This window comes from Stegodyphus dumicola, chromosome 9, assembly GCF_044657685.1.
Source record: "Stegodyphus dumicola isolate Sdum_Otavi_A_Nest chromosome 9, ASM4465768v1".
NCBI lineage: Eukaryota > Metazoa > Arthropoda > Arachnida > Araneae > Eresidae > Stegodyphus > Stegodyphus dumicola.
The window spans coordinates 97,107,170-97,251,348 of record NC_140776.1 but is presented as its reverse complement, the minus strand read 5'-3'; positions in this window follow the sequence as shown (position 1 = coordinate 97,251,348).

Genomic DNA, 144,179 nt, shown 5'->3' with positions numbered 1-144,179 from the left:
CGGCAGCTTTCTGGGCAAGGTCTTCTAGACAGGGCGTCGGCGTTCCCGTGTGATGATCCCTTTCGATGACGGATAGTGATGTCATATTCTTGGAGTCTCTGTATCCACCTGGCTATTTGACCCTCAAGATTCTTGAAATTTAAAAGCCAGGCTAATGAGGCATGGTCCGTGCGAAGGAGGAATTTTCTGCCGTATAGATAATGATGGAAATGTTCTACAGCTTTGACTATGGCGAGCAACTCTTTCCTTGTGACACAGTAATTCCTCTCCGGTTTAGACAGGCACTTGCTCCAGTACGCTACTTGTCGTTCTTGGCCGTCTATTTCTTGGGACAAAACCGCACCGACACTTTCATTGCTCGCGTCCGTGTCGAGAATAAATGGTCTGTCGAGCTGAGGATACGTCAGGATTGGAGCAGATGTTAAAGCTTCCTTTAAGTTGTTAAATGCATCCTCGCATTCTTTTTCCACAAGAACGTTTGCTTGCTCTCTGTCAGCTTGTGAAGGGGTCTTGCGATGGAAGAAAAGTCCTTCACGAATCTCCTATAGTAGGTGCAAAGCCCTAGGAAGCTTCTCAGCTGATGGACATTTTTGGGACGTGTCCAGGATTTAACCGCTGATACCTTTTCAGGATCCGTGCGTACACATTCTGCAGAGATGACATGTCCCAGATAAGTCACTTCCTTTCGGAACAATTTGCATTTAGCGGGACTCAGCTTCAGAATGGCTTCTTTCAGTTTCTGAAGCACCTTCCTAAAATTTTCTAAATGTTCTTCAAATCTCTTTCCGACGCTGATGATTTCGTCCAGGTATATCAGGCAGGCTTCGTAGGAAAGGCCTTTCAGTCTCCATAAGACGTTCGAATGTTGCCGGCGCATTACACAGTCCAAACGGCATCACCTTGAATTGCCAAAGCCCTTGTCCCGTAGTAAATGCCGTCTTTTCTCGGTCATCAGGGTGAATTTCTACCTGCCAATACCCACTCTTTAAATCAAGTGTTGAGAACCACTTGCTTCCAGAAAGAGTGTCCAAAATGTCGTCAATTCTAGGAAGAGGGTAACTGTCTTTCTTCGTAACCTCATTCAACCGGCGATAGTCAACGCAAAATCTTGTTGAGCCGTCTTTCTTTCTGACGAGAACGATGGGAGATGCCCATGGACTTGCTGAAGGCTCGATAACATCGCTTTCTTCCATATCCTTTAAAAGTGTTCGTACCTCTTCCGGTTTAGCAAACGGTAGGTGTCTTGGATGTTGCTTGATCGGGTGATGATCGCCGGTATCGATTCTATGTTGTGTCAAACTAGTTCGACCCGCGTCAGAAGACGAGCGGGAGAAAACAACTTGAAGATCTTTAATGACGCGATCGGCAGCATTCTTCTCTTCATCGTTTAATTGCGCATTCTGCAATAACTCCGATGTAATGCTCTCTGAGGACACGGGTTCTGGAATGTTGCTCTTTCTTTCAACGCTGGTTACTGGAGTACATGCTGCAACCACATCGCCTTTCTTAATAACTCTCGCCTTCTCAGTTACATTGGCAACTCTCACAGGAATAACCATTCTCGATAGGTCGACGAGTGTTGAGGCTACTAGTACTCCTTTCGGGCTATTACAGGTATTGGGATATTCTATGATGCCGTAACGAAAATCTCTGTTTTCGGCTATAGATCCAGGGAGTAAAATTTCTGTTCTTGCCGGTATTGTGATATTGTCTTGTGCTATGATTCTGTGGACAGATTTAACTTCTTCATTATTAATTCCAAATAACGTTATGTTCTCAGACGCAGAATGCAATTCATTATTTTTAAAGTCCAAGGAAAAATTATATTTCCTTAAAAAGTCTAATCCGAATATGCAAGGATCTGTAACGTCTGCTACATATGCCATGTGATGGTAAGCGGCACTTCCAAACGTGATATTAACGTTCACTTTCCCCGCGATATCGATCTTCTCCCCGGACACAGTCTGGAGGGTAACGCAGGGCGGCATCCAGATAAGTTTGCTTCCCAATTGTTGAGCCAAATCTTTTCGGATGATGGTAACGTTGGCTCCTGTATCTATTGTCATATTGCAGGGAACTCCATTAATATGTCCTATTATAAAAAGTCCATTACTGCCACCTCTCACTTCAGAAATCTGAAGCGCTTTAAACTGGGGCTTTTCATTATCTGGCAATCTCCGCCCCACGAGATGGCCACTAATTAGTTTCCCTGCTGCTTGCTAGGAGCGGTCTTAACATCCGTGCCCTGGGGTGTTTTGCAGTTTCGTCGTATGTGTCCTTCAGCACCGCAGTTCCAGCACTTAACGGTCGGTTTCTTATCACCAACATTCCGTCTCAAGGCGTTGAGTTGTCTAGTTAAATCGTCTAGACGAGCAGTGACTTGATTCTCCGGCTGCTGGACTTGAGCAGCTCTCACGGGGTGGCGGTCTCGACGAGTGGCTTGCTAGGCTGCCTCGAATTTCATGGCGTACACTAAAGCGCTTTTCAAATCTTTAAAATCCGCCATTCGTAGAGCCTTCTGTATTTCGGGATCCCGGATGCCATCGATAAAGTACTGCAGGGACAGGATTTCCCTCGTTTCTCTCGGGCACTCCGTAAAGGCGAGGTGGGACAGCCTTTCAACATCTGTGGCGAGTTCCTGGAGTGATTCGGTGGGCTTCTGTTGACGGGATTTTAATTGAAGCCTGCTGTAGTCTTTTAAACATTTCTCGCCAAAGCGCAGGTCCAATGCGCCGGATAAAGCTTCGAAGTCAAGTCTTTGGTTTTCTGGAAGCGTCTGCAGGATATCCGCTGCGTCTGCTCTCAGAGAAGCGGCGAGATGGCAGGCCTTAGTTTGGGAATCCCATCCATTCGCATCCGAAACGATAGAAAATTGTGTTTTATACACTTGCCAGGATGTCTTTCCATCATATGTGGATAGCTTCAGAGATGGACGAGCAGGCATCGGTAAGAATTTAAAACCCTCAGAATTGCTTCTTTCGTTCGCTATGCTCTTCTTTAAAGTGTCAACTTCTTTCGCAACGGCTGAAACCCTATCATCAATTTGTTGCTCGACGGCAGAAACTCGCTCTTCTATATGTTCTTTTACAGAAGAAACTCTTTCTTCTATTTCTTCTTTCACCGAAGAAACTCTTTCTTCAATTTGAACTTTTACGGAAGAAACTTTTTCTTCAGTTTGCCCAACTTTATTTTCAACCACATCTATTCTGCCTTCCATAGCATCGAATTTGGTTTCTATTATGCAGGCAATTTCTCTTTTCATTTCGTATTGACTTTCTTCAATCTTTACTTGTACGGCTTTTATTTCGTCTTTAAAAGTTAATTGACCAGCTTGAATGGCCTTCATCTCTTCCTTAACGGATTCTTGTCCCGCTTCAATCCTTTCCTGATTAGATTTCATATCTTCTTTCAACGAGGCAAAAGCTGAGATCAACTGCCTTAATTGCTCTTCCATCGCTCTTGTTATTGGCATTCAAATCCCACTCCTGACACCAAAAATTGTTGCGTGCGTACGGGTTCGTTATGAAATGAATGCACAAGTCCGATGAAAAATGAACAAAAATTTATTATTATCACAACAAAAATGCTTAACTTTTCTCAAATTATCATGCAGTATTACAATATCTCACAGTAGTTATCTTTTAACTACTCAAATGTCCAATAGAACGTAATTCAAAACAGCTAAAGAACGCTAATCCGCGAATTCGCTACAATCAACAAGAGCAGTTTTCTAAACAACAACAAACTAAGCAGCAACTACTGCAAACTGAAATCGAAATCGAGTCAATGGCTAGGCGACAATTAGCAGCCAACCGCTACTTTAACCGTCTCTGTTGGTAAATTGCCCTAAGGCGTTGGTACTTAAGTTTTTAATTAAGACGATTTACGCCGCGCCAACTAGGCGAAACTTGTCAAATTTTTGTGAAATGTAGGTGGAGTGGAGGGAGATGATTGGCAGGAGCCTGTCACGTGGGTGGTCACCCACCCAAGTTCAGACTCCGAGCAAAGTAGCTTACGCGTGCAATGAGAAATATTGGATGTATTAATAATTATCAAGTTTTGGAACAGATTATCCAGATTGGAATAATTAAACTATTATCGCGATCTAAATGAAGACAAATGGCACAACTAAGTGCAACAGATTAGCTAAACAAAATATTCAAATTCATCCTTGCTGTAAAACACAGATTGAACAGTGGTAGTCACATGGGGGTCACCCTCCCGTGAACTGTCCACAGCCAATGCATCTTGAAACAGTAGATATCACAATTCAGTGAAGTCTTGGTCTGAGAAATTAAACACTAAAGTTCTTGTACAACACTGAGGCACATGAGTTATTGAAACTATACACTATGTAAATATAGTGACGGCGGTATTTGAGCGAAGTAGCAAATGGTGAAAAAACATTTTACGCTAGCAATAAATAATCAGAGCTTTGAAGATCCAGGTACTACTGCAAACTGAGATGTTTTCCTCCTTTTATAAGATTTTAAAATCACGCGCTAGAATTTTCCAGTACTTTCTCGAAATCAAAAAGAGATATTTATTTATTTAATGCACGCGCTCTTGTATTTTCAATTTTCCTGCTTAGCTTTCTTTTAATATTCGTCACGCGCTGCACTGCGCGAGAAATAAAACCATTTAATTTATAATTGAAATAACATTAGCTTTTTAAATACCAAATTCGTAACAATATTCTTAATAGCCAGATCTGGAATTGCGTCGTACCCAGAGGCTTTCCGATTTTTGGGGAAGTCGCTTTACTATATTCTTAATTTCATTAAGAGATATGCAATCAGTCTTGTTCCTGACAGTGGCCGCTTCGAGCTATTCGTTAATAAAATGATGCTCATTATAAACAAAACTGAGGTCGAAGGGTTTCTCGTTTGGCACAAATTGACTAGATATTCAGCCAATACAGTTGCTTTATCCTTGTTTTAAGTCTCCATAACCTATTACGTGCTTTAAATTTATTCATGATACAGAGGGGAAGTCTGTTAACATAACGTTCAGCAGGAATTGTTCCAGTAGAATTTGAAAGAGCAGAATTGATTTTGTTCGTAAGAAGATCGATGGCAATATCTATCTCACCCAGAAATCCATAATAGCTTATTCCACATTTAGAACATGTGCGAACAAGTGAATGGAACAATTCTTCCGCTCTTTGTCCTTTGCTCGCTACGCGCGTACGTATTCTGCAATGGCATCCCCCGAACTTTATTATCATGCCTTGGTCTCCTTAAACGGCTTGTATGGGAACGGAATTCTGGTCGAATAAAGAATCGATCAGAAAAGCAGAATATATAAAATATCATTTGTAGATTGCAAGTCATTATTAATCATCTATGCATAAGATGTTTCACAATAAATGCAATAAATATTTCTGTAACAGAAAACATCAAAATAAACACACTTTTCCTAGTAATACGCAAGGTCGTTCGTTAAGTGGTTGGCCGCTAGTGGTCTCGTATCGTTTCCTCATGCACTGCGTCTTTCGCAGTGGGCAAATGTGTGAGGAACTTTTAGAAACGCATTTCAAAGCGATGATTTTCGCATGCAATGCTGCTTTTCTTTTCGTTTTAATTTTATTTTTCATCTTTTTTTGCCGTTTTTATGTATTTGATTTGAATATTCTACCCAGTAGTGGCATGTAGTGATGCAGGAGTGCCATTTATCATACATCATTTCAGTGCTGTTTAACATGTGATATTTACTTGAAAACAAGAGAATTTGATTTTTTTATTTCTATATATATATTTTTTTTTTAATTTCGTATGGTGTTATTAGCATTTTACGTAAAAATACAAGAATTCCGAATCTAATTTTTCAAACTTTCGTATAAATATTGTTCTTTTAATGTCAGCTAAAACATAGGTTTTATATTTCTGATGATGTTCATTCTTCCATTATTACTTCTGGTCAACCTATACAGGCAAAACAGCTAATTATTTCGATCCAAAAATTCAAGTTTTCAGTGAATAAGCTCAAATTAGGTTCCTATAACACGTTTTTGCTATTTTTGCATAGATGGATGTCTGTGTGCCTATCTATGTATATGAGTGTGATGATTGTTTCGTTCTCAATAACCGTTATATTTGTAGAGACATTAGGTATTTTTTGAAAGCAGGAGAAGTGAAAAATCAGCAACGCCTTCGCCAGGAATCGAACCACGGACCTCTGGAATACGCGTCCAGCTTACAGACCACTACACCACGAAGGCACGCTGAAAAGACAGGAGAAATACCTTAAATACCTTCGCCTTTTAAAGGGCGACTTGGGTTTTAGGCCATCCAATCGACAAATCTTCGGTGTGGAAAGTCATCATCCACCACCCTTTTAGTTAGGGCGCCACTGTAGAGGCATTAGGTATGTTTTGAAAGTAGGAGAAGTGAAAAATGGGCAACGCCTTTGCCGGGAATGGAACCAAGGACCTCTGGAATACGCGCTGAGCATGCAGTGCAGACCACTACACCGCGAAGGCACGTTAAGGAGGCGGGAGAAATACCAATATATTACAAACTTCCAAAAAGGTTTGTATTTAAGCTTTCTGCATTCATACAAAAAGTCGATTAGATTCTGGGTAAAAAAATCAGACAGCAGGAAGTGGTACTTTACATGAATGAATTAATATCTTTTAATGAAAACCTATATTAAAATATAGTTCAAAATATTCCACTTTAAAAACTTTCATATCAATATGAACAACATATTAGACGTGGGGTAAAATTGATATAACGGAAGTGATACTTTGCTGAAGCTCTTAAGAGAGTTCGCAAGATAATATAGTGTGATGCAAACCAAAACTTCTCCGATTTGCTACTTAAATCTCGTATATTCATATACGATACAAATAATAATTATGATGGAGAACAACATGCCAGATTTTGATCATAGAGGATAAATCGGAAGAGGGATTTTGCTACTTTTAATACATTTTCTTTGAAAATCGTAGAATTGCTATAATGAGTGTTTATTTTACTATAATACAACACATATAATCATAGTTACCCAATAAAATATAATTTTTAATACAAAGGAATTAAGCTGCAAACATTTGATTACGTTGGTACAGATTCAGAAAATCCAGTTTTTGCACATGGACAAATATGATCCCAAATTACACATTCTATGCATAGGCACAACTAATTATATTTTATTTACAAATGACACTTTGAAGCTCATTGCTAGAAGAAATATGGAATAGGCGGGTGGTCATGGGCTATCTACATCAGAAGTTTCTTTTTAACTTCCACGGATTAACCTTTAGGTCCATGTCAGGTATTTTCTTCTGCCTTACTGCGTGCCTTCGTGTTGTAAGTTAGCATTTGGAGGCTCAAGTTCAAGTCCCACCAAGCGTATGCTGATTTGTCATATCTTTTGGTCAAAGTAACCCTAACGGTGTTACCAGGTTACCCAGTGTTTATATTTAATGCAATCAACCTTATAAGTCTTGTGTAACCTTATAAGTCTTCTAAGCGTGTTCCTTTTCCAGTTACAGAGAGATGGATTTTTAATATTTTTAGTCGATACATACAATATACTTCGGCATCATATCCTAACCGTACGCATTACGAGCAAATCACATTGACCACAGTATCGAGTAGGAGTTGTACGAAATATTTTCCAGAGTGCACTTCATGCATAAATGAAATTATACTTTTATTTCAATACTAGATTTACTAGGAAAGTTAGATCTATCATACGAAAGCATTTTTAGCAAAAGAGAAAGCATACATCAAAAAGAGAAAAAATGATTAAGAAATATCTTGTGTCCATAAAGAACAGAATGTCTTGCATTCACCGAAGAACATTCTTACAAAGTTCCTTATCTGAATGACAGAAATGGAGTCTTCGGGGGGTTATTCTTTTCATGGAATCATGCTCATTCATCCGCGTCCCATCGTTACGAAGCAATAAGGCGGATACTCAGACGTACGCGCGTGGCCGCAATTTAACGCTTCAAATCCTATCGACAAAAATTCCGAAAACTAAAAGACACGAATTCTTCCCATTTTGGAGAATAAAATAAATAAATAAATAAATACCGAAGAAAACCATGATTCGGAAGGATGAGATTCTGTGGGAGGGGAAGGGGGCGACGGAGGATGAGCAGGGAATTTCACCAATTTACCAAAAGTTGAAACTGACATCCAATCGGGAACCTTAACATCGATAAAATATTATCTTCTTCCTTTTCCGAAACCGATTGTTTCATCAGTATCGATTGGGAGACAGATATAATGATACATTGTGAGAAGATAATACTGGAGAAAAGGAAAACTCTTTTTATATTATTATTTTTGCTTTGAAGGTTCGCATTTATTTGATTTGATTCTTGCCATTGTATGATCTAAAGAGGAAAATCGGAGGATTGAATTGGATTGTCGGAGGAAAGCTAGTTATAGATAATAACGAGGCTTTGCGGATAAGAGTCGAGGGAATATTTCAATTTTCTTCCATAAAAGGATATTTATTGCTAGGATTTTTGAATGTGGAACGGACTGTATAAGACCCAACGGTCTGTCAATAGCGGAAAGGATAATATCTCATTTAAAAAGAACGATTGTCCTTTTCGTTGATATAAAAATTTTCCATCAACTTCAATCAAATTGCAACTGTCTGCTCTTTAGGTGCAGGCCACTTTTGCTCGAAATTCAGCATCAAAACTCACGTTGAAGGACCAAATACTAGTTTTGATCTCTTCCTTCAATGATTTTTAAAATTATTCTATCGTTTCCAAATTAGCAAATTTCAAAATTTTTTGCCTCCCCGGCAGTCCAGTAGTTAAGACGCTAAATATTGGTAGTTGCGCACCTTATTTTTATGGTTTTTTCCCTTGTGTAACGTGAATGTGAGCCAATTTTCCTCAGAAAGTCCTCCAAAAAGGCATTCCTTTCTCATAGGCAGGTAGTTGGTTTCTTTATTTCTCTTATTCAACTAATCAATCAACAAACAAAATTTCTCTTTCGGATCACACAGTGAACTTTCGATTTTTGGCTTTCTCTGCTGTGACTTACCTCACATGTTTGACACTAATATCGAACAAGTGCGCCGCTTTGATAGTGGCGAGGTGTGAAGAATTGTATCTGTTGTTACATAGCTTGCGGCACCATTCAAATGGCTCGAATTTTGAAGGAGAATACCTTCCGGTGGACGCATCCAACGGTCTCTTTCCTACCATCAAAGAACGACTTTCGGCTCGGCATACATTTTATGCGATGTCATGTCGAGAAGACATTTACAAACAACCAAACCTTCTCAGGGACTCGAGCCCAAGCCCAATGATATGTGAGCTAGCAACGTTAATCACTATACTGGTCAGGGCTAATCGATTTACTGTGTAATAACGGAGACGAACTCTGTGATTAACACAAAATCCGAAGGTAGGTTATACGGTTTATGTTAATTAGCCTATTTTATTATGATCTGGATCTGTCCTTTAACTTCTTTCGTTAGCTCTCATAAGGATGAAAATGAGCTAAGTCTATTTAAGTCGGATCTCTTGAGAGTTTTAGAATACTGAGCTTTCACTACGAAGCTTTCAGTTATATTTTCCCCTCGCTCAGCTCTGCTACGTTTGTTGGTTAATATTAGTCGTTTTACTATCCGATGTTAAAGCGCGCTCTTAAATTCTTAGTCAGTTTAGACTTTAGTCAGTCATAGTCTAATCAGTTTATATTTAATTTCTTACTATGAATTACTTAAATTTGTGATTCCAACTTTCTGTTAACTAAATCGTGAAAGTGACGAAGTTTTAATTTTATCCACATGTTGTGCGATCGTCAAGTTCAAACTTTAAGAAAAAAGCTTTTTAAAACCTTCTTAGGACTCTGTAGCACTTACAAAGATGATACAGCTCACTTGTCATTCGAAGTAGGGTTAAAGAAGCTTACGTTAAAATACAAGAGAGGGAACCAAGTTAAAAAATGCTCCAAAAAGGAATAACGTACATGATAATTAATAGAAAAATTTGTACGCAAATTAAACAAGTAACCAGATTTCTATGTCTTTCTAAGGCTACCGAGCATCTTCTTTCCCTGTCTGTTTCTTTCTATTCAGTCTGGTTTTTTTTCTCATTTCATAGTGCACTTTTTGTTTGTCTTAATTTGCATGAGTTTGAATTTCTATAGGTATCAGTGAGTGAAAGAAAGGTAATGGCTGTATACTTGATTTAATTTTGAACAATTTAAAACATCTGTTAAAAATAACTTTATTGTTATTTTTAACAGATGTTTTAAAATGCTTATATATTTCAGATAATATGTAGTTAAAATGCGCATTATTATGGATAAAAACAAGTTAAAAATATTATTATGACTAAGACACAATGACACGCCGAATAAATGCTAATTCAGAAGACAAACAACAAAAATCAGCGTTATATTTACAAAATTTTCACAGGACTAGTTTCGATGGTTTTACCGAACCACCATCTTCAGCTGCAAAACCTCAAATGAACAAGATAGGAAAAAATGATTAGATAAGATAAGAAAGCCTGGACAAGAATAAGCAAGTGGCGCCATCTGTTGGTGAAACCAGAACTAAAACATAATTTCTTTAAAGGCCGAAGGCAAATTTGGATTGGAATTAGGATCTTTAACTAGAACAGAAAGATTTTTATGAATGTGAAATGCCTCTAGAAAATACAGTTGCCTCTAGTATCCAGCGTTATATTTTGTAAATATAACGCTGATTTTTGTTGTTTGTCTTCTGAATTAGTATTATTATGACATCAATTGCTGCCATTCTTATATCAGGCCATTTTCTGGTAACGATATAGCATACGATCTACCCCTTTTAGTTAGCTATTTATTTCTTAGATAGTGCAACTAAAATGTTATAATTAAGAATACGTTAATTAATTTAATAATCCATTCATTTTTTTAAATTCTATTAAATTTATATTTCATTAAGTTCATAATACAATAATAATAGCTTCATAAAATAAAATTAATTCGGTGGCTTTTATTTCGTAATTTGAAATTAAAATCTTCATGAAAGAAATGATTAAAATAACAACCAATTTTAATGGCACTACCTAAAAATAATTGAAAAAACTAACCAAACTATACATCATTATCCATTTTCTTTTCCTTTTTGCCTTTTCCGTTGACAGTCAGTTTTGTTTTACGATATGGTTTGTGATACTAATTTTCGATCGTTCTTCAATAAACGAACTGAACAATTTTGGACATTTTTAGTGCCATACCTGTCTGCTTTTGCCACTAAAAAATTGCTCCCGAATAAAAGTGCTCTTTGTCTTATCGCCCACGAAATCGATTTAAAATCTGATCTAAACTAATGTTGCTGAATTGTTTTGCTAACTTTATGTAATTTTATATGGTATAATCCCGCCGACCGCGAAAATGGCTGCCGTCGAACGATAATATTTAGCGGAAATCCGCTTGTGTCAATCTTTCCTGCACAGTTCTTGGAAGTGACGCCTCTTTATTAAAAAAAAAACACTAAGTATTTTTCCCATTTCGTAAAAAGGCTTTCGTTTATTTATTGTACTATTCAGAGAGGTTCTGTGCGCATTCAATCCATTACGAAACCGTACACCTGTAACAAAATGCTAATACAGTTGTTATTTCTCCCATTTTACTTTTGTGTTTCTCGTAGAGCGTTTTGCTTTATTCAAATAGTTTATGATTGTAATTTTTATATGATTTCTCAATACAAAAATCAGCATTTTTTTAGATAGAACCTGGTTACTAGGTTAATTACCTGGTTAATCGATAAACCTGTTTAACAGGAAAATTGCGATTTGACAATATATTATCAGGTTCAATGTTCCGTCTTACTTTCTTTGGGAACATGCAAGGACCTGACTCGGAACAGAGAGCTTACTAAAGCTATGTTCAATAACTGTGGGAAGTAGACAGGATAAACAAGAAGGGTATACAAAACCCTTTATTTTTCTCTCTTTACAATAATCTCCGTACTTCGGAATACAAAGACCCTACTTGTGGTCTAAACGTAAGAATATAAAAATATAACTAAACGCAACTTAACTTTGAAATAATAAACGTGGAAGATTGACCTTATATTAACAGGAAGCCGTATGTAGTACAGAGAACTGTTAACACTACAATACGTTTAAAATTATCAAGAGGATTAAAACCTCTGGCCTGGAAGGCAACCAGCAACTGAGTAAAACTTCTAGGTAAGCGGCCTGCTTCGACTAACTCCTTCCTCTCTCTCGCTTTGCAAAAAGCCACAACTTAAGTACTTGGCGTTCGCCAGACAAATTTTGCATAAATAAGTTAACGCTTATAATTATGGCCGGAAGTAGAAAATAAGAAGTGATAGTAAAGATTTAAAATAAAATAAACGTTAGTAAAACTTAAGATCCTTACAATATGAGTTGATGAATCAGGGAAAAAATTGTAATTTGATATGTACAGCTTTATTTTCAATAATACTAACCAAGTTACATTTATATTGGTTAATTATTAATTTTTTTTTGGTTTTCGTGATCATATTACATTCTGGAAGTATGCAAATTAAAGCACTATAGAGGAAGATACATGCCGCTAGATATATAGAGACCTTAAACCACTGAATGAGTTTCTGCAAATTTTAGTAAGTATGCAGGTAATTTTTATTTTATATGTAGAAAGGAAAAAACTTACTCTTACGATTTAGAAGCTAGTTACTTTTACTGTAAAGAGTTATTGGCTAATTTAATTTCTTTTCAAATTTTCTGCTTTTAAGAAACTATTGATTATTAACAACTTGTTTAGTATAAGTATACACGGTGCCCACAAAAGTCTTTACCTAGAATTTATTTTCGCAACCGTTGCTCACAGAGATACACCTCCAGTTATAAAAATGTTTTAAGCGACACAAAGATTCATATTTTGGTATTTTTAAATTTCAAAATATCAATTTTTTAAAAGTAACGAAATCTAATTTTCTACACGTTCTTCCAGCAATTCTGTTTTAGAATCTTTGCACTTTAATTACAAAAAAAAAAAAAAAAAAAAAAAAAAAAAACAGAAATTTGACTACGGCACGACAAACATTGGCCGAAATATTTTATATTAGAATTGGTGTCAGAAAAATATTAAATAGACTATATTCGCACACAAACAGAAAAGCAAAATGTTTGAACTTGTACTTAACTAAAATTGAATAACAGTTTAGTAAATAGTTTCTGATGTTTAAGATATTAAGTGACGATCATTTCTATGCATTTTATTGTAAAAAGCATTGAACAATATAGTTTATTTCAAAATTTAGATGTTACTCACAGAATGTTGTAGAATTTGTGTTCTGGTTGTAGAGTTCCTCACTTTGTAAATGCTAATTTACAGTTGAACGTGAAGAATCTTAAGAACTGATAAGCGAATAATTGCTTGAGTTTGTGCAACAAGAAACAACAATATAGAGGGATAAATAGCTATTTATTATTCAGATAAGATTTAACAGAACTCCGTTTTGGAGTGTACAATAAAAGCCGACACTTGGGCTTGAACTTAAGAGGCTAAGAAATAAACTAAAACTAATCTAAACTAAGGAGATATAGCCGAAGCTATCAAGATTCTAATCGAGTTGGCCCTTTACGCTAATTGACTGCAAAGCTATCAAGGGCCTCAGTACGGCCGAGCGTAATAACAGCTTACGAGAGAGAAGCCTAAAAAAGGCGGACGCGTGCAGACAGAATAATAGGTAACTCTCTCGTTAAGACCGAAGAACTTCACGGTTTAAATACCGCTACTCCTTTTTATGTATTCAGAGTGATTCTAAAACTACGTTCTGGCCGGAAGTAGTAAGTTGAAGTTAAGAATTTGACAGGAAAAAAGTTTAACTCAAAATTTAGCTGTTAATAAAATTAACATAATCCTTACATGGTAAATATTGACAGGCTTTAGTATTGGTACGCAAAGAACTCGTCATATTATATGCATTATTTAAAATTGAAAAATGTTTAAAGATTAATAAATTTTTGTACATTACCGTATTATGACTCTAAATATTGCATCTTTATGTTGTTTGTAATAAAACATCATGTTCAAACAAATGTCTTCGAAGTTATCCTAATGTGATGATTTGTAGGTGTTATATTTTTACCACGACATTTTCTATTACGATATTTTTAAACTGCGAAGTTTTTGAATCATTTAATTTTATACAGCGATGTATTTTACAAGGATGTTTTAGAACTACGATGTTTTCTCCTTTCTTTCTTTTTTCCTCCAATGTTTTGTATGACAATGCTTTTTCTGACAATGCTGTATGTCAATGCTTTGTATGACGACGTTTTCCCCAAAGATACTTTCGCCTGTAACATAAACTTTTTTTTAATTTTTAAAATGATTAACAGTAGGGATCACGGGTGTATAAAAATTAAGATTTTTTAATTTTTGCTACAGCGACTAGACTATTTGAATTTTAAAGAAAATGTTTTGACATGGAAATTGCCCTGATTTAATTTTTTTTTCTAAAACAGAAGTACATATGTTTATGACCAACGGCTAGGAAATTAAATTTACTTAATTTCATTTATGGGTATAATGTAAAATGTATTTGATGCAATGGTTTTCAATATCTGTTGACCTAAAAACTCGTGCAATTGTAATTTATCTTGTGTGTGTGTAGTTTCTCTTATCATTAGAAAAGTAAAAGTTGGAACAGCTTTGAAAATATATCTATATTGGGAATCCTGCAATGCGGAAAATCATAGAAAAGCCAATATTTCATCAAACGTTTACTCATGAAAACAGAGCTACTTCATACTATTTGCAATAAAAGAGGGAGTACTATATTATTTAATTAATTATTTTAAATGTTGCCAACTTCATGACATTAATAACGCAATTTGACTCTGACTTTAGGGTCCCCTGGAAGAGCTGCGTAGAACGTCAAACTCCAGGTAATGCAATTTAAAGACCATTGTTTTGGTTATATTCTAATTTGAGGAAATCCCCATCACATGCGTTTTCTCTAATGAATAAATTTGGGATGTATGACCAGGTTACTGCTACACAAAAATATTAACTTGAATAGATTTTGATAAGTATTTTCAACTGGGAAAATAACAAGTAAATTGCCATAAGAAGTAACTAATCACAAAGTATAAATTATTTATTTCTAAAAACAGCTTACGAGTAGGAATACCAATTTTCGTTAATAATATGAAATGTTACATATAAATAACGTTCTCGAAATAGAGCCATTAACAAATCAATTAAAGATGTAATCCTATTAACATAAAATGTACTTCAATCCCCGAAGGATCTCAGGCTTTGTTAACTTTTGAACAATTTGTACTGCGAGAAAAGCATCTAGTAATTGATATTACCTATTACCTCAATTTAACTAGACATAAAACCATTTGTCAAGCATATTTAGCCTCTAAGGACTCTGATTAACTGGCATTTAAATAATCAATCAAACGTAAATGCATTTGTGAGATATTGCTTATGCATTTATGCATCCTTTTAATACCGGCACATAATTACAATTGTTATGTTGAACTATAATATCTATTAATAAAATAAAGAAAAATATTCATAAAAGAGGTAAATATTATTCTTTTTTATCATATTTGCTATAACGCCCTATGGTCAATAAAAAATTAAATTTATTAGCAAGAATGGAGTCATATGCAGTAAAGGGCTTCGGGGATTTGAGAATTCTTTCTATTAGCAACGAGGACAAAGGCAGTATGCTTTCGTTTCCCTCACATAATGATGGATCATTGCGGTTGGGAGTAAGGGGTGTTTGAATTGAGATCGGAACCAAATTAGAATATCGGAGAATAACGATGCAACAGCTAATTGATCTTGAAGATTTTCCTTTTAATGAGGTCTTTCATTCTGATTTTTTCCCGCTTTTTGTTAAGAGAGGAAGTCAATTAGAAAAGTATCCTATAAGGACTTTCGATATCAGTTGTTTAACTTAGCTCCGCTGATCTTAAGATAAGGACCATAAGGAATGGGTTCAAAAAGCGGAAAAAAGCGTAATAAGCTCGTAATTATTTCCGCTTTGTGCTCCGAGGGTAAACAGAATATTTTCATGCATTTTCGCCACTGTTGGGATGATTAGTCTATAAATTGTATTTAATGCAATTAAGCTGGTAAAGATAGTTTGCGCAATGTTATCATGTTTCTTGAAGATTTCAGCGATAGGACTTAATATTAAATGATTAGTGGCCTTAAGCAGCCTGCTCAAGAACGTTAATATCTTAATAAAGATTAATTGCTATTAATATATTGGCTGCTAAAATATAAGACGAAAATGATTATCTGTGTGCCACGATTATGGTTGTAGGAATATCAATTTCCATGAAGTGGAGAAAGGGTTTAAAAAAGTTTTAAAATTGACTTGCACTCTGAAAACTTGTGTTTACACTCTAGGAACTGATTTTATTGATGCAAATTGTTTTTAAATTTAAATAATATAAAAATTTTAAAATAAGACAAATCTTTAAAACCTTTCTCTTTTCCTCTTGAATAAATACATTGCTTACAGTTGCCGAGTCATAAAATTAACTCCCTCCTGTTAAAAAAAACTAAAATTATTAGATTTAAAATTATTACTTGTTTCTACATTTAATTTTAAATATAAAATATTGTAGCGGAATAATACCAAAAAAATAAAAATATATATTATTGTTTGATTTATATAATAGTTGAAATTGTAAAGAAAACTGAAATCTGTAAGATAATATATAGAGACTTTTTAAAATTTTTGGAGCCATAAAACCGAGAAATCAACAGTGCCTTCATGAGGTTTCAATCGTATTCCAGTGGGACAATGGTACCTTTTAACTACTTACATCACCTGAGGACGCATAGGGGAATGAAATACGTCCCTTTTGAAAACTTAAGTCAAGCTAAATGTTGAGGATCATTTAATTTTTTTTAGGTAAAATAGTAGTGTAAAGTAGAGGCAGCTTCAGTAATTTTAAAATCAATTTATTATTTAAAAGTTATTTTATTAGAATCACTTATAGTTTAAAATAACGTTTACTTTGGAATGGTAGGGAGAATCAGGAATAAGTTTTGCAATTAGATGATAAGTAGATTTGATAGTAAACTTAGAAAAGTAAGTTTTGCAAAAGTTTCACTTCTATGGCTGATGAACAAAGTACGTTTATAATATCAAAGATTAAATAATTTACTCATCATTGATAAACAGTAACTTGTTGTTATGCTTCTGATATTTAATTCTAACTATCTGCTTGAGCGGTCAGTCGCTTAAAACAGTTATCATAGAAAGAAAAATATTGATATGTGTGCACGGTTCGAAATGGACTAAAAGCACACAGAACTGGTGAAAGCTTGATGACATTTATTTTTTCCCAAACTCTTCTAAAATATTTCATACAAAAGTACTTTCTTTCCACCGATGGTGGGGCAACCGATCCGCTGGGGTAGTTAGCACATCGACCAAGTTACCATCAATTCGTTGGCATAAACTGGTGTTTTAAATCAACTCAACCGGTTGTAATGAACGAAGTGTTTTCGCTAACCTTCCAGTTATGAATTTTTTAAGTACACCTGTGGCGGCTAATGTGATATCAGAACACCCCTGATCCCTACTTGCCCATTACGTAGGAGGGCTATAGGAGGAGTTCACGGCTGAAAGCCTGTAAGTAGTGATGAAATCAAGAAAGAGGCATGCATGCCTATTTTCTTCAGGGATATCCATAGAGGGTTAGCAGCGTTCAAGTCGCCATCATCTTATTCCTAGTCGGAATTCAGCATGGCTTGCTTCAAGTCCTGGTGTGCAGCGGCTATGCTTTGTGAGGGAGGAAAATACACACTGGTGGTGGCAGTCTGGCCATAATGTCTTTCTAGGTGCACAGTAACTATGTTATCTCCTTTATGCGCAATCAGGGGCATAAATGGGCCATTGTAGGAGATGGCTACTTGATTGTCTGTGAATTAGTAAGTCTTAATGCTGCTGAATACTGTGAACTTATTATTTGTGTAGTGATACTCTTACAGTAGGGCTATGTCTAAGTTATTTTCTAGAACGACTTAAGCTGCATGATCAGTTGCAGCTTGGAAGCGTTGCAAGTTGTCTTCAAAAGCAGCAAAACTATGTATTGTTCTTGGGAATGTAAAGGTCTGGTATTAGATTACACTGCGCAGCTGTTTTCAATCTGAGCATTTCCACCTTATAGACTTGACATTGCCTTGCTCTTGATGGATACGTGGTGTCGAAGTTAGTTCCTTTTGGATTTATATGAGTTGCGCAATTGACGTAGCCTGAACTCTTTGCTTTTCAGTTATCCTGGTTATGAGCTTGTCCACAGTTGGAATAGGTCAGAGCCGCTTTACAGGAGTGGCTCAAATGTTCCAGCCGGAGACAATTAAAGCACATCTCAACTTGAAAATAGTTTGTGAATATTCAGAAAAATCCTATGAGAAGTCTTCTGTTGTACTTAATATCCTCGTACAGATTCTGCTGTACAGGTCGAGGATACAACTGTGGCCAGTAGTTGTGAAAAAAGCATTTCTGGGATGTATTTGTTCCTCACTCGCTGGCGACACTAGGCCAGTTCCAGTTTTTTAATATAACAAGTCTGTTATAATTTTTTTGTTATGCAATAGTATCGATTATCAGATTTTAAATTTATAGAAAATCTTAAACATTCATCAATATTTCTAAATATTTCCTCAGTGAGTTAGGGATTCTGTTTTATACTGTAAGGATCTTAAGTTTTACTAACGTTTATTTTATTTTAAATCTTTACTATCACTTCTTATTTTCTACTTCCGGCCAGAATTATAAGCGTGAAGGAGTTTATGCAAAGTTGTCTGGCGAACGCCAAGTATTTAAGTGTGGCCTTTTTGCCAAGCAGAAGAGAGGAAGCCGTGAGTTCGAAGCAGGCCGCTTACCTTAGAAGTTACGCAGTTGCTACTTTGCCTTCCAGGCCAGAGGTTTTAATCCTCTTGATAAATTAAACGTATTGTAGTGTTCACAGTCTCTGTGCTACATACGCTTCCTGTTATTATAAGGCCAATCTTATTCTAAAGTTAAATTAGAGTTTAGTTTTATTTTGATATCTTTTAAGTTAGACCCCGAGTGGAGGGTCATTGTATTCCGAAGTACGGAAGTCATTGTATATAAAGAAAAAAATAAAGGGTTTTGTATACCCTTCGTCTGTATCCTGTCTACTTACTACAATTAGTGAACATAGCTTTAGTAAGCTCTCTGTTCTAGTCAGGTCATTGTATGTTTCCGAAGAAGGTAAGAAGAAACATTGAACCTGATAGTGGCGCCCGACGAAGAATAACCATGGCCGAGTTTCAAGAAGAACCTGTGCTGCCTGCAGAAACAGCTCAGAATCCAGAAATGCCAGCTGCCGCCCTGGAAGGATTTGGGTATATTGTCCAGACCATGCGCGCTTCGATAAAACCAGAAGCAACGTTTAATGGAAACTCACAGGTAACCAGTTTTTTGGAAAAATTGGATGACCACTTCATGCTCTACCCCGTGCACGAGTTTCAAAAAGTTACCTTAGCTACCAGCGCTTTGAGGGGCCAAGCGCTTAACTGGTTCAAATGTATCGGCAGAAGTCTCTTGGGTCAAGCAGGAAGTCCCACCTATACCTACGAAAATTTCAAGACTGCCCTACTAAAAGCCTTCCCTGTTGTAAGGGATCGTGCGAAATTAGAAACAGAACTTTTCAGTATATATCAACAAAGAATGGAAAACCTCTCCAGGTTTATTTTAAGAAAAATTCACGTTTTCAAGCTCTTGTATGGAAACCGTCCGGATCCTGAAATAATTCAAGTGATTTTGCCGAGGTTACTACCCCAAGTGCAAGACTTTATTGAATTGAGAAATCCGACTACACTGGAAAAATTATTTGAGCTAGCAATCCAGTTTGAAAGTAGAAGAACGGCGGACGTCGAAAGAAGACGCCAATATCAACAGCGAAACCAATTTGGTACGCCAAGACTACAGCAAACTCAAGCACATGGCTACGGAGAAAAAGCAAATCAGTGGGCAAGGAAACCCGAGCATTCAAAAACAGCCGGCGAACGTCGACAGTTCAATAGCAACCCAGGAAAAAAGTCTCAAGGCCAGTGGAGAAAGAAGGAAAGCACCGAAAGAAAAAATAATTTAAACTAAAACGGATTTCTGCTGACGAGAGGGTGCGGAAATCCGAAGGCCACGAAAACCCCTCTTCCTACAAGTTAAATACAGTAATGGTGAAAAATTTAACTCTTCCGAAGATTGAAGTCTTGGTAAATAATATCCCGGCCACCGCACTCCTGGATACCGGCGCGCAGTGTTCCTGTGTGGCAGAAGTCTTTTTTAGAAAGTATTTTCGCAAATACCGCATATATAATGCGGATAATACAACAGTATTAGCGGCGCAAGGAGAACAATGTAAGTGCGTAGGTAAAGTACCTTTGTACATCCGTATCAAGGACGAACAAGTAAAGGTGATGTTTTTTATAGTAAAGAATTTGCAAGCACACTTAATACTAGGAATAGACTTTCTTTCAGACGCACAAGCTACACTGGATTTTAATGAAGCGTCTCTTAAGCTGACGATGAAGCCAGTGCGTGTAGAAAAGGTTGAACCGCCAAGGGTAAATCTCGACCACCTGCCTAATGACGAGCAAGATAGAATCCGACAAGTGGTAAGTGAATTTGCTTCCTTATTTAGTGATATTCCAGGATTTACCCAGGTTACTAACCATAGTATTGACACCGGAGATGCATTGCCGGTTCGTCAAAAACCATACCGGTATGATAAGAATAAGGAAAAAATTATAGAATGGCATATTACCGATATGCTACGTAAAAAGATCGTAACGCCTATCTCAAGTAGTTATGCTAGTCCGGTGGTTTTATGTAAGAAAAATAATGATTATCCTTTGGAGCATCCAAAAAGGTGGAGATTCGCTATTGATTACCGTAAATTAAATTCCATAACGAAATATCCGGTATATCCGTTACCGATTATAGAAGAAATTTTAAGGAACATAAAATCAACCAAATTTATGACAACTTTAGACTTAACGAATGGTTATTTTCAAATAGGGATCAGGCCTGAGGACGTGCCTAAGACTGCTTTTATAACCAAGTCTGGCACTTATGCATTTTTGCGAATGCCGTTTGGCCTTTCAGGCGCCCCAGCAACATTTCAGCGATGCATGGACATTGTGTTAAGACCTGTTCTCGGAAAGTCCACATTTATCTATTTAGACGATATCATTATTACTAGTGATAATCTAGACCAACATGTACAGGATTTAAGACAGGTGTTTTCTTTATTAAATGAGGCCGGTCTAAAAGTTAATGTCGAAAAATGCAAATTTGCAGCCCCTGAATTAAAATATTTAGGTTACAAAATATCGCAAAAAGGGATCGAGACAGATGAATCAAAAATAATCGCTGTACAAAAGTATCCGACTCCAAACACGGCAAAGAAGCTCTCTTCTTTTCTAGGACTTTGTTCATATTATAGGTCCTTTATAAAAGATTTTGCGGCTATCGCTGAGCCATTGTTAAAATTAAAAAGGAAAAAGGCAAGATTCTCGTGGACGGCCGAAGCCAATAGTGCTTTCGAAAAATTAAAACAAGCATTAACGCAAGCCCCTGTGTTGAAATTTCCTGAAAAGGATGAAAATTTAGAAATTTCAGCGGATGCTTCGGATTATGCGGTAGAAGCGGTACTTTCGCAAAATCAGCAGCCAGTAGCATTTTTTAGCCGAACTTTAAATCAAACACAAAGAAACTATTCCGCGACCGAGAGAGAGGCACTTGCAGTTCTGTTAGCAGTGCAAAAGTTCCGAGTCTATTTTGGAAAGGCGCCGATAACAGTATATTCTGATCATGCGGCGGTAACTAGATTGTACTCTGGAAAAAATTTATCCCCAAGGTTAATAAGATGGGCACTCAAGCTGCAAGAATATAATCTGGTAATCAAGCATACCCCCGGAAAGGAAAATATCGTAGCAGATGCCCTGTCACGAATTAAATTAGACGAACAGGGTAATACCGTAAAAGTTGCAATGCTGACAGCGTGTACAATAAATTCCCGAGAAACTGTAATAACCGAACTGGGTAAGGATCCTGAGTTTGGAAGTATTTATGAGTATTTGAAGGATCCTGAAAATTTTAGCCACCAAGATATTGTGGCGATAAGAAATAGGGCGGCCCATTACGAACTAATAGATGGTCTATTATTTTATACAAAAACTACGAATTCCAACAACGAATTTCGACCTGTTATCCCAGCTAGTCTTAGATTAAATATCCTGCAAGAGCTCCATGACAGCCCTTTAGCTTCTCATGCTGGTATTCGAAAAACTACTCAACGCGTACGCGAGGCAGTCTACTTTCCTGAACTGCAAAAGTTAACAAGGGCGTATGTCCAGTCCTGCCCAACATGTCAAGCCGTTAATTATATTAATTTCCGCCCGGCCGGGTTTCTAAATAGTATTAAATCCGAATTTCTAAATGAAATAATCGGTATCGATTTATTGGGCCCTTTCCCAAAAAGTCAGTTAAACAAAAGTCGCTATCTCCTTGTTATAGTTGATCATTTTAGTAAATGGACCGAAATTGTTCCCTTAAAACGAGCCTCCGCGAAATTAGTTACCGATTCTATTTTAAATAAATATATTTTAAAATACGGGGCGCCCCTAAAAGTTATATCGGATAATGGTCCTCAATTTGTAAGTAATATATTTGAAGACATGTGCCAAAAACTGGGCATACGTCATTTAAAAATGGTCCCGTATCGGCCGCAATCAAATATAGCGGAACGGGTCAACAGAAATATAGTGAAAATTATCCGTAGTTATGTTAAAAATTTTCATAAAAGCTGGGATAACTATGTCAATGAATTTGCTTTCGCCCTTAGGACCGCAAAACATGATACAACGGGAAAAACTCCTGCTGAGTTATTTCTAGGCAGAAAGATTATAACACCGTTAGATAAACTATTTTATGTGCAACAAAGAGCCCCAGAATTTAAAATGGGTGATATAGAAAAACTAATAAAAGAAGCAAAAAAGAATACAGAAGTAGCACAGAGAAAACAGAAACTCTATTATGACTTGAAACGACGGGGAGTAACTTATAAAGTAGGGGATGAAGTTTTAAAAATTAAGCATTCACTTTCTTCAGCACCAGAAGATAAAACTGCCAAATTTTTCCCACGCTTTGAAGGACCATATGTTATAGAAAAAATAACTCACGCTGTTGTAGTATTAAAGGCAAGAAATGGTGAAACCTGTTCCGCAAACATTGACCAGATAAAACCATTCTATGACCGTAATAAAATGCAAATCTTTTCAGATCTTTTGCAGGATCCGGTACGGCAGACACCGCAGGTACAAGTTCCAGAGGTGGGAAAACGACAAGTACAAGGGCAAGCCAATGAGAGACAGAAGCAAGTGAAAAGAAAATTGCCCCGCGGAAAAATTGAAGGTACAAAGAAAAAGAAGTCGTTCCACCGTCCAAAAAACAGAGTTCACGAACACCCCCAGAATGAAGAAGGGAGAAGGACGACGTATGTGGAAAAGACCGGGAGAAAGGACGGCAACTATAACCCGGCTGTGAAACGGAAGATTGACTCATCCGACAGAACTCTCCGCAGCAAAAGTCGCCGAACTTCGGAAGGGCCATCAGCGGCGGAGGAAAAAGTACAAGAAAAATTTGAACGGCCAACAACGAGGTCCAAGCAGGATCACGACAGAAGTTTCCCGGTTCCACCAAGACCAGCTGCCTTCAAACGGCCAAGACCACAAGCAGAGGACAGAAGGAAGATGTTCAAGGGTGGCCGTAGTGGTGAAAAACGGAAGCTTCCAGAGGAAAGCACTGAAGGGCGAGCCCGTACAAGAAGGAGGATCAACCAAGCAACGGTCTGCAGCACCTTTAAGGACTGGGCCCAGAAAAGGATGTCTGAATATTACAAAGATAAGTAAAATTTTGTGTTACTTTACAAACTTAAGTTAATCTTTCATTCTTACTGCAAGTGGCAGATTTGAAGAAGTTTTACCTCATGCGAGGTCTACCTTTATCGCCAAAAGGGCGAGAAATGAGTTGTGACCGATTTTCTTATTATGTTTTTCAATTACTCGCGCGTAAAACTAAAGTTGATGTATAGCGTTGTATAAAGACTTAAATATTGTAAAAAGTTATTGTATAAATTTTATTTAAAACATTCTAACAAGAAAGAAGTTTTAGTCTGAAAGACTTTTTGAAATGTAGTATTATTTCAATGTAGAAAGAATTGGCACTTGCTTTGAAAAGAATAGAAGTTAACAATGTACTACTAATGTATGTTTTCAAATGTGTAAAATTAACGGCATCTTGATATGTTCTTGTATACATGTGAACTGTTATTTTGAATGTTTAGAAATAACGTGATATGGTAAAAGTGAAAGTAATGTTAAAAAATTTGTTATTCGTGTGACTGTAAAGATTAAATCATGGTGAATATGTGTTAAAGGTTGAATGATGTAGTTAGGCTCTCTGACGCTACACTTTAGAGTTAGCCACTTTCAGAATAGTACCTCAGGGTCTAGAGTTGAAATTAGGGTGTGTTAAGAGGTCTCGTATGTTGAATTTTAACACGTTAGTGTTTTGATTGTAGGAGGAAGTGTTGAACACATAGACAGAAACACATTCGTGTTTGGTGTTTTTACAACACATGTCAGAGAGCACGGGGAGAGATAATTAAAATAGTCATGAATGAAATAAGAATGTTAAGAAAAGTATATTCTATATGTTATTTGCAATGTCATTCTGTAACATTTCATTAAACTAGTTTTCCTTCCAGATCTCTGGAAGGAACCAGAATTGAATAAAGCTCCTGTTTTGATGCAGTACAGATGAAAAAGAAAAAAGATTGTTGTATATTCCGGGAGCTGCTATTGTAACAAATTTCTTTCTTTTAAAATTTTCTAGTTTCTAGCTAAGTTATGTTTGTAAAAGTTTGGCCTCGCGTTAGTTTCTAGAGCTAAAAGTTTTCAACAAGGTCGTTTTAGACCTCAGTTTCAAACTAATTAACTCTGGCGGGAAGTATGTAAGGATCTTAAGTTTTACTAACGTTTATTTTATTTTAAATCTTTACTATCACTTCTTATTTTCTACTTCCGGCCAGAATTATAAGCGTGAAGGAGTTTATGCAAAGTTGTCTGGCGAACGCCAAGTATTTAAGTGTGGCCTTTTTGCCAAGCAGAAGAGAGGAAGCCGTGAGTTCGAAGCAGGCCGCTTACCTTAGAAGTTACGCAGTTGCTACTTTGCCTTCCAGGCCAGAGGTTTTAATCCTCTTGATAAATTAAACGTATTGTAGTGTTCACAGTCTCTGTGCTACATACGCTTCCTGTTATTATAAGGCCAATCTTATTCTAAAGTTAAATTAGAGTTTAGTTTTATTTTGATATCTTTTAAGTTAGACCCCGAGTGGAGGGTCATTGTATTCCGAAGTACGGAAGTCATTGTATATAAAGAAAAAAATAAAGGGTTTTGTATACCCTTCGTCTGTATCCTGTCTACTTACTACAATTAGTGAACATAGCTTTAGTAAGCTCTCTGTTCTAGTCAGGTCATTGTATGTTTCCGAAGAAGGTAAGAAGAAACATTGAACCTGATAATACTAGTGTGCAAATTCTAAGCAAAGTTTCTAATTTTTGCCATATTTGCACAAAACAATCAACTGGGAGACAGGAATGTCCTACTACAGAGGAATAATATAGTACCTAAACGATGAGTAAAGTACAGTAGCAAAAACGTGAATAGGAGTACCAAAGCGAACAGAAAAAAGCTTTATTTACAGAATGACGTCGGTACAAAAAACTGTCCAGTAAAGGATATGTAACGGATATGACCTCCCCTAATTGCAACGGTAGCGTTGAAATGTCTGTTGATAATCAACACCAGGTTATCTGACAGTTCTTTGGGTAAGAGTTTCCATTCTTCAAGGAATATCTTTCTCAGTTGTCTGGTGTTTTTAAGAGTATAAGATCGTGACGCCAAGCGTCTTCCTAAAGTATCCTACACATGTTCAAATGGATTCAAATCAGGGAAAAGGCTAGCAAATACATTCTGTATACATATTCACTTTCTAGAAGCTTCTCAACAGCAGGCGTTCCGTGTAGCCATGCATTGTGGTGCATAATAACAAAATTAGGATCAATGGCACCCCGGAAGATATGCACATGGGGGATGATAACTTTTTCACAGTAACTTTCTCCAGTAAGTGAATTTCTGTCGAAAATGTCGAGCTTCTTCGGTCGGTTCATCATAATGCTGCTTCTCATACAAACACGCAATGACCACGACAACGGTCTCTTTCCCTGATATTAGTGAAATGAAAGCGTGCTCCGACTTCTCTCCGTATCAATTGGGCCGAGAGTCTTTTGTTGAACTGAAATAACTCTAATTGGTATAGAGGGCGTGATTGCATTGATGAGGAATTCAGACTTTGTGGTTCTTTACACCATTGTAAGCGCTGCCGCCGGTGAGCTGCTGTCAATCGTATGCAACGTTCAGCGTGACGGGCAAAAAAGCCATCTTTATGAAGTCATTTGGCCACAGTAAACAGTGATACCTGTAGACCGGTTGCAGTGCGCAAATTCCCTAGACGATTTTTTTTTCCAAAACGGAAGAAGTGGTAAAAAAGAATATTATTCGAATATGTTTAATATACGAAATTCAACGATTCGAAGGAAATGTGTTGTTGCTGCTTGAAATAAAGTATTTTAATGTTCCACATGAAACGTGCTGCCATTCGGGAAAGTAAAAGATGTTGAATTTTGTTTTCAAATTTATTCTGCCTGTTAATGAATAAAAAACTAAGCGATTTGAAAGCAACAGACGTTACTATAATCATTAATTACTAGCTGGACGCGTCAAGTTATACTATCTGGTTTATTAAAATCATTTTGCATATACTCTTTTTATTTCCTTGTACGAAGTAAAGGAAGAAATGAGGGGAGGGTTCCTGTGAATTTTGAAACTTCTATAAAATAACGTGTAGTACGTCTAGTTAGCAACTAGCAATATTCGTGGTTAGAATCGCAGCTAGGGTATAGTTGAGGTTTCATGTTCCCTGATTCGAAAATCTTAATTGCCTTTTCTAGAGGAGCCTGATTTAAATATTTTGTACGGAATTTGAAAGCAAGTAAACACTGAAACATTAGTCGTGTGATTAACCAGAGTCACGTGGAGACTCGGGGTGCTGATCGTTAAAAAAATGAACATATGAAAGGAATGTGCTTTAATTCCTTACAAAGGTAAAATGAAAACTACAAATTAACTAAAGAAGCCACTGTGAACAAAAGAGCGGGTATATTTCAATATACTTGAACAATTCATTTTAAGAGCTGCGCTACATCGGTACTAGCAACGTCTTCATTTTAAATGGAAATTAACTTTTCAAATAGTAGCAGAAAACAAAAATAGCCACATTCATTGCAAAAGTAAACCATTTTGAGGCTGTTATTCCAGAACTACTACTTGGCTAGAAAAGAAAGTCTCCCTTCTGTGAGTTGTTTTCCTGCAGAGTAGAGGATAAATGAAGTCGAGCAAGTAAAAGGAAGAAAGGAGGAAAAAGAATGTTGCAGCAAATTTTCGCTACAATAAGCAATTCGTTCATTTGCAGCAGAGAAATATGTTGTTGATATTAGATTTGTTTTTTCCTTTCTGGACGTTTTTCTTCGGTACGTAATTAGCGTAAGCTTAAGAGTTAAGAATACAAAAATATTTAAATATATGCAATTTCCAATATTTTTCTCTCCTCTGCATTATATTCTTTGTTTTTAAACTTGAGTCTATAATATTTTGCTAATTATTGCCGTAAGGTTTTATTTTTTTCTTGATTTTTTACAGTTTCAAAAGAAATATTAAATATAAAATATGCATTTATAAATAGTTATAGCTTATTTGTCTCATTATGATTTCACGAATAATTATAAACAGGTTATAGATAAAATGTTAACTATCTGCATTTATTTTTCTAACTTTTATAAGATGAAAACTAGTTTGGCTTAACTTAAATACTATTCTTAATTTCTGACACAGTCAGAGAAATCATATTCTCGTTTTCGCATTCCAATTCCAGAACACTAATACGAAAATATCAACTTCAGTTTCAACTTACAGTACTAATACAAAAAGCTCGTTTGCTTATCCCGAGCTCAACAGACAACATGAATTCAACGTATTTAAAGACAAGGCTTAAATTTGAAGCCTAACATCCTGGTTCCACTATTTTGTAAGTACCGGCTTAATTTTCAATCAAAGACACTCACCAGCTCGTGGCATCAATCAGCTCTAAAGGCAGACAGGAATAGAGGAATTTCACCATGGCATCCTGATGCTGCAGCCTTTTCTTATTAAACTTGATTCTTGCCTCCGTTTAAAATTCCTTTTGCTTACATATTCTAGTGGAGTAGATGAAATAGAGGAAGTGTAAGAAAGATTAAATACTAGGCATAACGTCTTAATTAAAATAAACCTTAAAACCTAATCAATTTTCGACCCATCTCATTTATTAAAATTCGGTAATACATTCTAAAATCATAGGTATTGCTTTGCAACTGGCGTTTTATCAGTCTGTTTTGAAACTGGATGGCATCCGAGAAAAATCTGTTTCTTAGCAATCAAATGATTGAAGAATGTTATCCAAATAATTATAAGGCTGCATATTTACACAGACTGTTCTAACATTAGCAACAAGGTCAAAGCTATTGCTCATCTCTTTAACTCGGTTTTCTCCCACTATTTACCTATTGATTTTAAAAGTGCGGCGTTTGATGACAAGATTGAGACCATTCGGAGGTCGCTTTCGACTCTAAAAAAATTTACTTCAAGATTTCTCAATTGCTATTGCTTTTTCAGATTCTACCGCTCTTTAACAGGTATAGCCAGTTAAATGAATCTACCTTCAGCCCTAAATGGTCGGGAATGCCATTTATTACTCAAATATTTATCTTATTACCAAAAAAATATTCATTCCACAATGAATTCCATTTCATTGTGGCATATTTAGGAATGAGACGGCGGAAGATGTAGCAAACAAATGTATTAAAATGCATTTCCAACAAAGAGTAACTTAAAACAGCTCAGGTCATCTTTAAAATATTATAGTAGCTGTAATTCAACTGGAAGCCAGACACGGTTGCTTGCGTCCTCACTTTGACAGGTGTCGAAATTTCGATAGTCCAGAATGTCGTCTCTGCAATTCGGCTGCATAAATAATAATTATCTCCTTCTTTGTACTGTTGTAACAGGGAGTTCTTTGTTCAAATGCTGTTGAAAGACTTGACCTAATATTAAACGCATTTCATAATATTTTAACATTTTTCTATAATTTTTCAAATTCTGATTCTACTAATGAATTCTGCCTGCATGTCATGCCCTAAGGACAAGCTTCGAAACACTTTATGTGCACCTAACCTGAAAATTGAAAAAATAATTTAAGATTCATGCATGATTTTGTTACTTGTTTATTTTCCATTATTGCTAAATGATTTAGAATTATTCAGTAATGATGAAAAAATTGAAATGATAGTTCTCAATTTACACTTTACTTAACTTTTTGACTGACTGAACAAAACGCAAACATATGATAAAAGTCACTATATCTAATAATTAACCACCGTAGCTTCTTAGGAAATCTTGTTGCACATCTTCTAATTGTTTGTCCAAATTAAGAGAGAGAAGATTCAGGTTTATTCACAACTCAATTAAAACATTTGTAGTCGCTAGAAGATTTCTACAATTGCAAACTCCTAAATTCATAAACAGCCATCAAAATCACTTCGAATAAAGCCGTATTTTTGAATGAAATTCGAAGTTCGTTTGCATTTAGTTCCTTCGGCTGAAATTCACGCCCTCTGTACTGCAAATGCAGCTTCCTCTCCCACCAGTTACACTATTGGAACAGCTTTCCTTTTGAGGTTCGAAATTTGCACGATTCTGTTAATTAGTGAGCGGAGGTTTCGAGCGTCGTAAGTGTATGCCGTCGGGCGTATCTAGACTTGAGTAATGATTTGTGGGGGCGACGCTATTATGAGCAGCGGTTATGGCTTCGTAAGAGTTATTGCCTTGCACAGCACGAAGCTAAACATGGTGAAGTTCACAGAAAAGGGATGGGAATGGAGAAAAACGGATTTTCTGGAATTTCTGTTTAAAGAAGTGTGTTACTGTATTCGAAAAAAATATTTGTTTTTATTGTTAATTGTAATTTTCATTTCTGCTTCTTTGCTCATTCGAAAGAAAAATCTCCGCCTGGAAAATATAATAGAAATATAAAAAGGAAAATTATTGCTAATAGCAAAAGGCATTTAAATTTAGGCAATAAAATAATTTAAGATTTGGGTAGATTTTGAATGAAACTGTATCCATTTCGAGGATGATCAAATACGTATCTCTTTTCTTCAGTAGAAGTTTTGTCTTGAAAAGATATTAAAGCCGAAAACAGTAAAGTTGTTTTTTTGCCTAGTTCTAAATTCATATCTGTGGGTTCCTTTTCCAATTAGGAAGGCTCATATTAAATTTAAATTAAGACTCAAATGTTTCCTGAGTTTCAAAATAAATTTGTATGAATTTTAGTTATCGAGAATTCAGATTCTTGAAGGGCCGGTGTCTGCAACGCTGCTTTGTTACCTGATAGCAATAGTTTGAAAAAAAAAAATTAAATAATATTCATAATTGTGAAAGTCATGTTAAAAAAAAGATAAACTCATAACAAGAAAAGGATTTAATGACATTTTAAGAAATCGAAAGATAACTAATAATATCCATATTAAATTGTTTTAATCTCGTCATCATTAACTTGTTGTAAATTAATAACTGTTGCATCTAATTTTTTAGTTGCATAAAAGCAAGGAATTTCCATATCCCACCATCCGGCTGATTTCTTAAAATTTATAAGGATGCTAGAACCTTTAAGATGAGAAACTGTTTTCCAAGATTAACACCTTCTCATGGGTTTACCAGCAGACTTGATGACAGGTGCTTTCTTCATTATGACGACTTGATAAGGATACCGGCACTTAGTGCATTTCACCATTGCAGAGCACCCTTGTGTCTCGGGGAGCGACTGTCGATTTGAGAAAGATGCCTGCACCTCTAAACAAGATGGCAGCTGTTCACCAACATTAAGACCTTCACATGGGTGCCCCGGCAGTCTTGATGAGGATCTTCATAATGATGCAGGCACATTTGTGCCTTTATCACAGGACACCTTTGCGTCGGTGAGGGATTGCCAATTTGCACAAAAGTGCCTGAACCTTTATGCAAGTTGGCTACTTTTCCCAAGATTAAGACTTTGACAACAGCCTTTAAGAAATTGCTTTCCTTCCGACGTTAAATTTAATAATGATTTTTAGCATTTTCATGCGTTTATGTCATAAAACCCTTGCACCTTGGCAAATGATGTGTAACTTGAAGAAAGATGCCAGCGTCCTTTCCCAAGTTCCTCGTGGCGATTAAACCACTTAGTCCAGGCACGTACTGTGTCCGTTGTCCATAAATTTTCCTGTGAAGAGGAACGACTTTTCATTTTATTTTGTAAGTATCTATACGCTTCTTCCTTTATATTAGTGCATTAGGAGGTAAGAGGTAAACCAGCGTAACACTGCTAGTCCGCCGAGTTCACATTTCTGCGAAAGAGTTAGCTTCATGAAAGGTTTCATGGGTTTTCCATATATAACGTGATTACAAGCTAGTTTTCTTCCAAATGTTCTCCAAGAAGGCATCTCTTCCCTTGGACCGAGGTTTCTTAACCTTTTTTCGTACCCCTTTTTAAGATCAAATTTTTTTGCATTCCAGTTAATTAAATTGATAACAAATATATAAAAATGCAGATTTTCACATACTATTTATTTCTTTGGCAAACAGTACACATATAAAATAGTTTCAGGATTTTCTTGATGTATATAAAAATTAATACAGAAAATCACGCTTTAATAGGAAGAACTAGTTAGTTTTGGCTTAAATTTTACTGGAATATTTGACACTGCTGCACATAAAGCATTTTCAGCGTTTTTTAACACTGAACGGGATTGCAATTTAATTAGCATGTGAGGTTTATTTAATTTTCTTAACAGATTATTTTGTGTTTTGAAGCTTTACTTCTGTATTTCCGCATTCCTACCAGAATACAAATTAGCTAGAGTGCATATAAGTCAGGGTTTGTGATTGTTTAGACTGAGTATGTTATGACGTTGAAGGCCACTTTACCAAGTTTGGCTATTCTAGATAAGAGTTTCTGTCTTCGGCGTTGCTACTTGTTGAGAGTGTACGTTTGAATTTAGAGCCGACTTTTGCTATTAAATTACATTTGTTTTGGCGATTAGATATTAAAATTTAGGTTACATTTCAGTTTCCATGTTGAGTTTCTCGCTATAAGTGCTGGCAGATTTTCTAAACACAAGGAATGCCTTCTGTTCATCTAATTAAGTTAAAATAAATAAATTTTAAAATAAATAATTTAATTTAATTATGAATAAAAGAGTCTTTTTCATCTTTAAAAGTTTGTATAATTACTCTTTTAGGTTAAGCGATACGTCGACTTTTAAATCTAGTGAAAGGTTAAACCATGTTTTACATGAGTAAAAGAAGTTAAAGTTTATGCGTGTTAAAGCTGAAAGTCATTCCAGTAAGCAAATAATACGCTGTATAGCAGATTATTTACTGCTATTTCAAAAATTGTGAGAAAATCATTTGTAGCTTCGATCTAGAATACAGTCAAGGAAACTCAAATTTTAAGTTTCCTTCATTCGATAGCTCAGTAAATTCCTCTTAAGTTTTACATGAAGGTTTACTCATTACTGTTAATCGAATATATATTTTGGATCTTGAATAATTATTTGAAATCAAAACTGGTATTAAAATCTATTATTTTAGAGGTGTCTATTATTTAAATCATCACTAATGATTTTTGTAATTCATATTATACTATTATTTTTTTTCAATTTGTAAATTGTCGATAATCGAAAATATTTCGAATAGAACAGTTTCCGTCTTCTTCGAAATATTTATCTTTCCTTTAAAAAACCTTCCAATTCTTCATTCGAAGTAAATATATTGATGTTTTTATTGAAGAGACAAGTTGATATCGTTTAATTTCTCAAAAATATCTGAAAAATAGCCCAGCTTTGATAGCCATAAGTCATTTTAAAAAAAGAGCAGGAAGGTCGTATTTTGTTCGGTTAAAAATAAAATAATTTTGTTTCGTAAGAACAATAAACTCTTAAACGTTGTGTTCTTGACATCCATCTTACTTCTGAGTATAATAATAAATTTTTATTTGTAGACGCCTTGTCTTTACAGAGATTTTAAATAGACGGTTGTTAAGGAATGGCTTTTTAATAAGTTTAATAATTTTGATGCATCCTGAAGCATATTTTATAATTCCGTTGGTGATGTTTTGATCGAAGAACCTCTGGATGGATTAGATTGTATGCAAAATTTGCATGATTATTACCAGCTGTTTTAACAAATGATTTAAAAATAATATTGCTTCCCGCAATCTCTCTTGAATCAATCTGTGTAAACTTCAAAGCAATTTTTTCATTCTAAACCTTCATTTGCAAAACAATTCATCAACTTAAGTATATATGTTATTCTGTCTCCTATGGTCTTCCAAGGGACGAGAAAATAACAATTGTTCATCAATGTTTTCTTTTTAAATCTCACTGACATAGGCTAGCAACTAACTATTTTTCATATAGCAGTTATTTAGTTAAACTGAATTGTAAATTTTGGGCTTTCTTAAGTCTAATGATAAGTTGCTCAGTTTGGTCTTGGTGAATTTCAGAAAGTTTTCCCGAAACAAGTTCGAGAAATGATAACGAATTTTTCGAAATATTCCTTTGATTGTTTAACGTTCAAAAATGCTTCGATTAAAGATGGGTTTTTAATTTTTAGAGTTCATACTCTGTAACAAAAAGCGTATTTTGTTCATTGCTATCAGTTGTTGAAAGTAAAATTAGACTGGAGAAATGCCTTCATGTATTTTTTAGGAAATTAGATTCCTCTTTTCGGTTAACATTACTATCCTCACTTTGAACTATCCTCATTTGGGGTAACATTGCTATCCTCAGTTGGGGTTAGATTCTAGAAAACCCGAGTTTGAAATAAGTTAAACTGCGGTTAAGGAACCAATTTTCTCATATTAATAGCTAATACGTTGGCTGCTCTTTATCAGAGATGCCTATGTCTGGAAAATCGAATTTGTTCCGAGTGTTACAGATAAGCATTTATAATAGCAGCTGTTACTGAAATGAACTAAATTTTACTGAGTGTATGGGACTGTAAGCGGAAGCAACTGACGTCCATTTCAATTAGTGCATTTGTAGAGATTTATATTTATTTTAAATAACCGATTTAATTTGATTTTACGTTATTTCATATAAGCCTTCATTCCCATTATCGCCAATGTCAGAATATTTAAATTTGGTCGCACGCGTGAAGTAATGCAAATTCTAGTTTGAGGAAAAAATGTTTAAATACTGAGTTCTAGAGGGATATGAGAGAGTTTTGGGCAATCGCCGTCACGTCTGTACCGTGAGCACCTTTTCTACACTTATTGCTGGTTTACGTGGCATAACAGCTTTTACTTTGCTGCCATTAGTTTTCGACGCGGTTTTATGTAACAGGAGTTTTCTGAGCCCTGTAAAGAATTTCTACTACTTGATAATACGAGTATCTTCGAACTTTTAGTTTAGTTCTTGTTATTTCAGTTACCGCCCGAGTGAGGCGTAGTGTGTTAGCGTCAAGTTGAAGCATTGTGAATTTTAAAGAGTTTAATAAAGGGTATTATTAACCCTTCTCCTGCGTAGTTCCTACACGCAATTACTACACCTACAGTTGTCACTTAGAAGATAAGCAAATGGTTCTTACACATTTTATACGTTGATTCACTTAGTTTTAGTTTCGAACTAAACAACTGGCTGTTAATAGTTGTGATCATTAATATAAGAAGCTAAACTGGAAATTCGAATTGAAGGAATTGGAAAAAAAAATAAAACTAAGCAATGAAGCAGCTTTAGATTTAGGATAAATTTAATCGATTTTGAGAGCTATCAGACATAGGTTCCCCTTCTTCAACAGGAAAAAAAATTGCAAATGTAAGAGCAGCAATATTTATTTTAAGTGAAAAATTAATAAATGAAGCAAAGAAAAAACGAATTTAGCGCCATCTGTTACAGTATAATGAAGCGTGAAAAATCTATTATATTAGAATATTGAAAGCGTTGAAAGAGCGGATTGGAACTGATATAATTAACCTAAGTAGATATATTTTGAGGAATGCGAATGGCTTCAAAAAATTTCCATCTGTATTAGTAACTAAAGGAGCCCTGGGAATAATTTCCGCAAAACCGAAATCAAAATTCGGGTTCGTGGCCAACTGTGATTAACTGCCTTTTCAAAATTCCTCTTTCCTTGATGCAAAACTTAAATGCTCTTTTAATTTGGTCGACGTATATCAAACCACACTGACAAGCTATTAATAGTGATAAGGTTTGCCAAGAATAAATGTCAGAGATGCGAATCTTAACCTCTTCGCTCCTAGCGCATCATTTATGATATGCATGTTTCCTCCGTTGCCTCATTATATCAAATTTGATGCGGGAGCGAAGTATCACTGTGGAATTCCGGATCATATTTGATATGCTGAAACCCAGCGTTTTATTTCAAATTTCAAATGCGTGTAAATTTTGTTAGAATGCTGTAAAACCTTACTGAATGTTATGTCATAAATGTTAGCCTTTTGTTATGAATGTTATTTGTTATGTTATACCACGAACGTAAAATGCACGATTCTTACAACCCGCGTTAATAATTTATTTACGCTTTACTTCGTGCAAGTGTCTTAAAATTTTGTTGGTAAATATAGCCATAATATATTATAGAGACTAATGTTTAAATTAAGCATTTTACTTCATTATTTCAGGGTAGTAATTTACACATATAAACATAATATTGCACATTATTGTATTGCACATTAACTTGTTCTGAAGTTGTATTTAGACTATAAGTAATGGGATGTTCTATTTATAAGAAATATCATTTAAAAAACGCATGCGAAATCCAAATATTTCCATAAAAACAGATTTTATAGGTATTATATTTGCATTTTAGGCTTAAATGCGAAATATAACCTGACACACAGTGACGCGCAATGTTCTAAACTCACGGGCACATGGAACTTCACTCTTTGAATGTATTTACCAAAGAGGTTAAGAATGTGAAGAAACGACCAGAATATTGAACGTTTGAAGACTCCTAGCAATTTTGAGGCAGCAACTGATGAAAGAAGGTTAAAACTGCACGACAACAAACTTGTTATGGTTATTTCTAATTGCAGAATGTCTGTTATGATGGTAGAAGAAAAATGTTTAGAGATATTATCAATGACCGTGACAGAAAACCCTCTCTCAGTGGTAATCAGTTTCAAATAATTGAATCAAGTTTTAAGCTAACTAAGTAAACATAAGCATGAAATTTTATTTTGACGCGTTTCTTTCCAATTAAAAGAGACGTTTTATAAGCTTTCTATAATATAAGCAGAATGGCCAACTAAAATGAAATAAATTTATTATTAGACAATTCTGATATTAAATGATTGGTGACTCCTTTCGTAAAGGAGCTTTTTCTACTAACATTCTCCTTGTTGAGGCTGTTTGAATCATTAAATAAAACTTATAATATTTAAGCGCGAAATGCATATATTACTTTTCCCCAATTCGGTAACCTATTATCAAAAGCTACCACAAGGTCTTTCTTGAATTATTTCATGTAGAAGAGGAATTGATCTCCCCTACATGAAAATGATAGATCTCGCGGCAAAATTCCTCTTGTTACTTATTTCTCATTTTACGAACAGAGAAAGTGTAATTCCGAAGACTCTGAACTTTGAGATTATTTTCTGCGGACCAGTTAAACAAAATCCCCCTCCTCAGGCGATGTCGAGCAAAATTAACAAACTAATGAGGTTTCTTGGCTAGGAAGATCGCCACCGTTCTAAAATTCCAGGACTCCCATATCTGCTGTTCTCTCCTTAGAATTACTCAGTGGAACACCATAATGAGCCGCAAGGGACCATCTTCCCTAATATATATATATATATATATATATCTTTCGCATCTTAGAGACACTTTGATTTTGCAATTTACTATAGATGCTTATTCTTCTCAATGCTGGAGGCTCTTCCTTTTTGGAAAGGATGTGATCACGAAAGCAGGACAAGAATCCAGTGTCTCATAAAACTCGACTTTAATTATTTTGAAAGCTTTTGGTCATGCTTGGTTTTATCTTTGTTTCCTCTTCGTATGTAAGGTGCTTAACAGTTATATAGAGTTAATTAAAATTCAGCTGCTCATTTCAGAAAAACAATCGATTTATTTCAAGATCCTTTGACATAGGTCTGTCTTCCGATAAAGAAACACCAAAATGTATTTTGAAGACTATTGCTAATTTGTATCACTTGGCAGAACGGAAGAGAAATATATAATTGAAAACTGTAATAGAAGTAATCAAGTGAAAAGGAATTTATACGATTGATAAAGTAGATTTGCTTTAGATCTTCAGTATTCATCAAAACTGGACAGCCAAAGTTATGGTTGTAATTAAAGGTTTTGTTTTTGCAAAGCACTTAAAATCCATATGTGTGTTTTTTAATGAGTGCTATTCAAATTTTGAGTTTTTACCTCAAAATTTTAAACTGCAAAGACTAGTAGTTTTCCTCATGCGTGTTCTCGTAATGTAGGTGCATAGCAAGTTCAGTTATCACTGGAAGTTCGGTGATTAGAGCGCGGGCGAAGATAATTTTACATGTTTAATGCTTTCAGAAAACCTAGTAAACTCTGCAGTGGCGTCATAACTAAGATTGTGGGGACGATAATTTTTCTCACTTGCATTTCATCGAGACTGGTTCTCGTATCTTTTGCGAGTGGCCTTCTAAAAAGGAGACTATTACTTACACGAATGTACCCTAATACAGAAAGTGTATCCACGAGAATCTTCGGAAAGAAAATTTCAGACCTGCAGAGCTCGGTAAGAAGAAAATGAATTATATAAAGAAAGCTTTCAAGGTACTAGCATATCAAAATTAGAATGCTGTTGTAGCATTCTAAGTTTGAGCTATCTACTGCAATGTACACCGCTTAGTCCTGCATAGCGTTTAATCGTTTATGTCTTACATAGTTTAACGTAGCTAGAATAGTCATTTTTAGTCTTATATACGTTGATCTAAAAGTCTTACATAGTTTCGTTAACGCGTTAGTTTTTAAACAACCAAGCCGTAGTGCAAATGAAAATTCAGTTACATTTGCTATTATTGTATTGACTTAGTGTTCTTGGAATCAAACTAGAGATTGGGGAAAGACTGAAAGAAACAACTCGTTAAATAGAATAAACTGGTTATATATTTTACTGGCGGTTATTTTAAGGCTCGACAAGCAAGAATTCTAAAGCCTGAATATAATTCTGAAACAAAGCTGGCTGAAAGTACAAACAGCAAGACATGATTTTCAGAATCTCAATTAAATCTCAACTAAAGATTCAAAACCCTCAGCTTAAATACCAAGCGAAGAATGTTACAGCAAACAAGTTGTTTCAAATGTGAGTATGGTGTATAGCGAATAAAAAAGGGAGGATAATTGCGAATAATCTGTAGAATGTCTCAAGAAAATAATTAAGGCATTAAGGTTTTCTTGAGGCAATAAGCCATTGAGAAGAAAAATTTAAGGCAGTAAGAATATAAAATATTTATTAATTTTTATTTATTTATTTACAAAAAATGCAGTCATTTTATGATATGTTATTTGATTTTTGCGATTTAAAAAATAAAAAATTTAAACTTTTTCGGAAATATGGATAATATTTGACAAACTATATCTAGCATGAGAAAATTGTGTACAATAAAGGAGCAGCGATGAAACCGCGGAAAACTGTTTTTACGTACAACATTCTAAATCAAAATGTAGATTATAGCTTTCTCATTGGTGTATCTTTTTTGAACAGCGACATTGATTTGATTTCAGGACTACGTTTTCTCTGTCCAAGGGTGTCGTCAGATATATAGTTCCAAAAATGAACTTGTAGCTCAAAATGCAGTTTTTTAATGGGTGATTGCTGAAAAAAGCGTTTTTGTGATGCCTCTTTGCTGGCTTATACAGTAGCCATCTACTGTCGCCAAAAATGAAATGGCACAGTTAATATTAAACCTTTGTGTCTAAGACTAAAGTTGAACCCATGAAGCAAGTAGCTATACCTTGATTAGAAAATTGTGCCGCATATTTGTCGACCACATTATTTCGATATGTTTTGAACATTTTAAAGAAGTTTAATTTTAAACGTTATGCTTGAACGGATTCTAAAGTAGTTCTATGATGACTACACGCTCATACACGTAAGTGGAAAACATTTATTATAAGAAAAACATCTCGTTTCATAGAAGTGATACCTATTTCAATATTGAAATCATGTTCCTTCTAAAGAAAATCTTGTAGACATTGCATATACCGAAGTAAAGACTGAACAAAGATCTGAGATAGTTTGGAATGAAATAAGGGTCAAAAACCGTTACACAAGAACACTCCGCTGAGTTCTCTTTATCCATTTAATAGAAAAACATGCTTGCTTATGGGTGGGAAGACGTCTCAAAAATTCATCTTTAGCATTTAACAGAGAGCGAACACATTTGGTTCTCAACATAAATTTAGTGATTTTTTAGTGAAAGAACGTCATATTACTTACATTAATGACCTCTTAAGACAATCCTACAGTGTTTAAATGGAGAGAAAAGACTGATACGCAGTTGTGTTAACCATTGCTTAGTATTGCCATCGACATAAAATTTCCTCAACTCCAACTGATAGGTAATTTACCTAACAATCGCATAACATTGTAACGACATTTTTGTCGAATCTGGTGTGGACTTTACTGGCCCTATTACCACTAAACTACATAAGGATCGTGGTTATAAAAGAAAGAAATGTAATCTGATGGCAGACTCGTTTATTGCTACACTTAAATGCTTCATTTCATGTCGTGGTGTACCACGGCAAATTTACAGTGACAACGGTACCAATTTTGTGGGAGCTTGCTGAAAACGGAACGAAGTAAATTAGATTTGGCCCTCTCTGTATTCAGCGGAATCAGTACCCACAAGAGCTAACTAAGTCATCTAATGAATGGCATTTCATACCACTTTCTTCAACTCACTTCGGAATATGGTGTGCTGGCATTAGATCACCTGAATTTCATCTGGAAAGAGTATTGAAAAAGACTCTTTTGACCTATGAAGCGTTGTCAGCACTACTTGTCCAGATGGAAGCTATTTTAAATTCGCGTCCACTTACTTGCGTGAACGATTCTTGTATTGACTCTTAATGTTTCCACCCCATCACATTTTATCACAGGTCACACTATGACTTCCTTTCCAGACACACATTTACTTACTCGCACAATGAGTTCTAGGAGGGAACTTATTGAGAACCTTCGACGTGGATTTTGGATTAGCTGGAAAAACGAAGATTTGATTTCTCTTCAATAGCGATTCAAGTGGCAGAGTGCGAGACCTAACTTAAAGATTAACGTTGGGGTTCTTGTCATCAGAAATGAATCTATACCTTTAACATGGCTATAGGGCGTGTCATCGACGTCCATCCTGGCAAAGACGGATTAGTTTGCGTAGCCACAGTCAAAACTAAAACTGGTATCTTCAATAAACCTACAAATAAACTTTTACCTATATCTTTTAACCTATAACTTGAGCATGGTGGGGTGGGAGTACGTTTACTTTCACTCCTCTCGTAATAAATTTTCATCAATTCAGTGTCCTGCGTTGGCAACACGTTTTCGCATTGTAGTCCTTGGAATATGTAGCTGACCTGTAACTGTTTTACTACATATTTTTAATTTAACTAGGTTATCGGATTATTAATAGATGTTTATGTATGGATATTTAATTATTATATGTTTACAATTTGATTTGTATGAAATGGGAGTAGTTGAATTTATCAAAGAAATATGAAAAACGAAACGATAGTCGCTTTTCAGCGCCGTCTCATCAACAGCCTGTAAACAGAATAATTCTTGGCACAAAATTAGAAAAGTTCGCTAACGTAAATATTCGAATTAATAATGAAATTTCACAACAAATGCTACAAAATCCGAGTTTTAGGCATAATTTGAGTCATAGAACTGAAATGTGATAAAAAACCCTGCTTGTCCGGCCCGATTTTGTATTAAAATAGGTATGTTAAAACAACACTATATATAAATCTAATATACTATATACTAAGACCTGCTTTCGAGACATGAAAAACGCAAGATGATTTTATGAATCGGCCCCATATAATAGGACATGTTGAACTGTTTCTTATTTTTGGCCGAATACACATCGTATTAGACATTCCAAAGTTAGAAGTGCTATGCTGTGTGAAAGGCTAGAAATTTGTGAGAATTAGCGGCGATATATGCAATTGCCTTGAGAGCTTTCTTTAAACCTTTCCCAGTTTCTACTAGTCCGGCTAGCAAAGTAAAAATTCCATGTTCAGAATCCACATCCAGGCACAAATGATTTTTCACATTTTCCAGTTATAAAAAATCTGTTAATCTGTAGAAAATTTCGCGAGAGATGGGAAATTCATATTAAAATGGAATGACAAAAATATTTACTCTTATTTTTAAAGAAGTTGTGTTGAATTCTATATGAATAATTTTGCCTGAAGCGTTAAGTATAAAATATATCATTTTCTATTTCTACACAGCGTGAAATTCGTAAGGTAACACAATGGCCATCATATTGGCATAATGCTTTATATCTTTCATTTTCACACGGAAATAGCAGAAGTTTTTATTTTCACTTGAAATTTATCTTTATGAAAGGGCATCGCTAAACACATCCTCATGTATTTGGTATTCTGTTTTACTTTATCTCACTGAAATTAACGTATTTTATGAAACACCTGCGCATTCCTTTCTAAGAAAGAGCATTGAGTAAGAAAACGTCTTTTATTTTCTATTATGTGTTTAAAACTGCTGCCATCACCCTTGGGACATTTCTTCTTCTAGAGTTCCCTTTATATACAGCAAAACATAAATATGTTATTGATCATAAACGTAACGATGTATTTCCTACCAAAACCGGCTTTCATATTAACTAAAGATCGTATTAATATTTTTTTTTGCCTAACTGTAACTACTAAAACTAATGTTTGCTATTGCTCCCATTTTACAGTTAACAGCATCAAATTCAAGAAAATCAAGTTTAGATTTGAATTAAAAAATTCTGAAGGCTTTCAGATTTTATATTACGCCCAAAGGGGCTTTTTTAACGTTTTGTGTGGTACCTTTATTTTTTTCCGCGCTTAAATCATAAAATTCAATTCAATAGCAATATCACAAAATAATTTTAAAAGAGCACCTCTTTAGATCTTCCGATACACAACCTCACGCCCTGGAGATAAAAATGATTTTTTTCCGTACAATGTTGCCACTGCTCGCTTTAAAATCACTGCATTTGTAATTTAAAATTCGTTAAAGTTTAAAAAAATGAAATGGGTAATAAAACAAATTCAAAATTCCAAGTTCGGGCTTCCAAATGCCCATATTCTAGTGGAGGACAGCTTATTTAAAATTTGATGTCTCTAGGTACCGTTGATTTTTCGCAGTGCGAGAAACATACATACCTTCATCCAAGATTCTTCATTGTTTAATTTCTTTAAATATAATGTAGGGCTGTAATATTTGGTGGCAACAACTTGAAAAGTGAACCGACGTTTATACTGAACGAGGCAAAATGCCAAAACGAAATTAATAGCCCTTGTGAGCTAACGACCTTTGGGCTAACAAGGCTTTGCACATCAGTCACCGAAATAAAATTTTAATTTACAAGATAATGTTCAAGTTTAGCTAATTAGATACTGGAAATAGTAAGCATTGTGTCTTTAGCATGACGCATAACTTGATATTGCCTTAAACCGGGAGTGATATGATCATATAACTGGTTATGCTCAAGACCAGTGGTTTCAATGTCAGAGAAATAATTCTGATATTTAGATTAAAAATAACAAGTCAAATAATGATTATTGGAGAAGTCAAACAACAAGAAGCAACATAATATTTGTAAATTTTTGCTGTTTGACTTCTCCAATAATTCTGATACGTTGAAATAACCACTAAATACCTTACTAAATATGAACAAAATTACGAAAACTGTCCAAGTGGAACAAAATTTGAGAATAGATAATGATAATAGATAATGAAAATGATAGGTAATGATAATAGATAATGACAATAATAGATAATGTCTTTTATTTATTCTATTTTCCTTTGACGCATATTCGGCTATATCACCTAGTTGCGTTTCGATACCATGGCGTTTGATAAAGTTTTTAACCTTGGCGAAAACTTGCTAGAAACTATCTTTATCGCAAATTGTAGATGCTGATCTGTCAATCTGGCTCTTTGCTAAGATTTATTAATTTTCACATTCTGGGAAAACCATTTCACATATAAATGCACTCTCAAAAACAAAGCGATTATTCATATTGCAAAAAATGCGTAACTGAGGGTATTTGTATTTTAACAAGTAAAAATTTGAAAAGCAAAGAAAACAGTTAATCAAATCTGAATTTTTATATCTTTGAAAAAGATTACAGTATAAATTAATTAGCTCTGTTATGAAGTTGTCTGTCAACTTCTTAATATTTATTTTTAATTGCAAAAAAAAAAGATGTAAAGTTGGACTCCAAATCATTAAAATCATAACTTCTAAACAATTATTATCATAATAATTATAACAGTATAAATTAATTTAAGTGACATGTATTCACAAATAATGTAAAATTGCTTCAGCTGACTGCGGGCTACCAGTTTGATACCCCAATTCTTGAACATCGGAATAATTCCAAATCCCTAAAGACAACTTTTATAAATGTGTATTTAGATTTAAGGTCTAGGAAATGACTATATCGGTTATTAAAGGTAGAAAACGTAAATTAAAACCGTTCGAAGAAATTTATATACTATCTTTCAATGTAGGGGATGGCAAAACTAGTTTTCTGAATCAAAGATACTGGAAACATCAAATAAGAGCACAACACAACAGATTAGTCCTTTTTACCTTTCTTAATTGTAAGGAGATATATTTCTAAAAAGGGATTAAAGAATCGGAGACAAAATTTTAAATCCGTTGGCTGGTTAATTTAATTGTAGTACGCGATATACTACAATAACTAATAGATATTTTATTGCAAAGATCCAAAGATATTATGTTGGAAAAGGAAACAAAGGTAATGTACAATCTTTAATTAAATTTCATTTCAGTAAACAAGCGTGCCTTAATTTGTTTCAAAATATATGCAGTAGTGCAAATATAACAGTATTCCTGGGAAATCTTCTGTGCTTAGATTTATGTCAAAAGCGAAGTAAATGTTTTGCAATGCATTTTTCAGGTGTCAGACTGTTTCCACCGCATGTAAAACACGTTTTGCTGAACAAAGAGCCCTATTGCAAAGAAACCCACTACACAAACGCACGTCAATTACGGAAATCTGAAACTCTGAATATATTAAATATTACACTCACTTGACAAACATTTCTAGTGCCAAATTTAACGGGTAAATTACGAGTAGTAAAACGCTACCAGCAAACAAAATAATAATAATAATAATAATATATAATTATCAATTTTCTGTTTATGATTATATCCTAGAAAAGGAAATGTAAAACTATGGCAAATTGAAATTAGAAAAAAATATAAATACTTAAGAGGGTTGTGTTAAAATTATTAAAAACTTGTAACAAAGAACAACAAATGCACAAAAGTGTAAATTATTGCCAATTTTAGGAAAGGGTTAACTTATCAAATGGAATTAACCCTCTTTCAAAAAATCCGTAATAATTTGAATATCATCGCGTTTCGTCTCCCTCATACGTTTGAATGAACTTTTTTAATCTCGAAAAACTGTTATATAAATTTTTATTTAAATGAATAACAAATAATTTTAAGACAGGAAGGTAATTTTCTTATGCGATTGGAAATGACAAAAAGATTGTTATAAAACTGATGGGAAATGTAGAAGTATCAATGCATATGAAACCAATGTAAGAATATTATAGAATTTAAACTATTATATAATTATAATGTCTTAATTACATGTATATTAATAATATAAGTTAATAATTCTAACTTAGAGTTTAAATCACGTAACTGCTATTGCGAAGCTTTTATTCGAAAAGGATGTTCGTTGGAACCGACTCTTAAGGAATGTTCAGGTTTAACATTAAAAGAGGCAGCAGGGAGTGTTAAAACTATACGTAGATGGGAATGGAGAGAAAGGAATTTGAATGAAGCCCACTGATTGGCTGTAGACAAGAGAATCTAATTTCTGAGTGTTCAGATAATAGAAGATTGCTTTAATCTCCCTTTTGGCTATTATGTAAATAAACTGCTTTGGATTTCAACAAATAAATCAAGATTAAATGTAATAACATTGACTAAAAGTTAAGAAAATAGTAGATAGTAAGAACAATAGTCAAAATTCTACACCCAGAATCAGCGATATTTGTGTTTTCAGAAAGTAAATGACTGTTGGTTAATAAAAGGAAAGTAGCCAGAGCTATTTATGTTAAAGTAATTTAAAATTCAATACTTACAAATTTTCAAAGCTAACAAAACATCCGGAATCATCCCCGTTATATAATATATATATATATATATATATAACTATAGTACTAAATATAGTAATGTACAGTCTACTAAATAATGCAATATTCTTTTTCTCACATTCGTGTATGAAAATAAGAAATTCTAACATTTCAATCTAATCCTCAGCAAAAGATCCAGTAATGATAAAATTCAGTGCGTACAATTCTCAATACAATATAGTGAATCTTCTTAGTGATGATAAGAATAAAAAACATTCTTTATTTTAGTACATGTCGGTACAGAAACACAGAGAGACGAATTCCTTACACTATTAAATTAAATGCACCAATCTGATGTACCAATTAAATCCCAGATTGTGACCGTAAGTATCCATTCCTTCATGCTGTCGTTTGCTCAGATGTGTGACCTAAGAAGATTCATACAGAAACATAAAATCAGGACAATTACTAAACTAAATGAAGAAATAATTATGTATCATAATTTAAACGTTTTACGAAAACTTAAAGAATAAAATAGATTATAAAACTCACTTAAAATGTTTGCATAAAATATAAATAAGAAAAAGGAATGAAAAAATAGTTATAGTTAATGGCCTTGTACACTGAGAAAAAAAACAGTTCTATATCTCTCGTTCTACTGGGCTGATTGACAAAATTCAAATTGCGTTTTTCATGTCTCGAAAGCGCGACTTAGGATATATATTAGATTTATATATAGCATTGTTTTAACATAGGTATTGTGACACAAAACCGGACTTTTTTTTAAATAACATACCAATTTTGTTTCCATATTTCGATTCTACGACTCAAATTACGCCTAGATATTAAATTTTGTAAAATTTGGTGCGAAATTTAAGGAGAAATTCAAAAATTTATCTTGGCGGAATTTTTTTCAGTTTGGCCAAGAATAATTCACTTAACGAAATTCTTAATATATGGCAACCAATTTTCCTTTCCCTTCCATTATGCCGGAGCGGAAAAAAGGTACTTCGTTCCTACCATTTTGCATTGTGTATGAGTGGAAAAAAAGTCACATTGTTTCTACTTCCAAATAATTTTAGCAAAGTTTTTAAACAACACCTGATGTTTTATCGCTTTCAACAAACATGCCAAATTTATATAATATTCTAAAATAATATATAAATTCACGTATATAATATATAAATTCTAATATATAAATTCACGTATATCTTCGGAAATTTGGAATAAAAATTGTAATTTTTTGCAGGCATGCTTAGAAATACGTCTGCTTTAAGATTATGGTAAAAATTTTATAGATTATAATTCAAAATTTTTTTGAAAAAAATATAAAAATTTTTTAAAAATACAAATTAAAAAAATATATAATAAAAATGCTAAATTTTATTTGGAATGAACCTGAATTTCGAAATGTGAAAGGAAGAACCAAAAAAGCTTAATAAAAATCAGAGATTAATAAATATATACCAAACTCAATTAACATAGAAGAGCTAAAATTTTGAGAGCTAATTTTTTAAAAACTACTCGTGTGATTTTTTTTCAAAACTTGGTAGTTTGGCGTAATTTGAAGCGTAGAATCGAAATACGGAAAACAATTGGTATGCTATTTCAGAAAAAGTCCGATTTTGTCTCAAAATAGCTATATCAGAACAATGCTATATATAAATCTAATACATATCCTAAGTTGTGCTTTCAAGATATGATAAACGCAATTTGAATTTCGTCAATCGGCCCAGTAGAACAGGAAATATAGAACTGTCGATATATATATGAAAATATATATATCGACAATATCGGAAATATAGAACTGATTATAAATGTTATTCATTAAATACATTTAATGAATTTGTGACATTGTTCGCGAATTATTTCAGCAGCAAGTTTCAAATATCACATGGTTTTTGTAGTTGGTATAGTAGTTTTACTTCTCTCCGATGTCCATATTTAAAATAAATGAATACAAAAAAGCGTTAATCGATTTATTATAACGTTTAATTAACCTAGTTAGGTGCAGTTCACGTTAAGCAGGCGCCTGAGCAAAAGCCTCATCCTGAGGGTAACTAAATGTTCGTTTGCATAACTTTTCCTGTATGGCATAACGTTTGCAGAATTCATGACTGAGGGTGAAATTCTCAGTACGTCCTGGTAAGTAAGTCTTCGCATATAAAAATCCAAGATTACTCTGTTAAAATGTCCCGAAGAATCATCAGTTAAAACCTAATATGTAGGCAGTAGTCGACCCGTAAACTTCGTTGATCGGACGAAAACCGGTACTTTCAGCATGGTATGGCCGTTGACATAATTAACCTACTGTGAATTTTGGATTCAAGCAATTCATACGATTAAAACAATGCTTTCACATATACCATTTCTTCCTTCCAAAGAAATTACAACAAGCAAATTCTAGATCCCTTTGTTAATTAAAAAATTCTTTCGCATCCGATATTTATACATAGGGAAGGAAATCTTTTCTGTATTTTAAAATATTAAAGCAGAAGAAATCTCATGAATGTCAATGTAACGTTTGTAAGGTTTTCCTCCATCCTTACCGCCTGCTTACCGCATTATTCCTTACTGCATGCTTTCGTGGTGTAAATGGAAAGCTCATCTGCCTTACAATCCGAAGGTCTGAGATCGAATCTCGGTGATCACACTGTGGGTTTCTTTGGTTTCCTCGTTTAGAAAAACTTCCATATAACTCTACAAATTGCGCTTGAACTAAAAGAAGGATGGCGGGCAATAATTAGTCACCATCAGCGTTTGAAATTGTATCCCGGCCTCCCAGCTGCCCTATAAGTGGGGAAGAATGTATGGTATTTTCCCCTCTTAACCGCGTGCATTCATATTGTAAATGGAAAGCACGTCCGGTTGCCAATCGAAAGATCTGAAATCCGAATCTCCGCGACGGAAATGCGGATTTCCTTGGTTTCCTTTTTTAGAAAACATTTTATGCCACACTAGAAGTTTACCAACTGAATGTGTTTTAAGATTTTATACACTGAAATGTTTGGTTAGAAGAAAAAAAAAACCTGTGCGTGAAAAGTGCGTATGACAAAGTGGAATTTTATGCAATGAATATGAGATGTAAGCAGTTTTAACAACACGTTATTATATATTAGTAAAAATAATTCTTGAAAATTCGCGCCCATCAGCGACCGACGGTCGCTAAATACTGTTAGTCCGATCTTGGTTCGATTCTAGGTAAATGGGCTGTGTGCATGAGCGTTTTTATGGCTGTTCCATGTGTAACGCGATACGAGATAGTTTCTCTTCGATAGACTTCCATGAATGAATCCCTAAATAAAATAGCTCTCGAGTGTTTTGACGTAATAAAGCAAGTTAAACTAATCACGAAAATTTATTTTATGTCTAGTGAAAAATAATAACATTTATTTGTTTTCATATCTTTATCAATTAAAAACGTCTAAATCCTTAATACTTGTACCACATTGCTTACCTTAAAGTTATTTCTATGTGTTAGCGAGTTAATGTCTATCCTTAATTTCAGCTGCGTACTTTAGGGCAACGCAAAAGGAAAATTTCAGGAAAAAATAGTTATTCATCATAACTTTGGGGATGTGACATGATACAAAACAAATTATTCACATCTTGTCAGCAGCGACTTGCTGGAAATCTAGAGTGCCTTAGCTAGATTACAACTGCAGTTAAATCTACGCGAAACTCCAACACTAATTGGGTCCAATAGCTACAGCGCAGCTAATAATCTTAAACACTTACGAACTGTAATGGCATCAGGTGTTTCCCTCTAGTCAGATCAGCGGTTCTCTAAACATGCATCATCAGCAGCAGAAAGTTGAATTATAGAGGATTCAATTTCCTTCCCATACTAACTAATTTCTTGTTTTAAAAATTTGTATAAAATCTAGACTTAATGGGTACGGGGCAAAACAAGATATAAAGGAAACAATTAATACAGACTAAATATTAGTAAAATTTAAAATTTAAAGTTAAATGTCACATCTTCAGAATTCAAAAACTATACAATAGGCTTTTGATTTACAAAATATGTAACAATATATAATATAATTATAAAGTATACGATTGCTCTTAGAAACGATAATCTTAAAATCAACACCAAGAATAATATTAATTTTGTTCAAATCCTCTTCCAGGTGTACAGCATGATCAATTGGGTTTGCAAGTGATATTCTGTGGAGGAAACCTATGATCATCTGGGAGGGGGGGTACTATTAGGAAATGTAAATTACAGCCAATGTTATTTGCAAATTATTCTCAAACATACATTCCACAGGATACATCACCCTGATGAATAATCTTGCTTGTTTCAATGTTCAATGATAAATTAGGTTTGATCACATACTCCAGCATTTCCTACTTCTGAATGATTAAATTGAATGATGTATGTAAATTTTGGAGCCTCTGTGCTATCTTATTCAATGAGCCAAATTTCTGAACTTAGTAACAGTTTTAAATTTTAGAATACATTAGATATGCAGAATGAGCTCTTTAGCAATTCAAAAGTATCATCATAATCGCTTTGTAATAAAATTAATATGCTGTAAGTCAATAATTTTGAGATGATTAAGTGAAAGCCGAAGAAATGTCTCTTGAAGGCTGCGATCTTGGACCATTACTAGCGGTGATGGTATAACATCTTTCAGTGGTAATCGCTCCCGCTAAAACAACATATGAAAGTTGCTGCGAATGAATCTTGAACGTTCATAGTTTTGATTTATGAACTGTCATGGCACAGGCTGATATAACTGTAATATGACATTTAGCAACAATAGTCTTATTATTGTTCATCAAAACTGATAATGTTCCTCATTCTATTGACTGTAGACAGATTTATGTTATTTTACCACATGTAAACGATGGCTTTTCTTCCAGTCTTTTTTCCAGTTTTGTTTCTGAATATTCTAATAGTGCACGAGCAGCATAACCTTCATCATTATCTTCAATGTGAAGTAATTTTCTTATTGTTTTGAAGTAATATTTACTCAGAACGAGCATTATTTCATATGGCATCAGTATCAATGGCAGAAATGTTGTGAAGTTTTGAAGAATGAAGAAGTGCTTGTTTTTCTGCACTGCGACAGCCAATTTAAAGCCCTTAAACTGATTTACTGTTGCTACAGACGTTTTACTTCAAAGCGGTGGGTCATGGCAATATATGAGAATTAATGGTAAAACCGAGTTTGCCTTTTCAGATCCTACCACACTGAAAACCATGATCATCTCGCTACGAGGTATTGAAGATTTCATAATGCTCTTAAACTGATTCGTCTGTAGAAGTTTTACACTTACTCAAGCCCTAACTTTCCAAACGAAAAATAATAAAAAAAAATAATATGAAAGTATTTTCCTGTTTTACTCTATGTACGTAAAGATATCTTGATAACATAAAAACACAAATATAATTGCTTTTAGTGAGAAAGAATGCAAAAGCACAACTTATCACTCTTTAGACAGAGCCAGTTTTGCTCCTCTTGTAGCCTTCTGATGTTTAGCTGGAAAAGGAGATTACTCTCTTTAGGAAATCTACACCAGGGGTACTCAACCGGGGAGGATTTCGTAACTTGAAGGAGGAATGCGGATAGCCTTTTATTTAACTGTTAACGGGTTTAGTTTTAGTTTAGGAATATAAAAAACTAATATTAAAATACTAGTTTCGTATTATGTATAAAAATCTGATGAAAAATTGAATTATTCAAATTTTAAATAAATAAATATCGAAATCTATATAATATAATACGAATGTAGATAATATGTAATCGGTCATCGGTAAAACCTTTTCCCCCCGAACGGCGGGCTGGACTACTTTGTAAATCCTAAGGCCGGAAGTGGGAACCATTTTACTGTGGAGTCACCTAATAGGCGGCCACCGGTACTCCCTATGAAGGAACGAACAGCTACAAGCATGCCTTCTCCGGCATTCGATCCCAGGCCCTTCGGTATCGTAGTTGGCGACCTTAACCACTATACCAACTGGGCGGCAGAACCATAAAACTTTATGTTGTCACTTTACAAAGCTTGATGCTTCCAATTTGATCAGAAAACTCGATGGTATAAAAGTAGTGTATTGCCACTTGAAATATATTTACCTCTCGAAGTTAATAAACCAATTCCGCTATTTAAAAGAAATATGTTAAAACTGCTCGAATTAAAATATATTTTTACCTTCCGCTTCGTTCAACAAATTTCGTTTATATTTAATTTTTCCTTAAAATTTATTCTGCTGTTAATTAGCCTACTAAGCCGATTTAAGAGCAATAAGCGCAGATTCATTTCAGTTATTAAACCAAGATCAGTAAATAACAACACCAGAGGAATGACATTACCCAGGATTCATTAAAATCATCTGCGTCTATAAAGAACAGTATGAGTATCTGTTTGTTTGCTTGTAAGTGTGTAATTCATACAAATCTCTAACTGTATTCAGGCCTTCATGGAATTTTGCAGACGTGACCTTTGAAACAAGAATGTCACTGTCTACTCAGATTTCAGAAAACCATTTCAAAGGCTCTACACTCGGAGGTTTATATTAAAACGTTGCGCACACGTCATCCAACTGAGGTTTCCGGCGCCGTTGTTGCATTCCCACCTTACTAAACCCTTTACATGGCGCCAGGTTTGTTTATTCTTTAGATCAGCATATAAACTTCCAGAACAGCGTAGAATTTTTAAAGTAGAATTTAAGGGAACTCTCTATTAATTTTTCGGAAATATTTCGAAAGCCGTGAAGAATTCTGCCAAAAAGGATCATGATTTCTCGAAGGGCCATTTCGAAAAAGATGTAAGTGATAAAAGAGCAAGTACAGTTCTTACTAAAACTATTAGATGATACCGTCTTAGTTTCACACCATTATAGAGTTTTGTTCGAGCTTGATAAAATTTTGCAGAATTCACTTCTCCTTAGGTTATTTCGAAGCAGGAGAGATGAAAATTGAGCAATGCCCTAGCCGGAACTCGAACCATGGACCTCTCGAATACGCGCCGATGTGTTCACCACTACACCACGAAGGCATACTAAGAAGGCTGGAAAAATACTCCCGCTTTTAAAGGGAGAGTGAGATTAGGGGACCCAATCGCCAAATCCTGGTGGTGGAGAATCATTATCCACCACCTTTTTTAGTTCCATCTTTTTTAGTTTCTTTTTTCCGGGCGCCCATTAGGTTATTTCGAAGCAGGAGAAAAATGAGCAACGCCCTCGCCGGGACTCAAACCGCGGACTTCTCGAATACGCGCCGAGTGTGCTCACCACTACACCACGAATGCATGCTAAGAAGACGGGAGAAATACCTTATACACTTTGAATCAAAATTATAAGAAAATCAGTGTACCTGAGATTTTGAAACAAAAACCACTGTCATTCTCTTATAAATGAAGTCTCTTCACTCTGCATAAAGCCCGCGAAACGTCGGGCACTTAAGGGTTTTTAATAGAATCTGATACAAATCTACCATCTGGTAACTGTATATGAGAAAGCTTTTTAGGCTGCAATATAAGCATCAGTCTATGATCTTTTATATTACATGATACGTCGAGGTGTATTTTACGATAAAATATATGCAATAGCAGATAAAATATGATATCACTTTCTGAAATGTTTGGTACGGAATGGAAGACATCATATTTTAAAATGCAAATTATTTAGAAATCTTACATCGATGTTGTAAACGTTCTTTGAAATATTTGTCTGAATTTTAGATTGCAGTCTAGACGAAACATTTCTACTTTAAAATATATGCATTCAATGCAATTTAAAATTCTACGAAAGCTGAGCGTTTAAAGTCGCTTTATTCTGAAAGATATAAATCCGAAATGTTTGAAAAATTGCCAGACATATAAATTTCAAAATATCCCATAGATAGAGTTAAAGAACTTTTTTATTTATTTTAAATTTTGCTGCAGTTTCGCGAAACTTGACAAATTCTGAAATTTAGTGAGGTGTCAGGATATGTTTCGAAGTAGTGCTTCCAGTAAAACTGTTTATAAAGAAAAAAGTCTTTTATGCCGAAAAGTATATTTACTACTAATAATAAGACTCATTACCCTGTTCTTTATGTCCTGATTACTTACTCATAAATTTTAATAATTTCATTTCAATTTGAAATGCATGAGAAGAAAGAAATAAAAAATAATGATAGTTTTAAAACCGAATGCTAAAACGGTACATTTCTATCTGTCTAATATCCTGATTTTGTGTCGCATTATGCGTCCATAGTGTTTGCTCATACGAATAAAACTTGTTAAACATGTATCTAAAATATTTTTATTTAGTTCTCGTGATTCAACTCTTTAGATTTCTATGTAACAGCTGATAGGAATCCTTTAATTTTCAGTAAATGGTCACTCAATGGTAAATATTTTTATACATACTAAATATTTATTTTACCCATAATAAACTGAAAATACGTCAAAGTTACCCCAAAGTTACGTTACAAAGTGCTCATTGATGCAAGTAGTCAGACTCGAGTGCTTAAAGCGGAGAAGTTTAAGATCAAGATATCCTGAAAGTTTTCTTATATTCTTGCTTGGATTTGAATACAGTATCTCCGAATGTTCAGTTCAAACGACGCATTATGAAAGCTTTCAAAAACAGAATATCTGAATTCCTTATGCGTGCAGGTATGTGTATCACTAATAAGCTGCTAAGTCTGGAATTAAGAATTTCTTTATTGAACAACTAAGCTGAATATCTTAGTTTTCAAGCTATTAAAATAAGTAATAAAAGAAAAATCTGTAATTTTGTAATCCAAAATTTGCATGAAATAGTACTATAGATTAAATACAGTTGAGCTCCCTTATAATGTACTTCAAGGGGCAGAACATTTGCCTCACTAAACGTCTGGCGGTTTGTTATATCTGATCTGATCAGAAACAATTTTATCTTCTCATCAAAAAAACAAAGTAAAAATTGATTAATGAATCCCATAGAATCAGTATTTAACATTGACACTTCTTTCAAAAGCTGTTAAGAGTAAGTGAGTTTACTTTTTAAAGGAAATATTTAAGATTATTTACAATTTTTATTACATGCTATTACTAAATGCGCATTCACAGTTATGAGAAAACACCAGCCTTTAACAGAGTGCTATCTGATAGCTCAATAAAAGAACATAAATGGAATTAAAGAACAAATTCAAAAGCTCTTTGTCTCAATCGATCAAGGTACTTTGCCTCAATGCGCGACACAGTAGGGTCCTAAGGAATGTTTATTCTGTGTTCTAGATTTCTAGGAATGCCACCAGCTTCGCGTAGTCTTTTGTTCAGAACACGGAGAGATGAGAGAGTGAAGATAAAAGAAAAGTATAATCTAAATGTACGTTTTGTATATCTCAAACGCGATTAATGTATGTAATTGCTTAATTCAAAAACAATGAGCTTCGACTGTACTAATTTATTTCAGCGATCAGCAATCAATAAAATTTGTAAGGATTTCTCACTCCTTACTACGTGCCTTCGTGTTGTAATTTGAACGTACATCCAGCTAGAATTTCGAAGATCCAGAATTTAAGTTCTGGCGAGAGCATGGCTGATTTCTTTGGTTTCTGGTCTTTGAAAAATTTCTACATGACTCAACAAATGGCGCCCTGAACCAAAAGTATAGGAAGATAATTCATCACCGACAGGGCTGGCGCTTGGGTTCTGGTTAAACCAGACTCTCTTCACGAGGAGGAGAATGTAAGTGTTTTCTCCCTCCTTGCCGCGTGAATTTATGAATAAAACGCGTCTAGATTGCAATCGGAAGGCCTAGAGTTAGAATACCGGAAAGAGCATTGCTCAGTTTTCATGTTTTCTGCTCCGAAATAAACCTGATGACCCTACAGAATGATTTTTAAGTATTTAAATAAGAGAGAAATTCATAACTCAAGGTAAACGTGAAATTCGTGTGTTTTGATATTTTTAAATTGAAATTTCCTTGCGGATCATTTTCACTTATGCGGTTTTTATAAAGTATTCCTTGAAAAACGCATGAACAGAATTTTGTCATAATGTATAAATTTTCCCAAATTGGTGAAAATTGTCAAACATTGCGTTTGCAAATTTTCTTTGCTTTGAAAATACCAGTACATTAATTCTGGAACTCTACAAAAATTACGAATACTGTTGTTTACATAAAGAACTGTCGCTAGGGAATTACCTCTGCATGCAGTTCAGCAGGGAAATTAAAGTACTCATCCATCTTCCTCTAATAAAACAGTGTGTTCGGTATATGTCATCTAACCCATTGGATGGAAAATAACAATCACTACTGAAATAACGGAACAAGCTTCTTTAATTAATTTAACTAAAAATTTATTTTCTTTCAAAATGTTCACTATAATCTCTAAAGGTATCATTATCTTTTGTCCTCCTCTTCTCTGATTTAATCTATAAAGAAGCTATTTTACTTTAAAGCTAATGCATTATTCAGCGAATTTAGCGAAAGATGGTGTTAGGAAAAATTAGGTAATTAACGACTATTTTAAGCAACGTAGACGCGGAGGTATTGCAGTATATCCAAGAAAGATTTTTCAGCAGCTTTCAACCTTTAAATACTCAAACATTGCTTTTCTTCTTAAATTTAGTTAAAAGAGATCATATAAAATAAATTGTAAACAACAATAGTAGATTCGTATTTATTATACCAAAAATGATATTGCTATTGAAAGCATTTAATGCAAATTCCTTTTCTTCAAGCCGAAATTCATTTTCTTGATAAAAAAAATAATATTAATAAAATAAGAAGTTTAAATGTTTCTGCTGTTATAAGGTACTTTACTTCTATTGCCACTTGTTCATTTATGAAAGAGAGAACTGTTCCAGTCATCATCTAAACTGATAATATTTATATAAAATGTATGCTTAAATATGATTAATCACTTGTTTAATAATACTTTTCGTTCGTCTTGCGACTTTTTTTATATAGAATAGTTTATATATTAGTAGTTTTTTACGTAAAACAGTTTATAGCTTTATTTATTATTTTTAAAGATTTCAGTAAACAATATGTTGAAACTATCTTGCATTTTGATTACTTAGTATTTAAATTAAGGTTTACATTTTATCTCCTACCAACCTGTATAGGTAGGTAAGTGAAGTAATGATTGCGGTTAAAAATAATCGATAGTGAGTTTTCAATTAATAAGCACAAATTAGTCTCCACAACACGTTTTTATCATTTTTACAATTATAAGGTAATTCTCCCACCTTCTTGGCATGCCTTCGTGGTGTGGTGGCCTGCACGCTGGGCGCGTATTCCAGAGGTCCGTGGTTTGATTCCCGGTGAAGACAATTGCTAATTTTTCATCTTTGCTGCTTCCAAAAAAATATCTAATGTCTCTACACAATGTTAATATTTCTGCAATGATTTTTACAATGATGTGTGTCTATCTGTGTGTACTTATGTGAGGATATTTTCGTCCACGATTACCATGAGTAATTGAGTGGATAAAGTCGTCAGTCAAGGGTAGTGTCAGTTCGCGCTGGTTGATTAGCAGAGAATTAGATGAGATGCTTATATATTTTTCCTACATGTTATGTAAAAGTTCTTCACTAAATATGTATGAGTGGATTAATTGATGATAGCAAAATATACGAACATTAATTCCATAAGGAAAGAGATTCCGTCTTGAAATAAACCTCTTTTGAAAACTCTATCGTATTCGCATTAAAATAGAAAAAATAACAGCGAAAATCACCGTACAAACAATCCGCTCGTCGAGAACTGAACCTGAATCGAATTACTAACATGTCGAAGTAGAATGCAGTAATTTTATGCACTGAACATTTAATCGCTATTGGCCTCATCTTGAGATATTTCTCCTTTAAACAGGTCAGTCTTCTACGTTGTTATTACACAACGATACATCAACAATGATGGATATTTATCAAGAAAAGATCTTAATGCTTTTTCATATTCAAATATAAGATTTATTACCGAAATGAATAAGTTATGCAAAATATCAACCTTTACTATAATTTCTCTTTTCTGTTTTTTCACAAGAATATAGATGGAGGGTAGAGAGTATTTAAGCTGACGTTTTGGAATTGTAAGACAGAGCATGTTTATGTCTTTCGTTCCCATGTTATGTTAGAGCTGCCTGCTGTGATAAGTTTGTAATTCTTCTGCTTTGCGGTATTGTTGCTGACATTTAAATTTGTTATGCTGACATTTAATTTTTTTGCTTTTGAGCCGGTTGAGATATAAAATTATTTAGCCTCGATTACTAGTCTACGTTTTAAATGGGATTTTGACTGTTATCTGATCGTATTGTCAGGAGTTGTAGTTGCTTTGTTAGCAAAAAAAAAAACAGGCATTTATATTCAAAGGTTATCTTTAAATGAAAAGGCTGGTTAAACCTCTTCAAGGTTTTACAGTTACTTGAGACGTAGCGATGATTCGTTTTACGTCTACTAGGGTTTTTGGACGATTTAACTGTTATCAAAGAAAGCAAAACCCTACAGATTTATTAACTAAAATTTTAATAAATTAATTTTACGAAGCTTAAATTTGCGAGGCTATTAAAATATTGAAGCTGAACGTTTGTTTTTAATGTAAGGAGATAAAACTTTTCTTCTCTAGACTTAATAATAAAACGTTAAAAAGAGCACTTTTTAGTACCAGAGGAGGTTATTAGTCTCGATCGTCTTTTTTGTTGTTATTTTTGTACCACTTTTCAAATAAAAACATGTTTCCACAAAATCTTAACGAAATAATGAAAAATGTGTATGTACGTATGCATGATCTTCCCACTGTGCAGAAACGTTGGTATATACAGGTATCAAATCTTGAATGCATATAGTCCTGTACCCGAACATGCACAAATTGAAGCCTGAATTTTGAATATATTTTCCACTGATTTCATATTTTATACACATTTAACGAAATTTTAGTATCAAACTCAGACATTTAAAACCGACCAGTGGCAACTTAGTTCGAAATAAAGTACCGGGTGGTTATAATTAAACTTCCTCTATAAACAGCATTCTACAGGTTATACACTCACAGAATTTCGAAAAAAAAAAGTTCCAAAATGACCACTAGAGGGCGCCTTTTCGGGAAAAACATGAAATTAAACACACTACGTGATCAAAACGGAATACAGAAACAATATTAACAACCCAGAAGAAGAATTATGAATAATAACATGAAAATCGGGAAAGCTGTCAGTTGTAAGAGAAAATGTCGAGGTTTCCATGCTTGGAAAGAAGAGGATGCTTTATGCAAAACAGGTTAGGGTATAAGACGTTTGCAGATGTTTTGATGTTTAAATCAAATGTTTTGTCTGTACTAATGACGGTCTCTTTAGTTGAACGTGCGTTATTGGTGAAGCTGTTTTACGAAAACAAGGGGGAATGCTTCTGCTGCAGTTCGTGAATTTCGTCGTAGAAAGAACCTACGGCGTGGACTAATGTTTATTAGGTATCCGGTCATGATTAAGGGATTTAAAGAGACGGGGAAATTAGGAGTTTAAGCTGGAAGAGGCCGTAAACCTGTCACACCAGTACTTATTGATGCAATCAAGATACAGCTGTTGACGCACAGTCACAGACATCAGAGTTTTGAGGCAGTAGTGCGCGTGCAGTTTCTTGACAGACAGGCTATTCTTACAGCAACATCTGAAAAGTATTCAGAAACATAATGCACTACTTCTCATACAAGATTTGCCAACCCCAAGAGCTGCTTGATAAAGACAACCCACAACGTCTCTCATTCGCAGTCAGTTTTCTCAACAGAATGACTGTAGATCTGTCATGGCCTTGGAATATTCTATTCTGGGGAGCGACGAGGCTTATTTTTATCTCAGTGGGCAGTAACACACAGAATTGCCGCATTTGGGCTATGGTAAATCCGCAGATCCACACTGAAATTCCCCTACAGTCTCTAAAGGTCACTGTCAGGGATGGATTCACGGCGATATTCATGCTTGGATGATTCTTCTTTGAGGAAATCGGACAGTGTGGGCTTTTTACATGTCATGTTACGGGACGTAGGTGCCATGACATATTGCAGATGATTGTTGTGCCACAACTACAGCAGAGCCGGGTCCTTACATCGACCATTTTCATTCAGGATAGTGCGTCCCCACATATCCATGGGTCCGTGAAGGCGTTATTCCTCTAACACTTCACATAAGAACGTGTTATTAGCCACTCCTTTCCCAATTCATGGCCACCACGTTCGCCGGATCTAACTCCGTGCAAGACGTTGAGTGACTTGAAGAACTCCATAACGCTTCATGTGCGTAGCCTCACAACTGACCAATTACTGACGATCTGACTGAACTGACAATTTGCTATTGAACACATATCCATCGACTTGAAATTTTGCAGGTGAATGAGGGTGGTCACGTGAAGCACCTTTCCTACATCGTCCTGGGCACGATTAACAACAGCTTATATTGTGCAATTTTGTCCTAATCTGTTCTTGTTTCTGCAAACTGAACTGTTATTGTTCCCTTACCTAACGTGGTTCGATGACAAGGTGATCAGAAATTAGTCAATAAATGTTAATATTGTTTCTGTATTCCATTTTGGTCGTTTATTGTGTTAAATTTCCTGATTTTTCCCGAAAAGGCGCCCTCTGGTGGACATTTTGGATTATTATTATTATTATTATTATTTTTTTTTTTTTTTCAAAATTTCGTGAGTGCATCTCGTGTATAGCACATATACAAAATTTCGCTGCATTCCGTTCACCCGTTTGCGCTGTAGGATGTCGTTTATAGGGGAAGTTTAATTATAACCACGCGGTATTTTCAACTCCAGCGCGCCAGACTATAAGCGTTCGGCAAAATGTAAGACATTTATCTTTCAGTTTAAGTAAAAAAAATTAGTTGTTTAAAAGCAATGTGTTGCCATTTTCCTTGAAGTGAAATACTTTTATCCTTTACGCACCCACGTAATCTCGACTCAGTAAAGGGAAAAGTATCTAACTTGGATGCAAGTTTAATCTGTCTGTTATTGAGTAACAAACCAAACGATAATAAAAGCTATAAAATGCAGTTCTTAAGAATCTTTTTGTTCTACTTTATAATCACCTAAACAAAAATGCATTTAAGTAATGATATATCTAATTAGAAATATTAAATATTTTTATGAAATGATACTAACTGGACTCATTAAAATTATTATATATTTTTATTTTTTGTGATAAATATTTTAAGTAGCTTGTAGCGTACAAACAAATTTATGCAAACGTATTTAAACAAATAATGCAGCAAAGATAAAAAAAAAGTATATGACAGCACAAATGAAGAATGTTGCCACGAAATGTTATCTCCATGTGTTATTATTAAAGCCATAATACAGCGAATACAGAAAAGTGTATTCCAACACTTAAGACTCTATGGTAATTCTAAACATATACTGTTTTTAAATATTCTGCATTTTTCTATTGAATTTTATGTCGCGTATTATATCAAAAAAAAAAAACATTTAATAGTAGAGTTAAAAAGATAAAAATGTTGTGTAGGTCACGTTGTTAAGAAAACTGACTATTGTTGTGATAAATTGAGAAAAGATTGAAAAAGCACAAAATGTACGGCAATACTTGATGCTCTATAGGTAATTCTAAAAATAATTTGTTTTTGAAAATTTGTGACTTAACCGTTAAATATTATGAGTCCTTCGTGAGAATAAAGAGATTTCTGATTTAAAAAAAGTTAAAAAGACAAAGAAAAACAGTTGTGCTTGCAGGAGTGATTCTAAATGCAGATCGGTAAACTGTGAGCTGAGTTATAACATAAAGAATTTTCGCAACCGTCTGGTGGGACGTTAATATTTGCTTCATTTCAGACATTAATTTTTTTCTTCTTTTTACAAAGTTGTAGAGTTTATATTTATTTTAACTAACATTTATTTTAAGTTTAAACTATCTTTCCTGTCAAGCCTTACTTTCCCCTGGAACTGCCAATGCCAGAATATGTAAATTTGAGTAGAACGCGCAAGCATTCAAATTATCAGCGGAAGTATTCTGATTTAAATAGAAGGAAACGAGTTCGGTGTGATATTCTTACTTAGCGAGCGCGGAGGTAGTTAGCGAGAATTTGAAGGACCCCGCGTTTCGGCCTATGTGCTTGGCGGGAAGTAGTGTTAATCGTTCCAGTGAGCTTCAAGTCTGCTGAATTAGCAGCGGTATTGTAAAACGCGGTGAGTTAGTTATTTTAGAGAGCCTCGTAGTTAGAATCTTGTCTTTAGTTTCTTTTCAGGTTATTATTTTTATTTGACTGCCGAGTCGGCACCGTCTGTAAACGTCAAGAGGACGCAATTGTAATTTATTACGTTGAATAAAAAGGGACTTAAACCCTTTACAAGACTCTGTGTTTTATACAGCTTTCACAGTCACCTCTTGGTTGCGTGCAAGTTGGAGGCGCGCAACGTTATATTGGCGCCCGAACAATTATCGAACTGAAATGGCCGAAAACTGGATGGAAGCCGCTGGACAACATCAAGAAATGACAAGTCAGTTAGAAGGATTTGGATACCTGGTCCAGACTTTGAGAGCATCAATCAAGCCAAACGTCCATTTCGACGGAAAAAATTCGGTGGCGGTATTTCTAGAAGGTCTAGAAAACCACTTTCAGCTCTACCCTGTGCCTGAAAGACAAAAAGTTGCCATCGCCACATCAGCACTAAGAGGACAGGCCGCGCTATGGTGGAAAAACATAGGCAAATTTTTACTAGGTGAATTTGGAAGCCCGACGTATACATTTGAAAATTTCAAAAAATCGTTAGTAAAGGCCTTCCCCATAGTGAAAGATCGCGCACGGCTGGAAGCCGAACTATATAGTTTCTATCAACGGGATACAGCACAATTGACGGACTTTATTTTACGAAAAATCAAGCTAACGGATATGCTGTATGGAAAGAAACCCGATGCGGAGATTATTGAAATAATATTACCAAGATTGTTACCCGCTGTTCAAGACTACTTTGAAATTAGAAACCCAAGCACATTGCAGGAACTTTTCGAATTGGCGGTGAAGTTTCAAAATCGCAGAATAGCGGAAAAAGCGAGAGGGGAAACATATTCTCAAAGTACCCGAAGGAAATCTTCAAATGAGGAAACCAGAAATGGAAATCGCTCTTATGGGGGAAAGAACTATCAAGCTAACGCATCGAAACTCGAAGGTCAAGGCCCAAAAAGAAAATCTGAAAATAAACATCCGCGTACCCAGAAGACACAGATTGAAAGGAAAGCTTTAAACGAGTAGAGGGGCCTGTGAAAGGGAGGGTCCAGACCCCGGAAGTTTTAAAAAAACCCTCAAATAGACATTTAAACACGGTCATCGTAAAAAACTCACAGCTACCAATTATACAAGTCCTGGTTGGCGATGTACCAGTAGAAGCCCTCATCGATACAGGAGCAGAAGGAAATTTTATGAGTGAAAATTTCGTCAAAAAGAATTTTTATAGGATACGATTATTTAAAACCAGAAATACGGAAATTATAGCGGCGCAAGGAAAAACATGTCACTGCATCGGGAAATTATCATTAAACTTACAGGTAAAAGTGGAAAGTCTCAAAGTATTAATTTTTGTGGTGAAAGACCTGCAACACTCTCTTATTTTAGGTATGGACTTTTTAAGGGCCGTGAGGGCCAAATTAAATTTTCAAGATAGTTCCGTGGTGTTGGAGATGGACCAGAGGGTGGTGGAACCTGTGGAGACACCTGAAGTGGACCTTAGCCATCTGAATGACCATGAAAGTAAAGCAATACAGCAAGTGGTGAGTAATTTTTCTCATTTGTTTTCAGAAAAACCAGGAAACTGCCAAATCGTGACGCACAAGATTCAATTAAATGCCGAAAAACCTTGTAGGACTAAGCCATACCGTTATGACAAACAAAAAGACTTAATCATCGAAGAACATATTCAGGAGATGTTAAAGAATAAAATAATAACGCCCATAAATAGTGAGTACGCGAGTCCAGTCGTACTATGTAGGAAAAAGAACGAGTTTCCTCCTTCGGATAAAAGGGCTTGGAGGTTTGCTATTGATTACAGAAAACTAAATAGTATTACCAAATTTCCAGTTTACCCTTTGCCGGTTATAGACGAGATCATTAGACAGATCAAATCGACAAGATATATGTCTACTTTGGACTTAACGTCTGGCTACTATCAAATAGCTATGAGACCCGAAGATATACATAAAACCGCGTTTATAACAAAATCGGGCACTTATGCATTTTTACGCATGCCTTTTGGGTTGTGTGGGGCCCCATCAACATTCCAGAGAGCTATGGACATTGTTCTAAAGCCTGTCCTAGGAAAATCAACTTTAATTTATCTAGATGATATAATTATAACGAGTAGTACGTTGGAACAACACATTAATGACCTCGAACAAGTTTTTAAATTATTAAAAGAGGCCGGTCATGCAATTAACGCCTCAAAATGCAAGTTCGCAACTAAAGAACTTAAATATCTCGGTTATAAAATTTCGCAAAAGGGTATAGAAACGCAAGATTCAAAAATAAAAGCTATTAAGAATTTCCCACCGCCCAACACCGCCAAGAAACTTTCTTCTTTCCTTGGATTATGTTCTTACTATCGATCTTTCATAAAAGATTTCGCTAATATTGTTGAACCACTCTTAGTAATCAAAAGAAAAAGGGCTAAATTTACGTGGACAGCGGAAGCTAACACAGCTTTTGAAAGATTAAAAGAAGCGCTTATTAATGCCCCTGTTTTAAAATTCCCGGAGGGGGACGAAAACCTGGAAATTGCAGCAGATGCGTCAGACTATGCGGTGGGTGCGGTTCTTATGCAAAATAACCATCCGCTGGCATTTTTTAGTAAAACATTGAATCAGACACAAAGGAATTATACAGCTACAGAAAGAGAAACATTAGCCGTATTAATGGCTGTACACAAATTTCGAATTTATTTCGGCAAATCGCCAGTAACAGTCTTTTCGGATCATGCGGCTGTTGGTAGACTTTACTCGGGAATAAACCTAACGCCCAGGTTAATAAGATGAGCTTTAAAACTCCAAGAATATAATATCACAATAAAATATAAACCGGGTAAGGAAAACAATGTAGCTGACGCACTTTCTCGTATAAAACTGGACGATGAAGGAAATGAACTTAAATGCGCTGTGTTGACTTCAAAAATTTTAGATTCTAGAGATACGGTTATTACTGAACTGAAAGCTGATCCTGAATTTGGAAATATCTATGCTTATTTGAAAGACCCCGAAAGCTTCGAGCACACAGATATCGATGCGATAAGAAATAGAGCAAAAAACTATGAAATAATAGATAATTTATTATTCTATACGAAAACAACAAACGAAAATCTTGAGTATAAGCCAGTCATCCCAGCCTCGCTTCGATTAAGCATTTTGAAGGAGTTGCACGAAGAAAAAACAGCGGGCCACCTAGGGGTCAGAAAGACTATAAAAAGGGTACGCGAGGCGGTATATTTCCCGCAATTATACAAAATAGTAACGGCGTATGTCAGGTCCTGCAATCAATGTCAGTTAATAAATGATATTAATTACAGCCCGGCCGGGTACTTAAATAGCATTCGCGCTACATTTCCGAATGAAATTTTAGGCATAGATCTCCTTGGTCCCTTCCCCCAGAGCGAGTTAAATAAAAATCGTTTTCTTTTAGTAATAGTAGATCATTTTTCAAAATGGATAGAAATTGTTCCTCTTAAACGCGCGTCAGCCAAAACAGTCGCAGATGCATTCTTACACAGATACATTTTAAAATACGGTGCACCGATAAAAGTCATTAGCGATAACGGAAAACAATTCATTAGTCAAATATTTGAAAACATATGCAATGGACTTGGCATACGCCATATCAAAATGGTTCCGTATAGACCACAGGCTAACATAGCAGAAAGAGTTAATAAAAACATAGTAAAAATAATTCGCAGTTACGTGAGCACACATCACAAGCGCTGGGATGGCTACATAAATGAATAAGCTTATGCTTTAAGAACGGCACATCATGATACTACGGGAAAAACTCCAGCAGAATTATTCTTAGGCCGAAAATTAATTACGCCTTTAGATAAATTATTCTTTGTGCAACAAAGAGAGCAGGAGTTTAAACAAAAAGATGTGCAAAAGCTAATTGATCAGGCACTTAAAAGCTCGGATACGGCAAGAAATAGGCAGAAACTATATTACGATAGAAAACGCCGTGAAGCAGATTTTAAAGTTGGGGATAAAGTATTGAAGAGGAAATTTTCTTTATCAAGTGCCCCAGACAATTTTATGGCAAAGCTAGCTCCAAAGTTTGAAGGCCCCTATGTAATTCAGGAAATCAAAGGAGTAGTCTTATATCTTAAGAACGAGAGAGGGGAAATCTGTAAAGCAAGTCCCGACCAGGTGAAAAAATACTATAATCCAAATGATTTTGAAATCCTTAAAAGTTTCTTGCAGGACTCAAGTCTAAACGAAATAGAAGGGCCAGAGACAACAACTATTCCACCACCCAAGAAACAGAGAACTGAAGAGAGACCTAGCACTTCTACAACCCGGACGTCGGTATCAAAAAGAAAAAATAATTTTCAAACTCCAGCGTTTAAGAAAAACAAAAATACAGATGAACCGGGTAAAGAAACCGTGGTAAAGAGAAAAACACCACCTACAAAGGATAGCAGGAGAAATTACACATCAAGGAGAACGCGCACACGGCCACAGAGTCAGGTGCCAGCAAGGCCGCCGTTCCGGAAACTGAAACGCCAACAGGAGGCACAAAAATACGAGGAACAGAAGAAATTCAAGAAGGACTCCAGACCGGAGGACGTCAAGACCAGCCGTCCCAGGGAGAAACGGAAAGGCCAACAACCAGACGATTACTCCGTCAAGAGGCCAGCATGTAGAGGACGCAAAAGGAAAAGTCAGGTGGACGACACTCGGAGGGCAGTAAGGAGAAGATTAACATCCATGAAACCTCTAACTTGGGACCAATTCTGCCAAAAACGAATGACGGAGTTTCAAGCATCGAAAACTCAAAGATAAGTTAAAACCTTCTATAAATTTTTTTTTTCTCTTTTGTTCCGAAATGTTATGCATAAGTACGAAGTTCTATGTTTTGACGAAAGTCAATATGTCTCGGTTGAGACTTAGTTTTGTTTTACTTTATTTAGCTAAGGCAAAAGTATTATTTTCTTTAAGTGTAAAAGCTAAAAACAAGCATTTTCTGTTGGTCGAAAGACTAATTCTGTTATGTTAAAGCCAAAATTTGGCCGAAGATAAAAATAACTTCGTATTCTTGTATTAATAAGAATTTTACTTTCAGTGCCGCCAGCTTGGCGAAGAATGAGTAAAGTAAAAATTTATTTTCTCTTATTCATTTTATGGTAAATTGTAAAAAGCATATGTATTAAAATTTTGTAAATGTATGTAAATACTTGAATGTTATGTAAAAGTAGAATTTAGTCTAGAAACATAAAATTGTAGATGCTAAAAGTGAATGCTTAAAAGCAATGAAGTCAAAATTTAAGTAGTAAATTGTAGATAAAGTCATGCTTTAGAGCGAAAGCCTGCATGTTTAAAGATGAATGAGGGGGAAGTTAGAATGAATGTGTTTTGTAGGGTTCTCCACCTACATTTGAATTTTTAAGACTATTAAAGTAGCTCATTGAGTTGTAGAATGTCGAGTAAGGTGTGTCTATTTGGTCGTTGAATTCTAACAAATCATGGTGGTTAGGGGAAGTGTTGTAAGACTAAAACACGAATATTCCCGTTTGACACCACACACGGTGGAGAGCCAGGGTAAAGTTAAATTAATGCTTGAAAAATTGAATGAATGTGAAGTAAGCAATAACTAAGAAAAACGAATCGTTAAAAAAAAAAACAAAAATTTATTGTGTCAAGAAAGTGTAAATTATAATGTATGTAGAAAGATACTGATACTTATTCCTTCCAGATGCTGGAAGGAAAGACCAAGATTGATTGATGAAGTCCAGGAAAAGTTGCTGTAAGAAGAGAGCTTTGTAACGATCAACAAAATTTTAGATACAATTTGTTACATAAGATTTTTTTTTTTTTTTTTTTTTTTTTTTTTGTGTAAATGAGGTTCTCGCCAGTTAGTTCAGAATTAGAGAAACTTACAACAGGTCGTTTGTAGGACCTGCTTCCAAGTTTTCCAAATTCTGGCAGCGGCAAATGTAGGGTTTATATTTATTTTAACTAACATTTATTTTAAGTTTAAACTATCTTTCCTGTCAAGCCTTACTTTCCCCTGGAACTGCCAATGCCAGAATATGTAAATTTGAGTAGAACGCGCAAGCATTCAAATTATCAGCGGAAGTATTCTGATTTAAATAGAAGGAAACGAGTTCGGTGTGATATTCTTACTTAGCGAGCGCGGAGGTAGTTAGCGAGAATTTGAAGGACCCCGCGTTTCGGCCTATGTGCTTGGCGGGAAGTAGTGTTAATCGTTCCAGTGAGCTTCAAGTCTGCTGAATTAGCAGCGGTATTGTAAAACGCGGTGAGTTAGTTATTTTAGAGAGCCTCGTAGTTAGAATCTTGTCTTTAGTTTCTTTTCAGGTTATTATTTTTATTTGAATGCCGAGTTGGCACCGTCTGTAAGCATCAAGAGGACGCAATTGTAATTTTTACGTTGAATAAAAAGGGACTTAAACCCTTTACAAGACTCTGTGTTTTATACAGCTTTCACAGTCACCTCTTGGTTGCGTGCAAGTTGGAGGCGCGCAACGTTATAAAGTAAAGGAACTATTGTAATCGCGAAAAATTTCGGGTATCATATTTCAACAAAAATATCCATTTCAATCGCTCTCGAAACAATTTGAATGACGTTTTTGCGTGACATCCGTACGTACGGAAAGGATAAAAGTCCGTTTTTGCCAAAGCAAATTGTAAAATAGATTCAGAAGAGATTTTTTTCTTGACGTCTGTACGTACGTACGTATGTATGTATCTTGCATAGTTCAAGAACGAGTTAGCCGTAGAACGTTGAAATTTTGTGTATAGGACTGTTATAATATGTATTTGTACACCTCTCTTTTTTGTTGCAATCGGCTGAACCAATCGTATAGGTACATACATTTCCACTCTGTTACTTGGCTCGATGGGCTTAGATTTTTTTATTCTTTTATTTATTATATATTGGTAAATTGCATTTTTTGCTTTAAAATTGATTGAAATATATGGTTTTTATATTCCGGTTAAGGTTCTTAATGCCTTTAGTTAATCTGCATGCATAGTTGCAGAATTATCAATAATTTAAAAGTGGCGAGTTAAGCCTAGCAAACAGCCATTTGGTTACATTTGAAATTCAGTGGAATAGTGAATTAAGTCAGTGTCTGAACCTTCAATGCCATTTTGCCAAGGGGGCCAAAGGTAAACTTTCAGTTTTGTGCGCCGAAAAATCTGCCCTCTTGCTCGCTGTCCAAATAACTTGCTTTTGCGCAGAAACTCTAATTTTAATTGTAAATTTTTTTTAAACTGTTTTAAGTGTATTAGGTGTTTTATAGTTTTCTGTAACTTACATTTTTAATGAAGTTGCTTTGAGGTTTTACGTATTTTTGCTTTGCCGCGAAGTGAGAACAGAATTAATTGAATGAGAAATATATCTCTAATGAAATTCGAGGAAATTAGTTTAAATGAAACAGGGAAGTCATGTGGCGTCCACATCAGATTTACTTTCTTTAAGTTTTATTAACGGGACTTATTCTTCTTATATCCTTTCACTGTATTTTGAGTGAAAAAAATAATCATTATTTGAGAAGTATCTTAAACATCAGACATCGTTTTTAATACATGGCATCATAACATTCAAAATACTAAAATTATAAAAGCAGGATTCAAAAATTTTGAATTAAAAGCGATAGAAACCTGAAACGTATAACAAAACATATTAAGCGAATGGAAACTCTTCCACAGTACCTAGCAGACTGAATATTTAAAGTAAATAAACACTTCCTAAAATATTATAAATCTCGAGAAATTCTTGGTAACATCGACAGCTGCTTCATATTTATGAGCAGTTTGAACGTTCTCGGAAACATCTTCTCCCCGCCCGTTGGGATAAGAATTAGCATCACAATGTACAGATATCTGAAGGACGTCAAAATATTTGAACGGTGCGCCCGTCGAATAACTTTTCCTCTCTGGAAAACACGTTGACCAGAGGAGTTAGATATGTTGGCTCCTGGTGTTTCCATAAACCCATCATCTTTGAAAGGTCGTCGCAACTATTTATGAGTATCTATTTTCGGTTCGCGAAGTGTCTCCAAGAAAATATGGATGAAACGGTATGCTTTCAGACACATTAACCTGGATTTTCTTTGAAAGGCATGACGTCACGGGATACCCAAGAGATCTGAAAGGATTATATTTCAAAAAATACTGGAGCGTAAAAATCCCTTTTAAAATCGAAACAGTGCGTAGTGTTTGATTTCACTGGATACATTAACATCCTTTTCCTTAGGCTTTATGAAATCTGAGATATTTGAAGATCACCAAATTCATAAAAATGCGATCACATGTAAATTATGTTAAATGAAGCTAAAAGTTTTAGAAAAAAGTAACCAAGGGATTAAAGTAATTCTACATAAAACATCTACAAATCTGACGCATAAATTCATGAAGCACTGACACTGAAAATTTATCTTTGACAATGTTTAGCTTTTGGTATAAATTTCTTTTAACATTATGTGGTGTAGTCTAACAATAGGAGGTTCAAATACCATTTTTATCAAAACGGCATATTTCAGAAATAGGCGAGTTTAGCAAGCACTAACGGGCGGTCGCTGTAGGGTGGCTTTGATAATAATAAAATTATATGTATAATAACAATTAAAATAAATATACGATTCTTTTAACATAAAGTTAGATTATGTTGATTGTAAAATTTATAATATTCTAAATTTGTTTTGTTATTGAAAAAGCGTTATGAAAACAATTTCTATAGCACAAAATGCTGTTGTTGTGTATCTGAAATAAGTTTATCGCACACGGCAATCATCCGAAATGAAATTAGTTTCTTAGTACCAACAATTAAAAAAAAGTGTGTTCTCTGTCTTTCGTTATCTTTAAATGTGAAGAAAGGAATGCGTACCCTGCTTATAACTGGAAATACAAATTCATGAAACGACAAGTTTATATACAGACAGAGGTTACAGACGTAAATAGTGAAACAATTTTTAAAACCTGCAATTCGTACAGTTGCTCAAGTGGGGAAGATGTAACAAGAATTTTTAATAAAATTATTCATTACAGTTACGAGTATATATTGTCCAGACATCTAAAATGTAGAGTTTTGAATGGAGCCGTAGCACTTTAAAACTGTCATGTTAGTTCCTGCGAGCATGGCATTTCCGATAGGTTAAAGTTATGTTAATTGGATTGATTTTGTATATGTCAGTTATAGAAATAGTTACTCTCGAACTCGCGGGCGCAATCAAAATTTAAGTTTGTAAAATGTAGTTTTCTACAACTTTAAATTAATTCTTTTCTACGCCTTACACGTTTCTGTTATACTTCACCATAATGCAAATTAGACTGAGTTCAAATTTTTAGCTCAGAAATAGAGCTAGAGCACCACACCAAGAAAGTTGTTTTTCCTTAGTCACCAACCTGTTCCCGACCTGCATGTTTAAGATAAAGGTGTTTTTTTATTTGCTAAAGTACGGGATTGGAATATCTTTTAGCAGGAGCCCGTTTTTAGTAGCTAAATGTTATTTTGTACGTTATTATAATTTAAATATTTGAGTTATTGAAATTTGTGACTGGCAGTGCCTTACATTTTAATTGTACTAAAAGGTGTGGTTTTCAATAAACATTTAAGATAAATATTTCTCCTTGTTTGCATTCTTTAAAATATAGATTCTGTTACATGCAGATACAAATTTCGTCTTGGTAGAAGAAGATTACGCATGTGTAGTTAAATAACTAGTTAGGTTTAAACTTCCATACTTTAGTGTTAAAATATACTTTAAGGAATATTAAGTATGAATACAGAAATTCGTGTCGGTGAGAGCATATGTAGTTAAATAAGTAAATAGTTTTAAGCCTACATATTTTAATGTAAGTATGCGTTTTAAGAGATATATAATAGTTCTTCAAATATGAAATCTGGCGAGAAAGGAGATAATTAGTAAGCACTGATTTTTTTTCAATCAGAATTTTTCCGATAAATGCACTGTGCAAAAAGGAAATAGAAGGTACTTATAGCAAAATATGGTATGCATGTGTCCAGGCGTAACTTAAATGTTTCCGCCAATGATAAAATTTGTTGAGTACTTTTAGTTCAGCTCGCATAATTTACGAAAAAAAACAGTTCATGAGTTTATCGTTTAATAGAAATTTTTGGACGTATCCCATCTCATCAAAAGTTTCTTCACCCAGAAATTTGCCCGCCAGCGGCCGAGCGGTAACGTCGCTGAACACTGGTAGTTCGTCCGAGGTTCGAATTCCGCGAACAGGCTGGCTGCATGGGTGTTTTCGTCGTTTTCCCCATGTGTAACATGTATAGGAGCTAATTTCCCTTAAAAATTCCTCCACGAAGGCATCCCTTCCTTGAGGTAGATAGCCCTCGAGTGCTTTGCCGTAATCTAATAAACCAAACCGTCACCCAGAAATTTTGCGAGTTTTATTATAGTATTCATAAATTAATTTTTCGTCACATGGAATTCAAACTACTTCATTCTACTTTCTTAGGCGATTGCATGGCCAGCCTCTGAAAAGAGTTATACTAAAAAAGAATTAAAATATATAATACATTTTATAGTCCAATTAGTGTAATATTATTGGGGCTATCTAATATTATTTCATAAAATTATTTATTAATTTTTATTCTAAACCAGATTTTTTTTATTTCACTAATTTAATCAGTCTTTTCAGACCAACAACTCTAGTCTTTAGATGTTTTAGAAATTATACAATGAGTTGTATAAAAAGTACTGATTGTACAATTTTATTCACAAGAAAATTAGAATTAATTATGGCCCAGGAGGGCATGGAATAAATCAAATGATTTAAAGCAATTAACTTTTAGAGCAAAAAGTATATCAGTGCTCAAATTTAAATACGCAGTGTGAAATATAAATCAGCTTATTTCTTTTTTTAGACCTTCTTAATTATATTTATATCTTATTGCATCCTGTTGTTTTTGTCAATATGTTTTGACAGTACTGATGCTAGCTCAAAAAATGACGAAAGCTATCAAGAAAGAAGCCTAAAATGATATTAGAAAAAATATTGAACAGACAGAACTTACTATACATAATAAATACTGAAGGATATCCGAGTGAATTTTTAGCATGAATCCAACCAAGCAAAACACTTAAATGCATTTTATGTAAATAAATTGATTAAAAATTCAAAAAAAAAAAAAAATATGATGAGCTGCATTTATTGCTTCTAATCAGCATAGTTTGTTTATTAGCCGCAGGCATTAAATTTGAATGTTAAATATTTTGCGCTTCCCATATCTCAGCACAGAAGCACAAAAAATACTGTATTCACGACAGTGGCTATATGCTTTTTAATACCCGAATTTGTTGATTAAATCTAAATGATACGCTTTGGCAAATGTCGACACATAGGCGCTAAGAAAATAAAAATCTTTTTCTTCGATCAGTGGTAGCATATTGCGTTAAAATCCTTGAAGTTATTAATAACAATTTTATTAAACTTTCACAAAATATGAAATGAAGAAAACAATTCGAAATTCAAAATTTGGGCTTCTAGGTGCACATTTTTGCATTCTTTAAGTGTGTACAAATTTTGGTCGCTGTATGGGTCGCGTAAGTTACTTATGCGGCTGTAAGTAAGTACATGGAACAATAATACATGCATACATGCACATTCTTTCATTTAATAAGGGAAGTTATTAAATTTATAATGCTTTCTTTATATTCCTTATGGAGTATATTAATTTTTGTTTTATTCTGCTGAATTTTAGACTTTTTTTCGTGAGCACAGAGGTTCATTCCAAAGTAAGATATAAATAAGCTAACGCGAATAAGAGATTACATACACGCCATAAATAATGTTCTTATCGTAAATGAGATTTGCCCGATTTAATTTGAGCTGAAATGCATTTTACTACGCAGTCTCCTTATTAGTTTAGATTTGAACGAAGACATCTGAAGAAAAGTGTTCTAAAGATATTCGGAACTTGAGCTGCTATTTGATAAAACAATACGGAATGTTTTAGAGCACTACGTTCTAGAGACATTATGATTTTTTCGAAGCCAAAGAGATGAAAAATGAGCAATCGCCCGAAGGCACGCTAGAATGGCGGGAGAAATACCTTATAACATAAATAAACTAATTTGCTGTTTTAAAATTTTGTTTAAATTGATCATATTACAACCCCTGAGCAATTTCTGTTAAGTTTCATAATTTATAAACCGGGTAATAAGGGCTTAATCGGATGTCATTTAAACCGTGCTTTGCTTTAATTCGGCGGTGTGATATTTATGCCTTACATTTCGAAGTTATTTTTAACTAATTTTAACTAATATGGTCTTCAGTATTTAATTTTTGTTTAAATATAGTCAAGCGCTTTTGGTTGCTTAGGACATTTTTAATAGAATAATATGGCTTAGAACTAAAATTTTCATCTGAAAATTTTATCGCGAAACTTATTACAGAAACACCATGTTTTAAATCACGCATATGAAACCAAGGCACATTATAAAATACACCATATTTACTCACGTATTCATCCCCGTTCTCACTTTATGAAGGTTGAGAGGAAGAAAGTTTTGTTTTGAAAGGAAGTTTTGAAAGGAAGTTGAGAGGAAGATTGTTTAAATAATGTAATTTCTGAAAGATGCAGTTACAGTAAGAAATTACATAATAAATTAAAAAGGTGTTCATGGATAAACTATCCGTACTTATCTCATTATTTTTTATTTAAAATAAACCTACATTCGAATTAAATACAGAGTTATATTAATGTTACATTATGTAATAATATATCTTAATTTCTGAGTCTCTGTATTCGGAATCTCCATACGCGCTTATAGTCTATCATTATAATCACTATAAGCGCGTATTATTATCACTACTTCCTCTGCTACTTCCCTAGGCCTCAAATCATTTAGTGCTGCTAGAACTGTCCTCTAGATCGTCTGCTACAGCTTGCTCGTCATCTGCATCGTCATCGGTTTAGTCTATCTCCCCACATGCAAAAGTATTCAGAATCCTAAAGAGCATTAAGTAACCTACTTTTATAGTGTTAAATATCCTAGCCCATGCACTCAAAATCCACGAACAAATCAGTTAGCAAGACAAAATCAATCACTACACGGACGAATCCATTTTTTAAAATGTTATGAACTCGTTTTCTGAAGGGAAAAATTGAGGAATTTCTTTGATGAAGGAAAAATTACGGAAATATTTAATACTTTAAGAACTTTCTGCTAAAATGCTAGGGAAAAATATGCCAGAAATAACTATATTAATATAATTTAATGTTTTCCATGTTAGCAGAATTAAAGACATTATTAATATACAGTAAGGGAGCGAAAAACATAAGCTTTATAGTTGAAACACATCCCTTAACATTGTCTATTCACTAATAATTCTTTCGATAAACCTGATAACCGTGAATTTTTTCAAAATTTTTCTATTTCATTTCCCGCAAGGATCTTGAAATTTTATAATGGTACGGTGAAACTACGAAACTTTCGAAAATTGTTGAATGAAAACGAATTACCCTTCAAAAGTTCTGCCTTTACTAAAATATCACTCGTGAATATTTTCAAAATTTTCTACTTCCTTTTTATTAACTCCAAGAACTTTAAACTTTGTAATGGTAGAGTACACCTGGGAATTTTCAATACATCTAACTCTTTTCTAAAAATAACGACACTATTGTAGATCTTATTTTATAAAATGCAACTCTGCTTCTCAGTCTTTACTTCGTAGCACTGGATTCAGAATTAATTTCGAAAATGAATATTATCGAATTGTCACAAATTTTGGTCTGATTACTCCGTCTTGATCCGTAGCCAGACATACCTGTCAAGAAATCACATTAACAACTTTAACGCACCTCTCAACTGCTTGGGTATGACATGGGAATTAGAAAGTGTGAAAGTGGGGAACAAGAAGTAGAATCAAGGAAGTGGGAGTTCTTACTTGATATACTGATTCAGATCTTCACTCGGTAGATGTGATGAAAGCTATGGCTTTATAATTTAACAATGTTGACAGTCTTTAAGGTCAATGTAATGTTACAGGCTGACGATGGTTGCTTGATCTTGAATTTGCATATTGGTAGGCGTGACGTTTTTGACCGTTACCTGCCAGAAAACTCTTTGCACATCTAACTATCCAATGTGTTTCTTTTCGTCTTCAAGTAAAGCTGTAAAAACATTAGGATTCTTGATGTTGAACGACGTGAAAAATGAGCAATGCCCTCGCCGAGACTCGAATCATGGACCTCCCGAATACGCGCCGTGCGTGTTGACCACTATACTACGAAGGCATGCCAAGAAAGTGCGAGAAATACCTTATTTACTACCCCTTGTAAGGGGCCACTGGGGTTTAGGGGACCCAATCACCAAATCCTGGTGGTGAAGAATCACCATTCACCTCCTTTTAGTTCGCGCTTCACTGTAGAAACTTTAGCATTTTTTATGCTTACGCGCCTTGTGTGCTGACCAGTACACCACGAAGGTATGCTAAGAAGACGGAAGAAATACCTTATATAGCTAAGACACAATAACACGCCAAACAAATACTAATTCTGAATTACCTTATATAGCTATCTACAGATTCTCAGGATATACAGCCTAACCATTTCGCTGGAATGTAACCATCCGCAATGACTTTCAGTTAAACACTGAGATGTCAAGAGAACAAAAAAGTACCGCGTAGTTTCTGTCATGATAAAAGAAGCTATCTCCTTCAAAGTGGCAGATGGATTAGTACTGGTTATGTAAACTCGACGGATTCTGTTGGCCATAGTGAGCCATTTTGCATTAGAAAATTTTCCAGGTCTTTGCATCTCCAGATTCATTTAACACTTATCTGAAGAATCTGGCTCTCCTACATTCCACAAATATTTTGGATCTGCACTGAGATTTAAAATATCATTCCCTCACACAGCTGGCTATTTTCCTTCAGTTGCCTGGAAATCAACCACAGAGGCGCTCTCTGACTAAGGTCTAATGCATGAGGACCCATTGTCGGTCCGTCCAAATGATTCATCATCTGCCTTAATGATAGCTCGTTAGACAGAAGCAGGCCTATCATACACCGCAAAGACACTTTTTCATCTTCAGAAAAGTCAACACAGCTTTTTCGATACACAGTTTCCTTGATCCAGAGTTATTCTTCTGCAACTGAATCCAATATTAAGTTAATTGTAACCGAATCTAATAGTTGTAATACATTGCTAACACATCTTGCGTTGGCAGTATATTACAACAAGAGTACTGAGAGAACTGTAACTAAGGTTATGTAAGAGAGTCATCTAGATTAGGGTATGGTCAGACCAGATGAGACGTGAATGATACTGAGGACGCACGTGTCCAAAATGTTTTGACGATTATTCTTTTTAACTTTTCTTTTCATTCTAATGTAAGTAAATAACTCCTAGTTTAACTTCATGAGTTGTAGTTATGCTTAGCATCAATCCTTGCCCATATTTTGGTGCCAGAGGTAGTTTATTTTTGATTCCGTGCCCCAAGCTGGATTATTTGATACTTTAGTGTTTTATGGACAGTTACTCATATGAACTGATCTACACTTTTGGACTTTAAATCCTATCCATATTTTCTTTGATTACGATTACTAACTATTATTTTTTTAGGTGCTGTTATTAGAAGATCCAGATAGAATATTATTTTCATTTATCTCCTTAATTTAGTATTTCCATTTATCTGTATTAATTTAGTATTTTCATTTACAGATTAATAGTATTTGTATTTTTCTTTTTACTTTATTTTATATGTTAAATTTGACTGTTTGCTCTTGTCATCTGAGGGCAGATGACTATATTGGATGGCCGAATTATGTGAGAACTATAACTGTAACTAAGATTATGTAAGAGCGCCATCTAGATTAGGGTGTGGTCAGACCAGGTGAGACGTGAACAATACTCATTACGCACGTGTCCAAAATGTTTTGACGATTATTCTTTTTACTTTCCTTTTTATTTTAATGTAAATGAATAAATGAGTTGTAGTTATGCTTATCATCAATCTTTCCTCATAGTATTGTGGACTACCAGTAATTAGGCATTTCCCTTTGTCTCTAGTTTTTGTAAATTTCACTGATTCAATTGACGTGCGTTGGGCAGGAAGGCTGATGATGAACTGAGCTATTGAGCAACGCAACAGGAGCTGACGCCGTCTCCTCACATAACAGAAAACCGGATTACGTAATCTATACACGTTCTGAAGTAATTTATTAGTTAATTTTTCTAGCTTGGATCCTACAAACTGGTTTTAATTTTATAACAATTTTCAATCATTTATATTTTATGATCTCTAACTTAAAATATTACGATTCACTTTTTTAGGTAATAACAATTTCTTTGAACAAATGCAAATTATTTTACACTTTTATTAGATTAAAAGAAGAATGTTTACAATACTTCGCATAATCCATTACCACTTTGCTGCTGTTAGTCTTCAGTGTTACTGTGAAAAATAGTATATTGAAATATTTTGTTATAATTTGAAATTTTATTGTAAAAATTACAAATTTCAAGACTCAATTGCTGGAAACAGAGATAAACAGTTTTATCACACCATTGCAAAATTGCAAAATTTCAAGGATCTTGTAAGGAATGAAGATGTGGTAGAAAATTTTTGAAAAAATTCTAATAGTTGTGAGTGATATAAATAATTATTAATACACAATTGTGGAGGCGTACAGCCTTTCAGTTATATAATTTTTAATTTCTTCGCTGCAGCTTACTGCACAGGTATACCCTCTGTGATACAACTTGGGTGCATTTCTCGAATATATGAGACACTTAAAGGATCGACGCTACGCCAATGAGAGAAATGTGAAAAACCAATCTGTTTCCTTTTAAGACTGTGCTGACCAATGGATCATAATAAGCCGCAAGAAAAACAACTTTAATTCCTTACATCCTTTCTTTGTACTTAAAGATGATTGCGAAGGACAGGTAAGACACATACGGTGAAATGAAGGTGATGATGATTTTGTAAGATTTTTTTTAATTAATCAGCTATTTTATTATTTTTCGTATTTTAATTTCCACTCTCCGTGGCTCCTTACAGGATAAAAATTGCTTAATATATTTAAGCTCAGAGTTTAAAAGTTGGATAGAAAAAAAAGACTTTACTGACAGCTCTTACTGACAGTTAGGCTATTGCTTCTTCCCGCGACTGAGTTATTTAAATCGCCTTGGCTTTGCTAACCACAACTGCTTCGTGAAAATATTAAGCCCTGAGCCAAAACGTATTTAGGCACGAGTTTTTTGAATTTCATATTTTAACTCTGGATAAAAATTTATTGCGAATTTCCATCAAGTTGCGGATAGATTTTCTGTTATTGCTTCGCTCGGAGTTTCTGAAACTGTGTTTCTCGAAACTTGTCTTTGTGGTCCTACTAGATTTCCCTAAAAAAAAAAGTAGTCCATCGTTTTGATTCCAAGACCGACATTTTATGAAAGTTATTTCTGGTTACCCTGTCTAAGAATTTTTAGTCCAAAGGGATTTGAATCCCGAAGGACTATTAGTTTCGTTTTGGCATTTTGCGTCGGACTCATAAATGTCGGTTCACTTTTCAAACTGTTGCCACAAAATGTTAGAGTCCTGCATTATATTTGAAGAAATTAAATAATGAAAAATCTGCATAAATGTATGTATATTTCTCGTATTGTGATAAAACAACGGTACATAGAGTCATCGAATTTTGAATAACGTAATCCTCCAACGAATATGAGCATGTGGAAGACCAAATTTGAAATTTGAAATTTGTTTTATGATCGATTTCCTATTTTTTAAAACTTTGACGAATTTTTGATTAACAAACTCAAGGATTTCAAAGCGAGCAATGGCAACGTTGTGCAGAAAAAACATTTTTATCTCCAGCGCGTGAGTCTCTGTATCGGAAATTCTAAAGATATGCTCGTTTTAAAACTATTTTGCGATATTGCTGTTGCACTGGATCTTATGGTTTAAGTGCGAGGAACATGATATTTAATAAAGAAAGGTAACACACAAAATGTTATAAAACGCCCCTTTGGACGTAATTTAAAATCTGAAACATTTCAGATTTTTTTTTCTCTATATTTAGCAATGAAAGATGGATTTAAAGCAAAATGGCTGTGGTATTTCTTGCAACATATGTCCAAACATAGAATAGCTGTGCAAGAATAAGCAGGATCATCTATCTCATTTATGTGAGTATCGATATTTGTTTAATTTTTAGTTAATAAGACAAAATTATTCAAACGTTGATAGCTTTGAATTATTACAAACAAAGGTAAATTTTCTTCTGTTAACTGAATTTCTTAATATAAATATAAAATTAAATAAATTTTAATTAATTGTACTTAAAATATATAAGAGTACTTGTAATAAATTATGCTAAAATGTGCTTTAGAAGGCGGGAAGAATAAGGTGATTTGCAGAAAATTCTAATTTATAAAAATGCTTGAAAAATGCTAGTTTAGCTTTTTAACCACCAGGCTGATGAGTAAATAAAAGGGTTTATTTTTAGCCATCATCTGAGTTTGTTTCACTTTTCTCTTAAAGTTACAATAGCACGATAAGTCGTTTCAGAATAGTTACAGTTAGCCCATGTTTAATTCGGACGAAATTTTGGAGATTATCTTTTTTCCCGTCTTCTCTTGAAAACATAGCCTCTCCAGAAATCGAACACAACAGCTTTTAGTTGTTAGCTAAGTTTGCTGATCACTGCAACGCAAAAGGACTTTTAAAAACAGTCCAATAGGAAACATCTCTTAAAGGTATTCTAATATATTTTAACCACACAAAAATGTAATTAATTTAGAAGGAAAACTTTTATTATCAACCACTATAAAAGCTGAGAACAGAGTTTCTAATAATGACGATATATCAAAGTACATTAATATAATAAATAAACATAAGAATAAATTTATTACAAAGAAATGTATAATATTATTTTAATTTTATAAATTTATTGAAAAGACAGTTTTATTTATGTAACAAAATTTTAAATATTTAGTTAAAAAGTATTGAATGTTACTTGTAATTATTATTAAAAAGCATGATACAACAAATTGCCTGAAAATTCGGGCAACTTTCATATATTTATTAATTTAATTGCAGATAAATTCATCCTTATCTCCTAATTATATATTTGTAAATTTTAATAAAAAATTAAAATTTTAATATCCACGCAAAGTTTCCAATGATCACAACATTTGGAGTGAGAAGGCATCAGCTTAGTTTCTGATAATGATCAGCTCATCATTTGTTAAGCATCAGCTTATTATTTGATAGTTATCCTTTCAGATGTTAGGCTGCACATATTCCGTTCTACCCTTTAACAAATATTTAAAGCAGAATATAATTCAATATGTTTATATGATATTAGTTAATTAACAATAGTTACCTTCAGTGCCTTTTAACACTCAGTCACAACGCATTTCTGATTATTTAATGAATTCCCCCAAAACTAAATACTGTAATGAATTTAACGGGTGAAGGATTGAAAGATTTTCAGCCAAAGAAATATTTTCTTTTTAAAGGCAAACTCATAAAGTCCTTAACCGCACAAAAATATAGTTAATTTAGTTTTAAATCAACTAGCCTCACCTAATTACTTGGAACGGTAGTTTTTAAAAAGTGAGGTCCGTGTCAAGAATTACAAGTCCAAAAAATCGATGGCTGTAACTTTCATTCTTTAATTAGTGAGTTTCCCTTAATTTAAATACAAATACGTAAATTATCTAGAAAAACAAAACATAAATAAAATAAAATTAATGTTCCAAAACTACTTTTTAGGCTGTTGTAGTTTTTTATTCTCTAACTAAGCTACGATTTTTTTAATTATTTAAGATATTTTTTGTGGCTTTATCGAGGGAAAAAAATTCTCTTTTTCTGCATTCTTAGTAAATTTAATTAAATCTTAATCTATTCTATTAACAGCTCTGAAATAATTAACCGTTTTAACTTATTTGTTATTCTGTGGGATATGCGAGGTATATCAGTATGAAATTAAAATTTACGGATTTATAGAATTGAATTTGAAAGCTTTACACACATAATTACCAACAGAAAATTTAATAAGACACAAATGGAAATTTTTATATAAGTGACTTTTAAAAATCTACTGTAAATAATATATATAAAGGTAAAGGTAAAGGTAAAAGTATGGAGGACACCAGCGATGTACCATAGGTCAACTGGTATTGCCTTCCCATACTAACTCTTTGAGAGAAAAAAAAAAGGGGGGGAGGGTAATTGCAAGTTTTATAAGAATTTGCATAAAATGAAGCTTTTCAAAAGGTCTAAAGTTTGCCTATTATGGTACATCGTGCAATTCCACAGTACGCCCCGCATCCAGTATTTATTAAAAATAATGGTGTAGGGCATAAGTAGATTACAAAATAGTATAAATATAATTTGAGATTCACAAGATAAATTGAACATCTGATTTGGTGCAACAAAAATAGGAGATAAACATAATTAATAAACAAATAAACACAATGCGATAATTATAATTAGTACTGGCAACACAATGTTAAATGAATTGTTATAATAATGCTAAAGAGGTAGGTGTCCATGGGTTATTTCAGATATATTGGTTTACTGCAATTTATAAAGTTCACGAGCGGATCCATTTTGTCCATAATCACAGCATGTAAAAGTTCACTAAGTTTAAACTATATGAACTTTTACATGCTGTGATTATGGACAAAATGGATCCGCTCGTGAACTTTATAAACTGCAGTAAACCAATATATCTGAAATAACCCATGGACACCGACCTCTTTAGCATTATAAATGAATATCATGCATATATGTGTTTGTGTATCTATAGACAAAAGTTAAAAAATTTCAAATTAAGTTGATATAAATTATTAAAGTGGCGCATATATATATGCGTGTGTGTGATGATTTACTTTGTTGCAGATAACTTGATATTAGATGTCAGCTTAATTAGGAAGGCACCAATTCACTTTTTAATCATGGCCGAGAAATTTGCTATGTAGGTTACTGGAAACTGCTGTTTAGTTGATGACCGAATAGATTTTTGAAGAAGCATGTCCAGCTTTCATAATAATACATAACTTATTTTTGGATGACGAATTTCTTAGCACATATTTTTTTAATTGATAGAATACTAGGGTGCTAAAAGCGCTTCACAATTTTAGATACGTAATTGCATCTTACATAAAGGAGAATAGCTAGCAAACGATAAGCGACACGTTGCTAGCAGGAGAGCGAAGTGGTGAAAGAGGATGCATAGCTAGTGCGGTACTATTTGTAAGCTTGGAAAGCCTTTGTTTTAATCCTAAGCAGCTCTTGGGCAAAAGATTTCGCCTTGTGGCTGCTGTAGGGAAAGCGTAATATAACATGGTGTAATATGAGTCCTTGAAGAGGGGATATTCTCAATTAAATTTAAGGAGTTAAAGGACCGTCCCGGTTAAGTTTAATTCGGTAATAAATTTTTCGTCATATTTTGATGTCTTACACGCACACACACACGCATTTATACATATGAATAAAAGCGCAGTTGCCAAACTGTAAAGTCGCTGTTAGTTGGACCTTGATTCGATTCTGGGCCAACAGGTTGGCTGTAACGCTCCTCCGTTTTCATGGTTTTCTCCATGTGTATGATGGACACCAGCAAGTTTCTCTTAGAGAGTCTTCCTTCTCTCCTCTTGGGCAGATAAACCTGGTGAGCTCTCGCTTAATAAAATAAATCAGTATATGTGGCTTGTTCGCATATACCATTGATTTCAAATAATCCCCCCCTAAAAAGTAATCTAAAGGAGATAAATTCCAACTTTTGGAAAGATAATTAATGGTTGCATTTAAAAGTATCCTTTTCTAAACTTTTTTTGCAATACGTTAAAAATCTTTTTTAGAGTACGTTTACAGTGGCGTTAGCAGTGTGACATGTGGCACCATTTTGTTGAACCCATATGTCCTCCATGTACGGTTGTAAATTTTTTATCATTAATTTATATCGCTCACTAGTCAAGGTAACTACACCTCCTCCTCTGCTTAGGAATAAAAAGTAAAAACTCGGCCGGTGATGCCACTACGTCATAAATCCCATCATACAATGAACTTTTGCGAGTGCAAAGGCGATTAAGCAGACAATACTTCTTGAGAAGTGCCCACTGAATATTCCCAGAAGAGCATTTATTTTGATAAAAGTTTTGGATATTAAGCAAAAGCTCTTGAAAGGTGTATTTAGCAATCATAATTTATTAAACATTCTGTAAAAAAATAAAATTAGTGTAAATGGTATCGTTTATACATAGTTGTCATTTTGTTTCAAAGCCATAATATTCTTATTGGAGTAATATACGTTATTAAGGAAGATATAAAATAAAATAGAGAATTAATACGAATATAATATAGTGAACATTCTAACATGAATGCAAAAATTAAATATATATATCCAAAATATAGAAAACAAAACTTAAAGGACAATAAATCAATATCTAAATAAAAAATTAGGAACCCCAAATTCAGAAAAATTTAAAAAAATTAAAATAACAGTCGATAACTCTTTGGCCTTTTCAAAGGAGCAAGCGAAATTTACTTTTGTTTCTGTTTTATTTCCTTATTTTGGATGCATTGTTTTTATTTGTGAATTAATGATAGAAATTTCATCATGTCGAATTTATATTAATTTTGTTTATTTTATTTTATTTCTTTCCGAATTAATTAATTAGTTTTGCAGCATTTGCGTGGCATTAAAAGAATCTAATTTATTAATTTTCATCCAGTTTCTGATATGTGTATACACTCTATAGCGTAAATATGAATTAGTTATTTGAATAGGTCTTATGTATAAAGTAATATGTGTGTTATTTGAATGGTCTTACCTTAAGATAGACTATGGTATTGATTAAATGCGACCAGTGACAGACCAACTGGAGTTCAAGCACACTGCAGAGAAGCATCCGGATGGTGTAATAGTAATATGTATAATTGTGCTCTAGAACAGCGCTACATGGCTCATCCCTTAAACTCTCCATTTTAGACAGGAGTGACGGACTCAAAAAGCTCCCAGAGAGAATTGTGTATAATTCAGCTCACCACACCGCTCGGAACCTTAATCCCAGAAACACAGATTAAAAATTTATTTATCTCTGTCATCAAGATAAGATATTAGTAGAATTTATAATAATTGTTAGTAGGTATTTGGAAATTGTACATATATGGCAGATCACAGCCTACTCCCTTTTTGCTGTTACATTATGTTTCTACTTTTGCGAATAAGTGCTCGCTTTTCATTTTAGCCATGACAGCTTTGATTCCCTTGACAGTATCATAATCTGTGATGAGGCTAGTAAGAGAAAGATGACAGTAATTGGCTGGGAGATATTTGTTTCGTAATTCTGAAGTCCTGTGACAATCTACGTAGGTGGATCCAAAAAAGGGCTACAAGCATCAGCATTTGATAAGTAATTATTGCAGAGGAAATACACTAATCTCCAGAGGGTAGACAGATGGTATTGGTTGTCTAGCAACGGTTGCGCAGATAGGTAAAGTAAGTTTGAGGGCGCGTCATAGCAACTAAAATGACAAGAAATTTAGATAAGTGGCTTCTCTTGGAGGTGCGAACCGTGATTTGTTATCCTGATCGAATATCTGGAGTGTGTCCATACCGTTACTACCAACTTTTATTGTGTCACATTGACAAGGCTAAATGAATCCATCCGACGCAAGTGCCCTGGTATGTTGACTGATGGTATCATCCTCCTGTGTAGAGACATTACGTAATTTAGAAGCAAGAGAGATGAAAATTTAACAAAGCCTTAGCCGGGAATCGAATCGCGGACCTCTGGAATACCGGCCCAGCGTGCAGACCACTACACCACGAAGGCTCGCCAAGAAGGTGGGAGAAATACCTTATACCTGCACTGACAATTCTCGGTCCATCGGCTTGCCAAACTCAAGAATTGCTGGGAACGTTTAAGTGGGAAGTCTGAAGTCAACCCCTATATAGCTATTTCCTTTTTCCAAAATTGAAAGAATATTTATATGATACGAAGTTCTCTTCAGACAGTGATGTGAAAACAGCCACCGAGAACTGCCTTATGGGCAAGGACGTGATTTCCACCATGCCGGGTTAAACAAGTTGGTCCTGCGCTCAAATAAATACTTAAATAGATTCGGTGATTATGTGGAAAAATGATAGGAAAGTAGGTCTATTAATTCTCTTTTGTGTTTTCTGTCTTTGTTAATAATAACTTTTTATTACCCTTATAACTTATTATTATAAGGGCGTCAGCTTCTTTTCTTCAGATGCTGCAAGCGCAACTTACCTTCTTTCTAAAGAAGCGGATTTAGTATGATGAGAATTTCTAGTGATTAGAACACACTTGCGGGATAATACTCAGACATTAATCTCTTTAGATATTAATCTTTTTTTGTGATTTCACAGTAAAACGCATAAGTAAATCTTCCTGTATCTCCGTCGTTCTATCTTTTCTGCCATTCTCCTAATGATGCCAACTTTATGTATTATGATTGTTAAGTCTACATTCTTCATGTTAAATTTCAATGCTGTCTTTAAATATTAACATAGCTGGCCGTTCACGATTTTATGACTTCAAGCCGTTAGTTAAGATTTTTCTACCTCTTCATTGACGAAGAAACTTTGATCAGTGTACTTCCGCCTTTTTGTGGCTTAGGCGTGTTTACTTGCTTAGGAGCTTTTGCTCTTAGGCGTGATTGTTTATTTGAGTGCTCGACACTTTCAATACGTAATGCTACATTTTCTTTTCACTTTGCCTACAGATTGTGCATTCCGTCGAAGCTTTTATGCCCAGAGGCATTGTCCTTGTAAGAACCTGTTGGTGATGTTGTTCTAAAAGCTCAGGTAATTCTGAGCAGGGACTAATTCGCTGGATCTTCCGTAGGTTTTGGCCCACCTGTACTGGGTTGTTCATACATACAGGACAGCCGTATAGAATCTTTCGTTCTATGGTATTTAAATACCCTTTTAACAAGACTACGTTATAGTATTTAAATAACCTTTTAACAAGACTACGTTTTAGATTTCATGTGTTATTATTTATTACTTCGTTTGCCTGACGGATGTTAAGTGAGAGATAGATTTAAGCCAAGATCTCTATCGATTTCGAGGGCGAACAGGTACAGGTCTATCTTCAGATTTCTTTGCTCATGACGAAGAGAAGCAAAGAAAGAGAGAGCTGCGTCAGTCTTGAAGATATCTTTGCTCCTGATAAAGAGGAGCATGTTTGTCCTCGAAATTGATTGAGATCTTGACTTAAATCTACGCCATACTCAAGGATGTTGTGTAACTAAAAAAAATTAATTTAAAGCAGAATAATCATTTTATTTTTGTCGCTGCTTGAACTACGTATAAACAATATTTTACAGTATTTGGTCCTTAACAAACAGTATAGTTTTGACAGAATGCAATGCTCGTGTTTCCGAGAGCATTTTATATCTGCCTTAATATGGATACAGAGCTAAATTTGAGAAAATAAAATTTAACTAGAACTTAGAGTCTATAAATCTGAACTTGCATTCTGGGATATGCTATAGATAATTCTTGTTCGGGGATGAGAGTGGTAGTACGCCGCAGTAGAATTTTACGCACAATGGAAAGTGGAAGTGGAAGTGGATAATAAAATATTTTAATTTGGTTCCTCTTTAGCCTTAACATAATAAATGAAAAATGTATGTCAGCCTATGACATAGGAAAAAAAGGAGATGAGTTAAACAGTTGTTCCCTTTGTCATGATAACTACTGCTTCATATCTGTCTGGTCCAGTTTGCCATTATATGGTCTAAAAGGCATATCTAAAATTCGAAGCTTTCATGGATATCTTAATGTTCCGAAGTCCCTCTGAACTAACAACAATGAAACTGATGCTGTCTCGTGTTTTATATAGCTTTCCCGCGGCTTCAGAGAAATCTCTAGATTATTCCACTCCTTGAAATTAGAGGATGGCATATGAGGGCCGGATACAGTTACAGATAGGGATCAATTACAGTATCAGTTAGAGTTATAAAGGGACCGGACAAAAATGTCGCCAAATGGTGACGTTTGGCGATTTGTCGCCAAATCTGATCACAAAAATTGTCAGCTTGGTGATATCTGGCCACTTTTGCGAGATAACAATTTACCTCAAATAGTCTTGTCCCTTCAATCTTATTTTTCGAGCAAAGCTTCGGGTCTTTCAAGCATTTCGTGTTAGATTATATAAAAAATACTACAGTTTCACATGCTGTGTATAGCTTTTAATTATAAGTTTTTTGTATGTCAAGTTGTACATTTTTTTATTAATAAATATATTCTTTGGATCCATGTAGATTTTCAAGCCCAGTAAGCCTTGCATAGCCAGACAGGTTGAATTGGCAGTCAGTCTTATTGTTCCATATGAGCTATCTTTATAAATAAGGTCCCTCGATTTAAGAGATAAAAAGGGATTTTATTACATAATGCATGAAATAAGCACATACAAATAAAAAAGTGGCCAGAAATTCAAAACTAAATAAAATTCACAGTAATTGTTCCAACAGAAGTTCCAATAGGAAACGCTGTACTTGTGAAAATATATTGACAGATAAGTAAAAACAAATACATAATGGCAAATTTGCTTTTAAACTTTGGTAAACTTTATTGTTCCTTTTTCCTTCATTTAAGAGTAAGATGGAACTCATCTTCCCGAATTTTATTGAAATAACGTAAATAATTAGGTTTTTCACAATAAAAATCCATCGTTGATATCAAGACTAAATTTTCTCTAGACGTTTCAAAGTAAAAATGTATAAATAATTCATTTTAAGCAGGACAATCCCATCTTTGAAAGAAAACATAAATAAATAAAATTACGGCATTTATGTCAAAAATTCCGAACCATTCTTTTGAAATTGCTATTCCAGCAAAACATAAATCTGTTTCTTTTACTTGTGGCTCGATCTTAGTGTATTTATAGCCTGCGCAAGTAAATGTTACAATTCATAGAACTGTGCAGTACTTATACTAAAATATATAAAAATCAAATAATAAACACTCAGACATAAATAGTTATGAAAATGTTTGCATTTACATTTTTAATGGAAATAATATAGAGAATCCAATAAAATTACATGCAATGAGTCCATTAAAAATTGGGATCGAATCAGGGATGAGGTGTCACTAATCAATGAACTCAGAGTGGCTCACATTTGTTTTTGAACACTTGTGTGTTTGAGTTTTATTCGCAAATATCAGTTACTAAATACTAACAAAATGATTCTAATTTGTTTTTCACTTCTACCATTGATGTTTAAAACCTGCTTGTTTTGAAAGAAATTATTCAAGATATTTTTGGTAAAAAAAAAATTCGAAAAGTTAATCGTACGTAAATGAACTTACGTAAGTATTCGAACACTTTAAATAAACAGTTAAGTATAATAAAATATGAAAATAACGGAACATTCGTTATTTCATTGGATATCTGTTGGCTAAAATTGTACTTTTCATTCAATTTGGCATGGATTCAAAGTTTTTTTTTTTTTTTTTTTTTTTTTTTTGTGTGTGTGTGTGTGTAAGAATGTTCCATTTCCCCATTCCTACGTAAGATGTACTTTTAATGTAACTTTCGAAGAAGTATCATATTTTCTCTTTCTTTTTTTTCAATTTACTCCTTGCATGCTCGATAAGATTTAAATTTAGATAATATTTAGGATTTTTTGTAATTTCAGAACATTTGTATAATAACTGTAAACATATTTACGGCTTATGTTTAAGATAGTTTTTTTAATAGAACTTGAATGAATTTTGCGTTTCAAGTTTTCTTGCGTATTTTTTCAAATTTTCATTAAAATATTTATATATTTATACTAATCCATATTATTTTCGAGGAAAACTAAATCTCTTATTCCAAAGGCACAGAAATATTTCCAAACTATTATGCCTTTATCTAGTAATTAACGGCAGGCAATAGGGTTCTCGATTTCAGTTCTGAATTCGGATTTTGCCATATATGTATTCGTCTATATGACCAAAATATAATTAAGTTTGACTTTTCTGTAACTGTAATTTTGTTCCCATATGATAGCACTTTTCTTGCTTTAGAATATGCTAACGCTAAATGTATTTTCCTTTTTTCCTTATTAACAAAGAATTTTCTTCTTCCTGATCGTCCATTGCATCCATACTCCGGAAATAACTATTCTGAACCCTGAGAACCGTTTACTGAGAACTGTTGTAACTTTTACTGACAACCGTTGTTCTAAATCTGCTAGCTTTTTACAGCACTAATTTTTGGTTTGGAATGTGGTCCACACTTCAGTGCATTTTTACTAACGGTTTCATGAAATTATCATCGATTTATGACACCAAAGATAGTTAAACGCTTTACGTGGAAGAAGGTTTGAATATTTCGAATATTTTTACCATCTTAAAAAGATGGATTATTAAATTTCGAACAGAACTAAAAGTTAATTTGTAGTGTCTTGCCATATTCACTTAAGATATAGAAGTATTAACATATTTTGCTAAACAAGTAGTAACTTCCGTATATAGACGATAATTCTGGTGATGTAATTTATTTAAAACAAAAACTTATAAAAAGAAACATTATCTATCAAGCATCTGAACAAAATTTTAGAATGTCAGAATTATTATGTGAATTACTGATTAAACTTTTCAAACAAATTATTTGATTGCAAGAAATATTTTAATGATATTTATTTCACAACAAGCATAGCTTAAAATAGAGAAAAAAATAACATATTAGAAAAAAATGGAAGCCTTTATTTTAAAATTTAGTACAAGATCTATGCAAATGAATTTAAAAAGTGTCCGAAAACAACTGTGAGCCATCGTATCTATTTTTACGTTAATGAATCTTTTTAAAAACTGGGATATGTTCCTTCAATGTTTGGAAATCTGTTTCAGTATATGTCTGCCAAAGGTCAATAAAACACCAGGAACATTAGAAATAAAAAGAATGACAGCAGAAAGCCTTTTTTAACTTAAATCGAAGCTTTCATATACTAAAAAGAAGGATTTCTTTAAAAAGAAAACTTGTACTCCACCCAGTTCACGAGAAAACGAATTTTATAAGGAATTCAAAAGACTTGCCATTACTCAATAAACTGTCAACGGTCGAACTTGTATCATTTGTTGTTCAAATGCCTTTTCAGAGGACAAACTTTAGCGAAAAAAAAAAGAATGTAACATGTGCTGAAAAGAAACTGTTCAAATTGAGATATTTTTTAAAATGGCTATCTTAGTGTATACAAATGAGCAAATAATTCCGCTGCATTCGAGATTGGGCTTTTCTGGTTCTTCTTCTGTAATGAAAGTGTCTGAGAAATATTTAAATTTTCGCTTCGCAAGAAAAGTATTATGCAAATACTTTGCTTTGCCTCTTCCAGATAGCGAAAAATACGGTTATTAAAAAATGAGAGAGCTTATATTAGAATTATCGATTCTGAATTGAGATGAGGTTTAATCGTGGAATAACGCTGCATCATAATGGACTTGGAAGTGGGCATTAATGCCGACTGGTCAACGAAATTACTTCCAAGTCATTCGAAATCGCAGTTCTCACTGAAAATATGCTAATGAGACAAAAGTACCGCTTTTGAATGCCTTGTATATCCAAATGAGGAAAGGGATTCAAAATTAGTAAAAGAGTTTCAAACAGAGTTTCGGATCTAACCTTTGAGTAGTTTCAGGAATTCAACTGGCGAAAACTTTATGAAATTTATTTAATAATGCTGACTCTGTATGTTTACGAATAAAGACAAAATTGCCTTTCGGCGCCGAAAGTATTTCCTCGTGATACCATTTATAACCGTTGATACAAAAGCAAAAATTACAAGAACTAGTGCTTCATTCGAGTCGAAAGTTCCGTAGTCCATTTCCATTAATTTTCTGTTTTAAACATTAAGCCTAATTTCTCTCCAGGCGGATCAAAGCTCTTGTTAAGAACAATGCCGCTTCATTTCTTATTTAAGTACAATCGAACCCCGATATAGCGTACCTGACTTTTATTACGAATCCTCGGACATAACAAGGGAACTTTTGATTGTGTCTTTCTTTACACCTGATGTGAATTTGTGCTGCTATGGCGAACGTCCAAAAGAATGAAAATCAGATATAACGACTTGTATGGATATGTTCTATTGAAACTTTCTTGTGTCTTTCATATTTATCCCAGAATTTCTGTAAGTTTTACGAAAAAATTATTAATGCTTAAAATCATCCACGTTTAAAATGTTTGGATTCGCATTCCATCTGTAAAGTAAAACACATTTACGTTATTTTTCTTTTATCTCCACCATAAATTGCTTTTGTGTTCTAAACAAAGGCTCTATAAGATATTTGTGAAACTAATTATAGGAGAACGAGGGCACAATAAGCATATCTTAGGCCACAATATGGTGTAAGTGGCCCTTGAACCAAAGAGCAGGATTGTACTTTCCGATTCCATTCAAATTCTTTCACGGAGCTGTCAGATAGAGTTTTATACAACGCTATTGCACTAATAAAAATTTTGAAATGTTCGTTATTCAGGATAGAGGGAGCAACGAATCATCTGACTTTCGGGATAGGCTATTGATTCGTATTTTGGGAATAAAGTTTTGATCTTTATGGGTTTATTGTGTTTGGGTATAAATTATCTAAAAGTTATATCCTTTGAATAACGATTTTGCATTCTGTAGAAATTTTGCAAGACATGAGGTTGTAGAGACATTAGGAATTTTTGGAAGCAAGAGAGACTGAAAAATTAACAATGCCTTCGCCGGGAATCGAACCACGGACCTCTGGAATACCGGCCCAGCGTGCACTACACCACTACACCACGAAGGCACGCTAGAAAAGCGGGAGAAATGCCTTATAAGGTGTTCTTTATAAAGACTATTGAATCTTTGTTTTGAAACCCTGGATAGCATTTTCCTGTAGTCTTCATTATGCCATTAATTACATGCCATTCATTATGCCGGAAAATTACAGATTATTTTTGTACACTTCTGTGCTAACACACTTTTGGGCTATTAATTTCGTTTTGGCATTTTGCGTTGGCTCACTATAAATGTCGGTTCACTTTTCAAATTGTTACCACCAAATATTAGGGCCCTGTATTATATTTGTAAAAATTAAATAGTGAAGAATCTGTATAAATGTATGTATGTTTCTCGCATTGTGATAAAACAACGGTACCTAGAGCCATAAAATTTTGAATAATGTAATCTTCCACCGAATATAGGCATCTGGAAGCCCGAATTTGGAATTTGAAAATTGTTTATTATCAATTTCCTATTTTGTCACGCTTTAACGAATTTTCGATTAACAAACTCAAAGACTTCAAAGCGAGCAATGGCAATATTGTGGGAGAAAAAAAAAAAAAAAAAAAAAAAAAAAAAAAAAAAAAAAACAGGTTTATCTTCAGCGTGCGAGACTGTGTATCGGAAATTCTAAAGGTATGATATTGCTGTTGAATTGAATTTTATGATTTAAGTGCAAAGAACATGATATTTAATAAGTAAAGGCATGCATACAAAACGCTCCTTAACAAAAACGCTCCTTTGGGCGTAATGTAAAATCTGAAAGCTTTCGGATTTTATTCATTTATTTATTTTTAACGTTTTTTGTTCTTATTGATAAAATAATTATTCCTAGTTATAAATCGTTGATTCGAAGGAAGAATTAAATTATGATATTTATGCTTAATAATTTATCGCGTAAAGTTATTAACGAACAGTGAAACTGGAAAAGAACTACCGAAAAATTTAATACCTGAGTGTAATAATAACTGTAATGAAATCTTAATGTAATTTTTTAAATTCAATTTATTATTTGTTTATTTTGATTAATGTGACAATGTTAACGATTTTTATTTTTATTCATCATTCAATTTTTGTAGGTTTTTCTTCACAGGTCGGATATAGCGAACAGCGGTTATAAGGAATCAAACATTCGGTCTCTTAAAGTTCAGCGGAGTTCGTTACAGGAGAAAATATTGTGGATAAAAACGTCTCGGAGAAAACAACGCTAGGCGTAAACTTCGTGGTACAAAACATCGCAGTTCTAAAACATTGTGGTGCAAAATATCGTCGTCAAAAACAAAACGGTTCAAAAACGTCGGAGTTTAAAAACATCGTCGTCGAAAATATCGTATAAAAAAATAAAGTACCTACAAATCATTGCATGACGATAACATCGTAGACATATGTTTTTCAGGCTTTAAAAATTTGAAATGAATATTCACACAATGATTTGTGACCGCAAGACTTCAAAAATTGTAGATTTTGAAGTGAATTTTCCAGTCAATTGCTGTCGTACGAAAAGTCAAACTTTTATTTTTTATAAATAAAAGTTTATGTTTTACTTTTTATAAAGAGAACTTTTATGTTTTATTTTTTATAAAGAGTACAAAATTATCTTAAATATCAGTATAAGCGCTGTAGGAACTTTTAAAAAGTTTCTCATATTTTATACATTTTGCTTAATTTAAAGATACGAGAACGGGAATCGTTTCGTTGTTTGAAATATTTTTCGTTAGGAAGTGTATGTCATCCACCATCGATTGCGAAAATAAAGGCTGATTAAGGACTTTTTTGGACAGAGTGTATAATAACATATAATACCTATATTAGTTATGTAATTTAGATTATTATATATATTAATATTATATATGATATATCATATGTTAATTTAAGTAATATATATCAAATTGATCTGTCTGGTAGCTGTGCATGAACCTTAAAATTAAGTTTAAGTAAGTTTATCTAGTTTGATTTTCTTATTAATTTTTCCCTAATTCCTTAAACTCCCATTGATTAAGTTTGACCAAATTAACTTAGGTACCATATGTAAATGATCATCTCGGTATTTGCCCAAATTCGTTGAAGTCAATTTGATTTTAAAATTTTGTAGATTTAAAATATTGTGAGTGGCAGCTAATCTTTCTTTCATATTTAGTTATATATTATGTATAACGTAACGTGGGAATACACACTGGAAGCAATTTAATATTTTAGTGAAAGGAAAGAAAGATCTGAAGATAATTAAGTTTGCAAGGGAGCAGGAAAGATGAAAAATATGCAGTCCCCTGACCAGAGATTCGAAATCTGGGCATTCCGACTGCTTGTCGGATGGGATTCTAGTTATACTATGAAGGCACAAGGTAAGGTTAGAGCAAATTCCTTTACAAGATGTTTCTTTTATGTGCTCTTGAGATTAATAGTTAGTATATTAAAGTAACTTTAAGGTTTCGCGTTCGATTCGGTTTTCCTGCTGCAATAATTTCAGAATCATATTTTATAACGTATTTGCTTCCTCCTTTCTACGTGGCTTGGTAGTGTAAATCGGTATTATGCCGGACGCCTAATGAGGAGGTTCGGAGTTCGAATCCCAGCGAAAGGCACTGCATATTTTCACATTCCTGCACCGCTATAACCTAATGACTCTGCAACTTTATAAGATTACAGACTGAAGTATCTACAAAACACGAATTGCAAAAACAATAAATTTAATTTAGTTATTTTACAAAAGTTGTGTTTATCAGCAGTTGGTTTACATTTTAGTTTAATCGTTTAAAGCAGTAACTTTGTAAAACGAAGTAAGTAAAAATGAATGAATATTAACTATACTTTGAAATTCTAAACTAATATTTATAATAACCATAATTATTCTAAACCTGAAATTTAACGTTTCCAGGACTATGAACTGGAATGTTAAATTTTATCTACTCTAAAGCAATGGGATGGAAAAAATATCGATTTCTGAAAGTCTGAGACGTCAGTCTGCTCTGCAACGAAAACCCTTTTAAGTTCTCCCTGTTCGCATGACTTGAATCGTTGAGAAAAGAATACACATGTAGATGCTTTTACGGTCAGGAAGTAAACAAAAAGACACCCCAGACACATTTGACAAATGTTTCACGTCTGCGGAATTGCATTCGAGGGCTCGAACCGTAAGAGGGCGCAGAATCTGATCCTATGCCCCGATACCCTCCTATGATGGCGAAGGGGGTTGAAAAACTTTTGATCTTTCATCCACCCTATCTTACTTTTTGTCACCATCTCACTTTTAGCTAAGATATGTCTCATGTCGAGAAGAAAAGCGTGAGGTTTAAAATATTCCCCATTCAAGTTTGCGTTTATGTTTCCATGAATATTGCTGTTCAGTGCACAGAAGGGAAATAAAGATGTCGACGAGAAAAAAGTAAACATTCTTTAACAAAAAGGGTTTTGCTTTACATTTTTTTTCCGAGTAAGAAGGGATACTGATTTTTGAAATATGATTCGTCAATTTTTCAGAGAGAAAAAAACATAGACTCTAAAAGAAAACATTCCATCCGAGAAACCTGGAGTGAAGAATGGGACCGAAATTTTTTCCCGATGTTTAACACTTCATCATCGGCTGAATGAATACTGGATGAATTTATTGGGTTTGTGTTATCCAATCTTATCTTATAAATATATTTTGTTAACATATAAAGAAACAACAGAAATTAAATACCACTGTTAACCACCAACTGTCCTCAGTTAACACAAAATCACGGGTAAATAAAGAGAAAATACAGATTAATTTGATTATTTTAAGTAGTCGAAAACTGTTTGTTTAAGGGAGTAAATGTCTTGGTGGAGAACGTTCTAAAGGAAACAAAATAGTTTCCCCGTTACGCATTGGAGAAAACGAAGGATACTGTACTTGTGCTCTTTTGTGACATCACTAACTTCTTGTCTGATCAAAAGCAACTACTCCTTTCATAGCTTCTACTAATTGTACAAGTAAGTGATGTCAGCACTAGGAAGAGCTTAACATTGTTTTTTCAATGACCTTAGGGATAATGATGAAAAATGCCACGCAGTCAGCTATTTCGCTGGGAATCGATATCGGAATTAGATCTAGGGAACGTGGTGACTATATAATGCTTTGAATATTCTCACTGTCTAGACAAGCCTGAATAGTAAGTGTCCAATGACATGGTGCATTGTAATCCATGAAAATAAATTTATCACAGAAAGTACCATGGAAAAGAAGAATGTGAGGCAGCAGAACTTAATCATTGTATCGTTGGCTGACCCTAGTTCCAAATGTAACCACATGTAGGGGTGTGGAGACATTGATTATGATGCCGGCGGCTCGTACCATGGTATTGTATCTCGGATATCGTTTCCTTTCCTGGATATTTTCTGGATGATAAGCAATACCACTCTCATGTCAATTAAAGCTGACGTCTACAATCCGACGACACCTACTCCAAACACTACTGAACCTAATCTCATCTGAGAATAATACGGAAGCGTAGTCCTGTTCAGTCCAATTGCGAATCTCGCGACAATATTGCAAACGGGAAGTGCAGTGCTGTTTGGATAAAGGAACTCACACAACAGATCTGCGGGCGTATAGTTCTTCTCCTCCCAAATATTCGGCTATAGTTTTTTGAGAGATTCCTTGTTCTATGACAGCAAGAATCTCATTCGCCACCTACTGAGCTGTTGTGACCCGCTTTCTTTTAACGGATAGGATAAAACCCCTGCAGTGATTCCCCCCGTGAGGCTGGCTACGACTTCCGGTTGTTTTAAATATTTTCCACAGCTGTTGTTTTAAATGTTTTCCACAGCTGTTGTTTTAAACGTTTTCCACAGCTGTTGTTTTAAATGTTTTCCACAGCTGTTGTTTTAAACGTTTTCCACAGCTGTTGTTTTAAATGTTTTCCAACGCTGTAGGCGATGTTGAACACCCTGGCAACATATTCATTTTTCTCCCATCTGCTATCTTTTCAATCATCCGGCCACACGTAAAATGATCTAAGTGTTAACTGCTCGCATGCGTAAAATGGTTTAAATCCTTTATGAGCGGTATCACTTGAAGAACAGGCGAGGAAATTAAAATTTGCATACTCACTCCTTTCTTGCTGTAACTCGCACTTGTTCTTATTTTGCACATTTTGCTTCATTTTAATTTATGGTTGCTATGGTTGGCAGTATTGTCCGTCCTTAAAAATTGTCCAGTAGACAAAGCAGAAAACATATGTATTCCAAATTTTTTGATTAAAAGATAATTGAATTTAGATGCAATAAATTCATTTCTTAAAAACATATATCTTTATTTCAATTATTTTAAATACATCCAATCCTTATAAATAATTAATATGATAATAACTAATTTACAATGTAGCAAACTGATAATATATTTTTAAAAATATTTTAATGAAATATATTTCTAATAGAATAATTTTTTGCAAAACGTTTATAATGTTCCATAATTTTAAAATTTTAAAAATATTTTGTATTTTTTTTTAATTGTTCTTTGACTAAATCCTTTATTGATATATTAGATCTCAAAGAAATCTATTGGACATCTTCAGATCGCAGCTTTCTTGTCTGCACTTTGTAGCACAGCCAGACGTCCAAACGCTGTGGTATAATACTAGAAATTTCTAAGGAAACATGGAAATAAATTCATACCCCTACCTATACACATTTCACGTTATCCCAAACAGACTTTCCTACATATTTCTTATGAGTAGACAAAAATATTATGTTTAGTATTTTTTGTTACCAAACGAATTACTAGTGTGTCTTTGCAACAATAGATGGCGTTGCTGCCTGATGATTCAATTCTGGTTGCTATGGTAACGAACTTTCAACTCATAATTTATGTGATTTGTATTCTATTCTTTTTTGTTTTATTAATTGCTTCAGTGCTTTGAGTGATGTGAGCTGTGTCGTCACGTGGACGGCATTCCTTCTATTTCAAAGTGTTATGTAAAATAAACAAGTGATATATACAGTCCGCTTACTTTGTTTTTGTGAACTATTCTTAACATATTAAGACACATCCTTACGACTGACTTATGCTCTCTTGTCTCAGATCATAAATATTCAGCATTAAGATCATTTTCATGAATATCTGTAAATATTTGTGCTTTATCATCTATGCACTAAACCAAATAGGCTAGAACGTATTCAGTGACATATTATGTATATTCAAATGTTTTAGAGGAAGGAACATAGATTAGAAGATATACTACTACTTAAAACGGTCATATTTCAGATTATATTTTATGAAACTGGACAGATTTAGAGTGCAATAAATAAATTTTGGATATTATACGTACATATATATATGTATAGGCATACTACTCTTATCTAGGAGTATATTTTATATTTTGTCTGGATTTATCTACATCCAAGGTAGGTTGTTTTTCACCATATAAGGATTTTGTTTTCACATTAGTCTTAACAGTTGAAGAAATAACCCACTAGAAACGTGGAAACGTTCCAAGCAAGTACTACAATAGTAATAAACTCTGCAAATTAATAATTACAGTAACTCCGAGAGTTTCATAATACTGAATTTATAATAAAATTTTGTATAATATTTTGCTAGCCGAAGAAAATACAATACCAGCATGAGAACATTAGAAGAGCTCGCTCGTAAATCCATTTGCTTTTTTAATTATATACTGGCTAATTTAAACAGAACCAGAGGTTCTATAGAATTTAACGTTGCTAGTGGTTAATCACTTCTCAGGTTGATAAATTTCAGAAAACAGTTCAAAAGTTTCTATTTTTGTTAGCAGAATTTGATAGGAAACTGTGTTTTTAAATCAATTATACGTAAAACAATCATATGTTAAAAACAAAATAAACTCCTGATTAAAAAATTAGCCACAAAAAGACAAAACAAAGAATAACACAAAAACTATTTAATTGATATACGTGAAATTGATCTAAGAGAATTACTAGAGCACATAGCAAATAATAAAGGGAAGACATACGAAAACACATGGCTTACAGCCATGACATAGCGAAAGGCCAAATGGATCGGAAGAATGTGCAATGAAAACATCCCGCTAATAACGTGTATAATAAATACCCTTCAGCTGAAATGCATGCTTGACCACGGCGAGGCAAGCAGGCAATGGTGCCGTTGATCGCTTGTTGTAGCAGTAGATTCCTGTCCTGTAGTAATGCATGTCAGAGCTCGCGGAGGTGCATGACGGCAAACTCCGACCTGCTATACGTCTCTTTAACATATCCCACACATGCTTTATGGGATTCAGACACGATGATCTAGCACGTCACAGCAGATTTGGAATTGTAAAGAGCGTCTAAGGATTAGGGTACCTCCTTCACCAAATCCTGGTGGTGAAGAAACATCATCCACCACTTTTTAGTTCAGGCAACACTGTAGAATCATTGGGATTTTTCTGAAGCGGGAGACGTGAAAAATTAGCAATGCCTTCACCGGGACTCGAGCCTAGACCTCTCGAATACGCACTGAGTATACTAGCCTTACACAATGAAGGCATGCAAAAAGGAGGGAGAAAATACCTTATAAGATTTGTTTTGCAGTTCTTCCAGATATAATTCAGAAATGTGGATCTGTTGATATTACCTTCGGCTGCTTCTTAACAAAGGATCTGCCAGCTGTGATTTAATATTATGTGAATATTGCTTTAATTTTGGATTACTGACTTTTATTTAAGTTTTGGTTTCCAGGTATTTTATTTAGTTGTTTTTCAATCTGAGCCTACCTTTTAGAACATTTACCATTTTGGTTAACTCTTTGCATTTCATTTTGGTGATCGTTTACCGTACACATATACTGCCAATTACAATAATGTTTCAAATAACGCAGGGATTCTTATTTTGAATTTTTTTTAATTTAAAGGAATTTGCTTTTAATTATAAAATCTATTATTTTATACTTTCCTTAAGTCCCTGGATTAATGTTTTTGAAAAGACTATAATCTTTATCTTCTCCACATATAATAAAAGAAAGAGTCTGTCTGTGTGTGTGTGGCTTTCGTTCGCTCTGCGCGTAAGCTAATAGACCCACGGCTACGAAATTTGGCACATAAGTGCATCTAGACCAGAGCCAATGCACCTCGGAGCGATGTTTTCGGAATTCGAATTAGGATTGTTTTTATTTTATGTTTTGTGACGAAATTGTGTCATTTTGAGGCATAATGCGCTATAGGCAAACGAGATATTAATCTACACACTCCATTTTTACATCGTCATGAAATGTAGGCACTTAGCTATTTTACGAACTTAAAATAAATTTCGTGTTTCAATAAATCGATTCAATACGAATTTATTTAACAAAGGGAGCTTAACACTTTTTCAACGGGATTTTTTCTAAAAAATTATTTTAAAAAATGTACAGTTTCTTTTTCTTTGATTTTTGGACACGTTAAACTTTCATCCTTGCGACTGCTTTTACAAAAAGAATTTGGAAAATATGATAATATTTTGTATATAAAAAAATTTAAATGATGTTTCTGAGTACACTTCTCACATCTCACATCTTTAAAAATATGATTTTGGCAACAATTTTCCTTTCTTATTGTTGTTGATAGATTTTTGCTGAAATCGCATCATTTTGAAATAGTTTCATTCTTTTAGAAATATGGGTTTGGCAACAATTTTTCATCGTATTTCTTATGTCACTGCTTCTAAGAGATTGGCATATTTCATTTTCATTTATTTATATATATATATATATATAATACATTTTTATTGAAAGATTTTGCATGATTTTATTTTCTTCAAAGGAAAGTTGGTTAATTTTTTATTAGGATAATTAATATTTGTATTAAGGGATATTGCTTATTTCAATGTAATTTTGTTATACCTAATAACGTTTTTTATGAAGTTGTTCTGCAGAGTAAAATTCTAAGCATTTTTTAAATTTAACGTTTGGTGTTCCCTTCAGCCATTTTTCCGGTACATTTAAAAGCCAGACGAAGGCTGGCAGCGAAGCTGCTAGTCTCTACATATAATAAAAGAAAGAGTCTGTTTGTGTGTGTGTCAGTGTTTCGTTCGATCGCTTTGCGCGTAAGCTAATAGACCCACGGCTACGAAATTCGGCACATAGGTGCATCTAGACCAGAGCCAGTGCACCTCGAAGCGATTTTTTCGGAATTCAAATTAGAATTGTTTTATTTTATGTTTTGTGACGAAATTGCGTCATTTTGAGACATAATGGGCTATAGGCAAACGAGATTTTAATCTACACACTCCATTTTCACATCGTCATGAAACGTAGGCACTCAGCTATTTTACGAACTTAAAATAAATTTCGTGTTTCAATAAATCGATTCAATACGAATTTATTTAACAAAGGAAGCTTAACACCTTTTCAACGGGATTTTTTCTAAAAAATTATTTTTAACAATGTTTATTTTTCTTTGATTTTTGGACACGTTAAACTTTCATCCTTGCGACTGCTTTTACAAAAAGAATTTTGGAAAAATGATAATATTTTGTATTTAAAAAAAATTAAATGATGTTTCCGAGTACACTTCTCACATCTTTAAAAATATGATTTTGGCAACAGTTTTCCTTTCTTATTGTTGTTGCTAGTTTTTTGATGAAATCGCATCATTTTGAATAGTTTCATTCTTTTAGAAATATGGGTTTGGCAACAATATTTCATCGTATTTCTTATGTCACTGTTTTAAGAGATTGGCATATTTCATTGTCATTTTTTATATGTATAATACATTTTTATTGATTTTTTTGATAAAGTTGTTCTGCAGAGTAAACTCTGCGCGGAATTTTTTATTTTGAGTATCTTTCATGTTATGTTTTGCTTATTTCACTATTTGTATGATATTGAAAAGTTTTGCATGATTTTTTTTTTCTTCAACGGAAAGTTGGTTAATTTTTTATTACGATAATTAATGTTTGTATTAAATGATATAGCTTATTTCATTGTAATTTTTTTCTTTTGAAAATATAAGATAAAATATCATTAATTGTACTTTGCTTTTCAGAAATTTTTGTTTTTTGTATTCTTTTATGTTATTTACTGCTCATTTCATTGTTTTTAAGATATTGAAAAGTTTTGAGTGATTTTTGTAGGAAACAAAAAAAAAGTCCTTAACCTCCTTTATACCATTTGAGTTCTTAAGATTTTGCAAAGGGAAGTTGGTTAATTTATTTATTACGATAATTAATATTTGTATTAAGGGATATTGCTTATTTCAATGTAATTTTGTTATACGTAATAACGTTTTTTATGAAGTTGTTCTGCAGAGTAAAATTCTAAGCATTTTTTAAATTTAACGTTTGGTGTTCCCTTCAGCCATTTTTATGGTACATTTAAAAGCCAGACGAAGGTTGGCAGCGAAGCTGCTAGTAAAAAGTAAAATATAAAATTTTTAAGCCTTGTGCAACAAAAATTGCTGGCGATATCTAATTTCAAAATCTGCCATTTCTGATGTCATTTTCACTTTGCAATCGCGGGATCGGTTATGTAAATTAGAGTCTGATTTCTCCCTTAAATGCAATTAAATGATAAAATTTTATGATTTATTAGTGCATTTAATTTGTAATTTTGTTACATTAGATATATGGAAAAATTTTACACGAGCAATTTTTGAAATTTCGAAGTCAACAAATATGTTTGTAAAGATATTTTCTTGGAAATCATAACCTGTCATTAAACTTTGGAGATTAGCAAATAATTATAGCTAAGTAAGAACTGGAACTTGAAAAAGGCGTAAGCGGCCCTTTATTTAAAACCGAATAAGAACAGATGGCGCAGTTTGTGCTTACAACTTAGTAACTTGTGGCTAGGTAAATTAAGAATAACTATAAGTTCAAATGTAAAATTTTAATCTTAATAAACTACTAGCTAAAGGAAAACACAGATCAGTTAACGCGAAGTTGCCTCAAAACTTAAACCGGCGTGGATATTAGCTCTCGGCAATTATAAAGTAAGGCTGAAGATTGCAAATCGTGTCTTATCTAGCAACTAAGTAACATGACCTCGAGAGGCAAAACACGTTACATGGCTTACAATCCAAAAACTAAACTAAAATACACGTTAATTAAGTTTGCATTCTGGCAGTAAATGAGAAGGGAGACGTGATATTGAAAATCCAGAATATAAAATAACTTTTAAATTAACATAAAGGAACCTTTTTTTCTCCTACAGAAGTTAAGCAATCGCATTGGAAGTCTTTAACGATCTTGGTAAGCTCTTAAATTTTGAAAACAAGAGCCAACTTTTTAACTTAACAAGAGCCAAATTAAAACTAATTATATCACAGATGCGTTTTCAGAAGACAAATCTTCGTAATACATTTAAATTCTTATCACCATCTGCTGTCCTTCCAGTCATCTGGAAGGAAAAATACTTTAGAAAACATCTAACACATTTTACATAATTTTCCTTTTCCGTTCAACTTTATCAGAATCTTCCATACACTTTACAATTATTCTGCAAGTAATTTTTACCCAGCAGCAAAATGTACTGAACGGAAGAGCGTATGTTATTGTACAAGTATTTCAACACTACCCTCTTACTGATATCCTACATGTTAATAACTTAAACAAACTAGACCTCAAGAACACCTTAAATTCAAAGCCGTTCTTAATGTGCTAAGCAAAATAGTTTACTAAACTTTAGTGTTGGCTGGACAGCCTAACTTTTAATTACATGCATGCCTCTAGGAAATAATAGCCTTTAATTGTCTTAATTATTTCTTCGATTACGGGCCATCGATAAACAGGATATTTAGTAATACTGTTCGACATTAGGAGTTTTTTGGAAGCAGCAGAGATGAAAAATGAGCAACGCCTTCGCCGGGAATCGAACTGTGGACCTCTGGATAACCCGCCCAGCGTGCAGAACCACTACACCACGAAGGCACACTAGGAAGGCGGGAGAAATAGCTTATAATACAAAACCTTATACCTTATAATGAAATTTTCTGTAATCCACTGTAAAAAACGACATGACTTACGGTTCGAGATTATTCGTTTTCCGCCATGGTACTACGGGACTAACGTAGGGGTACTTAGTTATTACCTTTTTTTTTAACATTTCCGGGATATGTTTCCCGATATTTACTCTTTGATTCTGTCAAAGCGTTAGGGCTTTAATCTACAGTTATAGGGCGTTATATGTGCCTATGCTGCGGTTTACAGTTTAAGTGAATCAAGGATGAACATCAAATAATTTTAGAAAATGATTTACCAACTTCTCCAGCTTGAATTTCTTTTCAGCCGGCAGGTGAATACGCTCAATTACCGAAGGTTGCGTTTCTTTCTTCACAACTTCATTTATATTCAAGTGGACCGTGGCTTCCCGAAAATTAATTTTAGCTCCCTGCCATAAATATCCATTTCCAAAATTATTGGAGTTTGTAGATTTTTCAAAGTGAAGAAAACGACTTTCTGTTACACATTTCTTACTTGGACGTGTAATATTATTTTACCTACACAGATATGCTGTTTGCTTTGGGTGGAAATAACGTTTGCTCCTTCAACCCCAGGCATTCGATATTTTCGAAAAACACTCACTGCCAAAATAATAATTATTTCTAATCTCAAGTATTTTCTATTTTTGCATGTATTTTATATATACTCACTTCCAAAAGTTAAGCACGAAGTTGTAAAATGCAAAAAATCAACAAATGCTGCTTTGATTGACACAAAATGCGGCAGGAAAGTAGCATATATATAAAAAAAAATCAATAATTATACACAGAAATGGAAACAATATTATTTTTTTAAGTTAGCAGATAATAGCATACTGGAGACTTAAACAGAATTATGTAAAAAGGGGAAATAAACAGCGTAAAATGAAGAAAAGGACAATTATAGGGTATATGATCCCCCCCCTGATCTGTATACAAAGTTTACACCTTGTGACCATGCTTTCAATTAGGTGGTCAACCACCGCAGAATTAAGCATTCCTATTGTAGAGTAGTTTTCAGCTCATTAAGAGTGGCTGGAGGCGGGAGGAAACGTGAAGATACAGCATGGCCTAGAGCATCCAAAAGATTTTCAATGGGATTAAGGTTGGGCGAATATGCTGTCCACGCCATACGCGCAATCCCTTCGCTCTCCAGGTAGTCATCGACGATGTCAGCTCTTTGGGGACGTGCGTTATCGTCTATTAAAACGAAAGTAGGGCCAACTGCTGCTACAATCTCACAATGGGTTCTAGGACTTCATCTTGATACCGGACAGCCGTCAAGGAACCCCGTTTAAAGATGTGCAGGTCGGTGCGGTATCCTAATGAAATCTCTGCCCACACCATAATGCTTCCGCCTTAGAATGCGTGATTTTCAGGGATGTTTTGGGACTAATTGCGTGTTCGTTGTTCACGCCATATCCTTATACGCTTGTCATCTGGCTCCAGAGCAAATTTTAACTCACCAGTAAACATGACATTGCCCCAGTCAGACATATTCCAATTGACATATTCCCGGCACCACTGTAATAGTGCCCCTCTTAATTGGACGGATAGAGGAACACAAACTCTAGGTACCCGGGCGTACCAATGGACGCTGTAACCATAGATGTCACATGTGTGGAGGTCGCTCTGCGATTCTGGTTGGCTACAATAGCAATATATCGATCTTCCGCGGGGGTTGTAACCATTGGGTAACCGGCTACGGGCCTTCGGACAACTGTCTGTGTGGTTTGGAATTGTTTCCATAAACGTGAAATTACAGAATGATGAACGTTAAAGAAAAGAGCAACATCTGTGATCGACTGTCATGTTTCAATGAGCCCCACAGCACGCCAGCGCTCAGAATCTTCCATTCGTCTTCTGGAAGTCATAGAAACACGTATGTCTTGAAATTGTACGAAAGTTTTAAACATCTTCTATCAGCACTTACAATCAACTTCTGTAACTCTTCATAAAGCTGGCTTCTTATAAGACTTCCTTTTTTGCATATTTCTTGATATGAAAGCGCGATTGGCGTTTACCTAACATATTTGCATACTTCTGATACTTTGCAGCGAATTGCATGCTCTTGAATTCTGATTGGCTTCCAGAAATTAGCATTTTCCTCACCGTGCTTAACTTTTGGAAGTGAGTGTATTTTTTCATGTATATTACATTTTTAATTACTTTGTAAAATTAACTTTATCTTTTTGCTAATATCTTTTATGCTGAACGCAACAAATATTTATCCATGATTATTTTGCTTTCGAATTGTGATTCTTTTGTTTTAGTTATTCTAAAAAGCAGCTCATTTTGATAACTAAAAATAAAAGCAGTAAACGTAGCTATTCGTTAGTGATTCTTGCTGTTTCTAAAATTATAATTCAGTTTGAACATCGGTAGTCAAAGTCGATGTACTGGTTACCTAGCTTTACTTCTGAAATGACAACGAATGAGTTTTCTGAAACTACTGAGTAGTCTTCAGAACTTCATAAGGTGAGTGTAAGAATGCTCCCTATTTATACTGGTAAGCCGGATATGTTTTCTTTCAGTTGAAGCCCAGTTCAAAGTCAGTTATATTGTTTCAGATTAAAATTTAATTATTATTTTCATAACTTGAGCCTAATTTCGTCGAAAATATTTGGGATGTTGTAAAGAACGATAATGTTGCAAAATATTCCGATGCTAAAAGCAGACTATTACTGTTATCTAAGGAAAGTGAAAATGTGTGAAATTAATTCTTATGTAATCTTCTTTTTTCTTGAAATATGTATGTCTAATGATCAAAGCGATAAATTATATGGCATATGTATACATATATATATATTTCCTGTAATGGCATATATATAAGTAGCAAGCAGTAAATTAGAAAATATTTTTTGAGACCTAGTTGGTAAAAAATTAAGCTTTGAGCTGCAAATTTAAAAAAAATGATAATAAAAGGCGAGGGAAAATTTAGCTAAAGCTGTAAAGAACATTTGAATAATCCTATTACAGAAATTACACGTTAAACAAGCTTAAAAGCTAATTTTTTCCTCTCCTGTTTTATATATATATATATATATATATACTTTATAATTCGATGTTTAATTTCGGGTAATTCGATAATTTTTAGTCTTTCAAATTATTCTTACAAGAGAAATATTCTATAATTATTATTTTTTTTTAGTTTAATTGGTTTAAAAGTCGTAGTTTATACTACAACTTATTCAATTCGTGGAACTAAACCCTACAATTTTCTTTATTCGTTGAATTGAAGCGAATTAATACTTCTCTTGAATTCAAACTGATGGTCTTTGTAGGATTCATAATCCTTACGGCTCGGTAGTTTTTTTCTTTTTCAGATTATTTATTTTTACTTCTACATTTTTTATGACGCAACAGAACTTCCTTCTAATTATTTTTAATGAGTTTAATCAGTTTAAAATTCGTAGTTTTATCTAAATTCATTACTTAACACGTTTTAAACTTTATTACTATACAGACGTATATATATGTAAACTCGGCGTCTAGGGGATTTCTACGCTGACGACACACATTTAGGTGACTAAGTATTTATTTACTTATTGATGAGATACAGTGATGAGTATTTACAAATGAAAAAAAGAGTTATAATTGAGAAGTTAACAGGTTCGCCATCTATTAATACGTCTTAGTCGAAAACATGACTGTTCTCTTTCGCTTCCATCGCCCATCTCCCGTCTCACTGCAATGCCGTTCTTTGTGTTCAGTTGTTGCAGTCCTGCTACTCACACTCGGGTATCCTGACACGACAGGGCCTCCTGGCGATGATGGAGTTACAACAAAATCAATCTGAAAAGAGTAATTTAAAAAAAAGAAAAAAGAAAAAAAAGTTCGTTTGGATATACCATCTTGGAACGTTCTGAGAAAAAAAAAAAGAAGCGTCATTTGCTTGGAGTGTCAATAGATCTTCCTGGAACGTCTTGATGGAAGAAGAAATGTTATTTCTCCAGATCGTCGTGAATGCTCAAGCGTCTTTAGGAGCATATCTGGCAGGGACATCTTGGCGAGGCAAAAAAAATGAAAATTTTAATAAATTTTGTATATATAAAAATTCTTTGTAGAGAGGAGAAGAAAAAAAAACTTTTCAACTAATTAAAATAATAATGAAGAGGAAAAAATGAAAGGTAGTAAATACTAAATAGAATATCCAATTGTAGAATATAGCAATTCTAAATTAAGAGTTCATTGTTGAAACGGTCATGGTTTCATCAAATCAGCAGCCGTGGAAGTTGTATTTTCGTGTATTCCGACTTTCTCTACCTCATAGCGGTCATTTGGCATAATAGTTTCAGTTCATCTAAATTGAATTCAAAGATTCCTTAATTTCAGTTCATCAAAATTGAATTCAAAACATTTGTTATTTGATTCTTAAAGAACAGCTTGGCTTGACTGAAAAAGAACCGGTCGAAGCGCCCATGTAAACTCGGCGTCTAGGGAATTTCTACGTTGACGACACACATTTAGGTGACTAAGTATTTATTTAGTTATCGATGGAGATACAGTGATGAGTATTTACAAATGAAAAAAAGAGTTATAATTGAGAAGTTAACAGGTTCGCCATCTATTAATACGTCTTAGTCGAAAACATGACTGTTCTCTTTCGCTTCCATCGTCCATCTCTCGTCTCACTGCAATGCCGTTCTTTGTGTTGAGTTGTTGCACTCCTATTCACATATATATATTTCATTTCAAAACTTTGTTGCTGCCACATTTCATTTAAGAACTTACTCCTTTATTTCTTATTTTTTAGATCAAACTTTCTTTAATTTCTTTTATTTTTGCATATGTTAAATTACCTCTGTTTATATGTTTTTGGAGTCGGTCCACTTATTTAAAATATTTTATTAAATAATAAGCTATTTTTCTCGTATATGATTTATGCTATCATATATCTTTTTAACTCGGCCTGTATGTTTTCAAAATTTGCATACAGTTATGTTACTTTTAATTTTGGATTAAAAAATTTGCATATGGTTTTGGTTTTTCATGCACTGGATATTTTTATTTTGTAAGTTTTGTTTTTGGATTCGAATTACTCAAAATAGTTTTCTAAATTTGTCTATTATCTCTCAATTTTCTTGAATTTGCCTTTGTTGTCCAATTCTGCAACTTTACGTTTTTGGCTATACTTACTTATACTTACTTATACTAGAAATAGGCTATTTTATTTTATTTACTCACTTTTTTTTTTTTTTTTTTTTTTTTTTTTTTTGTTGAACGAACTCTCTGATGACGATGCAATGAAAGATATAAATTTATTTTCATTTTCATTTTTGGTTTTGGCAGATTACAGAGATGATTTAAACAACGAAAGGATTTGTGTTTTGGCATTTTAAAATTTACAAAATTCAATATTATAAAATTTACCATTTTATATGTTTCGTTTCATACATTCAATTTTAGAAAAACTTTGCACTCGTTATACGCGAAACAAACAAACCCGACTCTCATACGACAAAAATTGAACGAGGTGTTTGATATTCAATTCGAGAATCATATTCAGGGGCCGTTACACAGGTTGAAAAAAGAAAATTTTGCATTTGTACGTAACTAAAAATAAAATATCGTTTAAAAAAGTTTTCTAATGGTAATAAATAAAGTGAGGAGCCGTTCTATGCAGTTTATTGTGAAAATATTGAAATTACTTTTCCAAACTGGATCCATTATTCACGAAATCTTACGCAATTAATGTTCTAGTAAACACTGACACGCTTCAGTATTGGCACTTTGCCAACTCATAGTATTATTTGCATTAATTGAAAGAGCAGTATTTGTACTTTAGGGAATTTGGGACTATTTCCCGTCAGAGCGGCGTCAGTTAAAAATGCGCAGATTTTTTGCCACTAATAGTTCACAAGTATAAAATTATGAAATAATAACAGAGTTCAAAAGACTAAAAAAAATGTGTTCCGCAAAAAGTAATTTTTTTGAATTTCTTAATTCTTAAGGAAAGTGAATTTTTCTTTTTAATTTTTTAATTTACAATATTCTACACACAAATAAAAAATAACAACACAAAGAGAAATTCAATCAAACAGGTGGCATAAAATTACAAATATCATTCAATATTGCAGAAAAATTTCGGTTTTTAAATATAAGCGACGTCACATGAATTCTATCAAATAAGTGGCGAGCAGTGTCACCCTGACGTTTATTTCTCCATTTAGCACTGCCCCTCTAAAGTCTCTGTAAAGTTTGGGTATGGCATCTAGTTTCGGTGCATATAAAATTATAATGTTCATACCCAGCATTTTTAAATTTCTCTTTCTTATAGCCTTACCATCAGTCTGAAAATATAATGCTGCTATCCGCGATGTTTCCCTGAATGGCTGTCATCAATGTTGCTAAACAACGAGCGTGAACGGCGACCACAAAACATTCTTTGCTTTCCCGGCAGAAACCCCCGAATACCCATTGTTCCGTAAGAACATGTCCAACGTTCCTTTTCTTTTTGTGAATAGACTTTAAAGTAGTTATTCCAATATACTGTAGTACTATGACTGACTTTTAGCAGAAGTTGGAAAAATTCTATCGACGTCAATTCTTGACACCACAGATAGTAAAAGACCAGCACTGAGGAAAGAAAGAAGCGAGACGTCAAACCATGTTTTGGCTCTCAATCCCTTTCTTCCATAGCAAAAACGTAAGTAACAACTCCAAATAAGGACTTGGTTTGAGTCAAAAGTAAATTTCATCGGAAGATTTTGAGAACAAAGTCTATTGGTATCAATTTCTTTTGTCCTGAAAGAATCTTATGGTAGCCTCTTCGTCATTAGGTAATTGCGAGATTGTGTAATCCATCGTATTCAAAAAATCTTGAAATGTGGCAAAAAAAAAAAAAAAAAAAAAGAGTGATGATATTTCAAACGAGAACTAGAAACCTCGAGCCACGTTAAAATAAAAAATACTCAAAATAACTAGTAACAATATTTCAAACTAAAACTAGAAATCTCGACCCATGATATTTGGCGTGTTGTTGAAGCATGGTTTACTTCTCATTTTTTTCTTCATTTTTAACTGATGCCGCTTTAACAGAGTGTACCGAGAATAATTTTTTGTACTATTGCTAGATAACGATTGTAAAAATAAAGAATATTAATAACGTATTTTTAACACATTTTGTGTGAATATTCTTTCGGTATACCAAATATAACAAAATGATAAATAAAGACTGTAAATCAGAAAAGAAAATTATGAAAATCCTTAAATGAAATTTAAGGAGGAAAAAATAATCAAATTTGATCTACTATTTTTTTATTGATGATCCCTGAAAATTCAACATGATGTCGAATATCGAAAATTTCGAAATTGAACATTTCGGTCAATTTATGTCATATGGGAGTTATAAGTTTTCTATTTAATTTTTTAAAGACTATAAAATTTTCCTAAATCTAAGTATATAGACTAGGTATATAACCAGGTATCAAGTACATAGATCAGGGGAACGTGTAAAGTTAGATTTCATGTTTTGTAAAAGATTAAATGCTTTAAATTTAAAAAAAGAACAACTTCTATGGACTTCTTCTCTATACAAACTTCTGTGGACAGGTTATATATATACATATATATGTTTAAAAATAATAAAATAAGTTAAGTTCGAAATATACCCTGAACTAAAAGAGGTAAAAGCTGCAGTAAATGTTGTGGGAATAATATAATACGGAAAATGTTTTACAATTGTTTAGGAATAGCTTGAATTTGATGCTTCAAAATAATATTTTGAAAACCATTATATTAAAATATAAAAGATATCAATAAAGAAAGATAATCCAAAGGGAAAATGCAATAAATATAAACGTAAGTTAATTAAACAATATGTAGCATATCTCATTAATATGCCTTCAGAGAAGAAACATTTAAACAGTCGTATGAAAGTATGTTAACGAGTAATAATGTGTTCTAAAACTTCCCCTTTTCTTCCTCAGCGCAGCTACATACGTATATAGATTGTAAGACCGAATGTTTGAAAAGCAGTATTTTAGGATATAGAAATGTTTTACAGGTGCCAAAGTCCAGAGATAATCGATTGCCAACTTTCAGACATGAACCAGACGGTCCTAAATCTATCTTGATTCCACCATTCTGATTCAGCATAAGAATCCGATATGTACCCTCTAAATGCGATGCATGACAATTGAACTGCAGTTCCACAAGAGTCTGATAAATCGTTTCCTGACATTTCATTTCAAAGTCAAATATGTTTTGCTTTGTTTTGTAATGAAAACTTTATGAATGTGCCTTCGCATTTCCTGCGTTTTCTTAAAAAGTAACAAAGAATTACAATAAAAATAAATAAATAAAAAAAAAATTAAAGCTTTCAAATTTTATATTACGCCCAGAAAGGCTTTATTTTAACGTTTTGTGTGTTACCCGTTCTTCGCACTTAAGCCATAAAATTAAATTCAACAGTAATCTGACACAATAATTTAAAACGGGCATATCTTTAGAATTTCCGATACGCAGTCTTGCGTGCAGGATATAAAAATGCTTTTTTTTTCGCTCAGTGTTGCCATTGCTCGTTTGGAAATCGTCGAGTTTGTTAATAAAAAATTCGTTAAAGTTTTACAAAATATGAAATAGATTATAAACAAAGTCCAAATTCCAAATTTGGGCCTGCTCATATTCGACCGGAGGACTATGTAATTCAAAATTTGATGTCTCTAGGTACCGTTGTTTTTTCACAGTGCAAGGAAACGTACATACATTCAAGCCGATTCTTCATTATTTAACTTCTTTAAACATAATGTAGAGTTCTACTATTTAGGGGCAACATTTAGAAAAATGAATAAAATTAGTTATAGTGAACCAAAGCAAAATTGTCCCTTTGGAGTAAAAATCCTTTCAGATTTTATATTACTTACAAAGAGGCATTTTTTTCATGGCGGATTTAAAACGAGATTTGAAATGTGATTCAAAGTCATTCGAAGCGAAATGTCGTTACACATTGCAATGTCTTTGTGTTGGTGCACTACCAATGTAATACCAGTAAGAAATATAAGGAAACCTCTTGCATAAAATATGCGTTCTTGAAGATACACGCGATGTTAATGTTAATGGAACGCTTTGAAATCGTTGAGTTTGCTTACCAAAAATTCGTTAAAGTATTACAAAGATGATATAGATAATAAACCAAATTCCAAATTTGGGCTTCCAGATTCCCATATTCGAGTGGAGAAGTACGTTATTCAAAATTTGATGTCTCTGGCTACCTTTTTGTATAATGCAACAAAAGTTCATATTTTCATGCAGATTTTTCATTATTTAATTTATTTAAATATAATGTAGAGCTCTAATATTTGGTGGCAACAGTTTGAAAAGCGATTCAAACTTTTATAGTGAACCATCGTAAAATGCCGATCGAAATTAATAGCCCTTCTGAGCTAAAGCCCTTTGAGCTAATGTATAAATAAATAAATAAATAAATAAAAAATTGAAATGAAGTTTAACTCTTTAAAAAATTTTAAAAACATTAATCTTTATGTACATATAAACTTTCTTAATACAATTGTTTTGGATAATAATGATTGATGAACTTTCAATTTTTTATTGAAATTTAAAAAGTTGTTTCCTGTAACGTTAAGCATCTCGTTAAATTCTTCAAGAGTAACTGTGAGATTACGGAAGTTTTAAGGAAGAAAGCAGCAGGTAAAAAATGTGATGTATCCCATATCAAGGTGTTCTTTTTTCCATGTTCACGACTAGATTACTACTTTCATTTTAAGCTAAAAGTTAATTTAAGTTATACTCTTATTATTATTATTATTATTATTTATTAAAAAAGTTAACAATAAATAATTAAAAAATAAAGTACTTTCAAATTTTTGAACATGTAATCTCACAATTTTAAAATTAGATGAAAAACTTACAGTTTAAAAATCATTAGATTAATTATATTAATAAGAATTAAAAAATCAAAACATTAAACTGTTCATATCTTTTTAAATAAACCATTCTATTATTCCATAGCAGTATATCTAAGGAATAGCAGAATTACTGTTTTGAAGCAATATGTGATTCTAAATCAACGTACAATTACAATTTGAAATATAGATGTATGATCATTTGCTGTGTAAATTGGTTATCAGAAAGAACTCCTAATCAAGCATCAGAAAGCTGCTCATAATCCTGTTAGAAACGGTCTGGCAAAATCACGGCATTTATCGATTTCTCAGGGTATAGAGAATAGATAACCTTTGTTTACTGTACTCTAGTTGTAATTTAGGAGATTGAAATGTCCATAATGAATCAAACGAATTGCTCAGTGAATCAATATTAACGTTTCTTCAGTTGCAAACATTATCAATGTGCCTCCGTATTTCTTGAAACTGTAAATAGAAATTATCAGTAAAAGCAGCAGTTCTTTCACTTAGATAATATTTACATGTTTCATTTAAGGATAAAATTTAGAAAAATATTTTCTTCACGCTACTACAAGGAAAATTTATTCGAGATGGTAAATATTGAAGAATGATTTCGTGATGTAATTATTTAGATCTCAATTTGATACCTAAGTGGGAGTTATTTGAATCAGTTTCAGGACTAGAATTGAATTTTTCTCCTGTAAATTTATAATGTGTGTGTAAATTTATAATATAATGCCGAAAAGTATTCCCTGAGAAGTGTACTGGCATTCTGCGTAATTTAAATCTTTGTATTCCAAAAATGGCGTTAAAATGATATATGACATTCTGATTTCATCAATAAGTAAACTTTTAAGGGAAAATCTCCTTTTTGAGCTGAAGCAAATTTTTCATCAAAGGCCAGTTAAAATTTTATTAGTAACAATAATTTTACCAAGAAAGTAAAATAGTAAAGCTTTATGAAATATTAGCTGAAATGTTATTTTCATTTGATGGCTAAAGACGTGTAGGGATTTATATTTATTTTAACTAACAAGTTAAAATTTTAATTTTAAGTTTTCCTATAAGCCTTTATTCCCCTAATTATCAGTGTCAAAATATTTAAATTTGGTAGAGCGCGTGAAGGAATGCAAATTCTACCTTGTGGAGAAAGAGTTTAAAATGCCGGGTTTTAGAAGGAAAGTTAGAGAGAGTTAAGCTATTGCCATTACCTCAGTAGCGTGAACTTCTACTGCCGGAGTTATTGCTGGTTTACGTTGCATAACTGCATTTACTTGCTGCCACTAGTTTCGACGAGAGTTTAAGAAACAGGAATATCTGAGCCCTGTAGCTTAAGTTCTACTACTAGTGAACATCTTCGATATTTTAATTTAGTTCTGTGATTTCAGTACAGTACAAAATCCGTAATCCGGACGTCCATTATCCGGAATGATCTATAATTATATCTATGATATATATTTATTTTATATTTATGTCTGTGATTTTAATACACGTTATACTCAATACCGGTCTATTTATATCATATGATTTTTAATAACAAATGCAAATGCTATCTTAAATTAAAGGATTTTAAGTTGTTAAAAACATATAATATCTATAAATTTTGCTTAAGTGTATAAGGTATTTCTCCCACCTTCTTGGCGAGCCTTCGTGGTGTAGTTGTCTGCATGCTCAGCACATGATTGAGAGGTCCGCGGTTCGATTCACGGAGAAGGCGTTGCTAATTTTTCATCTTACCTGCTTTCAAAAATACCTAATGTCTCTACATCAGTTACCGCCCAAGGGAGCCGTACTGTGTTAGCGTCAAGTTGACGCATTGTAAATTTTAAAGAGTTTAATAAAGGGTACTTTTTAAGTCTTCTTTTGTATAATTCCTACCAGTACATACTACACTTTCAGTGGACTAAGTAGAGTATTGGACTAATGAAAAAATTTATGTTATTACGACTCGGAAAACTGGTGAGTTTCATTGATTTCTTTAAAATAGCTTTTAGTTTAGATTATGCTATCTGAATATAGCAAATAAGGTAAATTGGGTAATGATTTTGGTACTTTTGTAAGGTTTGCCGAGAAATGCTCATTTATGTCAGCTTATGACGTTATAAAGCTTCAGCGCATACACATATTGAATTTTTAAAATACCTCGCTATAACCCTGTGAGCAGTCAGACATTCGAAGTTATATGCACTCACACTAAGGAGTTTATAAGGTTCGTTGTTTATAAATACAGTAATCTTGAAATGTGGCTTTTATGAAGTGTAAAATCATGCGCCTAAGTTTCTATTATTACGAATTTTGTACATATTTAAATAATTTTAGTGAAATTTTAATATTTTATATATAGCGTAACATGAAATATTTGAAAGTAAAGATGCTCTGCTGGAAAAATAAGAATACAGCGGCAGGTTTATTGTTTATGCTGACAAAATTTGGCGACATTTTGATCCGGTCCCTGTATAATTGTAATGGATGTAACTGAATAACTTTAGTTAATCCCATATTCAGCTGTAACTGAATCCGGCTATCATATATATGCCTTGCCATAACTTCGAGAAGTGAAAGGTACTAGAGATTTCTCGGCAGTTTTTCGAAAGTTCCTTTGAGTAAAATTAAATATTATCATGCTATCATCCATTGTCTGTGCATTTGAATCATTACAAAGCCATGCGCAATATTATTTTAAACCTTTTGTATAATTTTCCTCATTGTTTATTTAATTGTCATCTGTGCGTGAAAAACACAACCGAAAAATTTCATGCTATAATTTCTACGCATGGAATCACAAAACAAGAATAAGTAAGGTCTAAAAATATGCTATCAATTATTCGGAAAAATATTTTATCTCGAATCGACAAAATCCTGACGTTGCGGATTAAAAGGGTTTATACTGTGTTGCAGAAATTATTAACAGATAAAAATAAATTATATTAGATATCAGAATCAAGATCGAAAAACAACGCCTTTTCACGGCTTTAGCACTCAGTTGCTGGTTGGCAGAAAAACATAAGTTTTCTGAGCTTTAAATAGGTTGCTCTGTTTCGAAGAGCAAAGTTATTCAGTGGCAACCAACCTGACAACAATAAAAAATGTAAAAATTTAACGAAAAGGATTAGAGTAGTTTGTAGATACTTGGTGGTAAGAATGCGTGTTTTCCAAGCAAAAGATATAAGCTAGTAGAATTTTGAAATAGAATAATGCCTTTAATGTTATATATTTCTGCAAACGCTGGCCATACTTAATCGTTTAAAGCTGCTTTGTTTTGACATGGAACGCGGTTTCCTAACAAATATGCAATTTTCAATTTCTTGGCATTATTTACTATTACTTAAGAAATTTAATTGCATATTAGTTTACGATTCGAAATTTTGTTCTAATACTAAGCTCTCTTTATTTTCTATTCAAAAGACATTTTTGTTTGTATTGCAAGAGTGGTGTAACAGAAATTATGAAAATATCATTGTCGGCTTGACACAGCACGAGCATGTGTAGCACGCATCGAACAGAAGTCTATCTGCTGAAGGAGCTACCGTGATGTTAGCTGCTAAGTGACGTAAGCGTTTTACCATCCTGTTATTTCAATTGCCAAGTGAGCGATGCTTCTGCAAAAGATTTTGATTTGGCTTATTTAATTCTGGAGAAGCTCTCGAGGGCTATCTGCCTAAGGGGAGTGATGCCTTCGTGGACGAATTTGTTAGGGAAATTGGCTCGTATGCACGTTACATGTGAGTGAATCTAAAAAAGACGCCCATGCAGCCAACCCGTTCGCTGGGATTCGAGCCGCCACACCGAACCATAAGTATTCAGCGACTTTACCTTTCGGCCGCTGGTTGGCTTTCTACAGAGAAAGCTGTTCATCCTAAATAAAAGAATTAGTTGCTTACCCAAGAGTCAGTTGTTTGGATCCGGATAACATGAAAATTAACATAACAAGTAGTGATGTTTAATAACATGCTTTTAAGAATACATGATCTTAGGTACCAAAAGTTTGAATGAACAAATTCTATGCAATGAAAATAATTAATTTGGTTTGCTACTATTACAGCAAGTTTTACATGAATGAAACTTGTCGTATAGATTTAAGTCCATGCTTATAAAATGTAAAGAGTTTAACTGATTAAATTTTAAAGCGAAAATACATAGCTGATAAAAATTTAATGGAATCCCTAAAAACGAATGATTTTATTAGTGTTAGGTTACTAATGAGATATAAGTTCTTCACTATGTGATAAAATCAGAATGAAATGTTAGATTGCTGTGCCAAGAAAATATAAAATAATATTATCATTGAAATAATTTTCTTTTGAATATCATTCAGTAATTTTATTACGGTGATTATATGCTTCTGTTTTATTTTAATTTGAAAAATTATATTTTCAATTTATGTTTTCTACAACTGAATTTTGGACATGTTGATAAAGCTGTATTCACAAATTTCATGTAAATCTGCAGGGTTAAATTTTAAACAAAAAGTATATTTAGCAAGCGCGTGTTCTAGCCATAATAAAGAAAAAAATCAATAATTAGTGTTTATTTAAAATATTATTACCCCACAGGTGCTGTTAGTCTCATAACTCTTCCTTTGCTATCACGTTTATATATCCGAATCACTTTTGAAATTGTTGCCACTGAATGTATTACTGAAAAAAAAATTAAAAACTATAAAAAAAATCTGAAATGTTTCAGATTTTAAATTACGTCCAAAGGGGCGTTTTTTCTTATCGTTTTGTGTGTTACCTTTATTTATTAAATATCATGTTCTTTGCACTTAAACCATAAAATTTAGTTCAATAGCAATGTCGCAAAATAATTTTAAAATGAGCATATCTTTAGAATTTCCAATACACAGTCCGCGCGCCTAGAGATAAAAATTTTTTTTTTCTTTTTCCCGTAGAGTGTTGCCATTGTTCGCTTTTAAATTGTTGAGTTTGTTAATCAAAAATTCGTTAAAGTTTTACAAAATATGAAACCGATAATAAAACAAATTCCAAATTTCAAATTTGGGCTTTCAGATGTCCATATTCGCAGTAGGATTACGTCATTCAAAATTGGATGGCTCTAGATTAAAGTGACCACATTTTTATTTAGACAAAACGGGACAAAGCAAGAGTTATAAAGTTATCAAAGCAGACCAATAATTCAAAAAATATATTTTATTGTATACATTTATATACTTGTCTATAAATATACAAAAATATAATTATTATTAATTATTAGTAACTATAAAAATATTTGCAAAAAACAAAAATTTGGACATTATGATTTCTAATTAATTAAAATTTATTTAAAAAAATTACGATTTTCTTTCACGGTCATATTTTTGTTCCGAGTGAATACTTTACAATAGATTTGAATCATTTATTAAAATGTCGTGAAATTTCTCACATGAATTGGTCGAATTATATTTTACGCTTAATATAGATTTTAAAGTTTTAATGTTCAACTGCGTTTTTTTCAGTTGTTCATATTTTAATGATACCAGAAAAACACTTTCTGTTGTTGCATTTGTTTCTGGAAGAGGAGCGTGCATTCTCTCAGTTTTCAAAATATTTTAATAAAGAATATTATTCTATTTAAAATGAAGGAATAACTCCGTCCATTGTTTGTCTGTTTGCAGACAACCAACATTTAATTTTTTCAGCAGTAGCATATCTTCTTACCAATGACACCTCATCAAAAAGATCATTTTCGCAAATATTATTTTTCGGAAAATGGTTACTCAAGATTTTTCCACATATTCTCTATGTTATTAATGCCTCTTCTAGCTTTTCCACCAAAATTTGCGTTAGTGTCAACAATAAAATTATTCTTTTTTAAAATAATACGTATTGAATCAAAAATTATTTATGAAGTTTCACCCAGCAGCCGCCCAGACGGTATAGTAGTTAGGGGAACCTGATTAGGATACCGACGGACCTGGGTTCGAATGCCGGAGAAGGCGTGGTTGTAATTGTCCGTCCCTTCATAGCAGGCAATGGTGGCCCACCTATTCTCCATAATAAAGAAACCACCACATCTGGCCTTAGTATAGAATTATGGACTCTGTTACAAAACTGTAACTGTTCACAATCTGCCATTGGAAAAAAACGTTTCATCCGGCAATGAAACAAAATCTAATATTCTAATTTTAATTCCTGTTTCTGGATCAAACAGTCTAACAATTGTGGGAAATTTATTTGAAATCTTTGTGGTTGGAAGCATCATAATATATGGATATAAATGTGCATTTAATCTAATTCTTTCTGCAATTCTGAAAACGAATATGGTGAAAAAACATTACAAATAATTTCTTCGGTTTTTGTCGTCCTACAATGTTTTGATCATTTGTGACGTACAATCAATTGATCTGAAACTTTGATTGTGGTTTATGGTGTGGAAAGCAAATAGAAGTTCAGCTGTTCCTCTGTTACACAACAATACATATTCCTTGACGAGACGTAACGACAATGATCGAGCACCACCGAGTAAATCTAACTTGTTATTATCGGCTAATTTAGTTTACTCTGCATGCACTTTTTTTTTGTGTGTGTTTTTATTCACTTTTGTTTTCACTATAATAATTAATAAATAATAGGTAATATATTTTTACAGTACATTTAAAATAAGAAATGCAGATGTTTTCTAAAAAGCGGGACATTTTTAAAAATTGGCGGGACGCGGGGCAGCCCTCCAAAAATCGGAAGTCCCGATTTTTGTAAGTAATAAAAGAGTAAATTCTAGATACCGTTGTTTTATCAAAATGCGAGAAATATACACACATTTATGCAGATTTTTCATCATTTAATTTCTTTAAATATAATGCAGGACTCTAAGATTTTGTGGCAACAGTTTGAAAAGTGAACCGATATTTATAGGAGTCCGACGCAAAATGCCAAAACGAAAGTAATAGTCCTTCGGGACTCAAATCTTCTTGGACTAATAATGAAAATTCTCGACGGCACTTAGCGCCACCGAAGTTTTAATACACGCAGTCCCCCATCCGAATATAAGTACTTCATTTTGAGTTTCGAATTTGTTTTTTATTGATTTCGTATTTGATTAAAATTTAATGTTTTGTTAAACAAACTTAGCATTTGAAAGCGAGGAGTGCTTATTGTTCAAAATAAAACATATTTATATCCAACCAAGGAGGCGAGTATGTGGAGTAAACATGGCATCACAAAGATAAAGCCAAGGAAATGTCAACAAGGTGATGTCACGCCTTATCATAGCCGCCATATAAAAAATAGACATACCTAACATTTTACCGGAAGTTTTAAAGTTTAATCAGCTCTCCATTGGCTAGGAGTCCAAAAATGCCCTAAGTTACAATAGTCAATAAAGTACCTTTGTCTTGTACAACGTTAAACCTTTGTTTTCATTCCCCAGTGATTTATCTCGAATAATCTTTCATGATGTGTTAATATTAATGTTAACTCTCGCCGACCACACGGAGAAAAGAAAGAATCGCTTCTGCTAATATTGTTTATACTGTTTCAAATGGCTGGATACTTGTAAGTTAAAGCATTCCTTGGGAATGGCCAATACGCATTGATCATTTATCCATTATCACCGATAACAATTTTTAAGTTGCATTACAAGGGCAGACCGATTTTGCATCAGTGAGAAAGAGAAATTTTGTTGCTGAGAACTCATTATTTATGAAGAATACTCTAGGGAACGGATCTGAGAGTCTCTCAACTCTCGTTCCTACCACCAAGCCTCTGAAGAGGCATTTTAAATGCTTCCATGCCACACAAGCATTGCTTATAAACAACCAACCCTTTCCGAGTTTCGAACCAGGGGTCAAACATGCAGCAGATAGCAACACTACCTGCTACCGATCAGAGTTATTGAGTTAATACATAATTTTTGTCCTTTTCATTTTAAATTTGTTCAGTTGTAAACCTTTCAGTAACCTTTCATTCTTCTTTGAAGGTATTTATTTCCTAAGTGAAGTATTTTCGGAAATATGGAGAAAATACTTTTGCGCATTCAAGAAAAGATACTTATACCATATTTTCCCTAAAGTATACAGAATCTTTTAGTAAAACGTAATGTTAATAGGAGATTAAATTGTGTCTACTTTTAAATTCATAATATCATTCTTATTTTCCTTACAGGTACTTATAAACGAAAGCCATTACTTTACAATTAATTACATTTGAATTTCTTTCTGCAAAGCCTATCATTAAGCTTCTTCCCTAATTCAAACAGCTTTTCTGTGACAATGCTTTTCTGAGCTCAGCTATAATGTACCTCATTAGGCTTAGCTTATCAACGCGAAAAAATAATGTTTTGGATGGAAATAATCACACAGTGACATTGGATTAACTTTCTTCTTATCCAAACTTATTGCCAGATGTAAGCAATGAATGAGGTATAAATTTACGTAAGCAGCATTCTTATTTCAATGAACAAAAATAAAAAAAAAATCACAAGACCCACAACAGTTAGTGATTAGCCTCAATTTACTTGGCCACCTGCTTTCCATTTGCATTAATGTTCGAATAGAGTCGCTATTGATCGCCTTCTTGTCTTGACATCGAACTAAGTTCCATCTTGTTCACGCTCTAGTTGTTCACTTTTGCTGCCAGTCATTAGATGCAGGACTGTGCAGCAGGAGAACATCTTTTTGTGAAGAAAAATAAGATTGTACCACAGAAAGCATATTGGATAAAACATTGAAATAACCCAGCGAACGAAATGACTTCATAAATAACTTCATAATCCAAAAGAAGAAAATTAATATGAACAATATAATGTTGTATACAGTCATGTTAAACAGTCATATTAATTTGATCAATTGATATGACCAACTGTGTTAACTACAACAACTAAGTAAAATCATCAGTAAAGGTAAAGATATTTCTTTGATACATAGTTCCCGTATTCACAGAGTTCCTAGCTGTGATATAGTTCCCATAGTCACAGAGTTTATAGATGTGGTTTACAGGTGACTACAGCAACAGCCTAAAAAATCAGGAACTGAACAAAACTAATAACCTACCATATTACAGTAAAATAACGTATCAGCAAAAATTCTTAATGCTACTTTCTGCATACAGTCATCACACCTATTCGTTTTAAGGCAATTTTAATAAATATGGTAAATTGGATTGTATTACTTGAATTATAAGAAAACGCACGAGAGTTGTCCTTCTAGAAGATGGGATAACTTCGTGGAGGGTTCTCCAAAGCAGACTGTTTCTTATTCCTATTCCACGAGCAAAAAATGTTCCCATCCAGTTGACAGTTGAAAATAGGGTCTGGATACCCGGGAGGCTTCCACAGATTGTTCGGGTGTAGTTCGGAATCCGAAACTATCTAGAGAAATACCTTCCCGACGTCCCACAAGGGGCGGTAGTGTTTTACAGTAAAAGTTAGGTATACATGGCCATAGATGTTAAAAATTCTCATTACTGAGAATCTGTACATTTCACACTTGTTTGGCTTATAATTAATACACTTTAGATTAATACAGTTATAATTAATACAGTTAGATTTGGATCCAATACACGTTATGCCTAGATTTTAATATTGCATTATCATTTGCTATGCTCTGTGATACATTACGTACATAACATTAAGTACCGGTATCATTATATCATATAGATTGCATCAAATACATTGCATAAAGATACATTACATACTGATTAGCTGAGTTCTATGGTACATTACAAGCAGGTCAAAATCGTTAAATGCAGATATATTGCATACAGATCAGATACACCTGAACCTTAGATTATCATTTTGTCGCATGGGGGAATTGATTAAAAAGTAGTGTTGTGTGGCATTTTAGCAAAGGATTTTTCTGCATTGAGGCAAGTATATTTTTTAATTATTTATTTTCTCAGGATTATAGGATTATTTTAAATAAGTTGGTTTTATTAAACTTTTGATTAAAAGAGACTATGCCCTGTGCTGCATAGTTCGATAGACAGCATTTCTAGTTATTGTTTTAGGTTTCGAATTTTCCTCTGAATGAATGACACTTTTATAAGGTATTGTTTGTATTGAACTACATTGCTTGCTGTGAGTGCATGATGGGATTTTTATGTCAGAGAGCCAGTAGGTAGATAATGATGAGGGACGCCGGCCTCTCCACATACATAGTTGTCAGTTATTGCAAGGTTTCTGTCGTAGAAGTAGCTAGAGAATGGCCCTTGTCTCGTAATGAAACGCGTTAAGAAAGGGTCTGAAATCAGTTTACCTGTTGCTTTATGGATGAAATCGCGAAGTTTTCGCCCAGATTTCAAAAATAAATAAATAAATAAATAAATAAATAAAAAAATTCAAATTAAACTGCGTAGTCTACACTATAGCTGAATATGTCAAATTTTGGAAATTATGGATAGGAATCATTTAACACTTTTTCTTTAAGATTAAGATTTTACTAAATTTATTACCGATTTCCCTCCCTACGGAATTGTTGCTTTAGACTTACAAACAAAGAGGGACGAAAGCACTGTAACAGTGTTGCTTTTTGCAAGATTCAAACATAGAACATTTATGCAAAAGTCGACAGCCTCATCCATCTCATTAACGTGCATCCCAACATATATTTAATCTTAAATTAATAATAAATATTATCCTGATTCCAACAGCTCTGAATTGTTAAAAGCAATTATAAGTTTTCGTCTATTAATTTAATTATTTATAATAATATAAAATTAAAAGAATTTTAATAATATGTACACTCTCAGCAACACATGCCAAAAATTTTGCTTTCGAAGTGAGCAGAAGTAAGGTAGTTTGCAAAATATTCCAATATGGAAAAGTGATCCATACTTGAAAAACAAAATTCAGAAACTTTGATCTAATCAGTTGCGAGAACTGAAATCAGTCAATCTTATGATCCTTCCTGCAAGAATTTCACAGTTTCGAAAGCCTCTTTTTTAACCTTTTAAAGAGCACTAGTGTTTTTTTTTCATTCCTCTCATGGCACGTAATTATAAATGATATGATATTTAAAAATGCAAAGGTAGCTATTTTGAAGCACTGAAAAATTGTGTTTGTAATTTTAATTTCTTACATCAGTGCATTTATTATTTAAAGGCATTGATTTCTAAGAACTTCCTTGTCTTTTCAGGTACTAATAAATAAAGAATTTGCAAGATTCCTATGTTAATAACCAGTCATTATGATTTTGGTCTTTATTTTAACTTTTTCTTTCTGTATTTTTTCACCAGAATACGTATTAATTTTATGCATACTTAAATTGAGTGTTTTAGATCTTAGAGAGAGAGAGAGAGATTTTAGCATTCGCTTAGCTTTGTTAGACTTTTGCAAGCTATATGAAAAAGATATTATCCAAACATTTTTATTCTCTCGCAGCCGATTGTTTTAAATGTACGCGCCAGCAAAGTTAATTCGGTCAGTTTGTAGTTTAGTTATTGTCTGTGTAGTCTTAGACTACTTTTATCAGCGTTTAAATTTAAATATTTGTTATTGATTAAATTACATCGTCTCAAGTAGTGGTTTATTTGTAGCACAAGCCGTGCCTTTGCTGAAAGTTTATTTTAGTAAAAAGGCTCTTTAAATCTACGCAAGAAATTTGTCATGCTATTGCAGACACAGCGATAACTCGCCAGTTGCCATGTAGGGTTGTAGGACTCAATTGTAACTATTAGCTCAAATACAGCCTTACAGTTTAACGCTTACTCTTAAAAGCCGTTTTCTTCAAAATTATTTTTAAAGAGTGAGAATTAGTAATTCTGTTGTCTAATATTGCCCACCAGCGGCTGAGCGGTAAAAACGCTGAACACTGGTAGTTCGGTCCGAGGTTCGAATCCCGCGAACGGACTGGCTGCATGGGCGTTTTCGTGGTTTTCCCCATGTGTAACGTGTATACGAGACAGTTTTCCTTAGAAAGACCTCCACGAAGGTATCCCTCCCTTTAGGCAGATAGCCCTCGTGTGCTTTACCATAATTGAATAACCCAATCTGTGGTCTAATAAATGCCGCAGTTAAGGTGAGTGCGGTTTGAGATAAACCAAGACAATTTTGGTCATAATGTATATTGCTATTTATTATTTGACTACTGTTCTAAATAAGAGCTGCGTTAGTTACTGTTGACACTAATAATAAAAATAAATTTAATATATTATATACTTGCATGATTATTCTAAGGTAGAGACTAAAAATACTAGATTAGCTATATTCACATAATGTTTTTCAATAGCGTTTTTTAAGCTTACTTTATTAATATGAAACTTTTCTGAGTATAAAAACAGAAAGAATAGACTGTTCCATAACGAAGTATATAATTCATTATCAGAGCTTTAAAAACTGTCAAGTTGAATGAGATTTATTAAAAACACATCACAATAAAGTTCAATATAGCGCTCAATAAAGTACACTGAGTTATTTCTCACCTTGTAGTACTCTCAAATTGAAGATCCAGTATATATCTGATTATGTCTAAACCAATCTTTGGAACTGAAAATGCACACGCTATATTTATCCACGGAAATATAAGTCTATCAATCTAATCTTCTCTGTTTGTCTTCGAAGTTACAATTTTGTGTTCCGCCTACGAGTCTATTGATTTGAGAAGAAATGACACTAAAACGATTTTTCTTATATTTTCTATCACCAGAGGTTTTCTGCTGCCATTTCATCTCTGACAAAATAGCTATATTTTTCTTTAGCTCTGCTGCTGCCTGAAATTCTTAGAGAAAAATATGATCTAAGAATGAGGAAACGCTATAAAACGTCATATATATTCTTCAAAATAGGATATGTTATAAGAAATTACTTAAAAGGCAAAGATTAAACTGAATGTAGAATCACAAGCAGTTTTTCGCAGTTGTAAAACTGGCAAGGAAAAGCTGTTTAAGTGCTTAAAGACTAGCTCCCACGCTTCTTTAACAAAAATTGGTTCTTGTTAATCTGCTTGAATTTCTGCTGAAAATCATTTGCTAATAGTTTGCCGTTAAAGACTATATGGTTGCGAATTACTGGTTTTTGACATTCCCTAATTGATTCGTAGGATTTGTTATAGCTGAGACGTTATTTTTAGATTTTCCTGTAACACATTTTCTTTTGACATCCTACAAGAGAATTTAAATTAGGTTCAGTTTAAATAGCAAATGTATTTTTAGTTTCCAGTGAGAGCTGTGGCAACACGTCAGAAATGCTGTTTAATTTCTTAACCGTTCACGTGAGTACTGACCTGGTTTTGGCGAATGTTTTTTTAGTTGTTAGCTCTCAGGTTTATAAGCCGCGATAACAGGCCTGGGTTTCTTAAGCAATGAAAGTTACTTTCGGCATTATACATATATATTTCTGGTACCCGCCCCCGAAATAGCGTTGATTAAGTTTTGTTAAACTTCAGGAGTGATCCAAATCGTAACTTTTAAAACTTCTCAGTGATCTTAAATCATTTGTGAGTGTTCTCAGAACTTAGAATTTTAATAATAAAGTCCGATGTCAGTAAAATAAAATAAATGTGGTTTAAGACTTAAAGGTTTAACTTTACATATTCGTTTGTTACTTGTAAAGTCCGGGACGGCCTCTTCCTAGGGAAAGACACTTTCATGGAGGGTTAATGTGAAAAACTTAAATTTTCATAGCAGTTCTATATGATAATAAGATGTATCGACGTATTATATTATGACAAAGCATAGTAAGGATATCTGCTGAAAAGAAAAAGAACATTCCAAGTGGATTTGTTTTGCACTGATATTGCGCAAATATTAAATAACGAAAACTTTCTTACGGCCAGCCAGTTCATTCGGATTTCAACGCGGAGCGAACTATCAGTGTTCAGAGGGTTTTTAACAGTGGGCCGAGGTAGGAAAATATTAAGTTAATGCGAGGAAGGAATAAGCAAAATATAGCACCAAATAGCATTCTTGTCTTGTTTGATGAATTTCTACATGCGTAACATGAATACAAGCCGGGATACCTTACAATGTCCTCCACGAAAGCATGTCTTGTCATACATAAGTAACTCCGGTATGCTTCAAATAATCTGAACGAAATCCAGTTTAAATGTATGTTCACCTAAAGTTAAGGTCTTATATTGTAGACTTCTTATTCTCCCGTCATGTATGCAGTGATGTTTCCTTTTTGTATATAAAAAAATTTGCCCTAATTCATTTTCACGAATGATAAGAACGTGAGGCGTTCTTGATAAATGTACAAAGATAATAGTTTATCTTTTTGATAATGCAACACAATTATTCAGTTTCGTTATTTAGGCACCCACTCTTTTATTATTTATTATATAAAATTGCCGATGAATTTTTGTGAACAGACTTATTTTTATTCTTACTTCCGTTAAACTATGTGATACATTAAGATATTTTAGTTTGCAGAGACATTAGGTATTTTTCAATAGCAGGAGACATGAAAAATGAGCAAAGCCTTCCCCGGGACTCAAGCCACGGGCCTCTCGAATACGCGCCGAGCGTGCGGACCACTATACTACGAAGGCATGCTAAGAAGGCTGCAGAAATGTCTTATAAGTTCATTGATTATTTTGTGAGTTTTAAATAAAAGCTAACTGTATGAATAGTGTTTTTTATTATTATTTTAGTCGTTTTAATCTCAATGACAAATTATCAATTAAATTACTTAATTCAAATGATCCTTTCTAACAACAACTTAATTTCTCTTTTACTTCCAAAAACTATACTACGTGAAATGGTGAAAAACATCCAGTGGTTATGCCAGGAAACCAAAAATAAAGTTATAATCTCGTATAAATCTCAGTTAAAAATGTTTTTTTATATTCTATAAATGGTGAAAACATTAAATTTCTGAAATATTTAATTAACGAAAATGTCGGCAAAAAATGTTTCAGAAATAACTTAAAAAAATAATCTAAATCGATTTCTGAAAAATATCTGTTCACCACATTGTATTGAGATCCATAAACTATTGTGTCTCTTACAGGCTTCGTTAGTTAAAGATTAGTATTGAAAAATTACTATTCTCTTTTAGATGCATTAGATTAACAGTTTTCGCGCAATCTGGAATGTCTAATGCCTCAGAGGCGAATTTTAATTCTTTAATTTAGCAATTACGGGCATGCTTAACTGATAAATAAAACTAAACAACGGGAAATTGTTCTCATCTCAAGCCCGGTTTCTTTTCAAAACATTTTTTTTTTTTTTTTTTTTTGCTTTGTTATTGTGGATATAATCGCACACCCAGTTTTATGTTAATAGCTTTATTACATGCTTTAAAGTGGTATATAAAACATACATAGCTCACACTTAAGACCATTAAACTTTGTCAAAACTGATTGGTGGATTCATTGATAATTCATTGATTGGTGGATACACGCATTTAAATACGAATGTAATTACTTGAACTATGAACAGACGGTACATGAAGCAGTAATTGCGTTTTTTGTATCAAATCTTTCATATTATTTTTGCATCTTTTGTGATACGTATTTAAAATAAATATTTATTTTCGGTCCAACGGAATCATATTTACTTATCCCTTTATATTTTTAAATCTATAAAAACACCCAACCAACATTTATTTTCATTCTTGTTTCAAACGTTGGTTACTTGTTTGTTATATTATAAGGTATTCTACCGCTTTCTTAGTATGCCCATTTAGTGTAATGGTTAGCACATTCGAGGCGTATTCGAGAGGTCGAGTCTCAGGGAAGGCATTGCTCATTTTTCATGTCTTCTGCTTCGAAATAACCTAATATCTCTACAGTGGGGGTCCGAACTAAAAAAGGTGGTGAATGATGATTCTTCACCACCAGGATTTGGCGATTGATCCCTATTCTCCAGTCGCCCTTTAAAAGGGGGGAATTATATAAGGTATTTCTCCCGCCATCTTAGCAAGCCTTCGTGGTGTAGTGGTCAGCTCGCTCGAAGCGTATTCGAGAGGTCCGTGGTTCGAGTCCCGGCGAGGGCATTGCTCATTTTTCATGTCCACTGGTTCAAGAAATCCTATTGACTCCCCAGTGGGGCCCGAACTAAAACATGGTGAATGATGCTTCTTCCCCACCAGGACTTGGCGATTGGGTCCCCTAAAACCCTAGTCGCTTTTTAAAAGAGGAAGTATATAAGGTGTTTCTCTCGCCTTCTTAGCATGCCTTCATGGTGTAGTGGTCAGCACGCTCGACGCGTATTTGAGAGGTCCGTAGTTCGAGTTCCCGCGAGGGCATTGTTCATTTTTCCTGACTCCTGCTTAAAAAAAAATCGTAATGTATCTACAGTATAATCTGCACGAATTTCAAAACTTTGTAGCAGATGCATTTTTAAATGTACAAATTTTAAAATAGTAGGCGTCAAATACTCGAAACGAACAGAACGATTTTCGAATTTTTACTAAGAAATAAAGCAATACGTTAAAAGTTTTATATAAATTTCATTTACAAGCGTTTTTTTCGTTCTATCCAATACAACAAGCAATAAAACTTTGCCATTTTTATTTTATTCTTTATACGAAGGATGTGCTAAAAGCCATTTAAACATTAAACTAAAAAAAGTCGTTTTTTTCTACATGGTCATCTAAAAATAGTATGTATGCGAAATTTGAATTCGATAGCTTATCAGTTAGTAGGTTAAAACTCGGTGGCAAACCTTTGCCCATACTGACAAATCCATCAGTGAATTAAATAAAAGCTTTTAAAAATGAAATATGTTAACATTTTTAAAGCACAGACGGTATTTTAAACCGATAGCCCTTTACAATTAATGCTACGTATTAGTATTATTATAGCAGTAGCATTCAAGTTTTTTAAAGTGAAATATACTTTTCGCCTTTTAAAACTGAAATTACGATTATATATCATTCTCATTTATAGTCTTTTTCAAACAGTTCTTTGAAAGCTATATAATCTATGCTTTACTAAAATTACATTTTTCTTACGCATATTTTTTGTAAAAAAAATACCAAATGTAAACTGTATTGCACTTAAATGCATCTCTTTCACTGTACTTGTGGAAGTCGCTCATGAGAAACAGCTATTATTATCTGAAAACCTTTTGATTGTATTTACGACGACTTTCAGGTCTCCTACCCATTAGCATTCTTTTGCGACACTTATTCTCCGTAACAAAAATAGCCTTCCAAGAAACAAGTAAAATAAAAAGAACCTCATGCATTAGTAACATGGCATGATTTTTCATCCTTCCAAATCCATTGTTGGAAGCCAAGCCGTAAATGTCCGATCGGCGAGTAGGTACTATGTGTAACTTGGAAGATGGATGAAACAGGCCTACTCGCAGAAGGATCCCATCTGACAAATGGTGGCTGGCTTTCCTGTGGAGTTCTTTTTGCTGATCTCTGGTTTTTATTTATATATATATGTATTTTTTCTTCGGAAAGAGGGTCACCTTCTCTGTGCGATGATGATGGCACTGAGGTGGCGAAAGAAGAGGATGACAATGTTCATTGAAATGCATGTCCTTCCTTTCCTATGGGAGGTTGGATGAATGATGACGTATGTGGACTCTACCAGCTTACCGAGATTTTGTGAGAGCCAGTTGTTGAATGCATAAATGAAATTTGTCTAACTTCCAAACACGATAACCCAAGAAACAATGAAAAGAAATCAAAGAGCAAAAGTATTAAAATGCGATATAACCATACTTCTTGGATTTGTCATAACAAAAAATAAATAAAAATAATCTCTATCTAGATATAAAAATGAAAATTATGCTGTCATAATGTTTTATGTTAATATTTAATATAGGAGTTATGCGTGATGTTCTCTTAAAAATTCGGAACCTTTTCGTACGAATATTCTGTCTTCATTAAAGGTTAATATGAAGTGTGATATTTAACGCTGGTAGTCGGATAAAAATCCGAGGCTTTTATATGTCTTAAAATATACAAAATATAATGTTTATTTTTTTCGAAAAGTAAATTAGTTATTCATTTTTAAAGGCAGTTAAATTCAGCCTCTTCATCGATTCAGTATGTTTGATATATAATGTTACGGATTTGGTATTCAAATAGCTAATGCTGATAGAATTATAAATTAAATTGTTTTATTCCCCGTGCAGTGCAGCGCGTGACGAATATTATGAGAAGTCTAAGCCGGGAAAATTAAAAAATGCATTTAATATTTAATAAATAAATATCTCTTTTTGATTTCGAGAATATACCAGAACATTCTCGCGCATTTAAAAAGTTTATATAAGCGGCATGAAAATCTCTCAATTCGTTAGTTAGTTAGTTGTTGTTCTAAGAGTTTGTTTAGAATTTGCTCTTGTTGACTGTAGCGAATTCGCGGATTAGCTTTCTCTAGCTGTTTCGAATTAAGTTCTGTTGAACGTTTGAGTAGTTAAAAGATAACTACTGTGAGATATTCTAATACTATACGAAGATCTGAGGAAATTGAAGCATTTTTGTTGTAATAATAATAAATTTTGTTCATTTTTCATCGGACTTGTGCATTCAATTCAAACAAAACAGTACTCACGTAACAATATGTATGCATCTGTAGCAGATATTTTGAAACTACAATATGCCCAGAGTAATCAAATAAATAAGATTGCTTGCTGAACACTAGTAGTTCAACCCAGATCCTGAGAAATGGCTTGCTTCATACCCATTTTTGGGGTTTTCTCTATATATAACGTGAATAAGAGCATATTCACATAAACTTCATTCCACTAAGGAACTTAACCATGTGTACAGCCTTCACTTGCTTCTCTCTAATTCATAAAACAAGCTGAAACCGTAATTTGCTGGTAGCACATTCCAGGTTCTGATACTGGATAATGAAAGGTACAACCGCTCTAAATTTATGTGAGTTCGAAAGTCACCACCTGTTCTAAAATTTTATAAGTGCAAAAGACAGAAACTGCAAAACATTTTTCGATGTGCTTGGAGTGTCCGTAGTGGAGCTTTGCTGTCTAATGTTGTCTAAATAGTTAGTGCAATTGGACTGTACCCTCATTGCTTATGGGTGTTTAATTTATTTCAGCCTGACCTGACCTGTGGACTTCTACCATATTCTTCTACATATAAATAGCATATAAGACAATTTCCATTCGAAAACTTTCTGTATCTTTCTTCTCTTAGGATAATAGTTCTCGAGCACTCACTAAGTCATATTTAATTAACCCAGTTCGTAATCTAGGAAGGTAATCTAGTTCAATATTTATTCTGAAATGTAACGCATATAGCGCTATCTATTGAACAAAATGACGACAAAAATAAAGACTATAAGAATAAATATCTTTTCTAACTTCATTTAAATTTTTTATTGTACTCCGTAGGCTATGCTGTATTATATGTTGCATATAAGGCACTCGAATCATGAAGCGTATGAATAATGTCTTACTACCGAGCGACAAGAAGCATTACTGGATCTGTCTTCAAAACCACTGAGAATTTAATTTGAATCTAACGGAAGCAGCAAGTAGGACCTGTCATGGCTACCACCTGCTATAAAGACTGCGTTTGAAAAATTAGAATACAGTGAAACCTCGTTACAACAATATTTTAGGGACCAAATAAATATATTGTTGTAGAGAAGCATATTGTTATATCGAGGGCCCTCATATTTTGAGCATTTAATAAGAGTTTTTTTATTATTATTATTAGTTTAAGGTGCATAACATACTACTTTTAAGTCTATATTTAGAAGAAATTAATTTGTAAAATACTAATAATAGTGGTTTAAATACTAAAAAAATAAATAAATAAGATAAATTCAGAAAATAAGCACAGAAATATTCACATATCTGAAAACACTTTTTATTGAAAATAATCCAACATTTTTGTTTGTTTATTGATTTTTTTAACTGTTAAGTTCACCAGTACTGTATGCATTGAGTCTAGTGCACGAGAATGCTCTTCATTTGTCGACGGAAGGCTTGAAAAAAATGTCCGTAGAGAATTCACAGATTGAAGGGCTTACTGGGATGACAATAGGGACTGCGATAGACCTGTATTATCATCATCATCAATATCATCATCATCTTCATCATTGTTTCCTATCTCATCAGTAATTTCAGAGAGAATATCTTCATCAGTAACTCCTGCGAAAACCATAAGATCATCATCTGCTGTTAAATAGTCTTCTATACTAATTCCAAACTTTTTACCGCTTGTTTCCTCAAGTTGGGATACGGATTTTTTGATGTGCAAAACACATTCTTGATCATCTGAGAGATCATTGTCTATGGAATTTTCATCATTATCAGATTTCTTATCTTCCATAACACAAAGACCGGCCTTTTTCCAACAATCCGAATGGTTTTTTCTGTTACTTCCCACCAACTTCCAGCAATATTGTCACACGCTTCCTTGACATTTACAGCTTTGAAAGGGTCTTCTACTTTATTTTCAAAGTTTACAAGTATGGAGTTCACCAACCGTTTTCTGTAATATCCTTTGAAGCACTTAATTATGCCCATATCAAGAGGCTATAAAATTGAAGTGCAATTGGCAGGGAAAAAAGCGATTTCGATATTTTGTAGCTTTGGAAATGACGTGTGAGCACCGAAGTTATCTATCAACAAAACGATTTTTTTCTTTCTCTTCTTCATTTCATTGTCTAACTTCTGTAACCATTCGGAAAAAAACTTTAGATGTCATCCAAGCCTTCTTATTTGCTTTATACTCCACGGGAAGACTTTTCACGTTCTTAAAGCACCTTGGCTTCAATGATTTACCAATGACAAGAGGTTGTATTCTATGCGTTCTTGTGCTATTTGTACACAGAAGAACAGTCAATCTCTGCTTTGATTTCTTCTCTCCGTAACACTTTTCACCCTTGAATGCCAATGTTCGATCGGGTAGGAGTTGGAAAAACAGCCCAGCTTCATCTGCATTATAAATGTCTTCTGGAGCATACTTTTCTAAGATTTCTTTCATCTTGTTTTGCCGCCATTCATTTGCGTCGTTTATCGGGACTGACTTTTTCTCTCCGTGAACTTCTTGGAAAGTTATTCCATGACGATCTCGAAAACGCATTAACCAACAATTGCTAGCTTTGAAAGTTTCGTTCCCTAGCATTGCTGCAAATTTCCGTGCTTTTGCACATAATAAAGGTCCATTTATTGGGACATTTGTTGCTCTCATCTCTTGAAACCATTTTAAAACAGCAGCATCAATGTTTTCATTTGTCACAACTTTCAGTCGTTTTCGCTCTGGGTTAATTTCATTTGAAGTTACAGCATCTTCGATTTGCTTTCTCTTCTTTAGGAACGTTGCAACTGTAGATTGATATAATCCATGTTTCTTAGCCGCATCAATCTGCTTCATTCCCTCATCAATATCATTAATAACGTTCAGTTTATCTCGAAAAGATAGTTGCTTTCGCCCTGCCATCTTAGGAAACAATATCGCGTGAAAGAAAGAAAAGTTTAAACCAAATGTTTCGCGTAGAACTCAAAATCGTTAAAGACTATAAAACAACCTTTGAACTCACTTTTCAGTACGTCACTTAACAACACCCCGCCTGCATCTCCCCCTGTTCCTCTAACAAAGGGCACTTGTTCTGTGACAAGGTGACCAGACAGGTCTAGATGTCCTTAAACCTTATCAGAATTCCAAAGCTTACTGGGAAATGAGACTAGGCATACATTTACACTTCACCCCCCTCACCCACTCCAATTCCCAAAAGGGTGATCTTCATCTGTTTTGAAATCTGAACAATAGCTATTTATTCAGGGATAAGTTGAATATCCACAATGAGTCTTAATAGACGGAAAAAATAACAAAAGAAAACGAAAAAAAAAGCATTTGAAAATCAAAATATTATTATAAAGGGAGAAAATAATACTGAAATTTAGATTGAAAAAATCGTTTTACAGAGGTTTATTGTTCTAGAGAATATAGCAATATTGAGGGGAGATTAACATTAGTTTATATGCAAAATCACCGGGACCACAAAACATTATTGTAGTAGAGGGAGTTATTGTTGTATCGGGTATCGTTGTAGCGAGAGTTTACTGTATTTGAATTCGATCCACAATTCTTAGAAAAATAAAAAAAAAAAAATTATTGAACATCGCCTCTGTAAAGTTAGTAGCTCCATAGAAGAGAAAATTCGTCTAGAAGCACAAGGTGGATGTCGTAGGAAGTTTTAACAATTACATGAATTTAATTTATATGTAACGCTGTAGATTATAGTTGATATTACCTCGTAAAGAACTAGAAGTGCTCCTCCAGTGTGCTTTTTCAACCTGTAGGATACATAATTAGTTGAAAAATGGAAGACCTATGGTTCGATTAAATGCGAAAACATGGCTGATTTTTTAGTTTTCGAAAAGTTTTACACTCTTACAGATGATATTTGAAAGTAATCTGCTAAAGGATATACTTGCTCCAAATTTTGCCACACTGAAAATAATATTCGACTTCTTGTATATATGAAAAATGATTTTCATGTGAATTATTTACATAAGTTTTCATGCAAACAGTTTACTTTTTTTCCTGAGCGTCTATGAGTCATAAACATTTGATTAGGCTCCAAAGCATGCTGACGGCAGGCCATTTCATTAAAGATGCTTCCTTTTGGATAAAATAATACAATTACGTAGACAAAAATTAATGAATAAAACAGAAGCTCTATTTAGCGAGCAAAAAGGACTGCATTTTTAAATCAACAAAATTATATTCTTCAAAACAACCTGGAATATTTTTTGTCCTTCAAGAAGCGGGATTTTCCCAGTGCAAGGTGAACACCAGCCATGTTTTCTTAGAAAACATTTTTCTTCGAGCAAGTGCCTTCTACTAATAGATATTCGAAACCATTTAGACTTGACTTTTATGGTACTTTTATGGTAAGGGCATATTTTGGCTCGATGATCACGCTCATAAATGCGACTTGCTGTAACTCGTCCTGTTGGAGAGTTCATGGGTTGCTCTGCTAAATCTCGCTTTTCAGGCAATAAAAATCACAATTTGGAGACCGTGGAGGTTGTAGATCTTTAAAGTAGTCCTGTCAGGAGTTAAAAATTGAGAGTACTCCTTCCAATGAGACGTGTGCTATATGCTCTTCCGCGCTGTTCTGCCATTGAATGCTCTAACGCTTTTCGGTTTCTCTCCTGCCATGTCCGGTTCGGTTAATCTTGGACCACCTTGTTGGTTGTTGCACAAGGATATTATTTTAATTTGTAAAATTTCTTAACACTTCTTTCTCTAAATTTCTTAACACTTCTAATGAATTTCATAAGATTATTAATGATCCCGATACATTGCTTTAGAGAATGAATCTACTTTTTTTATAACACTCGCTGATCAGTACAAGAATCCACACATGTACTCAATGCAGGAATCTGTGAAGAAAACTACATAATTCAGGAATATTCAGATAATGTTCTTCAGTTATGCTGAAGCGTATGCCCGTTATGTTGAAGACGTCATTTCGATTTTGCTGGCTTTTTATAGCGTAACAGTCTTGATTTTCTTACAAAATTTTACATATACAAAAAATTAGTAATATTAAGATACATTCTGAACCAGGAGAAGAAAAAAAGAAGGCGATTTTATAGCGTGAGAATTGCTTTTACCTGATACAAGGGAAGGACGTCCAAAGCCATATAAAATTTATTCCCTTATGTTAAATGAAAAGCGAATTTTAGTAAGTGGAAATAGGAAACCAAATTTTCTAAACATTTCTTTTACATATACAAAAAATTTTGGAATTTCCATTGAAAGCCTTGTATTTATAATAGTTGCTTTTATATGTATATAAGGCATGCAAAATTCTTATTAATATTATATCTTAAAAAAATTTAATTGCGCAAAGCTTGAGAATTTTTAGTAGACAAATTCAACTTAAAAAAGTGTATTTTCTCTTTGAACGTTTTTACTGCTTAAGCCCTGCAAAAATTGACGTTTTGTTTATTTCTAGTGACTAAAATTGCCAAATTATCTCTGTGTAAATAATGTATGTAATCATATTTGATCCTAAATTTCAGCTATGAGTCTAGGACTAATCGTTGAATTTATTTTATTATTTATCTTTTACATTAGTTAACCAAAAGTATGTTTCTTCTTTACTATAGTATGAATACTACAATAAAGTTTTCATTATTTGTGGCAGCATTGGCGCATTATTTTAAAATTTCCATTTTTATCCTCTCTCTCTATTTATATATATATATAACAGGAGACAGATAAAAAAGTCCATAATATTGAATCAAACTACTAATTATGGCGCATAAATGCTCTGAAAGTAATTAATTAACTTAGAAACAAAATCTAATAAAAAGACATCATGAAGCATCAACTTAAAAATTAGAACTGAAACAAAAGTAAATTAATATAAAAACAGATATTTCATATAATAAAATCGCAAAAGCTGATAATTTCTTTTTTTTTTTTCCCAAGGAGTAGCTGAACGAATTACCAACAGAACTGAATTATTTATCGATGAAATGCAAAAGAAAAAATATTCAATCAATTGAAAATTTATCTTAAATTAATTATTAATTTCTTTTTAATTTAAGCATTAAAAATGCAGAAATTCTCAGATATTTGCTTTTTAATTGAAAATTATTAGTACTCGTTAATTTTTTGAATTTTTGTTTTGAATTTTTAGCGTTTAAAATTTAAAAAAATTAATTGAAAACTCATTTTCAGTTGCTTGATTACTTTTCATTTGCAATTCATCCAAATATAATTAAGAAGCATGGAGAATTCTTTCGGCTGCTCCTTCACATATATCAAGGAATTATTAATTTTTACTCTTTTATTTTATTGCTTTGTTTTGGTGATAATTTTATTTTGTGTTAAGATCGATTAACAAGTTTTTGCTTTAGATTTTTTGTTATTTGTGCCTTGTTTATGTTAGGTAGCTTACTACCTTTGGTATGAAGGAAAATCAATAAAGGAATCAGAGATAATTAAACATAATCTAATAAAATACTGACTTGAAAACTATTTTTATCTCTCAACATAATCTTCACAATTATTTATATATTTGTTTCATCGTTTTGGCAGTGTTCCAATACTAGCTTAATTAAATTGAGTAATTAATTAAATTAAACTTATATTAAATTCTTTGGTTGTCTCAGCCACATTTAGGTCTTAATCTTGAACATCGTCGTCATCTGCAAAGCTTTTGCATCCAAGATGTTTTATTGTTGCATCAAACGTCACCGCTATTGTTATTGCTAAAGTGTAGAGTATATTTCTCAAATCAATGCCTGCATCGTCTGTGCTGTTGAGTCTCTCAATGAGAACAGGTCGCCCACTTCCTCTGCTGAGTCGGTCTCAATCGAAAAGGATAACAGCACGCTGTTCCTCTTTTGTACATTCATCGAGTTGCTGCTTTCATGCAACTGGTACTAACTAACTAAATGAATATGAACTAGGATGGTTTACCACCTATTATTAAACATGCATGGAAAATACTCACTGCTCTTTTTGAATATGTCATGTCAATTTGGTGACTAACTCAATAACCTTCTGTCTTAGATTTACATTGTTTTATCTTTACTTTCTCTGTCTCTATCCCTCTCTAAATATACATGCGTATACTATTTCAGAAGTTTATTCCTTTCCTTTCAGGTAAAATAGGCTTTAGAGCCGTCGCCTATTATATGTTAACGACATTGTCCGCAATAATTTTGGGTATTATTCTCGTCGTCTCTATAAGGCCAGGAGCTGGTGGTTCAGTCAGTATTCAAGATGCAATTGAACAGAGGCCTGCTCTTATAGAAGATACACTCATGGATCTCGTAAGGTGAGTCTGATGACCCTTCCATGTACTAAACAATAATAACAAGTGCTACATTCTGTAAATAGTATTTAAGGTCGGTGAGTGTTAAGTAAGTAGCAAGTGGTAATAGTAGTAGTAGAACATTAGTAAAGTGAACATTAGTAATTTAATAAATGGAAGAGAAGATGTGATCTCCATGTGATCTTCAGAGTTACGTAAATTTCGATACTAGGCTTGCTCTAGATTTTTAGGTAATAGTTTTGAATTTCTAGAGTATTTATATGAGCCCTCTTTTAGAATGAGAAAACTATTTTGCGCTATATGTGCTTGTATTAGTATACTAACATAATTAAAATTGCCATATCTTCCGTTATTATGCGGGAATGTCGCCAATATCTCATGCTCCAGTCCATTTACTACTCAGTCTTATATTACTATTACTATACTAAAGTTTATGGGAAATAACCGGCAGCAAGTGGCACAGCTATAAAATTGAATATGGAACAGAAATAGCATGAAATTCAGTATGGAACAGAAATAGCATGAAATTGAGTATGCAATAGAAATGACTGAAGCTATTGAATTTAAATTTTAGTCACATTTTACATTCATCTGCTGCTTACACTGGTGTGCAAAAATTAAGGACGAGACGGTCTTTTTCAATATAACTTTGTACAAAAGCTTTCCAAATCAACACATTTAATACCGTAAGATCCCCAATACGTAAGGACATGAGTAATGTAAGCAACACTTGCTAAAAGAGAAATCAGAGGGATAAAAAGAAGCTTTATTGAAAAAGTAGCATGGAGCGCAATGCGACTGAAGGCCGAAACATCCCTGTGATGGATGTCCAGCAAGAAACATCCGGTCTTTAATAGGGGATATGATCTCCCCTGACTGCTAGGCAGGTTTCACAGCGTCTGCCCATGCTGAGAATGAGGGTGTCAATGAGTTGTTGAGGCATTGCTGCCCATTCGTCTTGCAGCGCCAATCGAAGCTCCGGAATCGTTACTGGTGGTAAGGTACGAGCTGCCAAGCGTCTGCCTAGAAAATCCCATAAATGCTCGATGGGATTGAGATCCGGAGATCGTGCCGGCCAATCCATACGTTCAATATCCTCACTCTCTAAGAGCTGTTCGGCAGCTACTGTGCGATGACATGTTGCATTGTCGTCCATGAAAAGGAGCTGCGGACCCATAGCGCCTCTAAAAAGACGCACATATGGAAGAAGAATCTCGTTGCAATAACGGGTCCCGTTGACTGAACCTGCGTCGAAGATGTGAAGGTCTGTACGACTACCAAGCATGATGCCTCCCCAAACGAGAACACCGCCACCTCCATACCTGTCCCTTTCAATGATGTTCGAGGGATGATTGCGGCTTCCCCCGCTCTCTCCAGATGAGTATGCGATGAGAATCGCTACTCAGACTGAATCTGCTCTCATCTGTAAAGAGTACTCGTCCCCATTCATTGTCTCTCCAATTCCGGTGTTCCCGGCACCACAGAGAACGCCTTCTCCGATGGGCAGGCGTTAGAGGTACACACCGTACAGGGCATCGTGCAAACAGACCACCACCGTGCAGTCTTCTGGCCGCGGTAAAACGCGATATCGGTCGTCCAGTCGCCTGTGTCGTGTGTCTAGCGATTTCTCCCGCTGTCTGCCGCCTGCTTCTTTTGGCCTGTAAGGCAATATACCGGTCATCTGCGGGTGTGGTTCCTCGTGGACGACCACTACTAAACCCCCGGATAGCTGTTTCTGTAGTTTGAAATGTTCTCCAAAGTCGTGAAACGATGCCGTGAGCAATTCCGAACTCTGCAGCCACACTTGTCACACTGCGGCCTTCCTCCAACTTCCCAATGATTCGACCTCGGGTAAGAGAATCCAGATGTCGTCTAACAGATTGATTATTCGCCATTTCTCGCTGAGACAGCAACTAGGTGTGATTTTAACTGCTATACGGCGTGCAATCTCTTTGCCAGAAATACTGATCTTACACCGACAACATGCTTTATACTACTCGGACACTCCGCCATTACGTCTACCTGCATATCTGCGCATGTGCTACCGTACATCACCTTACTTAATATCCTGATTGGTCTTTCTTTCCGCTCTGCCTCTTCGTTCAGCTGATATGCTAATTTTTCGACTTCGTTCTTAATTTTTGCACACCAGTGTATTTTAGCCATGTTTAGTTTTTTAAGACCCTCATTTTTCAAAGAAATCTTTCAGATATTTTTTAGGGTATAAAAGGAATTGTTGAAAAGAAATTTCTATGTTATTGTTTGGCTGTATGCTGATATCCTTATTCTATATTAATTTAAAATTTTTACCTTGAAATCCTGCCTAAAATCAAACGGCGAACCCTAGGTGTGCCCAGACCAGGCTCACCAATAATCTAGGACAACTGAGATTCTGTATTCTTTGTTTCTCCGCATCTCATCGGTAAGCTCATTGACAACAATGCTCGTTTCAGCACTCTTTTCGAAGCTCTATTCAATCAGTGTGCCACTTTGGGCACAACTACAGAATATCTTCACAAAATTTTACTTGTGTACTCCTCTAGGCCTAATTAGACTGCCTACCTTTTGTTTTAATCAAACCTCCAACTTTAAAAGGTAGGGTGCCGGAAAGGGTTAATACGCTTGCTCAGCTAGCGGCTTAAAATATCATTACAATACAGAAAAAAATATATAATGATTTTAATAAGCTATTGTAATTTCTTAAAAATATTAAACACTTCTATTTAGAGATATGATGGCTTAAATGCATTTCTATTTAAATAAATCAGATAAAATAGTGGAAAAAATAGCAAGAACTGTATTGCTTTTAAACTGCTTGGATAGTTACTCTATAAGGTATATCTCCCGCTTCCCTAGTGTGCCTTCGTGGTGTAGTGGTTCTGCACGCTGGGTCGGTATTCCAGAGGTCCGTGGTTCGATTCCCGGCGAAAACGTTGTTAATTTTTCATCCCTTTCGCTTGGGGTTCTGCGCATGTCAGCGGCCATATTGGTTGTGTTTTTGTGTGCTCCGTTAAAAGTGCTAAAATCTTGGTAATTATACCACTTGTGTTTGTGAAAATGTGATTCTTCCATGGATTACTAGTTCCGGTTGCGATATTTGTGGTGTTTCTCTGCGAAGAAGGGAAATCTCCGAGGATAGGAAGACTTTTAAAATTGTTGCTGTCCGCCGCCCTCATTTGCATATCCTGAGTAAGCATTGTCTCTCAAGGCTTTTATATACTGTGCTAATAACTTTTGAGTACAAAATAGGATTTTATATCTGTTTCTCTACCTATTTTTTGAAAATTGTGATTTTGGTACATGTATGAAAAATGTTATATGCATTTGTAATTCTGAGTAAGCATTAGGCTTAGTGTGGCGAATATATGTTGACACCACGAATTTGGTGCACCATCTACAAAAGACTTTCTGCCTGTCGAGAAGGGTAGATCAAACTTTTTGGTGCATCGATTTTTGAAGTCTTCACGCCCGTTGGTCGATTTGTTTAATTTTCGCCAGATAATTCAAATTTCTGCTTAAAAAATTCTGCTAAACACAAAGTGAGATGGTTCGTCCAAAAAATAAAGAGCCTAAGGGGCAACGCCCCGACAATGAGACGCAGTCGGCCAGTGCTCCAATAATAGATAAGACACAGAAACAGAGCAGTACACGACAGCTAGACGTTGATATAACTTTGGTAGATGCCAGTACAGAGTATCAAGAGGCTTCAGAGTGCTATACTAATCTAATTGGATATTTAAATAGAGACGACATTTCCACAAAAGCAAACAAAAAGATACGAGGTTTCTTTGACCATATGTTAAGAATAGTCTCGAAGCAGAGTTACAAAATTGCCAATTTGGAAGGACAAATTGAACAAACTAAGAATATAGAGACATACATCCAAGGAATAGTCGCCACTCAAAAGCTGTCTTTTGCAGAAGTTGCAAGATCTCGACGGCCATCCAGAAGTAGTTCTAGATCTAGACGATCACAATCAAGATCACGGCAAGAGACAGAGCATGTATTACTAGTCTATCCTAAGACTGAGGGTAGTACATCCGACGAGGTAAAGGAGAAGCTGGTGAAGTACATAGATCCAGGAAAACTCAAAGTAGGCGTCAAGAATATAAAGAGAGTTAACAAAGGAGGGCTCCTAGTAGAAGTTACGAAAAAGGAAGAACTGGCAATACTTGAAGAGGCCATAAATGAAAATCGGAAGCTGAAGGACGTAGTGGAGACGAAACATCCACAAAAAAGAAACCCCAGAATAATAGTCTACAATGTCAACGAGAACATTAATAAAGACGAGATAGTAAACTTCATTAA